Below are 144,179 nucleotides of genomic sequence, written 5' to 3' on the forward strand. Positions count from 1 at the left end.
CATCCTGAAATCAGTTATGCCCACTCAGGGAATGTGGACCAGTTTTAACAAGAGTCAAGATAGACCCACCTCCGAATGCCTCTCTGAGGGCGCTATACACAGTTTGTCATAGCATTCCCTGCTCGACAAGGTGTGAAGAGGGCGCAACCTGGCTGCAGGTGCTGGCATGCTGGCTCACAAATTATGCACTTCTCCCGAAGCTGAACTTTGGAATCTGCACTCTTGACAGCTAATGATTGGGGAGCTATGTGTGGTCTAATCAGCGTGGTCTGCCCTGCCCAGGATAATGATGATTATGATTTGTTATTTCTGCAAAGCCCTGTACATAGAACATATATGCGTACAATGATCACCCAACCAAAGTTGTCACACATTTATCGGCATTGGAAGGATGAAAAGGTGATTCAACCTTGCCGGGATTTGGACCTGCAGACCATATACAGATCTCAGGAGCAAGCACCCAACCCGCTGAGCTATCTTACCAGCTAAGGATGAGGAGACATGACAGTGGTCTTACCAGCCAATGGTTCTATGTTCATTTTGGGAACTTTTATTTTGCATTTCTATATTCATCCATTCCCAGCTTTTTCAATCAAGTTTTTTTGCTGAAAATATTTTGCGGGAAAAAAAAGTATTGATGTTGTCCCTTTATGGAGTTCCCCCCAAAACCAGCCCACAACTATTATTTATTCACTATTTGCCGCCCCCCTCCACTTTATATTGCCTTATCCACCCACCCCCCATATTTGTTGAGTTTTTTCAGCCAAAACCTTTCAGCAAAAAACTAATTGAAAAAAAGCTGGCGATGAATGAACGTCGTACCTTGCAGATCAGATTATCTGTAGAATCATAGCAGAGTGCGGGTCCACAGACCGGCAGCCCGAGACAAGGCAGATATGCAGGATCCCTGCACCTCCAGCAGAGTCCACATACTGCACTGTCCTGGGATCGCAGAGCGAGCGCCAGCACACGATTCACCCCTGAGCAGGCGGCCTCGGAGCGTCAGGCGTTGAGTGTGAGCCGAATCGCTTAATCGCAGAATCGCTGGCAGAGCTCAGTCCCTGCTCACCATTTGTAAAACAAGAGAGGGGAATTTGAGGCCACGCCTGGGCTCCTCTGCCCAGCTGTAACCCTTCAGGTGCACCTGGGAACTGGCAAGGTCCAGGCACAACCCCAACTTTTATGTCAAAGACCTGCATGGATGGCGTAGGTTTGACGCAAGGGTTTTGACCAATAAAACCAGTCAGCAATGTCATTTTTTCAGGAAGTAAGAATCCTACCCTGCAGGCACCTTCAGGCACTTTCAGAATTCACTGCCCAGAAGGACAGAATATAAAACAGGAGGCTTCTGGCTCCTTTTTGTATACCCCAGATTAAGGAGAATAAACTAAAAAGTGCATTTGGCAAAGGGTCCTCCCGCAAGGTTACATTCACAAATAAGCACTGTGACGAAGAAGAGTAGTACTAGGAGCAATGAAGATTTCCACAAAGTAATCAAAACCTGTCTGACTCTCACATTGTACCTAGTGCATGCTGTGACTTCTTTTTTTTTAACACTTCCTTTATTAGTTTTACAAAATAACCAACAAGTAACTAATACAAGCACTCATGTAATATCAGGATTACAATTCCTTTCTGAACAATCAATGAATACACTGACACAACTTAAGAATCCTACGATACAGGCTTTTAATAATAACTGTAATATGGCACACTCCACCACGACTATACATTGTCCTTGGACATAATACCCACAGAGCACATCGAACGGAGACACAACATTGACAAAAAAGAGAAAAGAAAAAGAGAAAAAAAAATTAATAAAAGGAAACAAAATAAATGTACACATATCCTCGCCCAACCAGAATTCCTCCACTAACCTACTTCACACGCAAGCGATTAAATACCAACCCACCGTAGAGGCTGTTAAAAGATGACCAGAGTTCTAAGTAATCAACCTCTTTATTTCGTTTTTGAAACAAGACCTTCTCAAAGTCAGATAAAACTTGCACATCCATCACCCAACACTCCACTCGTGGAGGCAGAATCGGGGCAAGCTGTTACTGTGCAGGAAGTAGCATACTAGTAACGGATGCCACATTCCTCCACTCGTGGAGGCAGAATCAGGGCAGGCTGCTACTGTGCAGGAAGTAGCATACTAGTAACGGATGCCACATTCCTCCACTCGTGGAGGCAGAATCAGGGCAAGCTGCTACTGTGCAGGAAGTAGCATACTAGTAACGGATGCCACATTCCTCCACTCGTGGAGGCAGAATCAGGGCAAGCTGCTACTGTGCAGGAAGTAGCATACTAGTAACGGATGCCACATTCCTCCACTCGTGGAGGCAGAATCAGGGCAAGCTGTTACTGTGCAGGAAGTAGCATACTAGTAACGGATGCCACATTCCTCCACTCGTGGAGGCAGAATCAGGGCAAGCTCTTACTGTGCAGGAAGTAGCATACTAGTAACGGATGCCACACTCCTCCACTCGTGGAGGCAGAATCAGGGCAAGCTGCTACTGTGCAGGAAGCAGCATACTAGTAACGGATGCCACACTCCTCCACTCGTGGAGGCAGAATCAGGGCAAGCTGCTACTGTGCAGGAAGCAGCATACTAGTAACGGATGCCACATTCCTCCACTCGTGGAGGCAGAATCAGGGCAAGCTGCTACTGTGCAGGAAGCAGCATACTAGTAACGGATGCCACATTCCTCCACTCGTGGAGGCAGAATCAGGGCAAGCTGCTACTGTGCAGGAAGTAGCATACTAGTAACGGATGCCACATTCATATTTCATATTAACATCTTTATTTGTACACTCTTTTGGGCAATTAAAAACCTAAATCCTGTATCAGCAAATTAATGAAAAAAGCGGCATGGCGGCAAATTGCGAGAAAATAAGATTTTGTTCATATATGTATTGCATTCTTAACACTCTCAGTACAAGGAGACAATGGGCCTCATTACGAGGTAGGTTGTGAGGGTTTACCAGCACCGGTAAGGTCAGCCGTGCCGGTAATCCCTTACCACCCTATTCCGAGGTCCCTTAGCGGGTCCCTTCCTGAACGCCTGGTTTTACCAGGCGTTATCAATGGGACCCGTTAAGAGACTACAGAGCTAATTGCGGTGCCTGTATTAGCTCCATCCCCATTCCCATTGAGCCCTATGGGGGCCTGGAATGGGGATTTACCGGATCCTCCAAGGTTGGAATGACCCGGTAAGTCCCTATTTTAGGAACCCGGACCCGGAACTACCGCGTAATGAGGCCCAATGGTAAAATATGACAGGATGATTTGATTAACCCTATCACATTAAAACAATAAGTGTAATATATTAATATGGGTATACAAAACAGTGTATATACTTGTGAATTCTGATGCAGAGTGTTATAAAGACGTTTCTTATTGCAAATGTCCTTCTATTGATTTCAATGGGGCCACCATCTTTTTCTCTATGTACTGGAAATGAGGCTCAATTTTGAAGTGAGAGAGAGTTTTTTTGCTTCACTCACTCGCTGAACTCATTTATTTTGGGAGCTCTGGCGCCGGAGCTTCATGTTTTCATTTTGCAATGTAGACCACCTGAATTGGAGCATTACTGGAGTACTTCGTGTCCCCTTTGTCTGACCGATTTCTGATGTGACAAGCACAGGCTTGTAGTAGTGAACTGTGTTTTACTTCCTATCCTTAGCCACTACCATGAAAAATCCTTTTTTATGACAAAATGCTGATTTGAGTATCATTTACTCAAAAAGGCTTCTCATGTGGTTTAAGTTCCATCCTTTGGCTATCTTGCTGCTTGGCCAGCTTCCTGCCCTTTCAATTTTGAAACTTCCATATAAGGGCATGTTTTTTCAGGGGATTGGCCTGGACTCCAGGGCAAAGTGCAATATGGGACCGAATTGGTTGAAACTGGGCTTGGGACCGTCTGGTCGGAATCCACACTTAATGGAAGAAGTGTGGCTGGGCGAATATCGCGTAAGAGGCTGCCCATTAGTGGACAGCCATGACCTGTTCCAAGGGTGGCGATCCTTTCATTTGGAGGGCTGGGGTAAAGGCCCTGCATGGATAAGAAAGGGAGTCCTGAAGCCCTTGCCCTCTGGCGCCAAGAATAAAAAGAAGAGAAGACTGCACTGACGATGCAGAAGATTTCCATTATGGGTAACAAGCATTGCCCATGCCACCTACTGGTGATGACCAGCTACCTCTCCTGAAACCAGAGAAGACACTTGACAGTGCCTTCCTCCCTTGCACTGGTGCGATCAACCAGTCCTGTGTCCTGCAACACTAGCTTTCTATTGGTGGACATCATTGTATCCCATGACTATATTGTTGGCTACCCATTCATTCAGCAGGACTCTCTGCTGCCTGGGCTGCCTTCCCCAGCTGGAGTCTGGGACACTGCAGATCCTCGACTTGCGAACCAAGAGCTTTGTCGTCTGTTGTTGTTGCTCCCCTGCATGCACAGTGACCGCCTGCTCTTCGCCACGTCAACAAACCAACCATAGTTGCCAACGTGACCCATTCCAATCTGTAGGTGCTTATACAGTCCTGGTTTTTTCTTTGTGTTCTGGGACTTGTAGTTCGAGTTTTATAATGGGAAAAGTGGAAATACAAATCTCAGAAAGCAAAGAAAAGAACCAGGACAGGATAAGCACCTACAGATTGGAACGGGTCAAGTTGTCAAGTATGAACCAAATATGTTGACCCTTGACCAAGATTTCTTTTCAGCTACTGTGCCAGGTCCTTGGGGTCCCTCATCGTCATGGACTTTGTTGTGGCTGTTGTCCTCTGGTGTCTGGCCAATCATGCTGCAAGTTTGCTGGAACTGCTCTTTAACCAGAGATCAGAACTGTCATATCACCTGGCCCAATCCTGACGCCTTCTTCACCCACTGCTTTCACAATTCCGGGAATCACACCAACGAGACCAACAGCAGAGATACATGGCCCCAGCGATTATGAGTCCCCGAGGCGATATCACTTTCGGAATAAGAGGTGTCAGTGAGCTGACCACTTTTGGTTCCACCGGCCCCTTAAGGATTTCATAGGTGCAAAGACCACTCACTAACATTATCTTTACCTGGCTGTGATCAATGGAATTCAAGCTTAGGATTCCCCCAGGGTAACTCATAGTCTGGTGCAATTAGGAATCTACCACTTAATGTGTTCTCTTACCTTGTGCTACAAAGTCTGTTTTTAAGATGCATTTCTCATTTACTTGTGGGCTGTAGCTCTAATTGTGCAGGTGCACTTTCAGAACTCCCACCCCCCATTTCAAGGATTACCTGCATATTGAATTCTTCAAGACTCTGATGATTTAAAGTGATGTTTACTATGTTCACATTCATGTGTGCTATCCTAAATACCTGCCATATTTAATACACTTTCAGTGGCTGGATGAGCCCAGCCTTACTCTTAAAATATCACTCTATCCCTAGGTAGTCAAAGGTATTTTTCCTTCCGCCCCCAACCTTCTGAATCAGACGTTTAGACCATGGCCAGTTAGAAGTTGAACGCCTTTTTCTATTGGTTAGCTTGCATCTTGTCTAATTTCTTGTTCTGAATTATTATATAATCCCCTACAATGTTAAAAGCCGACCATCTGGTAAAACTCATCTGTGCAGTTCTAATGTCCTTCCCCATAAACACCTAAACAAATCATATAAACAAATAACATGTAGAAATATAATGTACACTTAACACAACTGAAAGCCACAAATAATACAAGTCCTGAAAAAAATGAAAATTACAAATATTATCAATATCTTTTAAAGGGTACATTTTTCTGCTAATTTGGGTAGTTTGATATAATTGTGCAGCAACTCTATTAAATTACAACCAAAATTATTTAACCGGTTACATGTCTTTATACTGACTTAGGGGGTAATTCATAGATTTCAGCGCAGAGGCAGCGCACGCGAGCAGCGCAGAGAGGGAGTGTGCGCCAGCGTGTGCCAGCCGTGTGCGCTAAAAAGCATTCTGGCGCACCGCGTATTCATGGAATTATCAAGCCATTTTGAGCGCTGGCGCAGAGAACATCCCGCAGCGCCAGTTAGGCCCCCAAGAACGCCCCTTGCGCAAGGAAAAGGCATTAAAATCCCCAATGCAGCGCAAAGGGCCGCGCTAATCCTGCACCAGTTTACAGGGCCGGTACACTGTAATTGCGTGAAAATACTATGCGCACCGCGCTCACAGTACCAAAAGAGTGAAAATGTATGGGTGAACCCGTCGGAATACATGTACCCCGCTCGCACCAGGTAAATTGCGTCAAAAAAGCACCCCCCTGTGGCGTGGGCTGCCTGTGGGGCATGCCCAGAGTGGATCGGCTGCCTGCTGGGCATGGGGAGGGTGAGTGGGCTGCCTGTGGGGCATGCCCAGGGTGGATGGGGTGCCTGCATGTATTTCGGGGGTGCGCAGGTAGTATCACACACGATAGGCCTTGTGCGAGCGGGGTACGTATATTTGGGGGGTGCGCAGGGAGTTTCACACGCGATAGGCCTTGGGCGAGACGGTTTATGTGTATTTAGGGGATACGCAGGAAGTTTCAAACGCGATACTCCATGCGAGAGCGGGGTACGTCTATTTGGGGGGTGCGTGGGGAGTTTCACACGCGATAGGCCTTGGGCGAGAGCGGGGTACGTGTATTTGGGGGATGCGCGGGAAGTTTCACACGCGATACTCCAGGCGAGAGCGGGGTACGTGTATTTGGGGGGTACGCATGAAGTTTCACACGCGATACTCTAGGCGAGAGCGGGGTACGTGTATTTGGGGGGTGCGCAGGGAGTTTCACACACGATAGGCCTTGGGTGAGAGCGGGGTATGTGTATTTCAGGAGGTGCGCGGGGAGTATCACACGCGATAGGCCTTGTGCAAGCGGGGTACATGTATTTGGGGGATACGCAGGAAGTTTCACATGCAATACTCCAGGTGAGAACGGGTACGTGTATTTCGTGGGTGTGCAGGGAGTATCACACGCGATAGGCCTTATGCGAGCGGGGTACGTGTATTTGGGGGATACGTGGGAAGTTTCACATGCGATACTCCAGGCGAGAGCGGGGTACGTGTATTTGGGGGGTACGCAGGAAGTTTGACACGCGATACTCTAGACGAGAGCGGGGTACGTGTATTTGGGGTGTGCGCAGGGAGTTTCACACGTGATAGGCCTTGGGTGAGAGGGGGGTATGCGTATTTCAGGGGTGCGCGGGGAGTATCATACGCGATAGGCCTTGTGCGAGCAGGGTATGTGTATTTGGGGGATACGCAGTTTCACATGCAATACTCCAGGTGAGAATGGGGTACGTGTATTTCGGGGGTGTGCAGGGAGTATCACATGCGATAGGCCTTATGCGAGCAGGGTACGTGTATTTGGGGGATACGCGGGAAGTTTCACACGCGATACTCCAGGCGAGAGCGGGCTACGTGTATTTGGGGTGTGCATGGGGAGTTTCACATGCGATAGGCCTTGTGCGAGCGGGGTATGTGTATTTTGGGGGTACATGGGAAGTTTCACATGAGGTACTCCGGACGAGAGCGGGGTACGTGTATTTGGGGTGTACGCGGGGAGTTTCACATGCTATTTGGCATCGTGGGCCCTCCCGGGTGTGCAGTTTCCCCCCTCCCCATGCCCTGCAGGCAGCCCACACCACAGGGGACTACCCTACAACCCTCACCATGCCCTGCAGGCAGCCCACATGGCACCATGCACTTGTGAGCACTCTTGTGAGCCCCCACTCATGTCCCCCCACCCTACCCCCAGTGATGGGCAACTGCCAGCAGGCCCCAACTCATGTCCACTCACCCACCACCTGTGACGGGCACTTGCCAGTAGGCCCCGACTCATGTCCCCGGCACCCCCGCCCACACAGCAGTGACGGGCACCTGCCAGAAGGCCCCTAATCATGTCCCCCTGCGCCCCCACCCACCCAGCAGTGACGGGCACTTGCCAGCAGGCCCCGACTCATGTCCCCCCCAACATGTCATCACGATCCACACTCATGGCCGTCATGGCCACCCAAATACCACCCCACCCCAGTCCAAACACCCAACCAAGTATTCCATCCACTCCACATTGAAATCCCCATGTCATGATAGATCGCAAATGAGAAGTATACACATCAATACATGTCCGTCACACACACACAATGGGTGCAAGTGAATGAGAAATCCCACATCGTGACATGCATTGAACCAATGAGAGAATACCACAAAAATGAAGTATGAAACCAAAATGTATTCAATACAAAATCAACAGAATGAAAGAAAATCACAGAAGAAAAAAACTAATAAACAAAAGGCTGGATGTCCAAAATGAATGAAAAATATATGAATGCTGAATCCAAATAAATCCAATGAAAAAGGCTCCAAGCATTTGTCCATCAAACCAATTCAAAGGTAAAAAAACAGAAAACCATTGCTCCATGGGAAAAAAAATCAATTAAATAAAATCCATTCCTGAACTATATACAATGTAAAAATCCAGGGTCCATGAGCCCAACAATCCAGAGGAAACCTACAAAAAACCCTACCTAATGAATAACTATATACAAAAAGGTGGGGCATAGTCCATGCGCCCCAAATGAAAGAAAAATAGAAAGGAAACCTAACACTAATGAACTATATACAATGGCGGCGGGCAAGTCCTACGGCTCACTTGTTGATTTCCCGGGCCAGGGCATCATCGAACTCCTGTTCAACGTCCTATAGGCGGGCCTGCTCCCTGGCCCTGAGGTCTCGCAGGATAATGCCATGTCCTCCTCCAACTCCCTGCGAATTTCCTCGAGGCACTTAGCCCACCTCAGCACCCTGCGCATGGAGTTCTCCGCCCTGACAATAGTGAGCTGTACCTCTTCCGCCTGCCGCTGCCCCGCATCTATTTGTTGGCCCAACCACTGCCACACGGAAGACACTCCCAATCCAGGGTCTTCCTGCCCTCCGGCCGATGCCTGCCCCTCTGATGTTGATGGCCCCGAGCCATCATCGCTCCCACCTTGAGCCTGCTGCTGCTGTGCATGTGCCCTGCCTGTTGATGCCTGCATGTCCTCCTCCTGCTGGGGTCCAGTTGTTGGGTGGTCACCCCTGCTGGACCTCCGACTCCCGACTGTGGCAGGGATGTGTCCTCCACCGGCCTGGCCGCTGGGTGAGAGGCAGCTCCACAGGGTGCCCAGGTGATACTTGGGCCGGAAGATGGCACGGAGGACGACTGGCGCATAGGGGGTTCAGTTGAGGAGTGGTTGGCATAAGGCCCAGCACACAGAGGAACCCAGCACCGGTGATCCCTCCTAGCCAGTTGACGCGGTCAACGAGGCATCTGAAATTATGTGCAGCATCCTCACGAGAACCCTGCACATTATCCTGGATGCCAAGTTGACGCAACGCCACCCAAGCCAGGACAGGCTCAACACGGTCCTGGATTGCCACATCTGCATGGTGAGGAAGGCCAGTTGTTGTTAGCGGACCCCTCCCTGAAAACAGGTCTGGACGAACGCATCCCTGCTGGTGCGGGATGATGCAGTCACAGGATCGGGGACAGGATTACACACAGGCACCTCCGCGGCCGCCTGTGCTGCCTCCTGTCCCTGACTCTGGACTGCACCACTAGCACCAGTGGAATCCCCCCTCCAGACCCCATGTGTGGCCCTTCCATGGCCTCCTCCTCAACCAAACCCTACACCAACCTGGATTACTCGGTGCCATCTTCCTCCATAGGCCCCTATGGGGTCTCAGCTGCCCCTTCTGCTGCCGAGGAGTCCACCTCCGACCTCCAGCTCTTTGACCTACCCTCGGCAGCTGCGGTCGCGGACGCTGCACCAGACCCCTCATTCCCCGACGAGATGACAACCTGGGAGGGCAACTGGGCCTTGCGTCTCCGGCTGGCGGTGGGATCCCTGTCGCTGTGTTCCACAGCACCGTCTCCGCCCTCTTCATCAGTTGATGCTGCAGACAGGGAGAGACAGAATACAGCCATCAGGGCACTGTACAATGGTCTGATACACACATGACAGTTGCACATGAGTGGCAGTGTCAAACCTCACACATGTCATCACAACCCCCAACACACCTATCATTTGAACCCACACACATGTGCAAATGAACAGGAATGTTGCAGCAGGCAGCACCATCCATACACATACAGCAGCATGAGCATCCGAAGTTTAGCCTGACATCACATGCAACACGGGGAGTGCCAAACACATGTACACACGCCATCAGACATACATGCATCTGTACATCTCCACTACCTGTTGCAGTTAAATCATCGGCATCCATGTCACATCTGCCAAACAGCCTCCTACATGTCGATGTCACATGCATCCATGGTGTATCACAGTGGCACACATGTCAAATACACACACACACACATGTACATTGTGCACATACCTGAAGGTGGAACCAGCATCCATGCATCACACCACAACCATGCCACAGTACATACACATAATTATACACATGTGTGCACCGACACATGCATTTGGGCACCATGGATTTGAACACATACACCATTGATGTGCCTCACACATGAATGGACTTGCATGCGGCAGGCTCATGTCCCGGTACACATCCATACATGGCCCTTCCAAGACATATGTGCAACCTGCACACTCCTGCCACACCTCAACATGCACAGCGTCCAATCAGTACGCATGGACACTTACCGCTTGACTCCGGATGGGTATGCCTCTGAAGGATCTGGAGGTGGAGCGCTGGGTGTATGCGTTCCAGGACCCTCATCTGGATGTTGGTAAGGTGGACACGGCACCCCTCTGCATGTTTTGCCTTCAAGAGGCACTGGGCCTTGCTGACGGTCCTGGACCTGAAGTCCTCCCAGCGCTTCCGGACGTGTTGCATGTCGCGGACTGCCACCCCCTCCATGTTGATGGCAGCCACAATGTCCTTCCAGATCCTCTTCCGTTCTTCATTGTCAGCACGTGAACTTCCAAAGAGGGCATCATAATGCCCCAGGACTTGCTCCACCGGGATGCCAACTGCATTGGCGCAGAAGCTGGCAGCGCTCTGCCTATCTGCTGGGGGGTTGCCACTGGTACCAGATGGTGTTGTGTCGGACATCGCAAACCCCGAGGCAGGTGTGGGTGGGCAACTGGGTCCTGGGGCTGGTCTCTGGAGCGATGGAATGCCAGTTGGGAGTCTTCTGTTCCAGCAGGGGTGGTCACAGCAACTGGACCCCTGCAGATGGCCGACGTGCAGGCACCAAACAGCAGAGCACATGGCTAGCAGGCAGGCAGCAGCAGATGGCAGGTGGGAGTGTGCTCGGGGATCTGGGGGGCAGGAAAATGGCCTTCTGGCAGGAGCGTGGTCTTGCGTGTGTTGCCGCGTGGCAACTTGATATGGAGTAATTTGGCACATGAAAAAACTGCACATTAGCGTGTAATTCGAGGAAAGGCCCTTGGCGCGTAAGCGCGTCTGTGATGTAACGCGCGCAGGTGTTTCCCTCCACATGGGTGCATGTTGATTGTACATGTGCAAAAAATGCACTGTGTCTAATTGGAGGAAAGGCCCCTAACGCGTAGGCGCGTGAGTGACGTCGCACGTGTGGGCTGGGTTAAAAGGTACGCGTAGGATGCCATTTTCTTGTACTTGCTTTTTGTGGAAAGCGAGCGGGTGATTCTTGTACTTCTTGTTGGTTCACACGCGATTACTTCACAACGGTTCCAGTTCGTACTCCTTGTATACTCAGACAGCATTCAATTCTTCTTTTGGCGGGGGTGTTGCCAACACGCACACGCGCGTCTTTTTCATGTTCTTTTTCCAGGCAGACGGTGAGTCGCACACGTATTTTTCAACTGTGGTTGCTCCTGTGTGTCACGTACCCATTCAGAGGTCATTGTAGCCAGCGTGTATCACGCGTACGCTTCTTTTTGTGTTTCTGGGTGTTACAGCGTAGTGCGGGTTCTTTATTCCACGTACGTGGGCTACCAGGGGTCGCGTGCGTGTCAAATTTGGTTTTCGTGGTGCCTGAGTGTTTCTTGTCCCGTCTTCTTCCCCCAGGGGTCACAGACAGCCTTGCTAGAGCACTAAGTTAGGTATTCCATCTAGTACCCTGCCCCTTTCACCCCGATTGCCCAGGACAATTTTTTACTGCACCTCCTATTCACACAAGAACATCAGTGCCATGGTTGGGAGGCGACCAAGCGGTAAGGGAGGCAACGGTGGCCGACCTCCAAGAGGTGGGTGCGATAGGGGACGTGGCCAGGATGTACAGAGTGGCCCAAGAGGCCAGTGTGTGGTGGACCAATGAGGGACACCTATGCCCCCCCAAAAGGTCGGGGAGATGCAGCTGACACCATCCCAGCTCAGTCCTTGTTAACCTGGCCCATATTGTCAACTGAACCGGCACAGGATGACTCCCAGGCTGACTTCCGTGTCACCAAGTCAAAGCCACGTGTGGTGGTGAAAGTTGCTGTCACTAGGCCCTGTGGATCTGGGGCAGCAATGTCATCTGCTGTCCCAAGTAGCCATGGTGAGGAGGCTGCAGGGGCAGCTGCAGCTCAATCCACCCCAGCTCCGAGTCTCCCTGCTGGGACAGTGTTGGTCCAAGTCCATCACACCGATGTTGGTCCTGCCAACATCACCCAGCAGCCAATGCCTGCAGTGAGACCTTTGGTCATCTTGCCTTTGGCTACTTCCAGTGCCCAGTCCACCTGCACTTCAGCCCCTACCAACCAGAGGTGGTCACTGCAGGGTGCAATACTACGACTGCTCAATGTAGGGCCCACTGGCAGTGCATTGTAGACCAGATTAGTGCCCTTGCATTTGTCAGGTGCATAGCTGATGATTGCTCTAAGCGGTGGAATGACCTCAAACGCAGAGCAAAGAACAAGCTGGCTTCCAATCATGCCTATACTCTGGTGACTGGCAGTGGGTCTCCACCAGAGGAGGAAATACTCACAGAACATGAGTCTATCGCTGGAGGCTTCATCACAGAGGATCAGATCCAAGGCGTGGGAGACCTACCAGATCTTGAGGCAATGTCCGGTGAGTGACTATGCATGTGTGTGCAAACCATGCATATGTTGCTTGGGTGATATGTTTTGATTGAGTGCCAGGTGAGGCTGTGTAGTCATGACTGATATGGGTCAACCATGTGGTGCCTCCAAACCATAGCCCGGCCTTGGGTTTTCAAGTATCCCTTCTGACCACAGTTGACAATTTGCACCTGATTACTGCACTTGTCCTTCAACTGCCATCTTGCCACAATATTGTTCATACTGTTTTCCTGTTCATTCTGCCTGATTGATGAAATCCTTTGCATGTTTACCACACATTTATATGCCCTTCTGCCCCAAATGTAACATACTTCAGACATAGATTACACCCCACAATGGGCCACATAAGTTTCCTTATTATGGGAAGGGTTTAATCAATCAGGCTGATTGAGTAATGTGCACCTACACATGGCCTGCACACAATCACTTCGGGGCCCTCTTTGAATGTTCAACATGACAATTGTCTTCTTTCATGTCGAAGTGACCAACCATTGATGTATCCATGTGCCTGCCATCACTGTATTAGTGAACACTGGCTTTGTTGCAGCGTGTGGCACATGCGTGTTTTGTCGCACTATTTTGCATGTTCTATTTCATGATGTCCATCTCACATGGATGGGTGACAGTACTGATTTGTACCATCTGGGTGTCCTTGTCAAATCTGCCATGGCTATGCTACGTGCCATCTGTGTGCTGGCATGTGTCATGTATGTGGATTGTCTATGTCACTCACAGGCTAATGTGTGATGCCGGTGCTATCCAGCATGCAGCACATGTGTTGCTTTTCCATCTTGTAGTCCTCAGTGTCTGCTTTTTGCCTCCCCTTCAAACTCATTGCCAGTGCATGCATGCCAGAGTTATTGTCATGTGAGACATGTGTCATTTATGTACTCGATGTCTACCTCGTCATGCCTATGTGTGTGGGCTATGGTGCTCATGCCTGTTTTCATTAGTTTTCTTTTATGTTTTTGCAGGTGATGAGGCACTAGATGCTGTTGAGGAGGAGGAGATGGCGCAGAGGCAGGGGTACTCACAGCCACAACCAGGCACCAGTGGAGGACGTGGGGTGGTGGTGGGTGAAAACCCATTGCTCCTACAGACCATACTGTCCACGGGTGTCTCTGGGTACACCTCCGGAGACCTCTATGAATCAGGTGCTGAATCTGACATTGAGACATATGTCCCGTCACAGGTGAGTGTTTCTGGCAGGGATGCTATTCTGTCCATCCCACCTGTACTGGGGGTAGACCCTTCTATGGGGCATTCAGTGTTGGAAAGTCTGCCTGTGGTGGTTACGGTTGCAGGGTCACACTCCACAACATTTGCTCCTGTTCCTGGGCCAGCAGATCAAAGAAGGATTGCAGTGCTGCAGCCTCAGGCAGTGCCAGCACAGCAAGGTGCACATCACCTTGCCCCAAACAGGTGTGGTGCCCGCCAATGTGGTGGTCATTCACCACCAGGCAATACTGTGTGAGAGAACTCCATGTACACTATAGCAGCACAACAGGGGGCATTGTGTGAGATGATGGCTCAGGCCGTGGATAGGGTGGCCACTTCCATTCTCGCCCCTGAAAGGCAGCTGGAGCTCCAGCAGCAGGCAACAGAGGCATGTGCCACTCACACAGGGAGGACATGTTGGTGTCCAACAGGGAGCGACGGGCTGGACTGGAGACTCTGCACACAGCCTTATCTGCAGAGTCACAGGCCCACAGGCATGCCCTGAGGTTAGAACACACGTCCCTCAGAGATACTCTGGGTGCACTTGAGGTGTCCCGGAGTACAAGGTCAGAACAGCAGCTGGAGCAGCTAACACCCACACTCTCAGCTGAGCTCCAGGCAACCTGTGAGGAGATCCGGGCATCACGCGAGGCCTTGCAGGCAGAAATGCGTGCTACCAGTGAGGTGCTGCATGGGGATCTCCGTACCATCAACCTGCAGAACCAAACCTTTCACACGCACATGCCAGGGCTTTGCGTGATCTGCCTCCCATATCATGGCCACCTTCTAATGTACCACCAGAGGGATATGACAGCGACGGCAGTTCTCCCACTGTAGGGAAGCCGTGCAGGCCATGAGCCCATGGAGGGATTTCTTTTCTCAACATGCACCCTGTACCTTGTCCCTCCTGGGTGGCCTCCCCCCGCCCCCTGGTCGACACATAACCATTTTTTTATTTTTTATTTTTTTATATATTTTTTGGTTTTTTTCACATTTCATTCAGATTTGCTAAATGAAATTAGTATTTAATTAATTTATCTTTATTTCTTCTTCTTTTATCTATTTATTATTTTCATTTTATTTTAATTCTTGATTTGTTATTTTGATTTTCATACATTTATTTTTATTTGGTTATGCTTCTGATTTTTACTTTATTATTTAATTTATTTCTTTTACTTTACATTTACTTTTTCTTTTTCTATATTTGATTTGCATTTACTTTTTTGTTCATATCCATTTTCTTTCAGATTGTGAATTAATGTTACAGTGTGTTGCTTTGTGTGGCTCCCGTAGGTATCCACTGTGTAATCCAGCTGGGCACATGCAGACTTGTCCTGTGTTTGGGTTAGAAACTTGGGTTCCTGACACACACACCCCTCCTGCTTCCCCTTTCCATGGGCTCGCAAAGGGTGTGACCAAGTGACAGTAACTTACACAGAGGCATTGGGCTCCCATAAGTTGTGTGGGTAGTCTGTAGTCCAAACTGTGTATACATCCCTAGTGGGGATCGTTGTTCATTTCTCCACTGCACTTCAATGTGGATTTGTATATGGTTTTACATACAGGACTTTTTGCATATATACATGTAGCTTCTTCATGTCTTAACAAGCCCGTCTCCTTTGCAGATGCAGTTCATGTTGTATGCAGTACACTGCCACATTTGCCTACCAGCAACACTCTGCAGTTGGAAGGGGTCAATGTGCTGCCTTAGTCAGGTTGTGACACTTGCACTACTTTGATTTTTTACTGTCATATGTTGCCACTGTTGGATCCTGTACTGATGTTTTGTCTTGCTGGTAAGTATTTGTTAATGTGTGCTGTTTCTATTTCATTGGTTAGAGGCAATTGTCTGTGGCCTGTTTCCTTTGGGACGGTGCACTTTGTGACACTTGTGTCATGTGATGTGCATTCATGTGGTTGCTTTCTCATCGCATGCCATGCCATGGTGTGTTGGGTAGCTGAGATGGGGTTAGGGAGGGGTTTGGTGACATGCCACTATTTGTTTGTAGTGTTTTGCAAGGGGGTAGTCCTTCATGCTGCATGAATGTGTGCCTTTTACTGACACAGCATTGGGTGTGTTTAAGTTGCTAGGGATGCACACAATGTAGCACTTCCAGGTAAACAATCTCAGGCTGGTATGGTTGTGACAGTTGACTGTCCCTTTTGTCATCATCATAAATTTTCAGCTGGTATGTGCCAGGCCTGTGTGCACTCCGCAGGGCTGGGATTTTAGGTGAAGAAATTTGCCACAAGCTGGGTACGGGCTGCCTCACCACGTGCTCTTTCACCTCCCATGCACAGCGGGTGTGCATGTGGTTGGGGATGTGGGGGCACCACCATGTCCACCGGCATGCCCCGCCGGGTGCAACGTTGTGCAGGAGACATGCTGCCACTATGATCCTGCACACTACTGGGGGGGCATATAGCAGCTGCCCACCAGAGCGGTCAAGGGAGCAAAAGCGTGACATCAGCACTCCGAATGTGCGCTCCACTATGCCCCGGGTTGCAATATGGGCTGTGTTGTATCTTACTTCGGGTGGTGTGGTGGGGTTCCATATTGGCATCATCATGTAGGTGCTCAGAGGGTAGGCACTGTCCCCTGGGGAGGTGATAATGGTTGTTATTAGTGGGGTTTTCCTATTTCTCAGTGTCTGACAAGCATGCATGTGCAGAGGCATTTATACTCACCAATTAGCAATGTGTCGTCATGCCGCCCAACTTCCAGGTCCCGGTTTGGGGTGACATTCGGAATATGAAACTATCATGGCTGGACCCTGGATAGTTGGCATATACTGAAGTGATGATTCACTTGGCAGCACACACAACCCGCACGTTGATGGAATGCCAGTGCTTATGGTTTCAATAGATGTGCCTAGTGGCCCTCGGAGGACGTAGAGCCACATGGGTGCAATCAATGTCACCTAGCACTTTGGGGAAGTGTGCCACCCCGTAAAGGTCCTGGATGACAGCCTGCCTTTCTGCAGGTGTTCTGGGTTGCATATGTGCCTGCGTACTGAGGGGCGTGCAGTCATGATCGCCAACACCTGGTGTAGGCAGCGTGACTGCATGGCCTGTGAGACACCCCCAACTGTGGCACTTGTCTGCTGAAATGACCCAGTAGCCAAGAAGTGCAGTACATTGAGCACCTTTTCCAAGGGGCTCAGTGCTTGGGAGCACAGGGTGGGTGATGTGAGGTCATCCTCCCACTCCCTTACCATTTCTAGAATTATTAGTGATGGAAACCTGTGCCTCCCATACACCTGGTCATCAGGCATCCCAAAAAGGCTGGTCCTGGGTAAAAAAATGAGGGGCCTGCCTATCCTCCTCCTCCTGCGGTGTCCCACGACCACTGCTGTATTACACCCTGTGTTCCGCCCAATTTTCTTGTGTGCGCTACATGATGTGCGCTTTCCCTGTGCGCGTTGCGCCCGGCATTTAGTGACATGTGCACCCGCGAGCGACACCCACGGATTTGGCCCACATTCCAGGTTTTACACTCACAGTGCATTCCATGAATCAACGAACGGCTGCACACGTGGCTTTAGCACGCGTGCGCTGCGATTTTCGCGCTTGCTTACCCCTTTTCGGCGCACATTTATTCCATGAATTACCCTGTTAATGTATAAAGAATGCACATATATCGAATATTTTGTAACAAAACGTTTTATAGAGAATGCAATTATTTTTTGGGGGGTCCCCCCCGAAACCTCTGTCTCCAACCACTAAAAACCCACCCCGACCATTTCCCAAAAATATTTAACCCTTTACCCCACCCCTAAATGCATTCTCTATACAAACTTTTGTTAAAATAAATTTGATAAAAGTTAATTCATAAAAATGTTTTCGATATAAATACTGCATACCCATTTAACCTTATTGCCACTCGGTCTGGTGGAATTTCTTCCAGGTTACAAGACGTGGTAAGGAGGTGTAAATCCCCTTTTTTGAAGTACATATACACCATGGGGATTTTTGGGGATTTACATTATGCAGCAATGCTGCGGAGGTAAATGTGCTGAATTTTGGAGGATTTACCTCCACTTCATGCCGAGACCTGAAATTAGGTACTGCTGTAAAAGTGCTGATAATTCCTTTAAAAAGGGGCTGCAACGGAATTTCTGAACATGTAATGAGACCCGTTGACCTGCATTTTACTTATTTTTCCTAGCATTTTGTTCCTGGACTGCCTGAGTGGGTGGATCTAGAGTGCTATGCAAATGGATAGTTCTCCTCTGTGAAAGGTACAGTGAGTAAAATAAAATGATAGTAGACCCTCCCTAGTGGGAACCTCCTGGTGGGATACTGGCAAAACTGGCTCACTATTTCCCCCACCCGATAGCCTGGTATTACCGGGATATTACTGACTGAGGGGACACCGGTAAGTTCCCAATCCATGGAGTCCGATAAGACTCCATTGACGGGTTGCAAGGATGACTGGCACTGGTAGTAATAGTGCCAGTGATTCTGACATGTATTTGCCGGTATGTGCCTCAACTCCCGACAGGTCTGGCCTGCTGGTAGTTCACTGTCTCCACTGGCAAACTTGTGTTTCCCTGGTCCGTAAAAGAGTCAGGCGCTGGAATTACTGGCATTTTTGCCAGCATTTCTCTCCCTACGGGAGACATTATAATGTGCCCCTAAGTGTTGTCAGTGTTTTATCATGAACACACTGCTGATTTTGGGCCTCATTCCGAGTAGGGTGGTAAGGGATACCGGGCACTGGTAAGGAGACCGGTGCCGGTAATCCCTTACCACCCTACTACGAGTTCCCTTAGCGGGTCCCTCCTTTAACGCCTAGTCTGACCAGACGTTATGGACAGGACCCGTTAAGGGAAATCAGAGCCAATAACAGTACCACAAATTGCAGTACCGTTATTAGCTACTTCCCCATTCCCATTGAGCCCTATGGGGGCTCAAATGGGAATGGGGAATGGTTTTTTCAATGGGGACTTACCAGTCCATCAAAGGTCGGACTACACCGGTAAGTCCCCATTGAACGAGTCCGGTGCCGGTACCGTTATTCTCGGAATGAGGCCCTTTGCATTATTAAAAAATAATATGACCTGTGCCCGGCTCAAATTGACTTTGATGTCACTCTCTGTGTTTCTATGTGGGTGATGTGGTTTCAGATACTCATATTGTCTGCTTAAATTACACCATTCATGTTTAGCCTTTGCACAATCACCTTGGATGGGATAGTCTCACAGTCCAATACAGACTCATTGACAGCAAAGTGTCTCTGGGAAAGAAATCTTATGCTGATTTCATGGTTTTCAGCGGGTGGTAGTTTTTCTCAATGGGATGACACCTCAGTCATTTATAGACCAGCATTTTATGTATCTGTGCGTGTATGTATAGATAGGGATTTATAAGGCACAGAAATATCAGGCAAGCACTGCAACAGTGTTATAATAACGGGGACAAGCATAGGGAGGGGAGCGGGGTTCTCAATAGTCATCAGTTGTTCTAGGTGAAAGATTTTCAGTTCTTTGCTGAAGCATAGGTGAGTGGGTGTCTGTCTAATACAGAAAGATGTTCTGTTCCAGATTCTGTGTGGTTAGCAGGAGTAGGCTTGGTTCCCCTTTTTTATTAACCACAGTGTTTTTGTTTCCAACTTGGCATTGTTGCTGCTTCTGAGTGTGTGCTGAAATCTTGGTAGGTGGGTTGCCTGTAGCTATTGCTATTACCCCCGTCATACGTGAACTACATTAGCTTCCACTCCAAGCCAGGATACTGTTCAAGACTGCATGCATTATGTCCGAAGCAGTCATGAGTAGCACATCAGCCTACCTGGCAGCTAAGCTCCACATATCTGGTGGCACACGCTCCTCGCACAGAAAATCGACCAACCAGCTTGAATCACAACTCGTCTGCAAAGAGAGGACCCGCAAACAATCCTCCTCTTGTCAAGCACCCACCCTCTGGAATTCAATTCCGATGTCCACTTGGAATGCCCCTACAATTCTCCAATTTCACAAATCCCTCGAAACATGGCTCTTTCAACAACACCTGATCAAGGACTAATTCCAAGGGATGCACATACCGACGCACATACCTCACAGTACTGCGCTACTCTTAAAAGATGCCAGCCCCACACCCCAGCCGGCCCACACTCTGTACTGCGATCGGCTGCTCTGGAGCTAGGTCCGTGCTTTAAACAAAATTAACTTAAATTTAAAAAAGGTGATAGAGGCTTTTCTTAAGGTGATAGGGGCCACAAGGGAGTATAGCTCCCAGCAGACCAGGCAAATGGGGCCATGTATTTTAGTTTCAGTGACGAGGTGCCCCTTCATGGGGCCTTCGCCTTGCTGATGTCCCATGTTCAAAGGCAACTTGGTCATGTTGCTATTTACCCATATGAATCTGCTCTCCTTTCCAGAGGCTGAAATGACATGCTTGCCAAACAAGAGACCCCCTGTCCGGTGATACCAGCTCTTACACCGGCAATGATTCAGTCTACTGCCTGAAGCGGCCAGGTCGACTGCCAAGGCATGAGTGATGCCAAGGACGGCGGGCATCTTGGCCAAGACTGGTAGGTCACTGCTGCAGATGAAGGTCATACTGTCCTGCTCATGCACGATTGCCGCAGGCACTAATATCTAAGTTTCCTCCAAACAAAAGCAGTTTTTTGTGACTTTCATTTTTGAAACTCAGAATTTGACAGAGTGGTAAAAGAGGTAGCAATTTCTTTACTGTCACTGTTTTCAGGGACGTCATTTCACCAAAATACCTGGGGTAGCGGAAGTAACATCACATGACCCTTGACCACTGATGACATCACCGGAAGTGATGTCATTTGACCCCACCCCGAGGTGACATCACGGGTAGCAATGGAACACGGCTGTTTACCACTTGACAAAACAGGAGGTGGCATCACATTGCATTATTTCCAAGTACACTATGAAAAATATGGTTACGCTATCACTGTAACGTGATATACATTTGATACAAGAATGGATCACCATATGTACCATATGTATCGGCAGAAAAAAACATACTAAAACTGGAACTTACGAAAAGCAAAATAGTCTGAAATGGATGCTTATTGTACTCGAAAATGCTTTTGGGAGGATTTTGTCTGCATTGTGAATTTGAGGTGTTTAAGTACAGACTAAATCAGTGACTCATCCCCTGAAGTGTGCCTGACATAAATCTTTAATGAGACTAGCAATTATTGTATAAAATTCCAGAAAGAAAAATTATATGTTATTCCTATTCTTTCTTACTTAGGGTCACTGCTCAAAGAGCTACACTTGTGGAACACTTTGTGTTTTTAAGAAGCCTGAACAAGAAAGCCAGCCACTCTTGAAACAACGAGCCACATGGCATTGGCCACAGCCCAGGAGCATCAATTAGTAAAAAAAATAATTTTAAAAACTTTTATTTAGGGGTAGCGAGGGAGACCGCAGGGGTTGCAAGGGCGACCCCTTAATGACGTCCCTGACTGTTTCACCACAGTGCTAAACTATAAATGAGGCGCAGGGACTTAATATGCTGGGATATAGGAAGGAACCAGAACACCATTTATCTTCCTCCTGTTTCAGTTTTTGGGGGGTTTATTGATGTATCCCTTTAATGGGGATTCAGGTATTTCACATCTAAGTCATTGCTTCCTCTATTGCACCCCACAGATTGCCGATTCAAGCTCCTGTATTATGGAAAGCCTGCTCCCACACATTCGGTGCATTGCCAACCTGATGACCTTTAGACAGCTTACAAAGACACTGCTGTTCTTCTCACCATCCGTTCCTCTTGATTCTGAGCCCAGTTCACACATAAACCTACCTACTACTTCCTCTCACATTAAATGGACACATGAGATACTTTTAGGCAAAGTACCAGCTTCCATAGTTAAGTATCGTAACCAGGAGAACTGGTGCAGAACGCGCTAAGTACAGGGTCACTATTTAAGAGCTGTGGTGTAATGCTTGTTGTGACTCGACTTGTGGTCCACAGGCCAGTCCAATTAGTGCGGGGACACCCAGTATACTTTCCAAGTATCTTTAGGGGCGTGGGCTAGCTCACAGGCACAAGGGCCAGCCCCAGGGTTTCTGGCGGCACCCAGCAGACACTCACAGTTGCAGGGATTACCCTGCTGGCCCTGATCACATGGCTGACATCAGTTGCCGGGGTACCTGGGCGAGCTACTGTGCTGTGATCACACAGTATGACAGTGGTCTGGGGGTTCCCAGGTTGCTCATGCTAATCTGGGGCACCCAGATCAGCAGGTCGGCAGGACCGTGGTCACACGGTGTCCAGCTGCAGGCCCAGTAAATGAGGTACAGCGACACATTGCCATTCATGAAGTCTGCCGCCGTTCTGAGGCACGTGCGCGAAGAGGCTGCTTTTAATTACCAATCAGTCATGATACAGTCATGACATATCCGTGAAGGGGCAACGCCATAATGCTTTCACACTTGTCTGTGGTCTGTATTTTGTCCGCAATCTATCCCAGCGTGATATGCTCCTATCGCCTCTTCCCGTTCTGGTCCCCTCTTCTTGATCTCTGATGGGCGAGTAGGGTAGGGGTGCTCTATTTCCTCTCAGTTCTTAACTCCATTACTGTCAGCTCTTTCATATGTTTTGAGCACCTACCTTTCTGTTTGTGCACTCGCTTTGTTTTTATCTTCTCCCCTTGGAACATTTTGGCCATATTAAAACGTCCAAGTGCCCGCCTGATCTCCCAAACCCTTGCCTACTTCATTTTGCACCTTTCCTGCATGCAGGTGATAACATGCTATCCAATATTCAGGCTTCAGATCTTTGCCTCCTTTAAGCTTTTAGTCAACCCCTCATTGGCCTTAGAACTTTGGTGTGGCCACGTGGGGGCTTGTCTTTTTTGCTGGGTATAGTTGGAGATCTTCCCCATCCTTCTATATCTTCCATCCTTACCGATCAGTAACCTGGACAACCTACCCTCTCTTCTGCCCTCCACCCTACACTCTCCTCTGCGACGAGAATCATGTGTCGAGCTAAGCGATCAGCCCAAGGTGTTCACAGCCTCTCCACGCCCGGCCTTGTTAGTTACCTTGGGGACCTTTTATATCCCCACCAATATCCCACCTATCCTTCCTCCCGCTTCATCCTCCTCCTTCATAGTACCCTCCTCATTGTCTCTCTTATCTTCCCCATCACCTACCCCGGATCTCCAGCTAATCTCTCACTCACTACCCACTCGCTTTGCTTGCAGCTTGCGCGCATCATTCCAGCTCAACTCATGCACCCTCATCTACATCCCCCATCATCTCCATCACCATCTTCTTCATCCTCTTCATCGCACTCTTCAACCCTTCATGCTTCCCGCTCCATTCATCGTCCTCTTCCTTTTCCCTTCATGGTACCAGTCTCTCCTCCTCTTACCATTTTCCCCTCACACTCCACCCATCATCTCGCATCATCCCTTTGCAACCTTTCACCCTTTCTTCTGTTTTCCCTCTCTCCTCAGCCATCGTTTCCTTCTACCCTCTCCCATCACCCTTGTTAGTTTGGTATGGTATGCCAGAGGTCTGGGGGTTACTACGAGCTTACCCATTCAGCTCCCAGGGCCCAACAACCCTCCCCCAGTAACAAATGGAGGACTCAGCGAAGGGCACATTAGAACTGTCGTTTATTACAAAAAAAATTACAAAAACCGACAGGGATCATACATGTTATATTATTTGGCATTTATATAGCGGTCTATATATCATTGGTATGACCTCAAAGCGCTTGTGGGATGAATGTCCTCAGGGACCGTAGTCCAGGTCAGTCGAGAGAGTGGGGTATCATAGGGTGCTTGGCTGACCTCAATATGTTAGTAGCTGATGCAATTGTCTGATGGTAGCTGTATCCTAACATTAGGTTTGTGGTATTCAGATCAGTTGAATGTGTGCAGTCTGGAGGTTGTTCACCGAGACTGGATGCTGGTGGTGTTAGGTCAGTGTACGACGCTTATGTGAGCAGCTAGGCTGATTTTTCGCGAGGTATAGCTGCGTTCTAGCAGGGTGTTGAGGTGTTCATGGAATATTGTTCGTATGTGAGCAGCTAGGTCACAATTGATCAAGGGGTGTAGTTGCGCTCTATTTTGTGTTGATGTAGCGTAGAGAGTGAGCATGGTGATAGGAGAGGCGAGTGTCTGGAGTGGAGGTTTTATTCTTACAAGCCCACTGTTCCGGATTTCATTTACGTGTTTCGCGATAGCTGCATTCAGAGTGACTTACTAGTGACTTATTAGTTGCTTTCAGTGGTGTCATTGCTCGGTATCTCCTCGAACATTTTTCCACAGGTTGCAGGGTGTCAGCGGCCCTAGATGGTCTTAATCGGGTTTCTGGAAAGAGCCAGGTTTTCAGAGATTTGCGGAAGGCCATGTAGTCTTGGGTGTCGAATGTGTGGGGGAGTGAGTTCCACAGAGTTGGAGCCAACTTTGAGAAGGCGGATCATCAATCCTGGCTGAATTGGAGGTTGGAATCACTAGTAAGAGGGCAGTACTTGATCGTAGGGTGAGTGATGGGAGGTAGGGTTTTTTCTTCTCTTATAGGTACTTTGGGCCAGTTTTGTGCACTGTTCGGTGGGTAATGCATAGGGTTTTGAAGGTGGCCCTTCTTCCGACAGGGAGCCAGTGGAGGGTGCGGAGAGCGGGGGAGTTGTGGTCTCTGTGTCCCAGGGCGAGAAGGAGTTTGGCGGCATCATTTTGGGCTCTTTGGAGTTTGTTAAATTGGTATGACAGTGCTCCCAGGTATAAGAAGTTGGCATAGTCCAGTCTCGACATAACAATAGACATAACATTGGTGAGTCTGTTGGGATAGGTGAGGTAAGGGAAAATGCGTCTAAGGAGTTTGAGTGGTAGTGACAGGATTTTGATACATTATTGATCTGACGGGAGAGGGTTAGGCCTGAGTCCATAGTGCAGCCAAGGTTTTTGACTATTTTGGAAGGAGGGGGTGTCAAGGGAGGGGGGCCATGGGAGTGGTTGCAGGAGAAGGGCAGTATTGCCGCAAACCATGATTTCAGTTTTATCTGGGTTCAGAAGGAGGTGGTTTCGTGTCATCCATCGATCAATATCACTGAGGCATGCTTCAAGGTCGGGACGTGGGTTGGTGCTTGTTTTGGGAATTCTTAGGATAATTTGAGTATCGTCTGTGCAGTTATAACAGGAGAGGTTGCGTGTGCGGATGATTCCTGGTAGAGTGGTCAGATAGAGGTTGAAAAGGGGAGCAGAAAGGCTGGCTCCTTGGGGTACTCCAGTGTTCACAGCGCAAGCAATTGACACAAAAGGGGAGAGGAAGGCAATTTGTTTCCTATTACTGAGGAAGGAGGCAATCCATTGGATTGCCGAGCCACGGATTCCTAGGGAGTGGAGGCGGTCAAGTTTGTTTGAATGGTTAACAGTGTCAAAGGCTGCTGACAGATCAAGGAGAATCACCGCTGCGCATCCCTCAGAGTCTGCCGTGACCTTGGGAAGTGGCCGATTTTGTAAACTGCGCTCACCTCAGGAGTCATCGACAGTGACGAAGATTATTGACTTCCATCACTGGGATGGGAGGAGCACGCAGCACAGGCAGCCAGAAAGACAGGACATTCAAAAATCTCCTGAGTCACTGCCCCCAATCCCATGTCAGGCTGTTTTGTTGCAAAGTAGCGTCACAACATGGGCCCTTCCCCGAAAAAACGATCACTCTTTCTTGTTGAGTGATCAGAATGGTATAGCTTATAGTTTGCCCCTATAGATCTTAGTTGATTGGCCCTCACATGTCAGGTGACTGGCCTGCATCTTCACCAAGAAACTATGTATTACATTGTTGCAGGGTCAAAGGGTTTCCGTTGGCCCTTGCCCCCTGCCATCCACCCCTGGATTTCTGTCCCCTGAGTGACTGGAATTGGTCTCCCCAGGCCTAGGAAAAAAAGCTCTGTCCTCGGTGATCTGTGCACCTCTTCAAGGTGATGAGAATGACTATGTGTACCCGATGTATCTGTTAGCAGTACCACTTTTGCATGTGAGAGTGCCCTCAATGTTGCAAAGTTGTTAACAAGTCCATGGTCACTTCATGTCTGTGTTGCTGAGAACTGTTTGCCTTCCCACTGCGGGTGAATAACCATTGTCTAGTTTGGCCGCATCACATGGTTGAGGATCACAACATTGAGCTCTTCTGGTCTGCAATTTTTGAGGATTTCTTCCATTTGTTGGAAGATGGCCCTTTGTCATTTTAGGTCTGGAATGTGTTGCTTGGCTCTGACCTTGGCTGCAAGCCCTGGCCTTTCTGTTCTGTGCAGCCTGGTTCTGCTTTCCCTCATCTTTCATCCTGTGGCTTGTGGCCTGATGTGATCCTTGTACTCTGCATCTCTTTGTTGCCTTGCATTTAGCATTTCTGCACTTAGCTAATGAGAAAAATAGTAAAAGCCTTTGACAGTATGTATATGTATCGGTCCCCGGTATCTGCAGAACTGTGTAAGCATGTTCTTCGTGTATTCACGTGTGTCTTTATGTAACTTTGTGTAAGGCTATGTCGTGGTGTGACGTCAGCACAGTGGTTTCCCAGCATTAGTCAACGTCATCCATCGAGGCATTTGGGTCCATGACCAATGTTGAAGCACCTGTATCCCTAAAGGCATTGGGCCTCATTACACGGATGGCGGAGAACCATGGCGCTATTAGCGCCATGGTTCAGGCCGGTAAAATACCAGCACCGCCGTGGCGGAAAGGGGAATTACCGCCCCATTCCAAGGTTGGCGGGGCGGTAATTCCCCCTTCCACCATTGCCCTTCCCCATTCCCATTTTTGCCCCATAGGGCATAATGGGAATGGGGAAGGCGCTAATTACGGTACCGCAAATTGCGGTACCGTAATTAGCTCCCTGGGTCCCTTTGCGGGTTGGTTTTTAACGCCTGCAAAAAGCAGGCGTTAAATTCCCCAACCCGCAAAGGGACCTCGTAGTAAGGCGGTAAGGATTTACCGGTACCGGTAAAATACCGGTACCGGTAAATCCTTACCGCCATCCGTGTAATGAGGCCCATTGATTGGATAAGGTTTGAATGGCTGCCTAAGAGAATATATTTCTGCAGACGTGTCAGTCACTGGTCCTCCTGGGGGCTGTCTGAATAGTGAGTGACTTCATGGGTTATTGACTCTTTGGGCCGTCATGTTCATGGGGTTGTGGAGGGGCATTCCAGGACACGATTCTTATCCCTTTGCTCTCCACGGTACTTATTACCCCTCTTTCGCTTTACCCCCTCCTCTCCCTTTTCCCTTCACACAACGTCTGACTTTGGTCATCAGGGGCTTTCATCAATATTCTCCCTTAACCACTCTTCGTACTTCACCCCTGTTCCTTCCCTCTCATCCTTCTGGGACCTTTCACCCCTCTTCCAACCCCATTTACCCTTCAGGGAATGTTTCCCCCTTGACCCACGCAGTGCCCCTTTTCTATCCTTCATCCAATTTTTCCTCTACTCCTCTAAACTATCTTCCCCCACTCCTACTTTCACCCTTCTTCTCTGTGCACTGCTTCACCTCTCCACCCTTCTTCTAATATGCTCCTAATGGTGTGTTATTTTGCAACTGATCCTAATGTTTGCCGATGTTGCCATGGTCCATCCGAGTGACTTACTTTGAATTCAATAACATCTGGCTCTACAGGCTGTGTGTTGTATACATGTCGTTGCAGCATACATGCGAACCTTCTAAGCTATCTCGCCCCCCTGGCCTGCAAACCCTCTCTTGGACACCCTACATATTATAGAGAGAACTGACAAGCAGTAGGGTCACCAGTACCCTTTAGGGTTAGCGCAAAGAAGCTGATTTTCTGCGCTCTTTGCTGGGAATGCGTGGCGATAGAGGGCCTTCTAGAACATGTAATGTCCTCTTTTTGCAATGCATCGTGTGGTTTTTGCCTGTGTTTGGACTATGGCCCTGTGCTTCCCACTCTATGACGATTAAGCAGCGGTGGGGTTGGTGCACATATAATGCAACAGACCAGTTTGAGAAGTCTCCTAAAGTTAACAAATACATTTTTCCTGCAATCGTTTGACCAGGTCTGGTCTGTCAGTATCGATACAAGCAACGTACCGATTAAACACGTAAACATTACCAAATGTGCATGTCGTGTGCATGTCATGTGCCTGCAAATGATTGTAGCCAGCTGCACTGGGATTAGTAATTGGTACCATTTATAAGGGCTGCATATTTTTGCACAGCATGCCATATTAGTTGGCTGAGTCCCACGCCATGCTTGTCCCATGGCAGAAATCACATGTTTACTGATGGAGCAAATCGCACAGAACCACGCGCCCAACGCATACAACTGCTAAATATCACGTTACAGTACAAGTCATCTCTGCCAACAATTGTCATTTGCAGGCAATCAGAATTGCACAGTTTTACGCAATAACCTTCTCCTGTATTACATATACTAGTTATCATGTATGTTTAGATTACGGTTTGCGGAATTCCCAGACAATGTAAAGAGATTTCAGGCCATGATAACGGCATATGATTTTACATAACATAATGTGTCCCGCTATAGAATAAGCCCAGGAGAAATTGTGTTTGTAGAGCTGTGCTTTATCAGTGCCAAAATCAAATCAAACCAGTTGGCTTATTTGTATTCATTTTGCATCAACAAGGTTCCAGCAATGCTGACCTGTTTTAATCAATCAAACTTTGAGCAAGATTTATCAAGTTTTCCAAGGCTCTCGCGTTGTCAGCTGCACTCAAATAAACAACCTTTAATGGAACACTAAGATTGTGGAAGAGCCATACATTGTTAATAGAAGTAAAGTCACTTTGGCACCGTACGGTGCAAGTGGAGGACTCTACATGAAGCATATTGTCCCACAAATAAGGGCGAGCGGCAGGATCCACGCTTCCTTAGGGAGGTCGGCACCGAACTGGAGGCGAAGGAAGCATTAATGATGGCAGAGATGAAAGGAGTGAGTGTCACGGCAGTCTTTGATAATCGGGGCTGGGCAGGTGTCACCTTTGCAACGAGAAGGTTTGAGACTGTTGATGATCTTGGTGACTTCAGGGACTGAGACAGGGTGGAAGTTGAAAGGGCACACATGTGGGAAAATAAAGCATTGGGGGCTGTGGGTGCTAGTGGTTTTAAAAGCATGGCTTGTTGATTGGAAAGGAAAGGGCCTCATTACACGGATGGCGTTAGGGATTTACCGGTACCGGTAAAATACCGGTACCGGTAAATCCCTACCGCCTTACTACGAGGTCCCTTTGCGGGTTGGGGGATTTAACGCCTGCTTTTTGCAGGCGTTAAAATCCAACCCGCTAAGGGACCTCGGAGCTAATTACGGCACCGCAAAATTGCGGTGCCGTAATTAGCGCCTTCCCCATTCCCATAGAGCCCTATGGGGCAGAAATGGGAATGGGGAAGGGCAATGGCGGAAGGGGGATTTACCGCCCCTCCAACCTTGGAATGGGGCGGTAAATCCCCTTTCCGCCAAGGCGGTGCCGGTATTTTACCGGCATGAGCCATGGCGCTAATAGCGCCATGGCTCACCGCCTACCGTGTAATGAGGCCCTTTGTCTTTGAGGTACTTGACTTTCCCAGTGAGGGCGTCTTGGATTTTGTTGCAGCAGGCGCTGTCCACTGTCAGGTCTGGCAGTGGAGGGGAGGGAGTCTCTAACTCCCGGAGGATTGTGAATAGTTCCGGGGAGTTGGATTTGGCGTTACTGATCCTGGAGTTGTAGATGCTGGCTTTCGCAGTGTGGATTTCCCTTCTACAGTCTTTGGCAAGGGAGGTGAAAAAGCTTTTGGCTGCGGTTGAGGGGGTTTTCCTCCATGCTAACTCGGAGGCACGCTTTTCGGCACAAGCTTCGAGAAGCTCAGGTGTTAACCAGGCATTTCTTTTAGTGCAGGTTTGGCTTTCTGATGTTTGATTGAGGCAAGCGTGTCGGGTGCCTCAACAATGGTTTTGTTGCAGATGTCGACCAGTGCTGCTGGGTCTGTCACTGAGGTTTGGGGGTTGAGTGAGGGTGTCAAGTAGCGGGGTGAGGTTGTCGTTGAGATTTTTAGTGCAGTGGGCCAGGCCTTCTGGCTTCGAAGGGTGAACCGGACTGGGGCATTCATAAGGGGGGATGTTGAAGGCAATGGTGTGGTGGTCAGACCATAAGCGGTGAGGAGAGGTGACAGGGTTGTTGATGTTGCAATTGAGGTTGCTGATCCAGTCAAGGGTGTTGCTTTAATTGTGGGTGGGCTTGAGTGATCATTGCGTAAGCCAGCTTGTTTGTGTGCGGTGGCTAAGCTGGCGGCGAGGGTGAGTGATCGTTGAGGCCTTGGTTGAGCTCCCCAAGAATTACAATTTTTCGTTGAGCTTAATGGAGGATTTGATGCTTTGAAGTAGGTTGTCCTTGAAGGCGAGGCTGGGGCCAGGAGGGCGGTAGATGGTGATGGAATTGGTGGGCAATATGGAGAACTTTGCAAGTAGGGATTTTCAATTGGGAATGCCATTGGTGTACGCGGCTCTGATGTTGAGGGTGTTTTTAAAAATGAGCACAACGCCGCCTTCTTTGTTGGGGCATCCGTCACATCTTAGGATGGTGTAGACTGGAGGAATGGCGATGGATAGGGCTGGGCCCGCAGCAAGGTGTAGCCAAGTTTTAGTTATGGCAAGTAGGTCGAGGTTGTTGGAAGTTATGAGCTCATGGATTTCAGTAGCGTGGGCCGGGACTGATCTGGTGTTGATCAAGGTACAGTTGATGGGCATGTGGGCTGGTCTGGCAGTGTGTATTGTGGGAACCACGGGATGAGCAATGTGCGCAGTCTGAGGAAACTATTCCTAGTGATGATTGGTGTGGGCTAAGCAATGGCAGTACTGGAGGTTTCAGGTCTATTGGGGCATTGTTGGCATATCTGTGTTAGACTAAGTGGCTGAGGAGCATAATGTCAAGAGCATGGGGTGAGCAGGGTGCGTAGTGAGGATCGATGGGGGGATAGCAATGACAGGGCCGGAGGCGTTGGGTTGATTGTGGCATTGTCAGGGATTGCCAAAGCATGCATTGGGAGATCGGCGTTGTATGGGGAGGGCAAGTGTGCTGAGGCAGTTACCTGTGCTCCAAGTGTAGCGGGCATCCCTGGAAGCTGGCTGGACTGCCTCGGAAGGGGACATGAGGGCTCTAGAGTTGCAGGCTGTTGCGATTCTCAGGTCAGGCTGTGGTTGTTGCAAATCCACGGTGGCGGGTTCTGGCTGGAATGGGGGGGTTTGTTGGTATGGAATTCGGCAGTGAATGCGAAGTGTTGTATGTGGCGGTCATGTTCTGCAGTGCCATTACACAGCACCTAACACCAGCAGCACTCAACACCACGCCCTTGGCCTGCACTGGCTTTGCTGCAGTGGGTTCGGCAGTCAGGTTTTACGGCGAAGCAGAGTCGGATGCGATGCGTAGCACGTAGCGGATGTTATTCGAGCAGCATACTCTGCAGACGTGCGGCGTTCAACACTGCACCCTTGGCCTGCGCAGCCTTTGTCACAGAGGGTTCGGCATCTCGATGCGATGCGTAGCACGTTGCGGACGTGGATCGAGCAGCGTGCTCTGCGGACCTACAGTGCTCAAAACCGCAACCTTGGCCTGTGCAGGCTTTGCCACAGCCGGTTCACCGAACGTTGATGCGATGCGTAGCATGTAGCGGACGTGGATCGAGAAGCATGCTGTGCGGACCTGCAGCGCTCAACACTGTGCCATTGGCTTGTGCAGGATTTGCCACAGAGGCATGGCATGCATTCATTGTACAGGAAGTGCAACCATCAGAAGTCTAAGGGAACTGAAACTGGGTGTCAATGTTTGTCATTGCCAGAGGGATCTGTGCCGGAAAAGAGCAGGAACTCCTTGGAATGGCCTTCTGTCAAAATGTGTCTCGCTGAATCGCCATTGTCAGGAGAGAAAATCCATGCCTGGTGCGGGACAGAAAAATAGCCTCTACCCTTCCTTGGTCTGTGTCCTGTTGCACCCTTCCTGGTCTGTAACTAGACCCAACCTCTGTGCTAGCAAGAAGAGCCCAGAGCTCCCATTTCACCTTTCTGTTGTTCCATGAACTGCTTCCATTGTCTGCCCACAGTCTTTGTCATATGCATTGCTACAGGCCCTTTTGAATTGCTAAGCAGCACCTCCATCCCAAGACCTTTTGCTCTTCAACATGACATTGCATGGCCCTTTGCTATGAGTCTGCAGCCATATTCCAAGAGACCAGGGGGCAGCATTGTTTCACTAATGAAGTAGTTTATCACATATTTGAAAGTAAGGTATGCTGTATTTATGATATATTTTTTAATCTTTTCATTCAAGCAGTTTGCTAAATCACCTTTTTATGCCCAAAAGTTATTTTTGTGATTTGGTTTGTCACAAAGCTTTCACAACATAACAGCATACAAAAACATAATACATCGTTATACAATAGCATAGAATGGGGGTCATTCCGAGTTTGGAGACAGCCATGGTGCTGTTAGCACCATGGCTGCCTCAAAACTCGCGTCCGGGTCCGCGTTGTCGGAATGGGAACTTACTGGACATTCTGACCTGTGCGTTCCCGGTAAATCCCTATTTCGAAAACCATTCCCCATTCCCATTTGAGCCCTCATAGGGCTCAATGGGAATGGGGAAGGAGCTAATGACGGGCACGCAAATTGTGGGCCCGTTATTAGCTCCATGTTCCCTTAACGGGTCCCGCTAAGGCTGGCTGGTAAAACCAGCCGCTCCTGGTGGGACCCGCTAAGGGACCTCGTAATAGGGCGGTAGGGGTTCAACGGCACCGGCATCCTTACCGGTGCCGTTAACCCCTTACCGCCAGGGTCAGAATGACCCCCAATGTCATAAGATAAATACATCAATTCAACAACAATAAATTATTTCAGCAACAAAATGCAAAGTGCAATTCTCGATGGCTTCCAATATCGAATTAATTACTCTGACAACTGCGATGGTCAGGGAGGTTTGGTAACCTATACATAAGCAATTCTAAAAATAAACAGAAGTCAGTATATCATTAGATCCAAAAAAAGGGACTAAAGTGCAAATAGTGCATACATAGGGGCTGATTTATGGAATGATTCACGTGGAAAATCGTGGACGTGCGCTCCATTCTGCGTGCAAACCCCTGTTTGTTGATTCATGGAATCGACTGTGCTGTACTTTTTTCTAACATGCGTGGATTTCGCGCAGACTCGGCATGACCTCTGTGAGCGGTTGAGCGACTTGCGTGAGACCCCACGCAGAACGTGGGCGCGACCTGTTCAGAGGGTAGGGTAGGGGCAGAACTCAGAAAATGAGGAAGAACAAGGGAAGAACAAGGGTAAAGGTGGGTGTTACAAGCGATGGACCGCAGGCAGTCCATAGCACGCCTGCAAATGCACATGACAAAGCGCATTAATGGATGAGGGCGCTCAACCTCCTGCGAAATGCCCCCGCAAATCCCTCCTTCTCTCCACTACCCGAAGGCAGGCATAAGTACCCTTGCGCATACCAATCGCAGCACAGAGGTTGGTTTGCATGTTGGATTCAAGGGTTCGTGTACGCAGCCGGGCATCCGATCAAAGTTAGGTGTTTGCATACTCAGTGTAGTGTGGAGCAGGTACTGTTTACGGGTGTTTGCACACAGATTTTCCGAGTTTTACCTGAGTTACGATACATCATATACATGTTATCGGGATGTCAGTAACAGTGACGGGGGAACTCGAGATGCAGGCCTGCTTGCGGGGTACCCCATGCACTGTTTGCAGTGTGCGTGTATTCACACCAGGGGAAGCACACAAAGGTAGCTGTACTGGCTGTTTTTGCTTTGTGTATGGGCGTGCCGGGGTGTTCCGTCCGCGACTTGCGTGCCGGGGTGTTCCGTCCACGACTTGTGTACACGGTTAGTTTGCCCAGAAAATTCATGAATACGTGGGCGTGCCTTTTGTTTTTTCTGTGTGCAAGCTCGCGCTGTGTCGTTATCACCACGCAGCCCTTCCTGGATTAATGCACTCTTTGTGTAATTCATTAATAAATACTTGCTTGCAGGATTGAACTTGCCCCTCATTTCCACAAAATCTGCATGCTTGAGAATGTGTTTTCTGACTGGCTCGAACGGATGGTTAAAAAACACGGCCCTTATGTAATTTACATTTGAAAATTCCGTGGTAGTTGTGAATGCAGTCAATTTTCACAACTTTTTCTTGCCCTCGGTCGGATTGCCAATCAGTGCATTTGTATCTAAATTCATATTTTCTCAGATTGATTCACATTGGTTAGACAGTGAAGTTAACATTTTGGAGTCTCCAGCAGCAAATGTTTTGCACACAGAAACTCAAACATTGAGCCCTTCAGAGGAGAAATGATTTTAAGGTATAAACATAGCAAGTTCCACAGAACGCGAGACCTAAGCGAATGAAAACCCAGTTCATACTTAATGATGGCAACTGGTACAGAGTTGGATAATGAGAGTATTCTCCTCCATAAAATAACCTCTAATTTTCAAAGATGAGACCTTTCCGCCAGATGCCAAAGTTCCAGCCATATGTAATAAGGGGCACACTTTTTCCTTTATAGTATTTGATCAAAGTTAAGAATGAGAAAGGAAATCCAAAAAAGTGATGGGTGGAAGGTTTAGAATGAATCTGAACCACTGGCATTGCTCTGGGAAACCTTCCACACCACTGTTTTTTAAGCCCGTCTGGACTGTTGCAAAGGGGGCTGACCATATGGTAATCCGTCACCTACTGCCACCATTGAGTGCAGCACTGCCTGAACTTGCATACCAGTTCCCCTCTCACTGATGATGCCCAACAAGGCCGAAACATGTTTGGGAATGCTGGTGGTCTCGTGCAGAAGGGTTGTGACCAAGCAGTTCACGCTGGACTGCCCCTTTTTGGATGTGACCGAGCTTGATTTGCATATGGTCTTCCCCTTTTGTAATGGCTTGGCAGGCAAAAAAACGATGCTCTGGAGGATTGCCCAGAGCAATGGCAGAGGTTAGGATTAATTCCAAACCTTCTAGCCATCACCTCTTTTGTTTTGCATAAGTCACCCCGAGTGGGACGGTTATGCCCACACATGAGTCCCGTGCCTGCTGGGCCTATAGACCCAAGCTACTCCTCACTGATGAGGCCCAACAAGGCCGAAACATATTTGGGAATGCTGGTAGTCTCATGCAGAAGGAATGTGACCAAGCAGTTCGGGCTGGACTGCCCCTTTTGCGGTGGGACCAAGCCTGATTTGCATATGGTCTTTCCCCTTTTGTAATGGCCTGGTAGGCAAAGAAGGATGGCCGAAGGGTTGCCCAGAGCAATGCCAGAGGTTAAGATTAATTCCAAACCTACCAGCCATCACCTCTTTTGTTTTGGAAGAATGAGAAACTGCCATACCTGAAGAGAAGTCTTCGTAACTGAGGCTCAAATAATACATTACATTTTTTATCAAAGGAAATATTAATTACCAGCAAGGTTTATCAAAAATGTAAAAACCCAAACATTTGAATTGGTTCACCTTTTCTATATTCCTCCCTTCAATTTACCATTTAACACACGTATGCTTTAGAGAGCTTGTAAAATGAATTGTTTTAGTTTTCTCTATATTAAGCACCATTTTGTTCTCTGATAAACATAAATAAAAAGAATCTAGGGTTCGCTGGGGCTTTATTGAGTTGAATCAAACAATAAAATATCAGCAGCTTAGGCTATTCACTGTATAAACTGTTCAGATAACTTAGGGAGAAACCTTTGTTTTTTTTTAAATGCCGAACTCAGATCAGATATATAGAGGTTGAAGAGACAGGGAGCAAGCATGCAGCCTGGTCTCACACCGTGTAAGGTTGACATCTTATCGATCGCTTGCCAGTAGAGTTAGTGTGAAGTTGTTTGATCATATGCACCAAACGTAAAGGATGACCCCAAGTTGCCAATGTATTCCATATTCTAGTCCTATTGACAAAATCGAAGGCAGAAGAGAGATCTATAGTTACTACATATAAATTACTGGAATTCGTCTTCCAGGTCTTATTTTGAAGACAAGCTAGTATGCAACCATTAAGCTGCATCTCTATAGCTTTTCTTAAAGCAGTTTGGATCTTCTCAATTCATCCTACATGGTCAGCCCATATTTGAAGTTTGCACAAAATTCATGAATAGCTTACTACAGGCATCAAATAGTACAATCGGGCAGTAATTATTGGGAAAGAGTCTTATGCCTTTCTTATGGATATGCACTATGTAGGCTTCGGACCAGGAAGGAGGGAACTTCTTTGTACAAATTATATTATCAAATAGGATGTAGAGGATCTCTGACCAAATCCCCGGATCAGCTTTCCATCGGGCCGTCAGTGCGAGAACATTTAACTTTTGTGATAAGTTTACCATCTCTCCATCTGCCAACAAAGACCACTTTGTAGAAGTAGGGATTTGAAATAAAACCTTGTTGTCTCTGGTGGGACAATATCATTGAGAACATGTATACACCAGATGTCTTCCATGATAGGATTGCTCTGTGTTGTCTGTTATGATCGTAAGCTTCCAAAACTAAGCCAGCTGATTGGAGGTCAATGAATGAAGCATACATTGGCTGTCTTGATTACAGAGATTGTATCTGTGCCATTTAATCCAGTTTTCATACTGTTTCATACTGTTGCTTAAGTCGCTGAGGACTTTTCGACACACAACACGCTTTCACAGGGATTTAACCCACAACCTTTAAGCTTAAGCCACTAACCATGAATATTGAATCAACAATATTAGCCCTGATTTGAAAAAGACGCTGGAGACGTCGAAACACGTGTAATCACAAAGGGCACCTCAGAAACTATGTTCAATTAAAAGTCAAATGCCTATAACATTGGAGAAAAAGTGTCCGCTGCCTGCTTTTTCTCTTTAACAACAAGGACGCATGACAATATTTCAAGTAACCAAGTCTCTTTTATGCACATTTCGAATGGAGTAAAGGAGCCAAGGGAACTCCGTTGGTATGCATGTCATGCGAGCGTGACTGGACAGCTAGTAGTTACTAAGAAGGGCGCTGAGTTCCACTTGGAGGGAAACCCAACCAAACAGGCTCCTCTCATAAAAAACTACACTTCTAAGCTCTGTAATAATCATTATTACCCACTGATGGCTCTTGATTAATCACCCTCAGTTGGATAAAGGGCCTGGTTGGCCTGACAATGGTTTCGGACTTGTCGTATGACATCGTCCCATTCCTGAAATGAGCATGAGCTATGCATCCAGCATGCAACTATTTGCCAAAAGTTAGCATTGTATGCCTGGGTACTCACACCATTAGGAAGCTATTGCCATTGCACCCCTAAGTACCTGTGCTAGTGCCAATCTATATTCATGTACTTTCACCATATGGCTGATTTTGCCATTAAATACTCACGCATTCTGGCCATTTGGCAGGTATTGTTGTAATTTGTCCAGGTATTCAGATCATATGGCAGCTTGAGTGGTCTACCTCATAACCTACCAACTTCTAGTGTCTTTCCTGATAGCACTTTGAAGTAGCTTCAAGGCACTCTTTTTAACCAAACCTGACTAAATATCGCTGCTCCTTTTCCCATTCTGCCTAACTCTTGGGGCCTGATTCGTGGAATTATTTTTGCGGTAATTCGGTACATTGCATGGCAAACTGTGTGCAAAACTCAGTTTGTCTAACTATGGAATCGTCTGCGCAGGACCTTTACGTACTTCGCTGGAATTTCGCGCAGACTCAGCACGTCTCTGCGAGCGGCCGAGTGCCTAGCGGGAGACACTTCGCAGAGCGTAGGCGTGGCCTTACCATGGACCAGAGTAGGGGGCAAAAACAAGGGAAAATGTGGGCCTTACGAGGGACGGCCTGCTGGCAGTCCATTGCACACCCACAAATGCTAATAACCGAGTGTATTTATGGATCGGTCCGCGCAACCTCTCGTCAAGGAAATGGCCCAACAATGCACTCGATCTATCCCCCACCCGAAGGCAGGCGTACAGACACTTGCGCATAGGGATCTCCGCCCAGAGGTAAGAGCGTTATCAGATTTAGGGGTGCGTGCATGCAGTTGGGGTTCCAATCGCACTTGGGGGTTCTCGTGAGCAGTGTTGCAGGGTGCAGCAACAGTTTCCGGGGGTTCGCATGCACCTGTGTACCTGAAAATGACAATTTTTGTGATACGTCATATGCATGTTGAGGGGTGCTGGGAATAGTTACGGGGGACCACACACACCCCCGCCGGGGTGCCTGCCCAATTGTGGGGGTTTGTAGGCAGTCTTTCTGGGGTGCATTGCTTCTCATGCGAGGAGTGGGCAACGGTCTGTTTCCATGGCTGGAATGGCACTGCGTGTGTCCGTGTAATGGGTTCCAGCCGCGCCTTGCGAATAGGGTTACTTTGCGTGGACAATTCCAAGAATATGCATGGAGCGCAGATTTTCTTATGCACGATGGGCCCTGCAGCATCCTTCTAGGCACGTAGGCTTTGAGGGATCTATACGCCCATTTCCATTAATCGGGCCCTTGCTCTTTATTTCACACCCCATCCATTCATCCCATGGAGCATTAAGAGCAGCCTCTGTGTGCTGTGTTCACCAACCAAAGAGAGCTATTGGCGCTTGCTACATCTTCATTCAGACAATAATTAACAAACAGTTGTCAGGGATTTGAGACAGAGAAGAGCCTCTGCCCTTATGGGCTTGTTGGGATACAAGTTGGGGCAGACATTGGTGAGTTTGTGTAAAACCTGGAAAGATCTTCTCTTGGCTTCTAACAACCAAAAAGCCACTTTTAGGCCTACGACGGAGCCTAAACTCAACTGATGGAATTAGATCAATAAAAATTTGCAAGCAAAACCACATGCACAATACTCAGATGGCACTCCGACGGTACTTGCTCTGAGAAAGCCAAAGGTGTCCCACCCGCAAGACCCCGAGGATCTGTCATCCAGGTGGCCAGGACACAGCCATCGCTTTTGGATCCAGTTCCTGGGGGTGGACCAGTGCAGGAAAATCACCCGAGTTGAATACTTGTAAGAAGAACTGAACTGTGTATCTTAATTTTTGTACATCAAGCAGTCTGAATCAAGAGACTTTGATGAGAAAAGAGACTTGGGCACAGAAGGCCCTGATGCTGGTCATAGAACTGTGTCCTCGTGCAGAAGTAGCCAGAGTGTGTGCTTTCCTTGAGTGAACCCACCTTGCCCCGGGCTGAAAACGTGGGGAAGGGAGGCCAACGGCCCGAACATCCTGACATATCATTTTGTAAACACTTCTTTCTTTTTCACGGACATTCCCCCGCAATATTTGTAAATTAGCTGTAAAGATTGACAATCTTTTTTTTAGTATAGGCCCTTTTATTTTGACAAGACTCCACTAGGACTGCATTGTTATTATTTGATGGTCATAGCTTGCTCCCATCTGTAGATTAAGTTTTAGATAGGCCTTTATCACCCCTTTGTGAAAGTTCAATAAACACCCTTAAACTCTGGTCACTTGTGTCTGTCTTACTGTTGATACCATGCCTTCCTTACACTGCACATGACATTTTTGTGCGAGGCGCTTAATCTACAATCCACGCTGTGATGTCGTCCGAAGTGTAATTAATTGGCACCTTTACAACTTAGGATGGATTTTGCCTGATCAAATGCTCAGCAATACCAAACAAGTTAATGCCTACTGCTAAGAAATTCCTCTCAGGAAAATTAAAAGCAATTCATTTCCTATGACTGGTACATTGGCTTGCAGGACATCCAGGAACAGCAGGAGGCTCTAGGAAACCAATTATATGGATTTGCACTACTGAAATTGGCCAGATGAATCATTTTATAATTGTTTGTAACCAAGATGCTGACACTATAGATACAAACATTAGGGAGCATCCCAGGGGAGCCAGAGGCGATGGCCTGTTTGTCTTTAGAAATGCTGTGTATGTTCGTGCAGAAGAGTCTCTACACAGCATCTTACATCAACAGAGATGTATATTTTTATCTAAGCGAATCTAATGTTGTTCAGCAGACAATGAATGAGTTATTGAATGAAATGTTAATATGTATCACGCTTTCCCTAAAAGGTCTCTAGGCGCTGATTTAAAGGACATTCCTCAGCAATTACTTTTAATTGATGTCTAAAGTTGCTCCGAATACAGCAGGAATGCATAGGAGGTACGCCCCATTCTTGGGTCAACCGTCTCTTGAGTCTAGCTTGAAAGGGGACAGATGACAATATTTTCAAAGCAAAATGGGCTCCTAGGGGTCACACTTCTTTAATAAGGCTTTATCGTATTTATTTTACCAACATGTCCATTGGTATTTATACATATTTTATTTTATTTTTATTTTTATTTTCTCATTTTACCTGGATGTATACACATTTATATTTGCTCTGAAAAAAAAAAAATTTTTTGCAAGTAGTGTTTTTCCACATTGATTTATTCAAACTAATAATATAGCGCTTTGACAGCTGTACCAGGCAGCTCATAGAGCTATATCACGCTAAGGTCATTTTTCACCATGAAAAAACAGCTGCCTCTTAAGCTAATGTGATAAACATCTCTGGAGGCCTTTGAACAATTTCAAAGGGAAATAAATCACTTTTTTAGCCTTTCTATTTTTCTACTTCTCGCAGCCGTTGGCTTGTAACGCATAATTGAAGGGCAAATCAAGTAACATGAATTTACATTTTCTTCCATTTTGGAAAGATACACACTGAAAGGAATCAGTGATTTCCACCTGTATCTATATGTAAAAATCAGTAAAAATGCAAACCCAGGAGCCTAGCTTAATTAATGAGTGGTGCAAGGTGGTTTAAACATTGAATCCACAGGAAGCCTATGCGGGGCGTCTCTTAACCAGGAGTAATTATAACATTCTCCAAGGCCGCAATAAGGCTTACTTCCACGGTCTGGGCTCAGTGTAACTGCTTGCAAGTCATTTTTGTCAGGGCTGCAAGCAAGTCATTTTCGTAGCCTTACCTTGCATTTAATGACAATCATTGGTCTGGCCTTAAATCACTGCCGCTGTATATGTTGTGTAAAGAAATAGCGACCCCAAAACCAAACAATACAAATACTCAAAAATGCCAAATAATCACAACACCTTTTTGGAAGGAAAAACACAGTTTATTACATGCAAAAAGTCTCAGACGTCCGTAGAATGTAACTGACACGTAGCTCATCATATCCCAAAAGGTTACATCTTCTCTAGTGGGAAACTGCAGAATTTGGTTATATAGGTTACAAGATTATCCCACCACCCTGATTGGCAACCACCTATAGAACTTGCTACTGCCCCCCTGTTGTCCCTGGATCGATTGACCACAAAGAATTTAAACCCATTCCCCTGGCTCCCCTATATCGTCACTGTTGGATCCAGGTACAGGATTGTTTGTTCAAATTTATTGACGCATTAATAAATCGACGGTCACGTGATGTGCACCCCTGCATTCCAGAGGCAACTGAAGTTAACAGGGAAGGCCAACACTGCCTCGATAAGACAATAGGGCTTCTCATTATACCCAACACTGTGGCGCACAAAAGCTGCCTCCCTGACCTTGTACTTAATTTACTGGCATCACCTCTGCTCCTCTTATCCCAGATCACAGGACGTTCCAGACATGGTTCTCCCCTTATCTCCTTCAAACCCCAGGTGTCCAGTAATAATGTGACTGGGGCACTGTTCTTGAGTCTGAATTTCAGGGATTTATTTATTCTAGCTGCGTGCCTACTTGTAATTCATATGGGATGACTGCTCATTGGGGAGAGCAGTTGAGCAGTGATGCTCTAAATCTTTGCTTAGCCTGCTGGCATCACAAAAATGTATGCCCTGTTCTTATGAATCCATCCTTCAAAGGGTCCCTTCTTCCAGCCCACCTCCCATTCCCACCATGTTCAGGCCACGCAGTTTTATACAATTAGCATTTATCTGTACACCTCGGGTGCCTATGACCTCTACTTTTTTCTCCCGGAGAACGGGAAAGTGGATTTATTTTCTGAGCTGAGCTACACATCATGGACTGCATTATGTTCTTTTCATAATGTGCTAGGCCAATATGGTGACAATTCTGCCATGTTAACACACTGACCTTGTTTCTACCACAGCACCTGTCTGACTCTATCTTCCTCCTGTCTCACCTGACTTTGGACCATACCTTTGAATACAACCACTAAACATAAAACCTATAATACTGCCCTATCTATAACCTCTGCAACCACAACAGTAATACATGTATTGCGCTTTCTGTGTTCGTATATGTGAATATCTAATATGTGTCAAACCTAACTAAAATAATACATGCTCCTTCTACTGTGCAAACCTCAGTCTGCTCCCTAACTGCACTTATCGATACCATCATCATTGAGCTCTTCAGCAGCTTCTTCATGCAGCACCTCAGGATCATTTGACATAAAAAAAAAACCGACAACTCTGAAAAGTGGACCCAATACCGCCACTCGTTCACCCGAACCGTAAAGGGGGGAGCAAATATGATGGTGAAGGGGCCCTGGAACATTTTGTCATTTCAGAGTCAGATGGAATTACAGGTGTAAATTAGGTCCCCCGGATACAGCTGTGGCAGTGGTAGGTTCAGTTCACAAGTCAATGATGCTTCAGCTGTGTCTTCTCTTCTAGGAGCAATCTGCCATGATATATCCCATACACGTCCTGTTAACTCCGGCAAATACCCTTGAAACTCCTCCCCCAAAACTTCTGCAGCCTGGTGAGTATCTGATGCTGTGCATGTAAGAGCAAGAGGCATGTGCATCCTTCTCCCCTTCATTATTCTGTGCGTGATCAAGTGGAGTTCTTCACTGGGCTGCGTTCTCAGATTAAACAAAGCCAGAGGGAGACACTGCACACACTTCCTCCCTAACATTGCACATATTTTAGACAATTTTCTCTTCAAAAGTGCATTCATCTCCTCCACAATCCTGTTGGCCAGAGGATGATAAATTGAGCAAAGTTTGTGGTTTATACCAAATAGGTACACTATTTTCTTAAATAACTCACAGAAAAAGTGAGTTCCATTATCAGATTTGAGGACCTCACACCCCCAATAAGGAAATACCTCATTGACCAAAAATGTGGCTGCTGATTTTGTATCAGGTTGTGCACAAGGACCAGTCTCAACCCAACGGGAGAATAGACATACCACAATAATAAGGCAATGGTAATTCCCATGCAATTGCACGATCTGAATGACACCTGGCCTAGTAGAATCGTTGTCTGTCCTGTCTCTGTTCCCCTCCCTTGCCTCGTCGCGTCTTGAAACACTTGTGTATAAGCGCATTATAAATTCCATATCATATCATACTGCACTTGTTAAACATGTCCATGTAGTTGATGTGAAGCTCCCGGAACGGCCCAGAGTGATGGGGCAATGTGCCACACGACGTCCTGAGCATCTGGCCAGTGTTGTAAAGATGACATTTTGTGCAATTTGCCACAAACATGTTTATGGATTCTTGCAGTTTCGGGATAAACCAGCCCCCCTGAATGTTCGCAGCAATGTGCTGTTTTGAAACATGCGCTGGGTAGTGCAGCTGCTCAGAAGCAACCATGAGCAGCTACCGTGGCATTACTGCGGTAATGTTTTGTCTCCAGATCAAGGTGATCAGTGACTGTGAGCAATCCCTTTTTATCCAGAGGTCCTTCTCATCCGAGGGTGCCTGACCTTGTAACTCAATGATTTGCATGAGTGGTACTGCAGTGTATCGGATTGCTGGCTGCAACTGTTGTCTTGCCACGTCGGGATATGCAGTGACATCTGGCTCTCCAATACATGCCGCTTCTTTGGCAGCCTTATCTGCTGCATCATTACTAAGATAAACTGGGGCTGTAATTTGGGTGTGGGTGGTGCATTTAACTACCACTGCTAGTGTCAGTCAATAAAAGGCGTACATTAATCTCACCAGCAGGGCCGCATCCTGAACAGGTGTGCTGTCAGACCTCTGAAAGCCCTTCCTTTTCCATCTGGACAACCCTAAAATGTATGTTGGTGGTCACATACACGAAATCAGAATATATGGTCTCTAAGCATGCTTGGGATGCTTCTAATGCTTCAATCGATGCAATCAATTCTGCTGCCGGGGCCGAATAATGTGTTGGCAACATCTTTTGAACTACAACCTCATATTCCCCATTTACAAGGTGCACCACTGCTGTACCTTTGTGTCTCTGGCCAGTCTCCTGATCAATCGTCGATGACCCATCAATGAAGAGGACCTCCCCATCCTCAAGTACGTCCTCCATTGCTCATATTAAATCATCTTCAGGGCCTTCATCAGTAACCCAATCATTCACTTCCTCACCTTCCTCAACTAGTATTGCAATAAACGTGGCAGTGCCACTGTGCAGCATCTCACAATGTGAATGGATAGGCTTCACAAAATCACTTCACATACAGAGGCCCTGTGGGTGGTCAAAGTGGATTTGGATCACTCAAGAATTTCACACCCTGCGTGCTCCACATATAGTGTTACTGAACAGCCTATAGTGATTTTTCAAAAGCAAAGGCTGCAGCGGCCAGTGCCTGTTCACAAGGGAATTGACCCTGTATCATGGAATCTAATGTACCAATGTAATATGCCTGGGGTTTTTGTTCTAGGGATGTTTGCTTGCCCAACACGGCTGTCATTCTCTGCTCATTAGAATGTGAGAACAAATGCAATTCCTTTGTGTAATCAGGGGTTGCCAATACTGATGCGTTCCTTATGGAACTTTTGAGTTCCTGGAAACATGTTAAAATGTCTCCTGTCCATGTAAGCAATTCTTTCATTTTCTGCGCTTCTTTGAGTCCCCTGCAGTAATGGTTTTGTGTAACTGGAACAGTCAAAATCCAAGCTCTACAATAGTTACAAAACCCATTTTACTACATTTACTTCACTATTTTCGGCTGCGGTGTGTTCTGTACTGCAGCTGCTCTTTTTTGGTTGCTCTTTTCCCTTCATATGATATTATTGGTCCTAAGTACACTACCTCTTTTGGACAATATTGCATTTTGTCCCTATCTATGTTGTATCCTTTATCTGCAAGCAATGTTAACAGTGTGATTGAATCTGCTCTACAGCATTCTCTGCTGTACTGCACACTAAGGGGTCATCTACATACTGAATAACAGTACTTTGTACATGTATATTGCCTAAATCCATGTGTAGCACTCTGTTAAATATACTGATGGACTCACAGTAACCCTGAGGAATACTAATGTGTTGGAACCTTTTCCTGCGATAGGTAAACACTGTAAGATGTTGAGAATCATTGTGCAATGAAATGGAGAGAAATGCATTTGTCAAATAAATGACAGTGACATGCATGGCCGCCATTGGTATATTACAAAGGATACATGGTGGGGTTTGGTACAACCGGGAACTCCACTTCAGCAGTGTTATTCAAGGATCACAAATCCTGTACCATCCTCCAACTTAAAACCTTTGCTTTTTCACAGGGTAAATCACTGTGTTACCCAGGTACTCTGAGGGCACTATAATTCCTTGTTGCCACAATACCACAATTGTCATTTTATTCCCTTCACAATGGATACTGTTGTACTCTGGGTAACACTGTGCCAGGCTTCAACTTGTTGCATACTGCTCCTGTGCTCTTCAAAAGCCTTACATCATGGGGGTTGTCCATCCATAATGTGTTTGGGGCCTGTAATAAATCCTTCCCTAAGTGTGCAGGCATGCATTGAGCAATGAGTATAGGATAAGGGACATTCCTATGCTGGATAGTTATTTGACCTGGCATACAAATCTCCAATATTACTTTACCTTCATTATCAGCATCCTCGAACAGCTGCCCATCCGACACTGCACTCAGTGGTTGGGCTGGGTCAATACAAAAAACCTTACGCCACTCATCTCCCTCCTCGTTAGTCCCTATAAACACTAACCTACAATCTAAAATCAGCACCCCCTACAAATCTAACATGATATTGGTACCGGGACCCTGACCTTTGGGCACAGCTGACCTAAGCTAAAATTCAGAGGGTGCTCTCCATGGTTTGTTCCTGATGCCTGGCACGCAACTCATCAAGACAGTTGCTCCATACATAAACAAAACTGGTGAAAAAAGGTACTCCTCTAGTGGTGCCATCACTGTACAATGCTTGTGCTATTGCCAGGACTCTAGCATGATAAAATTCCTTGAGTGGAGCACACAATCTCTTCTTCCGAGAATTAGCTTGTCATAATCAACTTGCTTAACAGATGCCTGCCTAAGAAGTTCACCAGAGTTGCAGTTGAAAACAGTAAAAGGGCTAACACCTCTTGGTAACCTACCTTGATGGGTAAGTCTTCTGTAAATGACACCAAATGTATTGCCCCACAGAGCACTTGCATGTCCATATACCATTCCTGAAGAGGGAAAGCGCCATTCTTTTATTCATGATTGTGTTGTACCTGTGTCTACCACAAAAAGGAATGATTTGTTGCCTATCTCTACATCTACCAGGGGTTCCTTTTCCGGTTTGGCAGTAACTGATAAGACTGGGAACACCAAAGCTCTCTGTCGGCTGTCCTAATTGGGGTATGTGTTTGACCCTGGGAACACAAAGGGGTTACCGCCCACCACACTTGCCCCAGTATACGGTGTTACTGTGCCTTTCGGCAAAGTATTATTTCCACACTTGTGGTGCTGACTGTTGTGGCTGTTGCTGCACATACACTGGCATGCTTTTGGGCACTGGAAATTGCATCTGTGGTGGTACTGGCACTTGATACTGGGGCTGTTGGGTCTATTTGCAAATCTGCACAGACACTACATCATATGGGGTACTGGGGGCATCATCCCATACGGTTGTGGGTGAGGAACCGGGGCCCCTGATACACTGTGATATATGCAGGGTTCATGTACAGCCACTTGCCTACTCCGGTTATCTGGGTATTATTGTCTGAATCTCCACCCATTCCTTAGCCTCGATCCCCACCCCCTGATCCAAATCTTCTGAAGCTCCTTTTCAGCATATGATTGAACATTGCTACAGTCTTATCCCGTGGTTCCCCTGTCTCAGCCTTCCACATCTCCTCAATCTGTACTATGTATTGTCCTAGGTCTTCCTCCTCTTTAACATGCCATGCCATTATGTCCAGTGTATGGCTGGTGTATCAGAACTAAGCTGCTTTTAAGCATCCCATACTTTAGCCCGTTAACCGTTAATATGCTCTCCGTCATGATTGTCATCACCCATTCGTAATCCTGGATACAACACTCTTTTCCAAATATAGTCTGTGTGGTCTCCTAATAATGCAGCAAACACATTTTTCATGTGTCCTATTTCTAGTGTATTACCAGCAGTATGTTTCTCAAGTGCATATATCCATTTGTCTACTCATGCTGCAAGAGATGACAATGCCTTTATTAAATTATGTCTATACATGTGTGCCCAGAGCACATACTGTGATCTACTGGGACCTTTATGTAACAGTGGAAACTGCCCTCCCACCTTCTTAGCTGGTGACCCTCCCCTCCTCGCTTCCCCTTCACCAATGCAATGTGACCTGGTTGTGCTCTCAATCTTAGACCCCACAATACACTTACTCTGCCTGTGTAAACTTGCATCGTTCAGAAATTCAAGGGCTCTGAATGACTGTTGTTTGTTTCCCCTTGTTTCCACCCTCCTTGAGCACGTTGAAACACTTGCCTTGTTTATAGGCACTTTACAAATAAACATTACCATACCATACCATACCATACCAATGGGCCTACACAATAAAATCACACTCAATTACAAATGGTTTAGACCCTTCCTCTATGCACTTGTCTCGGGAAGAAGGAATTTATCGCCTCACACTCTCTTTTGTGGAGTGGAGGGATCCTAGGTCCTCCATATATTGGACCTCACCTCTATGTGATTTCCAGCAGCGCTGCATTTCCTCTGCAATTTGAGAAGATCCTGTTATCTCTCTCTCTTCTCTTTTACCTCATAATATATCCAGCTACTTTGGAAGCGGCCACTGCTTACACTGTGTTCCAATCAGTGACAGCAACGTTGGTGCGGCTTGACGTGTGCTTTGTTTTTTTTTGGTGCTTTCCTCTAGCAGACGCGCATTCGGACGCAGGACTCGCATCCGGAGCATTCGGAGCTGAGGTGAAGCATTTGTTCTAGGAGCGGGAGCAGCGTTCCCTGGAGCCGGAGCCGTACTGGAGTACTGGCCACAGGACTCGCGCCGTCTATTCAAAACGTCTATTTAAACGAGTCGGCAAACAGGAAGTTCTTTCCCCTCGGTGAGGTGGCGAGGTGAGGTGAAGCGAGGCGAGGGGTGATAGCACTATACTACTATACGCGCTGTCTGCCGGGCTGAGGTGGTTGAGGTGCCATAATCCCTCTAATAGAGGCACAGACACTTTAGTGAATAGAGAGCCAGTCCCCCCGTGCTGTGACTTGTCGTATATTTTCTACAGCCTCAACCCCTCGCCCCCCTACTCACTTTCTACTCCCTTAACTCCTTTTCACTTACCTGGCTCCTCTGGCTCTTATAAGAGCATCATAGTCCCTTCAGCTATAGCGCTGCAGCAGTTAGAGCAGCTCTAGGCTGAAGTGGTTACTGTACTGTTAAGAGCATTAGGGGAGGGAGTTGCCTATAATTACTGGCTCCACTTGACCTCTCACTTGCTGTGCCTGGGAGACTGCGGGCATTGCCTTTGATCCCGGTTCATAAAGTAATTCTATTGTGATATAGAAATAAACCACAAGCATATGATACGAACATTCTATAGATTGCGAGCGTCATCTCTGTCTCCGACGCCTGGCAGTTTTGAGTATATGTATTAGAGTTTCAATGATATGCAACTCAATTGCGTGGGCTGCTTACAGTGACAAAGGTGAACGGATCTACACTATTGCTACTGCCACTGACTAGCCTCACCTGGACCAGGGACTACACTAATTAACTGACTGCAAGACTTTCTTTCAATTTTGCACCCTCTATTTTTGCAAGATCTCTTTTAGAGGGGAGCGGCAAGACATATTATGCTCACAGTTAAGAAGTGTTCCGCTACGAGGTATAACCTTCGCAACCGGAAGGGCAGGACTTCTACATCAGGGATGAACAAGTGTAAGGGAACTAAACCTGCACCGATGGAAAAAGGCGCTATTACTGACTTTTTCCCAGTCCGGGCACCGTTAACCCAATAATCTCACCGCCACCTGTGGACAAGGAGTCTGGCAGCCACAGTATGATTAACAACACAGAGGGGTTAGGGGAAAGCGCAATTGATAATAACTCACTGCTAGATCTCTGCTTATCCATGCAGAGATCCATGATCCCTCTTCCAGGAAGCAATGCTGGTAACCTGATCAATAGCTATCAACATCAGGCTATTGATACACAACGTGAAGTATACAACAGACTATCTGCTTCCCCTAACTTGGACGTACACTTGGATTCATCGGAACCATAAAACAGCAGAGATCATGGGGAAAGCTGTACGACTTTGCATGACCTGCAAGCCTCGGTCACGTCCTTACAATTTGCATTAAACATTCTGCTGAAGATGTGTGGGAAGATACTGGATGTTACCCTCACCTTATCGGTAGGAGATACAGAGAAAAATAGTCTTAAGGAGCCTGAGCCCGAAGAAGGCAACGTTACTATCCCTGACAGCTCTGAACCTGCGGACCCTGACTCAAATGCCACAAACAACTCGGAAATTTACTTTTCACGTAAACAGTGACGTCTGACCAGAAGAGCGATTGGAAGGAAAAGGCGCCAAACTGTGACTATAACATTACCTGATACAGCAGAGTCGGAGGATGTAATCTCTAGACCGACTGAAGGTAGTACGCTCAAAAAGGGGCAGGGAAAAGCTAAACAGAAAGCGGCACGAGCCCGCAAACGCACTGCAGGAAAAGAGGGTAAGTTGACCAGTTGGCTCATTCTTGACAAGAGCAATACCTCTCATCCAGTAGTGCGGGAGATCCAGAGCCATCTCTTTGTCTAGACGTGCAGGACACAAACTCAGTTCCGAATATTACAAATAATGAATCTGTCATTTCATTACCACCGGATAACGAATCTTCACCACCAACAATAGTGCCAGCTGAGGACAATGGTAATACTATAGTGCCTCAAGGTGGAAGAATTAGCCTCATTAAAAATTTGCATTAAACCAGCAACCATGACTGGATCACCAGATCAGCACTGATGACCAGATTGCACTCCATTCCACAGCTGAGAGTACTGCGATCTGAGGACTTCGAATTTGTTGAACCACTGAAAGACAGGAATTCCAGCACATCGGCTTTACACTGTAAATTCTTAGCTTACAGCCAATCTGAAACATAACTTTAAAAGCAGCCTGAGGGAAGCAGACATGGAAGTAGATGATGACCCTAATATGATTGATCCACAATAGCCAACGCAGATGACGAGCACAAAAACGGAAGAAAGTACAACACCACAGTTACCAAAAGGCGATTCAGTACAGATGGCAGATGTACAGAATGTTCTTAAGTGGCTCGTGGAGTTTCTCCCTGCACTAACATTAAGACAATGAGATCAAAGCCTAATATCATGGAACTGTCGGGGATTTAACCACCTACTAACTCCGGATGGCTCAATCCCCCTGTTAACAGGACATACCTGCATATGCCTCCAGGACACGTGGCTTACCTCCCGAGCCCTGTTAAATGGTTATACTATACACCAGGAATTAGCCAAAAAGGGGAAGAGGGGAAGACCATATGGAGGCCTACCCACTGGAATTTCACATCCACTAAGATCCACCCGTATCCACACGAACATGGATGAATTTGTGTTAGCGGTGGAACTTGAACTTCCTGGTAAAGACATAGTGGAGAAAATTCTGTTGGTTAACATATACAATCCTCCTGAAACTCCTCACAGAGATCTTATTCAGGAAGCCTGTCATGATTTGATGATTGATTGGTTGACAGATGTAAGGAAAAATCTGGTAATAATCGCTGGTGACTTTATCTGTCATTTAGTCGGATATGTGAGCACAAGTAACAATCCCTTGCTGAAGAGAATAGGCAAGATGAGACATGCAGGTGCAAATTCTGAGGGTCTACTATGGCTCAATTTCTTCAACTCATGGAACTTTGAAATTCTAAACGGTAGAACCAGCAGTGATTACCCGGGACAACCAACATGGGGTAATACTAAATCCAGAAGTACACTCGACTACATTTATGTCAGCCCGTCTATGGCCACTTGGGTCACGGATATGAAGATTAATGACAATGATTGGAGCGATCATGCAACACTTACACTTACATTCAATTACATGATACAGCACGTCCAGAACAGACCTCTTGGAGAGCTGAAGACGAACCATGCCTCCTCAAATATTCGCTGGTCTGACAAAAATATCAAAAGAGCTGCAGAATATATGATTGATAAGCCAAACATGGGTCGCAATGAGCTTCTTGCTATGACCAGCAATGAGATTGCAGAATGGATTACATCATTCTCGCATAGTTATGCAACTGTTAAAACAAATATGCTGGCCCTCGAAGTTAAGTCTACTAATGCCTTTGACATTGAAATCAGTGACGCAAAAAGAATCCTAAGAACAGAACTGAAGAAGCTGCGCAAAGCGTCTATTACATGGAATAGTTACCTGCATTTAAGCAAGAAGCTGAAAAACGCTTTCAGAGAATGGCTCAGGCAGAAATGCCAAGCAACTAAATTACTGAAATGGCAAAAGACAGTTCAAACACTTTGCACAGGGAATTCTCGATCTATATGGGGACTGCTGAGCATGGCAAGGGGAGACACTAACAGCTCTTTGTTTAACCCATTGGGAGGAATTCCTGAGAACCCGCAACCACACTGCCCCTGGCAAGTCCCAGGAGATGGACATTTTGGGGCGACCTCCTCCCCCTTTTAAGGTGACAGTCGAATCACTGATTGCCAGGATAAAAAAGCTCAAAACATCGAGAGTTCCTGGGCCTAATGGCCTGGCTAATGTTATTCTAAAGAGCAATCCGCAATACTGGGCAGAAGTATTTGAGATACTATTTGAAAAGATCTTGAACGATGGGTGTATTCCGGAATCCTGGCAGACAGCAACCCTGGTCCCTGTTTATAAGAGGGGTGACTGCTTGGACCCTTCTAATTACCGATTACTGTCCATGTTGGACTGTAGAAGCAAATTATTTGCTGCATACCTACTACACGAGCTACAATTATGGGCAGACAGAGAGAAGATCCTAGACCGATTTCAATGCGGTTTTAGGGGCGGATATTCTACAATACACAACCTGGTAGTAATGGACATACTTCGAAATAAGGCCAGAACACCAGGTAACCCGCCCCTATATGCTCTGTTTATTGACTTAAAGGCCGCCGTTGACCTAGTCCCTAGGGAGCTACTGTGGTCTAAACTTGAGAATTTGGGCTGCCCCAAAGGAATACTACACTATCTCAGACTGCTACACCACAATACTACAGTCTCCCTGAAGTTAGACTCCAAGGGGAATATGACCAATAAGATCAGACAAAATCGTGGAGTAAAACAAGGATGTGTCACGGCACCAATACTATACAATCTGTTTGTCCACGATATACCCAAAATATTAGCATTGGAACACAACTGTCCCCCTAAGATTGGCGCCGCTCACTGCCTAGTCCTAGCATATGCGTGGACCAGACCATTAGCGGTATCCGAAGATCAGCAGAGGCATTTTGGTCTTATACTCAATACAACGGCCTGGCAATCAATTTGAACAAAACCCAGATGGTAGTCTTAAGATACCATGAGTGAGTGTCAAGATACACGGGACTGCAATTCAATACACCCCCTACTACAGATATTTGGGCATTGAGATTGAGCCCAAGGGGCAATACATTATGTGTAAACAGGCTAGAATCACGCGAGCGGCCCAAGTTACAGCCCTGATATATCGTTTTTCCACATCTCATTGTGGGTACACCATCTGGGCAGCACGACAGTTATACCGCCAGGTGCTAGCACCAATGATAACCTATGGCCTAGAAGCACTACAACTGATGGACATGGAGTGGCTGAAGATTCTAGAGGGAAAATACTCGGACTTCCGGCATGCATACCCATGTCCATCCTCAGACTAGAACTGGGTCTCATTTCTTGGAAATCCCAGGTACTCAGAAAAAGAGCTGAACTGTATTTAAAAATGACACCCCATACAGATAATCTCCTGCTGGCTGCTATGTACTGCGAAATGAATAAGTCCTCCTCATATCCACTTATGAAAAAACATATAGACTGTTACCTGGAACGATTGGCTGGACCCAAAGGCAACAAGGGACACAGCCTCTTCATTTAGAGCGCTATCTAAGAAATCCGAACTGCATTACTGGATCAACAATTTTGCATATCTGGAAGATCTGAAGTGCTAAAAATGTGTCCAATATATGAATTACACCTTTAAGAAGCCATTAGCATACTTGAATCTTTGCTCTTCACTTGCGCCTGAGACGATTTATTCTCCTGCTAAAGATTGACCAGCTTCCGGTACTGGCTATAAGCGGGATTAAGAATAATGTCACCACACTTGAACGCTCCTGCCGATTGTGCATGGAGAGATCTGAGACTGAAACTGGCAAACACGTCCTTACCAGATGTCCGGCTATACTAAACGTCTATACAACATGCTATGTAGACTTTGTCCACAGATTGGACCACAACAGTAGCAATGACTTCTGGCTAAGGGCGATCAACGCAAGGGGACTGAAACTTTACATTGCAATGTACAATGTGTGGTTGACTATAGAGAAATTACTGGATATAAATATATAGTCATCTTGCTGTCTAATTATGTTAGCTCCCACCAGAGCTCTATCTATGAACCAATAAGTCTCTGTACTAGCAATCTGTTTTCTAGAACTTTTACTCTCTAGAACATGTAATAGATACAACATAAGTCATTGTTAAGTACAATGTATTAATTATACATTACCTAGATATTTTTATCTCTTATTTTTTGGTTTTGTACTGTTTATTCCGGGTTCTGGTTATTTGTTTGCTATCCATCTTTCAACTACTATTCTCTATCTTCTGTTCTTTCTTTTGTACTTTACACTCTAGATACTCTTAAAAAAAAAAAATCTTTTTTTTCTTTTCCCTTTAGATATTATTGTTAATGTTTCTCTTTTAAAATCATTACTAATGTATATTTTCTTACATGATGTTACAAGAGTATTTATTTTATGTAATTTATGAAATGTGAAAAGCTTATGTTAAGCTATAACACATTCATAATACATTAAATTAAATTATAATATATCCAGTGACGCCATCTTTCCTCTAAATGCTATGTATTGTTACATGGTCGTTTCCAACCCACACACTCACCATAAGGTCACTCCACACATACACACATACACACTCCCCCTTCATTGTTTTCTCCAGCAAAGGTGCAATTACATGTTACAAGGAAGCTGGCGGTCTGCTTGTCCTGTTTCTTTTTCTTACATGGGCGTGACCTAGCCTCATTCTCATCCTGCTCAGCTAATAGATGTTCCAGAGTGTCGCTCGTGCTGCTTAAGGGAGAGGTGAGGCTATCCTTTAGTGGGATAACCACTTTAAAGCGGTCTTCAGTGACTAATTCTGTGATCTACATGCAATATAGATTTTTAACCTGAACTACATGCTTTTATCTGTGTGCTACTTACTCTGTGATATTTATTATTACATTGTTACAAGGATGCCGGCGGTTGGCTTGCCCTGTTTCTTTTTCTCACGGGGCCGTGACCTAGCCTCATTCACATCCCGCTTAGCGAATAGATGTGTTGGTGTGTCGCTCGTGCTGCTGAGGAGAGAGGTGAGGCAAAGGTGAGCTTAAGGCAAGCCCGACTGTGCCCGACCGTGTTAAGGCCGGGCTGGGAGGACCTATATGTTTTTCCCGATTCGATCTTCTTGCCTTGGCTCCCTACAATACTCACTTTCCTGTTGGGTGGTATGATTCTCCTGCACCCGGTCTACTCATAGATGCCCAACCGCCACCATTGTAATCTCTGGAAACATTTGACCTAAGATTGTTGCTTCTCAACGCGCGTTCCCTACCAGCCCATGTGGCCAATATTTACCAGTTATTATCTTGTCGTCAACCTGACTTAAGTTTTCTAACAGAAACATGGTTGCAGGAGTCTTCGGCTACTTGATTCAAGCCATACCGGATGATTTTGTTATTATCCATGTTGACCGTCCCATTTCGCAAATGGGAGGCAGGGTGGCAGTGATTTTCAAAAACACCTTAAAGGTTTCTAAATTGGATTTCCCCCACACCCTGGCAACAGAAGCTTTACTGTTTCGCTGTGTTCTATCTCCCTGTTTTATATGCCACTTTTTGCTCATCTATCGCCCTCCCGGGTCACACACTGGGTTTTTTGAGCCCCTACTGGATATTGTGGCCGACCTTCATACCCAATTCTCTCACCTTGTTGTGTTGGCAGATTTTAATTTGAAATTTAACAAACCCCAAACCTTCACTTAGCTTCTCCTTTTTTGATAGCATGGCTGATTTAGGTCTTGTTCAACTAGTCTTGGAAGCTACTCACAAGTTGGGTAACAATTTTGACTTGGTTCTGGCCAACAAATGTTTATTGACCACTTTTACTGTTGAGCCAATACTTTGGTCTGACCATTATTTGGTGTGTTGTCTGCTTAAGGGGGTTCAAATGTAACAAAAGACAGTGCCTTTGAAAAGATGGAAACAGTGCTGGAGCTCCGTTGACCTATCTAATATTATTTCAACGGTCAAAAGTAAAGGTTGAGAAGCTTCTGCATCCACCTTATTAGGGTTCTCCCAATTGCTGCTTGAAGCAGCTGATATAGTAGCCGTCTCATGGCTTACCCAGCCTCCTAGACTCTGTTCAAAACCTTGGTTCTCAGAGAATCTTAGGTCACTACGTTTCATATGAGGCAGGCAGAAAGCAAGTGGCGGATGACCTATGACCCAAGCCTTAGATTATGTTACAAATTATTTGCGGCAGCCTACTCTGCAGCTATTTTGTCAGCTAAAAAGACCTTTTACGCCCAGAAAATTGAATCATCGATGTGTCAACGCAAATCGCTTTTTTTGGTTGTGAGATCTCTTTCATGCGCAGCTAGACTGACCCCCTCTGTTAGCCCAACTCAAGATTTTTGAGATTTATTGACACAATCTTTCATTACAAAAATCGAGATGATACGTGCCAATATTGCGAGGGCTTCAACAACAACTGTATCTAACACTGTGACTGAAACACAGGCTCCTATGAGTCAGACAGCCTCAGAGGGCTGGTCCTCCTTTCTGTTTTTTACGAAGTCAGAGGTACTCACCGCTATTCAGAGTATTAAGTCTGGGGCCCCTTTAGATGCTATTCCCTTTGCAGCGATGAAGGATATATCCCCTGAGCTGCTGTGTCAGATCACTGGTGTGGTCAACAACACGTGCCAGACAAGCAATATCCCGTCTGAATTTAAGGCTGCTATGGTGATTCCCATACTTAAGAAGCCTTCAATTGATCCTCTGCTGCCTTTGAACTATCGCCCTCACTGTTTCCGTTTCTTACGAAACTTCTTGAGTCGCTGGTTTCTCCGATGCTGTTGTCCTATTTGGAATCGATGGGGCTTTTTGATCCTGGCCAATCTGGCTTTAGGACTAGGCGGGGGACAGAGAGTGTCCTAGTCTCAGTTCATGATGACATGGATGCAGGAGGGGTTGGACCCTTATTTTATTAGACCTGTCTGCGGCGTCAGGTGCTATTCATATGCCGACAACACTCAGATCTTGATTCGTTTCGATCTTGATCAAGCTGAGTTGTCGTCGTGCCTGCGGCGGTGCCTGGTGTCCATGGGAATGGATGAACCGCAACTGGTTGAAGTTGAATGGAGACAAGACAGAGGTGCTGGTGGTGGATATCCTCCTGATCCTTCACTCTGGATGTCCTCCTTTTGGCCTTCTTCTTTGCGTTCTCTTCCTGTCCTGGCTGATAAGGTGAGGAATTTGGGTGTAATAGTCTCTGCCTCACTTCCCATGGAGTCACAAGTCACTGCTGTCTGCAAAGCGGGGCACTTTCATCTCATAATATTGAGGAAGATACTCCTGCTGATACCTTCTCACTTACAGCCTCCTGTAGTTGCTGCCCTTGTGCTCAGCCGCTTGGACTATGGCAACTCACTATATCTCTCCCAACCTAAGGGCTTAAAATAGTGGCTCCAACGCCTTCAGAATATGGCTGCCCGGGTTGCCACTGGCTCCCCTTATAGGGCCCATATATCACCTGTGCTGCGTTCTTTGTACTGGGTGCAGGTTACAAAGCACATTGTTTTTAAGGACCTCTGCTTGGTACACCGTGCCCTGAATGACGAAGGTGCTGAATACTTCTGAGACAAGTTCACCTGTTACCTTCCTACGCAGCCTTTACGTTCTGCTGTCGCAGGCCTACCTCTTGTTCCTTCATTTCATCGCTCCCGCAGTGGTGGGTGAGCTTTCTCTGTTGCCTCAGCTCGTCTATGGAATAGTCTTCCCCGTAAAAATTCTCTAAATCATTTTACTTTCAGGAAGGCGTTGAAATTGTGACTGTATCGGACTCTACCCCCTCTCCTTCAGCGCCATGATGCCCTCCGGTGAATGAGCACTTAATAAGTTAACATAATATAACATACAATAACATAACATCTATGCGTTCTGCTGAGTGCCCCTGATAAGGGTTCCCATTAATAGCTTGCACAATCTGGGAGCAGCGCCCCGCTCCACAGGCAGACAGGCCTTACGGCAACGCGGTGCCTGTGGACCTCTTCCAAGTGGTGCACAGGGGACTGGTCACTGCAGATGGGCCCTGTATCCCAGAAAGCACGGCTTGTTCATCCACGACTTCATTGAGAGTCTGGAATCATGTCAGGGTCACCAAATAGCAATCCAAAAACACAGCCATAAATATACTCAAATAGGTCAAATAATATCTGCACCTCTGCAATGGAAAATAAAGTGTATTACATGCAAGTGGAGTCAGACGGTCATGCAGAACCGAACTGACACAGAGCTCCTCACAGCTCACAAGGTTACATCTTTTATACTGGGGAATTGAAGAATGTAGTTATATAGGTTACAATGTTATCCCACCAGCCTCATTGGCTACCGCGTATAGAACATGCTAATGCCCTCCTATAGTGCTGGATCGATTGACCACGGACTATCTAACCCCATTCCCCTAATATGTGGTCACCTATATCATCACTATTAGATCCAGGTACGGGATTGGTTATTCCAACATATAGACACATTAATAAATCGAGACTGTCACGTGATGTGCTCCCCTGTGTTCCAGATGTGACCAAAGTAAACTAGGTAGACCAACTTTGCTTTGATAAGACAATAGGCCTTTTCATTAAATCTGACGCTGCGGCACACACAAGCTGCCTCCCTGACCTTGTTCTTAATTTAGTACCATCACCTCTACTCCTCATATCACAAATCACAGGATGTTCCAGACATGGCTCCCCCTTATTTCCTTCAAACCCCAGGTGCCCAGTAATGACGTGACTGGAGCACTGCGCTTGAGTCTTAATTTCAGGGATTTATTTGTTCTAGATGTGTGCCTACTTGTAATTCCTATCGGTTGACCACTCATTCGGGAGGGCAGGTGTGCTCTAAGTCTTTGGTTAGCCTACTGGTTTCACAAAACGCCATTTTCTCATGAAACATGTACCTGTTTTCCTGTTTTCCTGGCTGGGATGCTGTACTTGCATCCCAGCATATGTTATGTTATGCAATATTTATACTGTGCCCGACAACCATAGTGGTCTTACCAACAGAATATTCATTTTTGATAACATGCATTTTTAGCCAACAGAGTATTGCATTCTGGAAATTGCTTCCCATAATATCTCTCTCTCGCTCTATTTATATATGTATACATAAAAACGAAAATCTGTTTGTTTGTTTGTTCCTCATACAATACCTGTTAGAACCCTCCGGAGGTCACTGGCTACATTACATTACATTACATTACACTATCTCTCCGTCAAATTGGTACCCACATTAATCTGTCTCGCTGTAATCATGCTAGAGACACGGAAAAGAAATGCACCCACAGCGTGTAATATGGGCATTTAGGCCGAATATAGTGATGCACGATTATCATGCTCAATACGGTAATATATCTAAGTATAATTAGGAACAAACCTCACCAGGGCTCCACCCCGAAATATAAACTCTATTTTTCTGGAGCGATGCAATCTGTCTCTAACAGTTGTTCTTTCATTGCATAAGATAGTACCATTAATATGGTATTCTTCGGGTGGTAAATGTATATATACAACATGGTCCACACATTTACAAAATATATGTGGATTTAAGCAGTGTCAATAAACACACTTTCCAACATTTTAATACAACTTTAAATAATTAAGGACGGCAAATGTCACATGACGGTATTGAGAATCACGTGACTCTTCAAAAAACACACTGGTTCCGAGTGCGAGCCGCTGTCGGCAAGATTTACAACACGGTCCAACGCCAGAGCGTTGGAAGCATGAAATAGACGAAAGCACGAAAGGCTAAGAGGTAAGCCCCACATCGCGCCCCGCGTTCTAAACATAATGTTATACAACATTGTCGAGCAATATACGCTCTGAGTGTAATGGTTACAGGCATATTCTGCTCGACTATTAGATAACGCAAAGCAGGCTACACTAATGCATGGCATCACTATGCGGTTTTAGTAGAGCCCCGTTACCACCATTGAGCTCGCGCATTTGTCATCCGGTTTTCGTAAATGGGGATATAATATTTGTGCGCAACAGCAGTAATATGAAAAAGATTTTAGACATTCTACATCTTTTGTCAGACAATATTAATTCTAGATTGCATAGTAGATGAATGCTGTTTGGAGACGCATTAAAGAGCTTTATTAATACAATACATAAAACAGCTAAATCAAGATTTTCGCCTTTTTAACAGGCTTCAATAAAGAAGTTCCTACTGATGTGACGTCTTGAATAGCTCACTTTCACGTCGTCAATCCCAATTAGAGTGCGACTGGTACAGAAGAGACAACTATACAAGTGTTCTGTCCGTAAGTTTCCCTTTTCTGTTAATAAGATACGCATATGCATAAATTATGGAATCACAAATGCCCAATTAATTAGTCCACTTTTTACATGCAAGTAGAATATTCCGAATTGGAGAACTTTCTACCGCTACATTTAGCAGTTAAGCCATATCTCAATTAATGGACGACTGTCCATCCCAAGAGAATTAAGACTGAACCAGGAGACACAATTATACATGTGGCTTTGTCGTAAGTCCAACACCTTTCAGACAATTTAATTTACTTAAAATGTTGTAACCACAAACAGCATTTTTACTAGTTTATTCCCCTCATTTATGTAGGAAGCTGGGACACTGGATACCAAATCATTGCTACAGCCAGTAGTCCAATCTCAGAAGTCCAAATCGCAGTTTATGGACCACAGGTGGGTGTAGTGCTAATGTCTAGGAGAATATGAACTAGCCATCACCTTATGGGCAGTTATGTTGGGGAGCACATTCTCTTTGGTAGACTAACATATGCATATTTATGTTTTTAGATTTGTCAATCAATGTTAATGGGGAACGAAACTGATCTTCTAGAAGTAACCATTGTCCTGAAGATGGCCCAATACCTGCCTTACTGACCACCGCTGACATAGGTGGTACATCTGTTAGGGCAGAAACATATTTCGACCGTAAAAGGAAAACTAAATTCTTTTTTCCTATGTCATTTATGCACATTCATAACACCTGTTATGCTGGAAGGAAATTTAAGCTATAGAACCCCTTGTTTTGTAATAGGATCATGTTGGTTGAATGGTATGATTGATGATCATCAGATGAAAATGTTTGTAATGTTTTTTAATATGTTTTTAGGAGAAATTATTAAAGAGATTAATGTTTTGCAATATTGCATCTAGCTTCAATATCTGCCCCCAATAAGGTGTGTACCCTGTTAACTATCTAAACAGGGCCCCTCCACCCGAACCTGTGTGACATATAGGACCTCTAGAGAGGTGTAGTCAATCTGTAATGTATTTCTTCTACGTTACATGTGGACACCCCACCCCGTTCCCTGATTTTTCAGGCCCTTCCCATTTTAAGTGGCTTGATGCAAGGAACAAAACTTGAGGACCCAACAGGACCTCAAAAACAAAATTCCAAGGCTCTTGGATGCACTGTTTCTGAGATATTTGCACCACAAGGCATGAAATTGGTGAAACATCAATGTGATCGTAGAAGGACCATTTAAAGCTCATTTTAAGAGTCTCAACGCCAAGAACAAATCTTACCCTATGGGACATCAATAGCCAAGTTTCTGAGATATTTGCACCACAACACACTGCACCACGCCAGGGTGAGGCAACTGGTGGGGAGAGCACACAGATGATCCCAGTATGCTTCAGCACGCCAACTCTCTCCTCCCCTCCACGTCTTCTCCAGGGTATGTAAGCCAGCCACACACACCCATTCTCAGTGCAGTTTACTTCAGAGTGCAAAACACATTCAACAATAAGCGGCTCGGAAAAGGGAGCTACAGGGTCATTGATTTTCAACATTTAATGATAGTATTCTTATGCCTAACTACTGGCTACATGACGTTTGCACACCCCACCCCTATCCCCAGATTTCATCACCTCAACACATGACACGGTTGACTGAAATCCGCGAAATATCTATGTGGTTGTAGAAGGACAGGACAAAGCTCATTTTAAGCGTGTTGACAAGAGATAAAAAACTCAAAACTGAATAAGGGACCTTGAAAACCAGGTTTCAAGGCTCTAGGATGCACTGTTATCGAGATATTTTCACTGCAATGCACCACAACACACTGCACTGCACCAGGGTAAGGTGACAGATGGAGAAGCATCTCAACACAAGAAACAACACTCCAAGGAAAAAACACATTTGAAGGCCCTAGGATGCACTTTTTGCGAGATGTTTGCACTGTAACACACAGCACCACGTCAGCGTGAGACAGCAGGTGCCAAGAGCGTACAGCGACAGGTGAGGCAAGTACACAGTAGGTCCCAGTATGCTGCAGCACGCCAACTCTCGCCTCCCCTCCACGTCTGGTCCGAGGTATGTAACCCAGCCACATGTGCCTATTCTCAGTGCAGTTTACTTGGTATGATATGATGATGGTATGATAGGTTATTTGTAACACGCTTAATACCCAGAGGTTTCTAAGTGTGGACCCGGGGATCAAACCTGTGTCGCTCTGTGTTGTCTTGCTTCCAAAGCGAGCACGATGCCCTGAGCTATCTTCCCGTAACTTCAGAGAGCAAAGCACATCAACCAATAAGCGGCTGGAAACAGTGACCTACAGGATCATTGATTTTCAATAATTAATGAGGGTGTCATCACTGTCTACAGAACCCGTGCGGAGTACGGGTACTTTTTGGTTAGTACTTATAACAGAACACAATTAAAGCTACAAGTAGTAACATGCAAAGTGCTCTTGGTGAAAAGTCCAAGACTGGATAAAACTGATCCAACGACACCATTTTGCCCGTAGGACCGAGGCTTTGTCACAACACCCTTAAAGGTTTAAGATGAAGAAATATTATAAATATTATGGTTGCCAGACATTTGGTCGAAAAAAATTGGTCGACCAGACAAATGGTCGAACCAATTTGGTCGAAAACCAAATGGTCGAAATTTTTTTATTTTTTATTTTAACCCTTTTTTTTTTTTTTTTGGGGGGGTCCCCCCCAACCCCCTTTTTTTCTCTAAAAACCCCTTTTTTAACTAAACGAAAACCCAAAAAATAAATATATAAATAAAAAAAAAATTCGACCATTTGGTTTTTGACCAAATTGCGTCGACCAAATTGCAGTCGACCAGTTTTTTTTCGACGAGTTGACTGGACACCAAATATTATCAGCAATCTATAATTGTCCACGTCATTGAATTTCAAGCTATCTGTGACACATGTTGCTGTATTGTTGAAGATGAAGTTTGCATACCTTGCTTATAACTAAAAGATTGTAAAGTGTACATAGGAAAGATGCAAATTGGCCCTTTAGGGATTACAACAAGAAAGGTGGAGACGAGAACGTATTTATTGAAGCCTTCAAAATGTGCTCCCTGTTCAAAGGATAAACTGATTGACTTGTTACAAAATGTTCTTATACGTTGAAGCAACTATTTAAACATACTTTTAAAATCAAGAATGTATGATGTCATGTATTGATTATTTATAAAAATGATTCATTACAAAGAACTCATTAATCAAGAAAATAATTTGATTAATGAAAATCAAATTATCATATTTGTTGCTATTGTTTAGCACAAACCCAGCCAGCGAGCAACACAGAAATATTCTAAGCTTCAAGATAATAAAGTCATGATTTATAACTGGAGAGGGAGAAATCCGAGGGAACTGGTTTAGGCTCACAGGCATTTCAATAGGGTTTGGAATTGAAGGAGTGAGTTATCTGTGCAGCAAGAGGCTTTCCTTTAAAAAATGGCTCTTACATTCCTTACTGAACAGGAGCAATATTCAGCTGCGTGAAATGCATTGTTACAAATCTTCAGCCCTGTGCTCTTTTCATTGGTGCATTTGAAGTCCGGCCATGTTGCGGCTTCTTGTGCTGCCTTCCTGATATGGTGAGTTTCTCTGCAAAACAAGATGGTGGCCTGGGTGTCTGTGCCTTGAAAAGGATGCAGCGAGCCAAGAAAGGCGCAGCCACTGTCCATGTTTGAGGGTGTATATGATGCTGCTGTATTCTCTTAGGCCTTAGAATCGTCAACCTTCTGCTGACTGAAAGATACCATCCTGGGGCGTGAGAACCAGGGGTGCATTACAAACATCTAGGGTTGGAAGGAGCAGAACATGGACTCTTGTTCCCAAGTCTGCTTTTGCCAGTTACGCTTTTTTTTCATACCAGAGTTAGTTGCTACCGAGTGGATTGTACAGTGTTTTCTTAACTACATGAGTTGTGAAATGCAGGTCACTGTCGACGATGAACCTTTGTGTTTTTGTAAGAGAAGAATTGGGGTGTGAAGTTGTCTAGCTGCGTTAGACAGCCTGGTACTCCTGGGTTGTCGACACACGGCAGTGGCACACATGCAGGTGTTCTATGACACCTTTACTGGCAGTAGAAGAACTTACTGGTACTATAACTTATGGGTCCTGCAGCAAACCAGGATAAAAAGGAGAAATCCTGAGCTATCGTTCCTGCTAAAAACCACTTAAAAAAGCCTACCTCCTCGACTCCTAGTTACCCTCTTAACCTGCCTCTCATCTGCCTACTAACATTTTCCCTTTGCGTCCATCCCTTACTTTCTCTGCCTCCACTCTAGCACTTCATCCATCATTGCCACCTCCCTTGCACCCCCCTTATAGCTGGACATATACACCTTCCGAGACGGGTAATCGTGGAAAAGGACAAGCTGGCTGATTTTTCACAAGTAGTTGGGTCACAACTAGTTTCTCAATAAGCTTCCGAATGAAAGGGAGCCTCATGATGAGCCTGTAGTTGGCTATGTGGGGGAACGTTTGCGAATTGAACATTGTATGTGCTTCTGTTACACATCAATTCATTATATAATGTTGAGCAGATGCTGCAAACTCATATCACTCATGTCAGACACTCGGCCCACTGGCTCCCGATCAAAGAGCGGATCTCTCTCAAAATCCTCACACTCACTCACAAATGCCTCTCCCCCTCCCTCTCCGCCCCGTCCTATCTATGAGAAACCATCCTCAAACCATCCTCAAACCATCCTCCTCCCGTCCCACCAGGACGCAATACACCAACCTAGTCTGCATCCCACGCATCAAAAAAGCCAAAGCCGGAGGTCTTAGTTTCCCCTACATTGCAGCCAAGACCTGGAATGCTCTTCCGGCAGACATCAGAGACGAAAACTCCCTCCCTATTTTTCGCAGGAAACTGAAAACCGCATTCCGTGCAAAATAATAGGCAACTCTCTTAAATCCTTGTAAATATACTGCATTGCTAATGTGTACATGTCTACTGTAAATATTGTATTTGTTTGCAAATATTGTAACCTATGTAACAAAGACATTGTCTATAACAAGCGCCACGATGCCCCCGGGCTGACGTGCGCTCTACAAATCTGAATAAATAAATAAATAAATAAATAAATAAACGGCCTGTTTCTTGCATGTGCAAGGCGAGGCTTTAGATTTTACTGCACGCATCATTGCAATGAAGGCTCTTCGCCCAGCGTGTAGGAATGCTCGTCTTCACATCCCTCACTTCTGACGTGCTTCCCTTTTTGGCATATGTAAACGCGTTTTAGGCTTCCACTTTCTTCTCTAAAGTGGAATTAGCAGACAGAGTATTACACACATTCTCGCCTGCCTCAGAGCATGTGTGAATCTTTAAGGAGTATATTCACCTTTGTTAAATGTATTACGATATGCTGTCCTCCATGATGTGTGAGAAACCAGAAGGTATGTCATCCACTAGTCCCCTGGGATGTGTCATCCAGGTGGCCAGGACACGGCCATCGCTTTTGGATTCAGTTCCTAGGGGTGGACAAGTGCGGGAGGAGGATCACCTGGGGGAGGGGTGTTCAGGGAGTGGAAAACCAGATGGTGAGACGCAGTATCTCCTTCCCTGTACCACATTTACCCCATCCTACCAGGTTGGATATTTAGAAAACTGTACCCCCGCCCCCTTTTACAACATAAACACTTTCACATGGACTGCCCACTATGAGAGAAAACAGACTTACACCCGAGCCGTATACCTGACGTGTCCAAATACACTGGTCAGGCAAGGTCAGGCAATTACTGACCATCACACATGATTGACTTTCATTAAGCTTCCCCACACGGATAAAAGGCGGAGCACGAGAGCACAATCTGAGCGAGGCTCTGACGCTACCCTTTGAAAGAACTGTAAGAAAGGTACATCCTTACAAACCAAAAATCGTGTTTTGAAATTTAAGAGGGGCCTGAGCCTGGGGATGGGAACCCTGAGAGGCCTAAGAGCTGAACTTGTGTTTGAACTGCGAAGATGCCTGAGCTTGGGGAACAGAACCTCGAGAGGCCTAAGAGCTGAACTTGTATCTGAACTTGGAAGTGGCCTAAACTTGGAGAAGGGATCCCTAAGAGGCTTATCAAAGTGGAATCTTGATTATTTGGTGTTACTGAAGGAATTGAAACTTGGGGAAGGGGAGCCATAGACACTTAAAAAAAGAACTGTGTTTTCTTTTTGGTAATGTTTTGAAATTGGAGGCACTAAAGCCTCGCAAAGGGAACCCCAAAGCATTAAAGACATTGGGAATCATTACGAGTTTGGAGGTGTCCATGCCCTTAATAAGGGTATGGCTGCCTCCAAACTCGGGTGCGGGTCCGGGTTGCCTGAATGGGGAAATACAGGGCCATTCCGACCTTGGTGCTCAAGGGAATGGGGAGTATGCTAACAACGGGCCCGTTAATGACGGGCCCGTTGTTAGCATGCTGGGCCGCTCTCGGGACCCGCTAAGGACATCTGGTAAAACCAGGCGTCCTGAGCGGGTCCCGCGAGCGGTCCTCATAATGGGGTGGTAAGGAGTTAACGGCTCTGGCGCCGTTAACCCCTTACCGCCCTCCTCGTAATGAGGCCCATTGCCATTGTTTGAACTATGAAGGAGGACCTATGAACAGTTCCTTTTGATTGAGCTATTCGTTTGAAGCTGGCCAAACTACACCTATCTAATAATAATAATAATAATATCTGAAACCAATCCTGGATTTCCCATATTTGTTGAACCACCACCTTTTGCTTTCAAAATACTTCGTAACACTTTTTGTCAAAGATTGAGGGCAAGCATAGATTTAGACACATACAGATTTTTGCTTTGGACTTCCAGACTATGACGGCCCCTAGAAACATCAGTTAGGGAAACCATCCCTTTAGTTTTAGGGCCACTTAGGCATTGCAACGACCCAGGAACTTTGGCAAATAAAGGTTTTGAAACAATTATCTTTGAGTCTTTCTTGATAGATTGCCTGCCTCACACAATCCAGATCCACTCTTCATGGGAACTATCAAATGTCATTATCACCTGTCCAGCAAGTCTAGTTCAGTGATCAATAAAGTTAAATTTTCCTTTGAACATATTTTTTGTTTGTCCTAGTCCAGGTACGCTACATATTCTGGAACTTATTTAAGCTATGGCAACAAAGCTTTTCCCTGGTTACCCATTAATTGGGGAGGGAGTTGTTACATGGCTATATTCGTCCCACAGTGTGTTATACTTCTACATTTCGCACTCAGTCCCGTTTTAAGAGAAGCACCGCTTGGGAACACTTTGTTGTGGGAATCCTACGTTAGCCCTTGGGATTAAGATAAATAGAGACCATCTGACCCAATTGTCAAGGTTAGTAGGAAATATTGCAAATCCTACTGTGTCCTCCATGACTCTATTATCTCAAGAACTATCCATCTGAACTTTGGTGCTTCAAAATCGTATGGCTCTACACATTGTTCTGACTTCACAAGGAGGCGCCGGCGCAATTGTGAAGAGCAAGTGCTGTACATTCATAGCAAGTTACTCAAGCAATATAGCTGACCTTGGTACCCACATTCCTTCACCCCAGTCCGGAGGCCTTCAGAACATTTGGGTATTGGATTGTAGGTCTATTGGGACCCCTCAGTGCAATTATTGGTCAGATTTGACCTATAGTCCTACTCTTAATTCGAAGTCTCTCCTGTCTGTGAATTGTATTTAAGTGCCTCTATTATCGGCTGTGCAATACCTGTTCAGAAGTTTATCAAACTGCCCAAGTGCTTTACTGCCATGCTACTGAAGACATAATTTGCTTTGATATGCCGGGATAGCCTTAGAAATGTTTGTAATGAGACTGGAGTGAAGGACTCATACGAGTAGACTGTGGGGGACAATGTGAGAATTGAAAATGCATGAACTCCTCTAGCACATCACTGCATTATATAATGTTAAGGGGATGCTGCAAACTGCCACGCTTAAATAAAAGTTTCTTGCTTGTGTGAGGCTTTAGATTTTACTGTGCATCTCTTTGCAATGAACACTCTTCACTGAGCGTGTAGAAAAGCCCACCTTCAGATCTCTCACTTCAGAAGCATGTGAAGAGTAAGAGATTCTTGTCCCTTTACATAGAAGTGAAAATCCTGCTCCCTTACCCAACCCAAGGAGTTTCCTAAAAATTCCCATGGCTTCCCCTATGTTAAATTCTCATGTATTTTTGTAAAACAAAACCATCTACCTATATAACTGGTACTGTGAGAAAGAAGAACAGAGGAGATCAAGTGAAAAAATAACTATCTTACAACTGGGATGATGAGGTTCCTTGGGGATGGAAAGGTCAGATTGGAGAACGGGAACCAGTGGTCTAGTCTTTTCTCTGTTGCCAAACATGAGATAATAATGGAGGAGGGAACACTGCTGCAGACAAGTGGATGGAGCAGTAGAGGCAGTTGGAATTGGAGGCACAGTAGAGGGGCATGGTGACAGAAGCGTCAGACCACCAAGGAAAGAAAAATGCTGACCTATTGGGCGTCAGGAAAAGAAACAGGAGACTGTAGACGATACGCAGAGGAAGTCCGTCAGCAGAATTAGTCTAACAGGACATACAGCAAATGGGAGGTAAAACTCGGACACTCGTTAATGAAAGAAGACCGAAGCTGCTGTGGAGCCATAACGTGGAATGCCAAGGGGAGCCCTGCAGTCCCTGGCATTCGTTCACTGCTATTGACGGTAGGCACCCTGCAGTGAAGCAGGGAAAGCCCAGGCGAAGTGTGTGGCTGCAGCAGGAGGATTCACCAGAAAAAAGCAGACTCTGGAGCCTTGCAGCTTCTGAGGCAACAGAGACACGTCAGAGAAGGACAATCGGCTTCATGAAGCTTGCACAGGAACTAACAGGCAACATATGGAGAATGTGTACCTGTTCATAGCACCACTCTTCCCCCGATCTAGTGTTTTGATTCCATGAAAACATTGAACTTTGAAACCAACACAAAACAAAAGAAGAAATACTTGGCAGGTTAGTGAACCAAGTATACTTGGGAGATAAAAGTGCACATACCTTGGCAGGAGAGTACACCAAGGCTGTGAGACAAACAGAAGCCACACAAATAAAGAACAGTTGCTACAAGAAACCTAGTGGTATAAAGAATGAGCAACTGCATCCCTGCAAGCCTGCTGGCACCAGTTACAACAACTTTGAAGTGAGCCGTGCTGCAGAACCAGCTGATAAGGTACCACATGGGTAGATGGGTTATTACATTGCATTGGGGCAATAACAAGGTTGGCATGGGGTGGAAAAGTTGTTATAAAACCCCAAGAACATTACAGGCCCAAAGCACTATCACACCACATAACCCTTAGGACGGCCTAAACAACTAACAACAGGAGACCTTAAGATAAACATCACAGAAGGACGCATAAACCTTGGCAGGAGATGACACCAAGGCTGTGAGTCCGTGTGATACCCGGAAAAGATCCCAAGCCATCAAGAGAACCTATGTAAATAATAGGTTCCCACAGATCTTGGTAGGACAGTAAACCAAGGCTGTGAGTTGGCCTAAAGTTAATTAAAGAGGAGTAACACTCTTGGGAACTTTCCTTCTGAATTTTCTTTTGGAGCTGAAAGGTTGCAGAGAACGAGCCAAGAGACATCTTTTCCCTTTTTCACACATTGTGGAATTTAAAGTGTGAGGGACGGATTAGGTTTTGGACACCGGATGGAGAACATTTATTTTGGACATTCTGGCAAAGGCATCAGCTAGTTTTGTTGAGGCAGGGAGACTCCTCTTAGCATTAGGGTCAGCAAGGCATTTTTCCAATTCCCCACTTTTTTACTTTGAATAAAAGTGAATTCAGTGAACAAATAATCCTGTGTCTGTCTTCTAACTCAGCACCCTCGCATGCATTTATTTTTTGGCATATGTAAGCGTGTTTTAGGCACCTGCTTTTTTGGTAAAAGCAGTGTTCGCAGTCATCATATTACAAGCATTCTCACCTGCATCAGAGCGTGTGTGAATCTTTAAGGAGTATATTCACCTTCACTAAATGTATTACGGTATGCTGTCCTCCCTGATAACAGTAACTAACATGAAAGAACAACGCTGGTGTCAAAGGCTTGTACAGTGGGGCTTTGTTCCCTGCTAGCAACATTGTTTCAGTGTGATTCCTTTAGGTATAAGAGAGCTGTGCATGGAGGGGTGGGGGTGTTCTCACTTGCGCCAAAGTCTTGTACTGCCAATGGTTCGTTTTTGTCCTGTTCTTTCTTTTTTACGAATACATTATTCACCAAGCCACGGGAATCGTGTATGGTCATTTTTTCCACCACAGCAACAACCCTAGGTCAAGCAAGGGTTTTGGCATATGAGATTTGACTTCCATGTGTCTGGGAATGAACCTTCACTGAGTGAGTCAGTCACAATACTGAGGAGTGTGTGCTGGGCTTATGAGTAAGTGGTAGGTTTAAGTGAAGCAAGTGTGTCAGAGAAATCATCCTTAAGAGGGCGAGGGTGAAGTTGGTTCAGGAGGGCTGTGCTCTGAGGGGAATGGATAACGTGACTTTGTCTGGTTTTGAGGAATCAATGTTGTCTCTGAACTTAGCAATTGTGTTAATGAGAAAGGTGTTGGTTCTGTCTCATTACACTTGTGAAGCCGGCACGCTGGAAACAGGTGAGGGCTTAGAGAAGTGCTTGATTACTTTGAGTAAGGCGTTGCTACTGTTAGAGGCTGTCTCCATGCTGGGGGTGTAATCAATCAGTTTTGTCTTGGAGATCATGTTTCTGCATTGAGAGCACAGAGATTCGAAGGATGAGAGATCCTCTTGGCTGTGGTCCTTGCAACATTGCTTTTTAAGGTGTCTGATTAAGTATTTATTGGAAGTGTGTTCGGGTGTATACCAGGGTGCCTTTAGTTTGACTTGCCTTATGAAGCACGTGGTTCTCCTCTAGTTCTTTGGTGAAGTAGTTAAATGTATCTGGAAGGGCTGAGGTATTCCCTTTGGTGGGAATGCTGTGGACTTTCCTATTATTATTATTATTATTATTATTATTATTATTATTATTTCTCGCTGGATTTTCTTGAAGGAACAGGGCATTTAGCCTGGCCTTTGTGGGGCAGCTGTGTGTATGATATTCGAAGATGGATTGTGGCGTGGTCGGTTCAGTAGAGGGTAACAGGGTTCAAGCAGGAAAGGAATGGGGAGGAGGAAAAGACAAGGTTGACCCTGTCGTCTATGCTACGCTGATCAAACTTACCATTTTTGTTCCAATAACTGATTTTCTAAAAAACGAATTCTTTTTGCAATTCCCTTATCTAATCTCACAGGGAAATAGTGCTGATTTAGTGAATGTTTTTAACTTCATCCCAGTTTGCTATTGAACTTTCACAATATTTGGCAGTGTGCTTATACCATACTAGCTGTCCTTTTACATTGATTATCTGCATGATTTGTATATTTTGTGTTGCCTCTCTTGTGTATTGAAAGCTATGTGCTGGTTTGAAGGTGGGTGTCTGGCTTCATTGGTTGTTTTATGTCAATTTCCAGGAGTAACTTAAAGGCATTTCTCAGTGGAAGGGCAGTGGGCCTCTTTACGAGTTTTCCGGTCTGAGCATTCTGGCACCGTTGTTACCTGACCGACACACTACGAGTATGCGGGCGGGTGCCGTCCCACCCGCCAGACTCAGACCTGGCGGGTGGAACGGCACCTGCCCGCTGCCTTTCATGAAGCACAGGCACTGTTGCACACGGTGCCGATGCATCCATGCTCCCCATTTCTATGGGACTCAATGGCAAAGGTTATTTACATTTTCCAGCGCCTGTCTTTACGGACCGCCGGAGTTGTAATGCCCCAGTGTTTTCTGGCTAGGGTGGGTTGGGGGACCCAATGACCATTTATGCTCACAACCGCCCCCTGCCCATCAAAACACACATCCTCCCCCTGGAATGTCTTTGAACTCGTTTTCTCAAACGGCAGTAACATCAATCTTTGATCTCCCACTGCTATTTTTAAGCAGTCTGATGAGAATTAATGGCTTCCTTGCAGCAATAAATGTGCTTATAAAATGTCCTAAAGTGTGCCTTCAGTTACTTGATTTATATTTATTCATTTATTTATGTATTTGTAAAGCGCACCTAGCCCATAGGCATCCAGGCGCTAGCGTAGTCATTTTGTCGTTAACGCTTAAGAATATGGTTGCGTGTTTACAATTCTTCAATCAGCAGGTTTACAATTCTTCAGTACAGAAAATACATTGAATAAGAATGAAATAAAATATTTACAAGATGTACATGGCAGACCAATACTAAATTACCTTTTTCAGTGTTGTTGGAGGTCAACCTTATACTAGGTATATGGTTGCAATAGGCTATTGCTGAGGGTCACATCTGAAGAGGAGAGTTTTTTTACTTTTTTCTGAATTACCAAAATGAAGTGTCACTTCTCAGGTGGTGTGGAAGGGTATTCCACATCTTGGGAGCTATTACTGGAAAACTAGAACCTCCTGCTTTCTGCCTCCTGAATCTAGCAGGTTGGTGTAAGCAGTCCGGGTTAGTCTGTTGGGCGCCTTCTTCGCGATACATTTGTGAGTCATCGTTAGGATTTTGAAATTGATTCTGCCCTGGACAGGAAGCCAATGAATCTTCTAGTGGAAGAGATATGGTTGTGTCTTGGGATATTTAGGGCAGCTCTTATGGCATTATTTTGTAGTATTTGTAACGTTTTAATGTTTCTGATACTGGGTCCGGCAAGGAGAGAATTGCAGTAATCAATCCTAGACAGTATGAGTGCTCTTGCCAATGTGAGTTTTCAGGGGAAAGAAAGGGGCGGCTGGCTCTTACCAGTTTGACTGTGTATGTGGCTGAAGAGACCACAGCATTGATTTGCCTGTTTAGCGTAAGCTCAGTGTCGATATAGACTCCAAGGGTTTTTATTTCGCTGGCTGCTGGGATAGAATTGGCATCAATGGTGAACGATTTGTGCTGTTGGGGGAGGTTATTGAGTTTTGTTCTATTGCCGATTATGATAAGCTCTGTCTTATCATCATTGAGCCATAATTCATTGCTAGCCATCCAGGCTTGGATTGCAAGGTAAATTTTGTTTAGATTTTTAGAATCAGTATCATAACAACCAGTAATTGGTATGAGAATCTGAGTATCGTCCGCATAATTGGTATACGTGATACTCATATTGTCAAGTTTGTCAAATAAAGGTTTAGTAAATGCATTATAGAGAGTGGGTGAAACACAAGAACCTTGAGGTACTGAAGTGGGAGAATGGGATAATACCCTCCCCCCAGTCTCATCCAGACCATGGCCTAGGGGATCACAGCTGAAGCACCCCCCACACGAAGAGTTCGACCAATTCCCTTCCTTACCAGATGACAAAGTATCCTGTTTAAAGGCATACACATACGAGGAGCATGCCTACTAGTATGCCATGGTCAAACCGACGCCTGTGCGATAGACCAGCTCGATTAGACTGCAACCACAAAACATCGCCATTGTTAGAGATGCCATGACGACATAGCCAACAGACAAGAACACACGTGCCACCATGCACACTGGTCACTCACACACCAACCGACAGGAAGAACCTACTCAGTGCTATGACGTAGGTGACTGACACACCCACAGACATGCATCGTTGTTATTTTTCACATAGGCCTTCTACAGCACCGCAGAAACGCAAGACGCCTGAAGAGCTCGTGTATATGCTTGCTGATGCGTTCTCGCTGCCCCACGACCCCCATATTATGGGTTATGTACCGCAACCCAGAAACTAGGCCCAAGTAGGCCACAAGCAAGAGTCCCCAGACAGGAGCCTCGCAGAAGAAAATCCTCCCAAGACGAAAAGCAAAGCGCTGACCATGCAGAACGAGCCCCCAACGAGATCTTACAGCCAAGGCTGCGATGTTGCAACCCACAGGCCGTGCTCCCAGCGCCAAGGTTATACCTGCCGGTGCCAATCCCTCAGAGCCGAAAAACACAAATCTAATGCTCATAATTCTGCTCCAGCTACGGTCTCTCCACACGTGACCAAGCCGACCTGACAGGATGCCAAGCTCACGAGACAAAGAAGTCGCCAGGGTCCCATGGCTGGGACACAATCTGCAACAACGAAGCAGCAAGATGGACACCTAAGGCGATGGGAAAGACATGCACACCAGCCATTAGTCAGACCTGTCCATTGTCCACCACTAACACATAGTTGCACATTGTTGCAAGCACCAGGGACACAGCAAGCTGGGAATGGCGATGGTCCCAGGCTTGGGGGCTCATCACGGACGCCATCTTAGTTAGCCAATCACCAAGTGTCCCCTTGTAACACATTTTTTGTAGCAATTGTTAGGGACAGCCCAAGTGTACCACCTGACCCGTCCTCATCCACTAATATTTCCTCCCATAGTTATCTATACTAACCCTAACACTCGGGGAGCCAACCGGAAGTGGCGTTAGGTTTTGTGATGATTTTCCCAGGTGACGCGAGTAGCGCGTTATACTGCTGTAAAAAGGGCCTGGAAGCCCACTGATGCTGAGAGAGCCTCTCCGGATGCATACGGTCTGAGCGTATCCCCGCCGTTACTCTAATAAACAGCAGTAATTACTTTGCTCTTGGGTGTGTCTCATACTCCTTTTGGGACGCGGTAGGAGTTGGGGCCTCCCCAGCCCGCCCGCGGTTGGCATGTGTCCAGACGTGGTCCAGACGAGGGGAGGTGGCGAGCTGCTTTGGAGGGGTGCACGCGGTCGAGCAGCCCCGGCTCACGAGGACTTGGTGAGTATGACACGCCCAACCAGCAATGTAATGTTGTGTGGGAGGGGGGAGGAAGTGTAACGAGGGTGGCGGGAAGTGTTTACAGTGTGTTGCAGAAGATTTGATTAATAAGTGGTGATAGATGGGTGAGCGGTAGTGAGACAGGCACGAGGGCCATCTTCTACCATGCCACGAGTTGATTGGGTAGAGCTTAAAGCTACCACGTGTGGTTGTTAGAAGGCACTGATTTGTCTAGATCGCAGGCACCTGTATGGGGACATGTGGCTTTCCTATGAATTGATGTTATAGATCAATGAATAGATGAGGATCCCTACTAATTGAGTGTTGTAGCTTATTAGGTAGATGACGTGTTCCTGCAGGAGGTAGCTAGTTTGGTTACCAATTGCGGAAGATAATTGGCTGGTTAAGTTCCTCAGTAGTGGGGGCGTATCACACGCAAGGCGACGCAGCGTGCGCAGACCGATTATATTAAGTAAATTGATTGTCAATTACCTTGCTCCAGAGGAGGTGAGAAGACAGCTGTGGGGTTAACGGGGGACAGAAGTGCAATTTCTCATACCGGTAATAGCTTATAGAAGTTGGTGACGTAACCCATAGGGCTTGTATAGGTCACTGCGACAATTTCGTGTCAATCCAGGGGTGGTTGGGGGACAGGAGACGAGAAAGGGGCGGGACAGAAGAGGAGAGGCGACCATGCACGGAGAACGCCGGCCGCACTCGATAAGGGAGGGGCGAAAAGAGGAGAGGAGGCCGCGCACAGAGAACGCTGGTCACGCTCGACAAGGGGGATTGAGAAAGGGGAGGGAGTGGTTTGACGAGAAAGGAAAGTGGGGCGGCTCCAAAGCACGCCACACAGGGCACGCAGCTGCAAGGGGCTTCGTGCGCCGCGGCCGAAAGGGGGCCATAGTTGTCACATCAAGGGAAACGAAGAACAAAAGAGGAGGAACTGTACACTTGCGATTGTATTACTTTTCAGCGGACAGTCGGAAGTCCCCAACTTATGGGGACAGGTAAAAAAGGTTGACATCAAGAAAAAGCAAATTGTAATATGGCTACGTACTATGGGTCGGGGGCAGGTGTTGGGTTCGGGGTGAGAGGAAGCGCTTTAACTACACCCCTCCAGCACATTTGCACATCACTATCACCACACAGGGAGAACATTATAAAGTACAGCATTGACTGGACACAAGGGACAGACAACAAAATTCGAACACCGTGGCCGCCTAACGGCAGCTTGATTCATATACCCAGCATTCACTGTTGGCATACATACACAACACCTGCAAAGGAAAGAAATTAGCTCTCCATATAGAAATGTTCAACTTATGGAAAATGTTCCAGGGCGCCAGACCCGGGTAAATGGGTATGTTTTCAGGTGAGGAGATAAGGGAGGAAGGAAGAGAAGGAGGTAGAAGAGGAGAAGGAGAATGGAGGGGGCGTGGGTACGGCACGCAACAACGCACTGTGCACTGAAGAGGGCAAGAAAGAGACAGAAGGATTGGTTGCAGTATCAGAAGCAAAGGTGAAAAAGGAGGGGACAGAAGATATGCCTCTGGCGAAGGTACTGAGGAAGGGGGTTTGTACCCAGTAACAGACTTAAGAGAAGCCGTCAGACAACAACTAACAGCCGCTGAGGGGTACTCAAACCCTGCGTACAGCCCTCCACCCTACGCCACTACAGATACCAGAGGGGGGTGGCGGCGATGGGCTTCGTAGACTCAAGCACAGCACAGGCAGGCATGGGGGGGCGGGAAGAGAACTGTGGGAAACATTGCAAACATAGGACCAGATGAATGGATAGCAGCACAGGTGCTCCTAAAGCTCCGGGGCGCTAACAGGAGAAGAAGAGGACGTAGTGAGGAGAGGAAATAACGGTAGAAATGGACCACGCACACACAGACTAGGGCATGAGGTGAGTAAGACAAGAGGAGGGCGACTGTCACAGGTAGAGGAAGAAATGTTGGAGGAAAGGTTGGAGGAATTAAGGGAAGTACGAGGCGCATTGATCAGACAGTTCGAGCAAGAAACACGAGAAAGGAAGAAGGAAAGGAAGGAGAATATTGAGGAGCAGATGAGGATGAAGGAACAGACGGAAGAGAGGAAGAAGAAAGAGGAGCGGATGAGAACAATGGCAGAAAGGGTGTCACGCGCGGAGCAACGGGAGATGAGAAGGAAGGAGGAAGAGAAGGATAGGGAAATGGGACTGTGGAAAAAGAAGATAATATCTGAAAGTGCCCAGAAGTATGAAGAAGGTAAAGTAATAGAAAGCATATTAAAGAGGGAAGGGTGAATATGGGGGAGAAAGGAAGAAGAAAAGAGGATATTAGCAAAGGTAAGTGCAGAGGTATTTGAAGAACTACACAGGAAACAAGCAGAAATAGGCGGTGAAGTAGTGGGACAGAAGGAAGAGGAGAGAGGAGATAGGAGAGTGGAACACAGAGTTAAAAAGTACACACGCCAGGAATTGGAGGTGGCAACAACGTCAACACAGCGGGCAGCTGTTAAAGGAGGTAAGCACAAAGAGGTGGACTTAATAGATTTAAGGACGGTAACAGTGGGGGGAAAATGCAAAGAGTGGGGATTGTCATTTCCTGATGGATTTTGCAGCGCGGAAGAGGAAGGTTCGAACACAAGTGGAAAGGATGGCAATAGGGAGAGTTTAGACAAACTATACATAACGCGCACTAACTGCGAGTCACCATGGGCGTGCAAAAGGAGGGGAGAAGTAAACGCAGGAGAAACACAGGTAAGGGAGGCAACGAGGAAAACGCCAGATCCACTAACACCGACACCAGTACAAACACCACGCCCACTGACACCAACCCCTGCACACACCCCATATGTCGGCAGACTTAGGGACCTCCCAGGACGCAGGCAGGAAGAATGGGCGAACACGCCCACGGTGAGACAAGAGGGTCACAGGAGGGGGAGGAAGGAAGCAGGGGGTGAAAGAATAAACTACTGTAATATTGATAACATTGAAGAGTTACCTGACAGAGAGGAAGACGATGAATACACTAACATAACCACACGGACACCGGGGGAGGTGAGGGAGTACAATTTAATGCCACTTCTGGAAAGGGGAGGGGCCAGACCACAATATGTCCCATGGAAGCATGCCGATAAAGAAAATATAAAATGCAGGCTTCCATCACTAGTGGAGGAGCTGGGAAGTGGATATATGAGATGGAAAAGCACACTGCGGCGTGAAGCGGCTCCTAATATCAATACTGGGGGATGCTGCAGATGACATTTGGAAAAGAGCGGGCTTCCCTGGGGTCACAATAACAGACACGTCACATGATGGAGCACCATTTGCCAACTGCAGACATGCACTGTGGCAGGCATTGAGGTTTCAGTTGCCAGACAAGTCAGACATAGGAGCAATAACGTCACGCAAGATGCGTGAGAATGAAGATCCTGTTGATTACATCCAGGAGATTTAGGAGAAGTGGCGCTTGGAAACATGGGAACCGTGGCATAAAACACTAGCAATTTTCTACCATATACTAATATAAGGGCTCCCGGAGCAAGTACAAAGGCAGCTGAAGAAAATAGTGGGGGTGAAAGTTAAGGCCTGGCCAGAAATACAACTAACCACAGTACACTACTGCATGTTGTGGCAGGAAAAGATGAAACAAAAAGAGGATGATAGGAAGGCAGAAGAGGCAAAATTGGTACAGAAGAAGCTATCCAAATATGCCATGGAAGGAGCACTAATCACAACACCCACCCCCACGCAGGTCACGGTTGCACAAGACACAACACAACAGCAGGAGGCACCATTACAGCAGCCACCACAAATAATAACACAGCAGATGCCTCTGCTCCCACCATACATGGCATACGTAGGAGGCGGATATATGCAGATGGGAAATGGATACTCAAACAACTACAGGGGGAGGGGAGGCCAAATGAGAGGGAGAGGTTATGGCCCACCTGCACAACAACAAGTGGGAGGATTCCGGGGCTACAACCCAAATGGACAGCAGGGATACCAAGACAACACAGGGGGTTTTCCATGGCAGGCCCGAGAACCACCAGTATGTTGGATATGTGGGATGATGGGACACATGTCACGTACTTGCAGGATGAGGCAACCCCAAGTAGTGTAGGGAGAACAAGGGCAGCAAGGGCCTATGGGGGAACAACCAATTTACCAACAACAGCCAGGAACACAGCAATCCCTACCACAACAACCCCAGCTTCAAACACCAGCCTAAATAAAACAACCACAAATACAACAACAACAGGTACAGCAGGCACAACCACAGCCACTGGTACAAACGTACTCACCACCACAGCAACAGGCAATCGCAACACAACAACCTCAAGTGCAAATGGTGCAGCAGCTCACACAAATACAGGACAATGCAGTATCAACAACTGATGCACCGATACAGCAGACACAGCTAGGGAAGGTGACAATATTGGGTCACAACCCTTACACAGGAAGCGGTCAGTCACTATACCCACAAAAGGACAGTCCACAGATGTCTTTGATGTGTCCCATCCTATCAGTAACACCTAATCCTGCAGAGGAACCATTCATACAGGTGGTGATAGGTGACACAAATTTTTCCTTCCTAGTTGAGACAGGGGCCACTAGGTCTTGCGTAAGGGAGGAGAAGTACAAAATGTCAGGCGAAGCTATGAACACTCAAGCATTCTCTGGGGCTTGAGGGTTGGTTCCCTTCACTGATAACATCTCCTTATCTGTAGGTGATCACGACATGTCTCTTCCACTTATGTATTCGAAGCAATCACCAGTAAACATACTTGGGAGAGACATCATGATTCGATTGAATATGACCATCTCATTTACTGAGAAGGGCATCATTTGCTCCACACCAGGCATTAACATGCTGACAGCACGACAAATTGTGCAGGCCTATTGTGGCAAAACAGTGGCCCGGTCAGAACCAGTAGATGGAGACATCTTCCAATATGGGACAGACATGGCAATAGCATGGCTACCTGGAATTGGGGGCAAAATTTGGAGGAGACCAGCAGCCTACCTCTTCAGGCCCGAGACACCAGCTAGTGAAAAATATGGGGCGATGATTTCAGTGTGCATTGAAAGTATTATGGCAGCACCAGACTACATTGTAGTACATTCCGAGGACAGGGAGAGGAGGGCATGGATAGCGGTGGTAGCACTAGCAGAAGAGTGCAGGCTTGCACAGATATCTGGTGAGGAGCTGTTTTCTGATGATAATGGAGAGGGGGAGATGGTGTTGGGAATGAGCGTTAACATTTGGTTGAGAGTTGCATACAAGCAAGTGGCACAAAAAATGGCTATGGCACTAGAAGCACCTGCCCCTACACCAGTACCATTTTACGATTATGACCTGGCAGCAGTCCCAACATCTCTGTGGAGCACAGTCCATATGACGTTGGCTGCATAAAAAGCATTGGAGGAGTGAAAATAAAACTGAAAAAAGGTGCAATGCTACCAACAGTGAAGCAATACCCACTGTCAAAGGAAGCAGATGAGGGCATATATGAGACAATAACGGCACTAATAAACAATGGTATACTAGTACCATCAGAATCAACATGCAACACTGCTGTGTACCCTGTGCGCAAAGCAAAAGGAGGGTCTTGGAGTTTTATCCAGGACCTAAGACCCTTAAACCACATTGTAGAAGCAGAGTACCCCATAGCAGCAAACCCAGCCACCATACTATGTGGTATACCAGCAGAGGCATCACAATTAACTGTGATTGACCTCAAAAACACATTTTTCTCCATACCTCTGCACCCTGACTCACAAGATTTGGCAAGCTTCACATACCGCAACACAAAATGGAAACATACACAGTTGCCCCAGGGTTACTGTGAGTCACCATCAATCTTTAACATAGTTATAAAAATGGATTTGGGTAACATTGAGATGGAGAGCACGGTGCTGCAATATGTAGATGACATCATCATCTGCAGTGTCTCAGAAGAAAGGTGCAGGAGGGACTCTGTCAAAATGCTCACAGTGTTAGCTGAGAAAGGGTACAAGGTAGACAAAGAGAAATTGCAGTACTGCCAAGAACAAGTGCTCTACATAGGCCAGCTCATCTCACAACATGGAAGGAACATTGTACCACAAAGGGCACAAGCAATAAGCAACTACTGCAGGGCATGGATTTTTGACTACAGCTCATACATAGGACCCCTGCTCGAGGCCCTCAGAGAAGCACAGAAGGGGGATAAGAAGTTGGGATGGACAAGAGAAATGAAAGAGGCATTTGACGAATTAAAAAACGCCATCTCAACAGCACCAGTACTGGCCATTCCAATGAACACCAATTTTTCATCTTGTCACATTGCGACTCAGTAGTGATGAAGGCAGTACTGACACAGAAACAAAGCATGGGTCACAAGCCTGTAGCATTTTACAGCAGACACTTAGACCCTGTAAAGTTAGGTTACTTCCCTTGCGAACAGAGCCTGGATGCCGCAGCCTTTGCGGTAGAAAAATCATCATCCATAACAATGGGGTGCCCCACCACACTGTTCGTGGAACACACCCTCTTTACAATACTGAACAAGCCCAAATCAACATTGACCACACAGAGTGCATCAGGTTACGAGATCATCTTATCGAGACCATAACTAACGATTGTAAGGTGCAGTAATGTAAACCCAGCAAGGTTCATAGCAGAGGTAGTTGAAGATGGTGACTACGCTCATGATTGCACACAGGCCATTGAAATTTACTCCAGGGCAAGAAAAGTTGAGGAAAACGCCCTAGAGGGGGGTGAGATAATGTACATTGATGGGTCCTCAACTATTGACCAGAGTGATGGGGTTCAAAGGACAGGAGCAGCAGTGGTTCACTTGACAGAGGATTGGATGTATGTACCAGTGAAATGCATTCAATTACCACAACATTACTCAACCCAAGCAGCAGAACTAGTGGCCCTAATTTTGGCCCTAATAGAGAGCAATGACAAAAGAGTCACCATATATTCTGACAGTACACTCAGGGTTAATAAAGTGACAACGAAGGGGGTTCATAAGAGCAGATGGTACCCCAGTACAACATGCCCTCCTACTTGCTGAACTGATTGAAGTAATTGATGACCGTAGAGAAATAGCCCTGGTGAAATGTCAGGCCCACACTAAAGGGGATGACCCAATTTCAAAAGGTAACGAAACAGCAGATGCACATGCCAAACATGCTGCGTACTTTGGCGAGATCTGGACCCTCCCCCCCAGAAAAAGGAAAAGATAAGGGGAGGGTGGGTGCAAGACAGTTGTTGATGAGGGACGGGTACACACCCATCCCTGAAACCTAGATAATGGAATTGCAGGCAGCAGCACCTATGGCAGAGAAAGAGCTATGGGTCAAAAGAGGGTGCTCAATGTCCCCCACTGATGCACTATGGCAACGGAATAACACAGGCAAAATAGTGATGCCCCTAGCCCTTTTGAAAACAGCATTGGCCCAACTGCACAATCCCACACACACGGGGAAAGAAGTAATTGCAGCTCGGATTAAGGAGGCATGGTTCTGTCCAGAGCTAAATTCACACGTTTAAAAACTTTATCAGCAATTGCCTAACCTGTCAACAGTTTACGGCCGGTCACACGCTGCAAGTGATCAAAGGTACTATACCCCGGCCAGAAGGACCCTTTCTGCACCTGAACATTGACTACGTTGACATGGACCCTGCTCTCATGCAGACACCTTCAGCTAAATTCCTGGTGAGAGAGGTGTTCTCAAGGTGAGGGTTTTGCGAGGTGCTGCGGTCAGACAATGGCCCGCACTTTGCCAATGAAATGTTCCAACACATAACTACCCTCCTTGGCATCAAACACAAATTTGCATGCGCATACCACCTGCAAGCTAATGGTGTCTGTGAACGCCTGAACGGTCTCCTAAAAGAAGAAATTGCAAAGATTCAGCAGACAACTAAGAAAAGCTGGTTGTACTGCCTCCCCTTGGCCCTGTTTGAATTAAGGAATAGGCCAGGGTCAGCTCACCACCTCACACCCCACGAGGTGGTTACTGGACATCAAATGCACCTTCCACTAACACCACCATCAAGGGCCATGACAGATTACCATACCTCTGCAAATGTTTTTGGTGATGAAATGTACTTATATGTGTCTTCCTTGATTACTAGTGTTGCCTTTATCTCTCAACAGCTCGAGCGCATGCGGGGCGGGTCAAAAAACACACAACAAGAAAAAACAAATGAGGAACAACTATCACAGTGGACAGTTAAAAAGGGGGACCATGTCCTCCTTCGCAATTTTAACCGCCGTTGGAATAGCCCTAAATTCACCGGGCCCCACCTGATGGAAAAGACTGCTCCTAGAGCAATAAAGTTGAGAGATAATCCTGTGTGGAATCATTTGCACAACATCAAGCCCTACAAAGATCAGACCCGCCCTAGCGTCGACAACAGGGCCAACGAAGCAGCAACAGAAACCAACGACAACAGCAGCACAGCCCAAACTTCCAACCCCATTAAGGACAAAACAGAACAATCACTCATTGCCCACCCCATGGTCACGAGATCCCAGGTCAAAATAAACACTGCCCACACTAGCCCCACCCAGCCTACCTGAATAAAGGACATTGTCTGGCAAACTGTCATATTGCACCACACGTGTAGACACGTGCATATTCTCCTTCTCTTTTTGTCTCGCACATGCAGGTACTGCGTACAACTGTTTACGTATAAAGAAAAGTGAAGTAACTAACGTTGCATTTTGCCCAGGGGTAAATGCTGCCCACAGACGACGGCACACCTGAAGCACTGTCACACCAATTTGTATATGTATAAAAAGACCAAAATATTTAAAGAAGCAAAAAATACGTGTGTATTACAACACATTCCTTCTGGCCATAGAGCAATCATTCCCACATCTCCACGAGCACTTACCAGTCCTGAGAGATAGGTCACTAAGATACGCGTGGGAACAGCATTTCGATTGGGCATTAAACTATTACTTGATAGGGAGAGCTTGAATAAACAAAACTAACAAAATTAACGCATATTTTGAGAAATTTTCAGGTGGGCATCTGTATCATCTCAAGTACAAGGGCTGCAGGACTGCAGCAAAGGTAAGAGAAACATGCCAGTGAGATTAGCTATTGTAATATAAATTATAGGTGTGTTGTTGATCACTGGTCTACTTTCTGCCACTGTCTGGCAGACACCCTATGCTTCCTATGTTATGGCTGTACCTTAAACTAATTTACCCCCCACTACGGCTGCAAGAGGTATGGTGTCAAGTGGTACAAGTAATTTAAGAGTAAATGAGAAAAGGGTTAAACGTAGTACCCCTATAGATAACAACAGGGTAGAAGCATATCTCATAGAAAACCCACACGTCTCAAATAACATGTGGCACCATCACATGTCCAAAATTGGTAAGGGGACAACTAAGGACAACTGCTATGTGTGCTCGTTGATCCCATACGCCGTGAGCACGTCAAGATCATTTGTGGCTACTGAGGTACCTACAACGATAGCAGAATGCCTGCTATATTTGGCTCTGTTCCAAATGAAAGGACGATTTCAAGGGAGAGTTGCAATACTGCAATGGAGGACAAGGGACACATACCCATATGAAGATAATTTCATCAAAACACTTATGATGTACAATAGCTTCCGCCAACATACACGAGGGTTCAGATATATGACGGATGGACTCGAAACAGGAGAAACGAAGGAAGTAACATTGAATTACCTACCATGTGAATGGCATGCAACCGAAGTTGCTGGGGTACTTGGGTGCTGGGAACGACCACTGATGGCAATATATGGAAAGATATACACAAAAGATGGATGGACAGATGGAGTTGTGGGGAGCAACATAGTAACATCGACAGTAGCAACTGTGGCAACAATGGATGACACCAACAACAAATGTTACCCCGACTGGTTAAAGAGCGTAAGACTGGTAACATGGCTGGAGAAGGACGAGGACCCCATAACAATACTCCTGCTAACTGCACCTACACTATGTTATCAACACAAGGGGGATGTTGACGTTGGAAGAAACAACAACTGCAAAAGAATAGTAATGTTACGTGAGGGGGTTGCCGGTACAGCATTTCTAATGGACCACTAATGGGCCTGCGGAGAAAAGGCATATCACAGCCTGCCACCATCTTGGAATGGAGTATGCACCATGGTACACGTCAACGTACCATCACTGGTCGTGCCACAGAAGCATGTCAACTTGGGAAACTTCCCTACGATGGATGAAGGGAATAAGAGGAAGAAAAGATCGGTGACGACAAAAGGGGAGCAGGAAAAGAACGACACAACAGTATTGCCAAGAGTAAAAAGACAAGGAGAACCACTGAAGGGAAACTATCTGTGGGGTAAATCAGAAACAGCTCTGAGTGACATCCCGCCAGAGCACAGACTCTTCAGCATAGCGGCAATGTTTTCAACTCAATTATACATCCAGGAATGTAGGCATACGCAAATGCGAAGTAGCTCCAGATCACCAGATGGCAGCTAATGATGACAATCAACTCCACCGTCAATTGATTTAACGCAATAAAAGAAGAACTGAGGGCAGTATGAATGGTGGCACTACAGAACAGTTATGTGTCGGATCTCTTGACAGCGATGGAAGGAGGAGTATGTGCGAAAATTGGAAGTTCATGTTGCAGATTTTTTCCCTGCAAACGACGAAGAGAATGGCACGCTCTCTGAGGCAGTATCAGAACTTGCAAAGATGGAAGAGGAAACAAAGGGAGTGAAGAGAGATGGTAGCTGCTTTTCATACTTATGGTCATGGATGCCATCATGGCTGTCAGATGGACTAAAAATAATAGTAGGATGCATAATACTGGGAATGGCTGTGTTGATAGGAATGAGGTTATGGAAAGGAAGAACAGCACGTACAACAGATGAAATGATGGAAATGATCAGCATGCACGCCATACTACCAGCTGAGACGACAAGCACACAGACATTATTATACAGGAATGAGAAAGGTTGCGCAAGCAAATACTAGAAACACACTTGGACCCACCATCGGTGAAGGTAGAGAACCCAAGAAACAGGAAGAGTTACGTTGGAAAGTGGGTTTACTGCAAGCCTGGTGGTGGCTGCGTTTATATGTATTGGTCATTTGAAGATCATGCCAACCACTATGGACACCTGGCTGGAATAACGAAAGTATGGAGAGTAGGTGTAGATAAGAGAGCGGATAATTTTGTGGTCGACAAGTCGACCAGAGGGGGGACTGCAGTGGGAGAATTGGATAATACCCTCCCCCCCCAGTCTCATCCAGACCATGGCCTAGGGGACCACGGCCCCAGCACCCCCCACAAGAGGAGTTTGACCAATTCCCTCCTTACCAGATGAGAAAGTATCCTGTTTCAAAGGCATACACATACAAGGAGCATGCCCACTAGTACGCTCTGGTCAAGCCGATGCCTGTGCAATAGACCAGCTCGATTAGACAGCAACCACAATACATCGCCATCATTAGAGATGCCATACATAGCCAAGAGACAAGAACACACGTGCCACCATTCACACCTGTCACTCACACACCAACCCACACGAAGAACATACTCAGTGCTATGACGTAGGGGACTGAAACACCCACAGACATGCATCGTTGTTATTTTTCACATAGTCCTTCTATAGCACTGCAGAGTGCAAGATGCCTGAAGAGCTTGTGTATATGCTTGCTGATGCTTTCTCGCTATCTATCCCTATGAAGACGCCACCATGTATACCTAATGCTGCTTGTGACACCCTGTTGCCTGCGACCCCCATATTATGGGTTATGTACCGCCACCCAGAAACTAGGCCCAAGTAGGCCGCAAGCAAGAGTCCCCAGGCAAGACCCTTGCAGATGAAAATCCTCCCAAGACGAAAAGCATAGCGCTGACCACACAGAACGAGCCCCCAACAAGAGCTCACAGCCAAGGCCACGGTTTTGCAACCCACATGCCTCGCTCCCAGCGCCAAGGTTATACCTGTCCGTGCCAAGCCCTCAGAGCCGAAAAACCCAAATCTAATGCTCATAATTCTGCTCCAGCCACGGTCTCTCCACACATGACCAAGCCGACCTGACAGGATGCCAAGCTCACGAGACAAAGAAGTCGCCAGGGTCCCACGGCTGGGACACAATCTGCAACAACGAAGCAGTGAGATGGACACCTAAGGTGATGGGAAAGACATGCACACCGCCCATTAGTCAGACCTGTCCATTGTCCACCACTAACACATAGGTGCACATTGTTGCAAGCACAAGGTACACCGCGAGCTGGGAACGGCGATGGTCCCAGGCTTGAGGGCTTGCGTGGGAACCAATCAGAATACGAGGGGCTCATCACTGACGCCATCTTATTTAGCCAATCACCAAGTGTCCCCTTGTAACTCAATTTTTGTAGCAATTGTTAGGGACAGCCCCAGTGTACCACCTGACCCGTCCTCATTCACTAATATTTCCTCCCATAGGTACCTATACTAACACTACCACTCGGGGAGCCAACCCGAAGTGGCGTTAGGTTTTGTGACGATTTTCCCAGGTGACGCGAGTAGCGCATCATACTGCTGTAAAAAGGGCCTGCTAGCCCACTGATGCTGAGAGAGCCTCTCCGGATGCATCCGGTCTGAGCGTATCCCTGCCGTTACTCTAATAAACAGCTGTAATTACCTTGCTCTTGGGTGTGTCTCATACTCCTTTTGGGACGCGGGAGGGGTTGGGGCCTCCCCAGCCCAAGAGGTCCGCGGACGGCTCTGCCGTCCCCCAGGAAAATCACCCCGAAAATTAAATGCATTAATTCAAGACAGATCCCAAAAATGGGTGCAGTACCAGCTTTGTCCAAAAACCGGCACTAGCGGTCTAAACTCTGACAGGAGAACTGCTACTTCAGAAGCTAATCAGCCTCCTGAGACAGCTGGAAACTTCAAAGGCCCGTTGGTTAATTAAAACTCTTAACCACCTGCTGTTCCCAGAGACAATCTGATTGCATTAACAGGGCAAGAGGCTGGGAAACCTTCTCACCTCAGAGACCCACACAACAGCCCAGGAGATCACATGGACATGCTAACCAAATGCAGAGTGGCCCCCTGGCCTGCTGTCCTCAGCCGACACAGTAGACTCTCTCCCTTGAATGGGGTACGTTGATTTTCAGTGTGGACTGTAAACAAAGACCTGTCTGGGAGAAGAGAGACATGTGGTACTCCCATGTTTCTGGGGGCGGACCCAGACACTTTTGTGGAATCATATTGCAGCAAATATATGTTTAAGTTAAATGCTTCTAAAATATTGTATTAAGCTCACAAAAAATTTGCATTTTGGCGAACCTTAATCTAAGAAATGTACCCACAATTCAAGACTTGATTCAACTTTGTACCATGTTCTGAGGCAAAACCTCGCTATTTATTAATATTAAAGACACTGGGTTTATGCTAGAAACCTAGTAAATTACTGGAATGTGTGTAGAAGGAGGGTGTACATTTGTGTAATTTTTGATACAGATTTAACATTGGTAAACCAACTAAACACGACAATAAGTTGTCATTTTTGAATGCAAGCCCCCAGGAAGATCAGAGTTGAACAAGCATGGACCTTAAGTAATCTGTAATATGTACATGTAATGTCAAACAACTGTGTATCTGGGAAGGATGGGTAGTTATGAAAAATGATGTTCTAAGCAAAAGTAAAGGGGCGTTCTTCAATAGATCATAAATGGCTGACATCACTCTGACACTCCATTTCCTTCCCCCAATCAAGGAAGAGAGGAGGAACTGGCCAATGATAAGTTGAGAGGGTTGGGCATGCGGAATTAGCTGACCCACCCACTTTCTAAACACATAAAAAGAGCCACTGGAAGCCAGATAGGACTTTTCTTTTTCACTTTCTGCGGAACATTTTGACAGACAACTCCACATCCTGATTTCAGACTTCACATCCAGAAACTCCAAGAACTCTAGAACCCAACAGCTGAACTCCTATCAGCAGGCCTTCAAAACCTAGCAACCAAACCAAACTATTCAGACAGCCGGGCTGAGCTGTCTGATTCTGGCTAAAACCCTGTGCCAGAAACACCCAGAAAGCAGAGCTGTACCCGGAACCAGAGACCAGACTGCCCTGCAGTGCCAAGAACTTTTTTGTCAGAACCAGAGATCCAGACCGCTGTGCAGTGCCGCTAGCAGAGCTGACCCAGATCGCTGTGAGGAGAACCAGGCAGAGATCGTCCGTGGCGAGAGAACCGCCAGGAGTCCAGTCCAACCGGTTGACCCGATCCGTGACGAAGTCGCATTCCTGTCCAAAATCTAGTGTGAGTACCCAGCTAGCACTGTGCCAAAACCAATCTCTTAGTTTAAAATAATCTAACCCAAACTATTTTAACCTATTACAACTGCCTCCTAGAATTGTGTCATTCTGTCATCTTTAAAACTGAAAACTGTCATCTGTCATTCTGAAACTGATTTCATTTCTGAAAAACTACCTTCACAAAATCGTCCGTATCTCCGGAACCGTTTGTGCTACGAGCGAGTTTTAACTGTCATCTTAAAGCTGAGATTCTAAGCTTTCCAAAAAGCTCATGACAGACTACTCTTCATACTCTCTCTGTAATTGCGCTCGACGCACGCGACTAAATTTGCCGCAATTTGACATTTTGCTTAATTTCAGCCACGTGTAAAAATATTTGTCCTTGCTTTCCTTTGCTGAAATTTGTTTGCAACCTGACAATCATTCATAGAGCATTGCTAAAGTGATCCTGAACTAATACAAAGTAGCTGTCACCCACCCTGAACCTCTAGAGGGAATTAAAATCATTTTAGCACATTTCCCACTTCATTGTCATCACATTCAAAGCATTTTGGGCCTGTGTTTAAAACTTCTACCTGTTTTCCTCTAAGCTTGCTAGGGGGGAACTGAATTATATTTGATTGGATTCCTGAGAACTGAGTGCTTTCCTTCCATCTCTTTACCTTGCATAAAGGGGGGAGGGGTGAATTGTCAAAGAAAAGTGATTACATTGTCTTTTGTTGAAGTCATTTCAAGTTTATTTTCTGTACTGCATTTTTATTCATCATTGCATTGTCCTTGAAGCCATAAAAGCATTCTCAGCTACTTTATCCTCTCTACATCACTTCTAAGCCATCAAAAGAGTGTACCACTGTAACATTATCCATTGTTGATCACTATCATCTTCACAAGTGTGCTATCAAATATTAATTTACTATAAAAGTGTGATATATATATATATATATATAATTAGTTTAATTTTCAAATAAACCTTTTAATTTGCAAAACAAACCTACTTCTTGGCTCAGTGGGGTCAGGGGGATTCTAAGAGAGGGGTGTTATATAAGGGTTGTCATCCAGAGTAAACGAACTGGACATACAAATATATCAATAAGGGTTTCCCTCAGCATCCCAGACTAGGCATTGACTTAGCTGTGGTGTTGAATTGAATCCGCTTACAAAGTGGGGGCTCATAGCCGGGGATTCCGGATTAGATCTATCACTTGTGCAGATTAATACATATCCGGTTAGATCACCACGCTGTGTTACGCTGTAAAGCACTCCTCAAAGGAACGCTCTAAGGAAACGGTCTGTTTTGCAAAATAAAATACAAACTTCTGTAAGTCAGGAAGGAACTCAAATTCCAGAATGACGACACTGGTAGACATCAAAATAGCCAGAGAGCACTTCTTACATAAGCTATTTGTGAGAGGTGAATGGACTGAGCAGGGCCAGGATGCGTGGTTGCAGGCACAACAGGTCACTGCAACTGGGTTAGATATCTAGAGAGATCAGGGCCCCTTACATGTGGCCCTGAGCGAACTATACATGACTCCTAAAGCTAAAGATGAACACGACAAGATGGTTAGGATAGCAGCATATTTGTATCTATATATGGGAGCCATGCAGGACAAATGTGCTGAAGGCCAAGATCTGGCAAATAGGCAACAGATCGCGTTAGAGAAGGCCCAATCTGACCTGGTCTCTTCTGAGTAGAGATTGCACAGAAGCCAGGAGTCAGAAAATGAGAGCAGACAGTATCTCATTAAAATCAAAGATGACATGTTTATCCTGCAACAGGAAAAGTCTGACCAGGATACCAGATTTCTGGCCTTGCAGAAGGAGTACCAAGAAGGTTTGGATTCCCTACTGCAGAGCCAGAAAAAGCTGGAGCAACAATTAGATTTCAATAGGGCATGTGCTGAGCAGGTAGTCACCCTGCAAAGCCACCTAGATAGGGAAAAGGCAGAGAGCAATAAACTGATCCTGAAAGACCTGGATACCCAGGCAGAGTTTGATCAGGAGTGCCAGAAAGCTGGTGCCCTTCAAAGGCAAAGGGTCGACCTGGTGGCACAGATGCAGACTCTTAGTCAGGAAAGGGACACCTTAGGCCAGGAAGTCTGCCATTTAAAAAGAAAACCTGAAGAAAATCACTTGGCCCTCCAGGGGCTGGGTGACCTCCAAAAAGAGCATCAGAACTTGTTCGAGCACACCAGGAGGGTGGAAGAGGCTCTGGCAATAAAGGAGCAGGCCAGTAGGGATGGGACTCAGGAGGTAACCCTCCTGCAGCAAAGACTGGCCCAGTACTCCAGGACCAATCAGGAGGCACAGAGAGAGAATGAGGCTCTCTACCAGCACAATGATAGGCTCCAGCAACAGGTAGCCATGCAGGAGAGAATGACAGTCTAGTAAGGCCTTAACTGAGGAACTGAAGGCGCAGGCTCTTGCATTGCAACAGGGAGCAGGGGCTGATAGAGATGAGGTTTGCTGGGAAAGGGAAACGCCTGAGCATAACCTCAGGAGCCCTAGTACCAGAGGCCTTCATCTCTCCCAGTCCCTGGACTCTGCCACCCCCATGTCCCCTGGCGCACATGAGCACAGGGCCACAGGGATGGCAGATTACTACCCAGCCAAAAGTATGTGGCTCATAGGCCAGTACCACCCAGGAATCGATGGGCGGGCATCCGGGTATGGGCACCTATGTACAGTGCAATTTAGTGGGGAACCCCAGGAGAGTAGGCCCACCAAGGGCATCCTGAAAACCTCTGCCCCGTTAGGCCAGTGGGGGGGCACCCATCAAATCCTGGTAGCACGGAGGGATCTGAAGACTCCTCTGAGCGTCACAGGACACAGGAGACCAGGTCCCCACATTCTGCCAGCTATTCCCAGGCTTGCAGTATCCGGGAAAACCTGGAAGATCAGACGGGCACCTCTGGGAGCAGTGCTTCTGAATCAGAGGATGAATGGACCAGGGTTACCTGAACCAAAAAGGCCAATAAGGTGAAAAGGGCCTTGCTTAAGGACCCCTTAAAACAGATTAAGGCAATCAGGAGTGTCATCATGCCTTATCCTAAGAACGCCAAGTATTCTGTTTGGGAACACTTGGAGCTCTATGTGCAAATGATGGAGACTTTCCATTTGAAGGACAGCAGTAGCTGCATCCAGTACGTCAAATGGACATTCTCCCCTGAATACTCCAGTTTCTTTGCGGTACTGGGGGACCAAAACCACTCAAGATGGTCCACATATAGGGCGGCCATCTTGAAACATTTTTCTGTACATAGAAATCCCCAAAAGGCTCACAAGGCAGCCTACAATTTGCAATGTGGGGAGGATCAGGCCCCACAAGAATTTGTGCAAGAATTGAAGCGTGCCTTTGCGCAGACCACCAGAAGGGTGCGCACGGACAGCAGAGAATTCATCAACACATTTTTCCATGCTCTTCCCAAGTACATAATGACCCAGCTCGTGAGAGATTTTCATGAGAAAAGATCTTTAGACTGGGTCATTGAGCAAGCCACCCGGATCTATGAGTTGCAGAAGCCTCTAGAAAATAAAAGTAATGCGCAGAAAAACCCCAAAACCAACAGCACCGCTGCTGCTGCCAAGGTGGCGGAGGTAAAGGTTGCCCCCGTTTTAGATTTGGAGATGTGGGGGGCCTAAAAACCTGCCTATGCAGAATAACTCCAGAATAACACCAGAAGGCCCTCGGGCCAGTCACAGACAGGGAGTCAAGGAGGTAGTCCCACAAATGGGGTCCCTCGCTCCCCTGATTATGTAAGTCCCAGCTACAAGGGAAACCAACCCATCCTGGGTTATGTGTGGACTCCTCCAGCCCAAGTGGGGGGGATCCAGTCAAGCACCTAACCCAGAGAACTTCCCTCCAAACTTCCCACAAGAGGGCATAAATTCACCAAACCCTGGGCCGAACTTTTTCCCCAGGTATCCACAAGGTTTCCAGCCCCAAACTCATCCATCCTTCTTTCCCAAATTCCTAGAGCCCAGACAACCTAATCTGGGAGAGGGGGGGCCAAGGGTGGAGGGGTACCCAAATCTTCCCAACCCGGGGTATTACCAGAGAAGGGATAGCTACCCTTCCCGGGATCAGCCCAGGGGAGAAAATAGAGCCCCGTATCAGCCTGAGCGGGTTTCACAGCTTGAGCGCCAGGTCCAAAACATGGCACGGGATCTGGGTCACATGCTGAGGGCGCAACAGAACCCTCAGATGAGCATGCCAGCACAGAATGCCCCAAACTCTGGGCCTGGTGCTCCAGAACAATGACGGGGACAGCACCCCGATAACCCAACGGTTCCCAGGAAGGAGGCACAAGGGGAAGGGGGGTGTAAAGCCTTGGAGGAAGCTTCCTTCCATACTTGTAAACAGTCCCTGGAATACCAGGAACCGGAAACAAAAGCTCCTACCCCTAAAGGTCTGCCACCCAAGGAGCAGAGAGGAGGTAGGAGAAACAAAGGACCCAAACAGACCCATTTTGTGGAGGAGGTACAGGTCTTCCAATTTGAGGGAGAGGGATCCCAAGAGGATCCTGGGGAAAGGATCTTCTCCTTCAGAGATGGGGGAACTCCTCCCAAGGAAAAATGGGTCCCAAGGGATTTCAATCCAGACTGGGTAGATGTGGGGATTGAGCTGTCGCCTCCCATCATTCTATCCCAGAACCAACAAGACCGAAAACCCCTGGTTCAAACACATCCTGGTAACTGCCTCCAAAAAGGGGGGGGCGGCCCAGAACTGGAACCAAGGGAACCCAAAACTGCATCAATAGACTGGGTAGATGTGGGGATTAAGCTGTCGCTGGCCATCATTCTATCCCAGAACCGACAATACCAAAATCCCATGGGTCAAACCCATCCTGATGGCTGCCTCCAAAAAGGGGCGGGCGGCCCAGAACTGGAACCAGGGGAACCCAAAACCATATCAAATTGCCAACATTTGCTTTCAGATTCCCAAGACTCTCCACAGTATTCTGCCCAAATCTTTTCTCTCTCAATGTCTAAAACTAAAAAAATTGGCCCACCAGTTGTCCAAAAATGTACATTATCTGTGTCCCCTTGAAGAGAAGGAGGGAAGATATTATGCCCCGCTACAAGTACAGGGGCAGGGTACAATCTTGGCGCTGGTGGACACTGGATGTCAAGCTACCCTCCTGTCCAGAAGGGCCTTTGATGAACTGAATTCAGGTAGGGGGGAGAAGTACCAAATTCCCCTCACCTTTTTTCCTGGACAACTTCAGAACTTTGAGGGGAAGGAAATTCCCGTCGAGGGGACTGAAGAGTTGGACATTAAAATTGGGCGACACAAGGTGAAACACCCGGTCATAGTAGTAACTCCAGAGGGCACCCCTTGTTTACTAGGGAATGACCTCCTGAGAAGGTTGTCACCCCTAATAGATTGCGTAAACAAGGTCCTCTGGACCCAGCCTAGCCGACCAATAAAATTAAAGCAGAGTGTCAACCATGTTAGTTTAAACGGCACATGCCACATGGTTGAACAAAAATCTGACCAAGTAGAATTTCACTTCCAGAACAACCAGATTCCAGACGTGACAGTAATAGCAGTAGAACAACAGACTGGTGATGGGGGGTCCTCTCTATTTCTGAAAATCAACCTTCCTTCCAGTTTAAGGTGGTATTCCACACTGGAAGGAAACACTCTGAAATTCTTTACTAATCCACAATCAGAAACTCTCACTCCTATAGTCCAGAAAGATGTGAAATCAGCTCAGAGCCTGGCTGATATTCAGCAAATTGGAGATCAGTTGTTTATCCCTGTTCAGTTAAATGATGGGAAGGACTCTGTTCTCGCTCGAGTGTGTGTGGACGGTAAGAGCTTCATCAGCGAAGCCATGTTCTGCCAACTCCCAAAAGATCCAGCCATTCCCACATTCAAACTGATAGACAAATGGGAAATGGATCTGGAAACACCCAATTCGAAACATGTCCTGCCAAGCAGGTGTATGCTCAAAATCTCCATTGGCAAAAAGAGCATAGTCCATAATTGTTGGGTCGTGCGAGACGTCACTGCCGCCTTTTACTTAGGCAGTGACATTCTCAATCGCTTTGCCATTAGTCTGGACCTAATAAACTTCAAAGCTTGGTCCCGAATAGCGGATAATCCCATGGGCTTTGATGATCCAGAAAAAGCATTTAGGTCAGCTCAATTGCTACCTTATGCGGTCGAATTCAGATTAAAGAGGAAGACACCATCCCAGAAAGGACCCGACAATTCTCCCTGGAAGTTAAAGTTAAAAGAGGACACAAATTGAAAAACCCTGATGCTTATATTCAACTAAATGCTTTCCTTCAACAGTAAGGGTTAGGGGTAAACCCAACACCATTAGTCAACATAGAACATGACACCATTCCAATAGGGGTGGATAACAGCAACTTAAAGAGTATTACTTTAGCCGCAGGCACCATTATTGGAATGGCGGTTGATGACCGACATTTCTCCATTGATTTAGGAAATGAACTGTTAGGACCAATCCCCAAGGACTGTGTTGACAGTGACAGTGATGACAATACAACACCAGACAGGATCTTTACCCGGCATGGGGGGAACTTCCTGGTGTACACTTCTTGCCCTTATGATAAGGAAGATGTGACTTGTGACTTTAGAAGGGATGAGGTGATTTTCCAGGTCCATGAGGGCTGCCTTTCCCACCTGAAGCCTCCAGTCCAAATCAGCACTCTGACCAGGGACTTCTCCACCCAGCTGGAGGAGGCCGCTGAGATAGCCAAACCAGAAGTCTTTCCAGGTTTCAGGCAGATGGTGGAAGAGAGAGTCAACCTAGCTGATGCCTGTGTGACTCTGGAACAGAAGCAAAAGTTGAAACAAGTTTTCTTGGATTTCCAAGATCTTTGTGGTAGACTCATATGACTGTGGTCGCACTGACATCCACACAACAATTCCCACGGACCCTGGAATGACTCCAGTGTTTGTGAAGCAATATCGCTTGCCTCTCGCATCCATGGAGTCCCTTACTGAAATAATTAAGAACCTTGAGTCCCGGGGAATAATCCGTCCAGTCCACAGCACTTTCAATAATCCGGTGCTGGGAATATTGAAGCCAAACGGCCAGTGGAGACTCTGCGCTGACCTTAGGGAGCTCAACAAACGGGTCCATACTTCCTGATGGCCTCTGCCCTACATTGACCAAGGGTTGGCCCAGATTCAGGGGTCACAGGTATTCACTGCAATAGACCTGATCAATGGATACTGGACAGTGCCTGTCAGTAGGGAGGACCAATATAAACTGGCTTTTACCTTTGGGGGCCAGCAGTACACATGGACCCGGACTCCCTTCGGATACCTCAACTCTGGCAATGAATTCAACATTTTCCTACATAAGGCCATGCCCGACCTGGGTGCGAGGGGTAACCTGGCTTATGTAGATGATGTCCTCATCAAAAGTTCATCTGTGGAGTAACACATAGCGGAGATCCGTTATGTTCTGACGCAGTTGAGGGCCGCCGGAGCAAAACTTTCCTTTCAGAAAGCACAGTGGTGTAGAACCCGTGTTAATTTCTTGGGGCATGAGATTACCCCTCAGGGTCTCTGTCCCCAGGAAAAGAAAGTGGAAGCACTTCAGAAACTGAAGGATCCCACAACTGCGGGAACTAAGGAGCCTCCTTGGACTGACTAATTACAGCAGAAAGTTCATTGAAGGCTACGCAGAGATCACTAGACCCCTGATTCATCTCTTGAAGGGGGGGTCAAGTGGGAATGGGGTCCAGAACAATCCGAGGCAGTAAGACAACTCAAGAGAATCCTCTCACAAGCGCCTTGCCTAGCTTACCCTGTCAGAAACAAGGAGTTCTTCCTGGACACAGGGTTCTCTAATACGTGCTTGACGGAAGTATTATGCCAAAAGCATGACAAGGTCAATAAAGTAATCTCCTATGCGAGCAAAACTTTATCCTCTGTGGAGGAAAAATTCAACGATTGTGAGAAGGCACTCCTGGCAACGGTGTGGGCATTGAAGAATTACCGCCCGTTCATCCAGGGGGAACACATCATAGTGGAGACTCCACACCAGCCTCTGCAATATCTCCAAAGTGACAGAATCCGGGCCGGAAATGTGAGTAATTCCCGAATTACTTCCTGGATTCTGTCAATGCAAGGCTTTCCTATGGAGGTCAGATATGGCCAAAACTAGAAGAGTCCCCTCGCGCAAGGTCTGGCTGACTTGCATGATTGTGCCAGAGAAAACTGTCTCGAGGACGAAAGTCTAAAAATCAAGGACAACATGGAGGCATACCTTAATTCCCCACACAAAGTCTTTGAAGAAGACAAGTGTGAGGGAATGCCCACTGTCTATGTGGATGGATGCTCTTACCATGTTGACAACAACGGGGAAAAAGAACTTGTGGCCGGCGTAGGGAACGCATGGGTGAATGAGTCCAGAGAACCCTCCGCTGGATACAAAATTGGTCCCCGAAGTAGTCAGGTGGCAGAGGTGATGGCTGTGCATCAGGCCATCCTCAATGCTGTCCAACATCAACTCCACAAACCGGTTATAATCACAGATTCGGATTATGTACGGAACGGGTTCGTGGAGCACCTAGTTAACTGGAAAACCAGAGGCATGCTATGTGCTAACAACAAACCTTTGAAACATGGGAAGTTAATTCAAAACATTGATGATCTGGTCACCTCGAATGGGATGACCATCTACTGGAAGAAGATCAAGGGTTATTCCAAAGTAGAGGGACCAGACAAAACTGGAAATGACTTAGCTGATCAGCTGGCCAAAACCGGGGCCATCCAAGGGGATCTAATAGAAACAGAGTCCTTGTTGGGGGAAATCCAGGTCACTGCTATCACTAGGTCCCGGACAAATGCTCACAATGATCTTTCAACTGCACAATGGAGTAAGGAGACCCCTGATGCTGATTTGAGTACAGCTCAGAAGGGGGATCCAATAATTGGGAAGTTTTACCAACACATTGAGGACCCTGAGAACTTTCCCCTGACGGATACCGATTACATTGGGAAAGAGGACCTAAGAGTGTTGATGAAATGTCCAAAAATGTTCCGAATCCAAGACGGTTTGTTGGTAAGGAAATCCCAAGCTGGCCATGATCAGTGGGTGGTCCCTACCTCATTCCGAAGCCTGATGTTAAGTCACGCCCATGATGCGGCCACCGCTGGTCATAGGGGGTTTCACACCACATTGGAAATCTTAATCTTAAGAGAGGTTGCATACTGGCCACACATGGGGCAGGACCTCGACCAATACTTGAAGGGGTGTCTTGTGTGTGCACAATTTCAGCCAACATCCCTCACACACCGGACGGCTCTCCAAAAGAGGGGGATGACACTGCCATGGTCAGATTTGCAAATCGACTTCGTAGGCTCTGTGATTCGCTCATCTAGAGGAAACAAGTACATGTTGACGGTTACATGTTTGTTTACCAAGTGGGTGGAATGTCTCCCGGCCCCAAACTGCAAGGCAGAAACAGCAGCTGCCCTGATGATTAACCACATCTTTTCACGTTTTGGTCTACCTCAAAGGATTGAGTCAGACAGGGGTAGCCACTTCACCAGTGAAGTGATGACAAAGATGTGGGAGATACTGGGGGTCAAAAGGAAGCTACATATTGCTTACCGGCCAGCTTCTTCTGGGGCAGTAGAACGCTACAACCGGACCATTGTGAGCATCTTAAAAAAGTTTGTGGCAGATTCTGGGTCAAGTTGGGTTATCCGATTACCTCTGGTCCTAATGGCCATCAGATCTACCCCTTCACCTACAACTAAAATATCACCATTTCAGTTGATGACCGGACGCAAGATGGTGCTTCCCCAGCATTTGCTCTACAGGACCCAAGAGCAGACACTGGTAAATGCCTCCACAACTCATGAGTATGTGGAGAATTTAAGGAAACACCTTCAGCATGCTTTTGCCTATGCTCAGTGGAATCTAGAAAGATCAGCTGATAGCATGAAAACCCACTACGACCTGAAGACCACCAGGAAGGAATATGATGTGGGAGACCGGGTCTATCTATACAATTTCCAAAGGAACCAGGCCAAACAGCGAAAATGTTTGCCTACATGGAAGGGACCATTTGAAATTATAGACAAGATCTCCCCTGTAGCCTATAAGATCTGCATCCCCAAAGGCAGTTTGGCGGAAGGGGAAGACAAGTGGGTCCATATTAATCAGCTAAAGTGTTGCCATCCCAGGCACACTCTGCAGCAACTGGAGGAATCCTCTGCAATACCAGAGGGGACCGCTCCAGATTAGTTCAGTTCCAACCCTAAAATATCCCCCATATGTTCTCTAAAATCTTATGATTCTTGTAGGCAACTGTCTTTGAATTATATCTTGTTTTTCAAAATAAGAAAGCTATGTCTCTTGATTTATAAAATGTACATGCCGCCCCACTATATCAATAGTGGGGGAGAAATGTCTACGAATAGGTATTGCCGCTTTTGCTTTATCATCCTAGGAGAGATGAAACCATGGAGACTGACCAAGGAGAACGATCCGGGGACCGGGAGCAGAGATCCGAGGGGTCCGGGGTACCGCCCAATATTCCCATCAGGACCAGCGAGGAGAACTGATCGATCCAACCGGATGGAGGAAAAGATGCTGAACTGTGCCATCTACAGAATTGGAAGAAGATGATGCGGACATACCAGTGCGTGGATCCAAAACATCCTTTGCACCCAACTTCCCCTCAACTCCAAATCAAAGCACAGTCGGGCGGGGGGGATTGTCAAGGGTTTTGACCCATGTTGAATCAATAGACTGGGTAGTTGTGGGGATGAGCTGTCACCGCCCAATATTCTATCCCAGAACAAACTAAATCAATAGACTGGGTAGATGTGGGGATGAGCTGTCGCCGTCCACATTCGCGCCAGAATCCAGGAGAACCGCGCAGTTTGCACACACCAAAATGGTCACCTAATCTGCCACCCACCAGTGCAAAGAAAGATGGTTCTGTTCAAAATCCGTTTTTATTGATGTCAAAAAGTTGCTAAAATCATGGGCACAAGACCACTCTAAAGATACAACCTTCTTGTGGGGGGTTCCACATCACCACTCTACTGTAAGGATGCCATCAAAACAATGTTAAGCAAGGATCCTATACTATCAAGCAAAAGACCACTCTATTGAAATGCATTAATTCAAGACAGATCCCAAAAATGGGTGCAGTACCATCTTTGTCCACAAACCGGCACTAGTGGTCTAAACTCTGACAGGAGAACTGCTACTTCAGAAGATAATCAGCCTCCTGAGACAGCTGGAAACTTCAAAGGCCTGCTGGTTAATTAAAACTCTTAACCACCTGCTGTTCCCAGAGACAATCTGATTGCATTAACAGGCCAAGAGGCTGGGAAACCTTCTCACCTCAGAGACCCACACAACAGCCCAGGAGATCACATGGACATGCTAACCAAATGCAGAGTGGCCCCCTGGCCTGCTGACCTCAGCCGACCCAAAAGACTCTCTCCCTTGAATGGGGTATGTTGATTTTCAGTGTGGACTGTAAACCGAGCCCTGCCTGGGAGAGGAGAGACATGTGGTACTCCCAAGTTTCTGGGGGCGGACCCAGACACTTTTGTGGATTCATATTGCAGCAAATATATGTTTAAGTTAAATGCTTCTAAAATATTGTATTAAGCTCACAAAAATGTGCAATTTGGAGAACCTTAATCTAAGAAATGTACCCACAATTCAAGACTTGATTCAACTTTGTACCATGTTATGAGGCAAAACCCCGCTATTTATTGATATTACAGACACTGGGTTTATGCTAGAAACCAAGTAAATTACTGGAATGTGTCTAGAAGGAGGGTGTACATTTGTGTAATTTTTTATACAGATTTAACATTTGTAAACCAACTAAAAATGACAATAAACTGTCATTTTTGAATGCAAGCCCCCAGGAAGATCAGAGTTGAACAAGCATGGACCTTAAGTAATATGTAATATGTACATGTAATGTCAAACAACTGTGTATCTGGGAAGGATGGGTAGTTATGAAAAATGATGTTCTAAGCAAAAGTAAAGGTGCGTTCTTCAATAGATCATAAATGGGTGACATCACTCTGACACTCCATTTCCTTCCCCCAATCAAGGAAGAGAGGAGGAACTGGCCAATGATAAGTTGAGAGGGTTGGGCATGCGGAATTAGCTGACCCAGCCACTTTCTAAACACATAAAAAGAGCCACTGGAAGCCAGATAGGACTTTTCTTTTTCACTTTCTGCGGAGCATTTTGACAGACAACTCCAAATCCTGATTTCAGACTTCACATCCAGAAACTCCAAGAACTCTAGAACCCAACAGCTGAACTCCTATCAGCAGGCCTTCAAAACCTAGCAACCAAACCAAACTATTCAGACAGCCGGATTGAGCTGTCTGATTCTGGCTAAAACCCTGTGCCAGAAACACCCAGAAAGCAGAGCTGTACCCGGAACCAGAGACCAGACCGCCGTGCAGTGCCAAGAACTTTTTGTCAGAACCAGAGATCCAGACCGCTGTGCAGTGCCGCTAGCAGAGCTGACCCAGATCGCTGTGAGGAGAACCAGGCAGAGATTGTCCGTGGCGAGAGAACCGCCAGGAGTCCAGTCCAACCGGTTGACCCGATCCGTGACGAAGTCGCATTCCTGTCCAAAATCTAGTGTGAGTACCCAGCTAGCACTGTGCCAAAACCAATCTCTTAGTTTAAAATAATCTAATCCAAACTATTTTGACCTATTAGAACTGCCTCCTAGAATCATGTCATTCTGTCATCTTTAAAACTGAAAACTGTCATCTGTCATTCTGAAACTGTGATTTCATTTCTGAAAAACTACCTTCACAAAATCGTCCGTATCTCCGGAGCTCTAAACCGATTTGCTACTCCTCATACTCCCTCTGTAATTGCGCTCGACGCACGCGACTAAATTTGCTGCGATTTGACATTTTGCTTAATTTCAGCCACGTGTAAAAATATTTGTCCTTGCTTTCCTTTGCTGAAATTCGTTTGCAACCTGACAATCATTCATAGAGCATTGCTAAAGTGATCCTGAACTAATACAAAGTAGCTGTCACCCACCCTGAACCTCTAGAGGGAATTAAAATCATTTTAGCACATTTCCCACTTCATTGTCATCACATTCAAAGCATTGTGTGCCTGTGTTTAAAATTTCTACCTGTTTTCCTCTAAGCTTGCTAGGGGGGCGGAACTGAATTATATTTGATTGCATTCCTGAGAACTGTGTGCTTATCTTCCATCTCTTTACCTTGCATAAAGGGTGTGGGGGGGTGAATTGTCAAAGAAAAGTGATTACATTGTCTTTTATTGAAGTCATATCAAGTTTATTTTCTGTACTGCATTTTTATTCATCATTGCATTGTCCTTGAAGCCATAAAAGCATTCTCAGCTACTTTTTCCTCTCTATATCACTTCTAAGCCATCAAAAAGAGTGTGCCACTGTAACATTATCCATTGTTGATCACTATCATCTTCACAAGTGTGCTATCAAATATTAATTTACTATAAAAGTGTGATAGATATATATTGTTTAATTTTCAAATAAACCTTTTAATTTGCTAAACAAACCTACTTCTTGGCTCAGTGAGGTCAGGGGGATTCTAAGAGAGGGGTGTTATATAAGGGTTGTCATCCAGAGTAAACGAACTGGACATAAAAATATATCAATAAGGGTTTCCCTCAGCATCCCAGACTAGGCATTGACTTAGCTGTAGTGTTGAATTGAATCCGCTTACAAGGCAAATTAATTATTAATGAGGTTGGTGATAAATGGTGCAAGTTCCGATGACGTCTTTTACCACAGTTGCAGGACACGTGACTCCTTTGCATCTGGAAGGTTTTAAACTTTTGATAATATTTATTGTGTCTAGCATAGTAAGTGGAGTAAAAGAGAGTTTAGTTACTTTAGGGGTATCTATTAGAGAATCTGTGGGTGGTAAGGTTGGGTTGAGTTTGAGTTTAGATTTTTTTTGTTCAATTTTGGATTGTAAGAGTGAGATTTTGTCAGCCAGGGCATTCTGGGTATTAGAGCACCATTGTGCGTCTTTAATGGTATGATCACTTGTGGAAGCTGGGGATTCAAGTTCCCTGAGGATTGTGAAAAGCTCTCTGGTGTTAGATTGGGCATTTAGGATTCTAAGATTATAGACTTCACTTTTGGATTTAATGGTTTCAAGTTTATAGTTCTTGGCTATGGCTTTGAACAAGTTTTATTTTCTTGAGATGGTGTTTTAATCCATTTGTTTTCTTCTGATCTTTTTTGATACCGCAGGGCTTTAAGTTCAGGGGTAAACCATGGGTTGATGTGTGCTGGAGGTTTAGATTTTTTACTTTTTATTGGGGCAATTTTCTACATAGCTGCTGATATCATTTTGTTATAGTGGCTGACTAATGTTGACGGGTTACAGTCGGAGCGCAGTGAATTTAGGATGGGGATGAGTAGAGGTGGCATATTGTCTTTGTTGATATTTTTCAGATTCCTAGATGGCGCTAACATGGTTGGGTAATTATTTTTCAGATCTTTGGTGGTAATAGTAGTGAATAAGATAATGTTGTGATATGACCATGGTGAGGGAGTATTAGACTGGATGAAGTTAGAGTAATTAGTCTCAGCTAGCCCGTCCAAGGTACGCCCTTTATCATGGGTAGGTGTTGTAATTTTTTGTGTAAATCCTTGGGCTTCTAGAGAGCTCACCAAGAGGCTTGCATTTGGATCTAAAGGGTCGAGCAATCCTAAATTGAAATTGGCCATAATTATCGCTTTAGAGTGTGGTTTTGAGTTGTGGGCCGTAAGTGCCATGATATCATCTTCAAAGGTAGAGATTGTACCAGGAGGTCTATAGATGATATGAAGTGTGAGTGTGCAGGTAGATGTAAGTGATATTTTTACAATCATGGCTTCACCTGATGTGAAAGTTAGTTCAGGGGATATTCTGATGTCCAAGGTGTCTTTAGCTAATAGTGCTATTCCTCTTCCTCTTGCAGTGGCTCTGTCTTTTCTATAGATGGTATAGTCTTCTGGGATAGCTAGAGATAGAAGGGGGACAGAGGCTGTGTGGAGCCAAGTTTCCGAGACTGCTAGGAACTCTAAGTCGTTCACTTTTATGTTATCTGCAATATCTAAGGTGTGAGCTGTTATAGAGCTGGTTTTAGTGAAGGCTCCTTTTAGTGAAATCGTGTGAGGGTTGTTTGGCTTGGTAATAGTAGTTGTGATATCACTAGAATCATTAGTAATATTGGGTTGAGAGGTGGCGGTATTGGCTTGAGGTTGTTGAGCAATGGCAGTATTGTCCAGAGGTTGATGGGCAACTGGCAGATGGGGTTTGTTCACGAATGCCCTATATAAGCGAGAGTAAAGTCTGTTTCTTCTCTGTAGGCCTGTGACAGGTTGTGTTAGATGAGGTGTCGGAAAACCTTGGGCAGTGTTTAAATGCTTAGGGATGGATCTAAGGGGTAGGCAATAGATAATATTAGGGTTCATTTGAGATATGATTTTCATGTGCATCTTGTGCGTATCACAAGAGGATAAACAGTTTCTTCTTGATTGGCCAGTGAAAGGTTCTGATGGCGTTAGTTGTACTGGGTCAGTATGAATTTTAGTTGTGGCTGCGTTAGGCAGGTTAGGTTCAATTCTTGTGGAGAGAGGCCATTAAAGCCATTTTCGGGCCCTAGGGTATCGGCAATGTTAATTTGTACGGGGTCTGCAGTGGTCTGGACCTTATTGATAGGTGTGATGGTGGTTCAGGGTGAGTGGGGAGGGAAGGATGCGGCCTTATTAAGGAATGGCATGGGGCAGGAAATTGGGTGGTGCCGAGCGCATTGGAGGTGGGCTAGTCCATTAGCCAGGTGGATGTACGCACCAGCTGAACAAGGTGGGTCCATGGAAGTAGTGGGGTATTGCGAGATCTCCAGGTAGAGATTAGCTAGTAAAGCTGGAATTGCTAGTCTAAGGAGTGACGTAAGGATCAGCATTTCCACTGTGGTTGTTGGTAGTGCTAGGGAGGGGGCTAACAGGTAAGGCAACAAGTAAGATAATAGAGTGGTATCATTTTCGAATTGGCATAGTGAACATAACACTACATATATTCAGCGTATTGTCCTGAATATGCTAGTATAACTCTACGTACACTTGTTCCATTTACATCAAACCCCCTTGTGACAAAAAATAAAGTTGAAATATGGCTAAGGGCAATTATGAGTGGTAGGGTGCATTACTTGCACAGATCTAAACGTGGCACAGGTATAAACTTATTCAGATGTCATTGGCAGTTGCGCGGTAGGGCAGGGTGAAAATGGACCGTTCAAAATTAGAGTTGGGCTATAGACAATGATCAATTTACAATACGCGAAGGATGAATACAATGCATCTCAAGTACTCGGGAAGGGTACAGTTGCCACAGCAGTTACAGGCGAGAGGTAGAAGAGAAACAATGCCATATACTAGAGAAGAGGTGCAGATAAATATACTAGCAATATAGTTATGATTGTGTGCAATGTGTGAATAGTTGGATGAACAGGCATTTGGTTATTCAGAGCAACGTAAAGGGTGCAGCATTTGACACGCGTTTCTGAAAGTGTTTCTAGATGAGTTTTATGTGTTTGTTGTAGTTTGTAGACGATCAGCGGTTAAACGAGGGGCAAAGGCATGGCTAACACATTTAGCTAGCACTGGTCGGCAGGTGAATGCAAGTTAGTTGGTTGATTGAAGAATGTACGAATAGAGATAGGAGGCCTACCTTTCACTGATATATGAGAGGGTGGCAGCTAAGCGCTACAGAGCGCAAACAGGGCCTTAGTCTGGCCTTTGTTGTGTGCCAGTGTTCGCCAGCCGGCGAAGCGGATTGGAGGAAGACAAGGCCTAGTTGCCTAGCAACCAGTAAACAGCCTCTAACTGGAGTTTACAGACTGGCAGCCATTTTAGAATCAGGTGCTTCGTTCCACGCTGAATTCGAGTAAGAAAGCACTCAATGTAAATACACAGATGAATGATTAGCAAGATGCGGGCTCATTGTGCTTCATGGCAGCCTTCGATTCAGAGGGCTCAGCAGGCACGTGGAGGTCAAGACGCAGCAGCATAGCCGATGCAATCTTCGGGTCTAGTTGTGCCTCCTAGGTGAAAAGGAGGGAAGAAGGGAGTAGGGCTCCTGCCCTCTCCTCAGCAAAGTGTAGAATCTCTGACCAGACACAGGACGCAAACAGGGCCGTAGTCTGGCCTTTGTCGTGTGCCGGCGTTCGCCAGTCGGGGAAGCGGATTGGAGGAAGACGAGGCCTGGTTGCCTAGCAAACCGTAAACCTCAAACTGGAGTTTACCAATGGCGGCCATTTTAGAATCAGGCGCTTCGTTCCATGCTGAATTCGAGTAAAAGGACTCGATGTAAATAGACAGATGAATGATTGGCAAGATGCAAGCTCAGTGTGCTTCATGTCAGCCTTAAATTCAGAGGGCTCACCAGGCACGTGGAGGTCGAGACAGAGCAGCGTAGCAGGTGCGATCATCGGGTCTAGTTGTGCCTCCTAGGTGAAAAGCAGCGAAGGGAGTAGGGCTCCTGCCCTCTCCTCAGCGAAGTGTAGAATCTTTGACCGGACACAGGAAGCAAACAGAGCCTTAGTCTGCCCTTTGTCGTGTGCTGGCGTTCGCCAGCCACAAATCGGATTGGAGGAAGACGAGGCCTGGTTGCCTAGCAACCAGTAAAAAGCCTGAAACTGGAGTTTACAAACCATTTTAGAAGCAGCCGCTTCGTTCCACGCTGAATTTGAGTAAGAAAGCACTAAATGTAAATAGACAGATGAATGATTAGCAAGATGCGGGCTCACTGTGTTTCATGGCAGCCTTAGATTCAGAGGGCTCATCTGGCACGAGACGGAGCAGCGTAGCAGGTACGATCATCGGGTGTAGTTCTGCCTCATAGGTGAATAGGAGCGAAGAAGGGAGCAGGGCTCCTGCCCTCTCTTCAGCGAAGTGTAGACTCTCTGTTATCTGTTCCTTTCACTGAAATCCTGTGGAAAAGAGGCATTGACAAACAGTTTTAGGGCGTCATTACGAGTTTGGAGGTGCTTTCAAACCCGGGTCCGGTCTGACTGAATGGGAATTTACCGGGTCGTTCCGACCTTGGAGGATCCGGAAAGTCCCCATTCAGTAAACCATTCCCATTGAGCCCCCATAGCTCTCAATGGGAATGGGGAACGCACTAATAACCGGCCCGCAAATTGCGGGCCTGTTATTAGCTCCAAGGTCCCTTAATGGGACCCACAGAGAACGGCTGGTCAGACCAACCGTTCCTGCTGGGATCCGCTAAGGGACCTCGGAATAGGGCGGAATGGGTTTACCAGCACCGGCATCCTTACCGGTGCCCGTAAACCCTTACCGCCCAACTCGGAATGACCCCTTAGTCTTGGATCAGCTTCATGGATTAGGCTGTGTCCTAATGCATTAATGCCCATTCTATCTTTTTTTCAGTTATATTTGGAGATTTTTTTTAGCTTCGTTTGCTTTTCAGAATTCATTTTCTTCATTGTCTTATGGAAGGTGGGAGGGGTTGGCATGTGATTGGCTGTGGGTTTTCTTTGTACCTGGCAGCCAAAGTACCATTTGCTAGAGCACTATTACGTACATCCTAATAGTGAGGCTGTTGTCTTTTACTTCTAAATAGGGAAATTGATGTGAAAGAGAATGTCCCATTTTTCTAAAGGGAAAGATGGCACTCAGAAAGACAAAGATAAAAGTTCCAAAGAGCTTGAATTAGCAGGAAAGGACTTCAAGCAAAAGAAACTGCCCTTTACAAGGGTATGTTAAAAGTTAAAGTTCAAAAGTTTCATTAAACGTTTCAATGGTGATAGTTTCCAAATTGTCCTAATCTATAGTTATTCTTACACTATGAATAGAAAATGATAATGAAATACTTAAAAACCTATAAACAGACATGCAATTTGTTGTTTCTTGCATACTTTTACATTTTTTATACCACACATAATTTCTTATAATGAAATTGACATGTGTGTGTCATTCACAGCGATATCTGGAAATGTGCATGTAAAGTAGTGCAGAACATGGATTTGTTCTGCTAGCTGCAATATAGTGTAATCATGTATAGATTGAAAGGTAATATATAAACATAAATTAGAACACTATAATCAATCAGAGAAGTATAGTAGACATCACACATCCTACTCATATAATGTTTAGCTTGATTAAATGCCAGTGCTAATACTGTAGCTTTTGCAACTCTTCCTCCAGGTTTGTCCCATGCATGCAGATCACCAAACACACTTTAATTATCAGTGTATTTCCTTATTTCACTGCTGTCAATAATACGTGGATTATTGCTTTCGAAAACATGCATGCATACAAGCATGAATATAAAATGTACATCTGCTTGTGCATGATCACGTTTTACAGTTTGGTCCTGAGAGTTCATGGATTTTGCATGCTACCCATGTTTGACTTTCCATGTGTGATGTAATTTCTTCTTCCTATTTTGATATCACACATACTGAAAGAAACCTATTGATATGCTTTAATAAGCATAGTATGCATTGACAATGTTTCCTACCAGAACTGTTTACCTTTCATAGATAATATATAATATATATGTTGTACTTCAGAGCATAATTCCATGCTCCAAGGGTGATGGTTGCCTGCTATAATGGCACATTCTATAAATAAGGTCTTTTTATAGACCTGGATATATTGTTTGGCAGGAGACAGTGTAATGAGAGGCATACCTCTCTGCATGATCTTGGGACTTTTGGGTTGTAAATCTGTGCTTTCACGGACCTCCAGGCTACAACTGTGACTAGCACTAAAACCCAATGAATGTGATTTGCTATATTGAACTCCATTTAACCGTAAGGATACCTGGATATATTACAGTGCAACTGCATGCACATGCTGGGGTTTTCGGTTTCATTACACTACATGGATCTCTGTAAGTGAGAGTGTTCATTTTCCTTTCATGAATGCTGTGTATTGTTAAGAGACTTCAATTCAGTACTCCAACTAAGTCAGTGCCTAGTCTGGGATGCCCAATGAAAGCCCTTCTTTATATATTTTTATGACACGTTCATAGATCTGGATGATAAACCCTTGTATAACACCCCTCTCTTTGAATCCCCCTGACCTCACTGAGCCAAGAAGTAGGTTTGTTTTGCAAATTAAAAGATTTATTTTACAAATTAGACAAGATATATATATATATCACACTTTTATAAATAAATTAATATTTGATAGCACACTTATGAAGATAATGTTGATCAACAATGGATAATATTACACTTGCACACTTATTTAATTACTTAGGAGTTGGTATAGAGAGGATAAGGTAGCTGAGAATGCTTTTATGGGTTCAAGGAAATGCAATGATGGAAAAGAATGCAGCACAGAAATAACTGAGATGGTTTCCACAAGAGATAATATGATCACTTTTTCTTTTGACAATTCACTCCCCCCTATGCAATATAAGGAGATGGAAGGGGAGCACACAATTTTCAGGAATACAATCAAATGCAATACCAATTCAGTTCCCCCCTGCAAGCTTAGAGCAACCAGCATGCTTTTAAAACACAGGCAAAAATACTTTAAATGTGATTTTCAAAGGAAGTCAAAATACGGTAAAAATTATTTTAATTCCCTATAGGAGATTCAGGGTAGGTGATAGCTACTTAAGATTAGTTCAGGTCAACACTAGCAATGATTCATGATGGATTATCAGGTTGAAAATGAATTTCAGCAATGGAAGCAAAAGACAGCGATTTTTGACAGGTGGAGATTGAGCTAGTTTTCAATTTGCTGCACTTTTTCCGAGTGTGTAAAGCGCGATTACGGAAAAACTATAAGGAGTAGAAAGTCGGTTTTAGGCTTGTTGGGAAGCCGAGGATTTTAGCTTTAAAATGAAAGTTTAATCTCGGTTCAAAAGATACTGACGATTTTGTGGAGGTAGATTTTCAGAAATAAAGTAATGATTCAGAATGGCAATTGACACTTTCACAGGTTTGAAATCACAGGATGGACACACAATTTCTATGCATTTCTAAATAGGTGGAAATGGTTTGAATTAGATTATTTTTAAGCTAGGAGATTGGTTTGTACAGCTCTGGCTGGATACTCACTCCTAATTTTGGAAGTAATGGGCCTCGTCACAGATCTGGTCAACAGGGTTAGCTGCGGTTCTCTCTGCTCTGCTGGTCTGGACCTCTGGTTCTGGCAAAAGTTCTTGGCACTGCACAGCGGTCTGGTCGGCGGTTCTGGATCTCTGGTTCTGGTCTCGGCACTGCACAGATCTCTGGTTCTGGTCTGGCAACAGTTCTTGTCACAGGGTTCTAGCCAGAATCACACAGCTCGCCTGGCTGTTGAATAGATTGGTTAGGTTGCTGGATTCTGAGGCCTCTGGAAAGGATGCTTGTGGACTAGGCCTTTCTGATAAAAAGTTCTGGAATCTGGAGTCTGGTTTTCTAAGTTTTGGTCTCTGAATATTGTCTGGATTTGAAGTCGTCCGTCAAAGTGCTTCGCAAGAAAGTGGAAAGAGCAGTCCCTACCTGGGTTTCAGTGAGTCTTTTTATGTCTTTTGAAAGTGGGTGGGAAGGCTGACTTTCTATGCCCAACCCTCTGAGGATCCTGATAGGCTATAGGATTCTCTGTCGCCTGACTGGGGAACTGAATTGTGAGTCATCCGGCATCCTTTTTATGGCATACAGAAAGAACACTCCCCTTGTCACTTTGCACACAAATCTATTTTTGACTTAAATGCATATTTATCTATGTACAATTTTTCTGATATTATATGTCCAGTTAACATTTTTCTGTAGCACCAAACCATCGATCCCTGACTTTGTAAGATGTTGTGTTCACTTCTGACAGAATTCTGCCCTTGTCATCCAGACACAACCTCCAAACTTTTCCAGAATTTACACAAATGTGCGCAAGGAATATGGGCATCAGATGATGAAGTGTCAGATTTTTAACATACATACATTTGGAGTAATACCCTATTTTCTGCTACTACCCCCCAGAACATACCACAGAGTCCTAACACCTCTTAAAATGTGCACAGAAAAATCACAGGAATGATGATATTATTGATATCATTTTGACAATTATGTACTATGATTTATCCATCTTTCTAAAATTATGCTCTGGTCCAGATGGGTGTGGTTTAGGTCCCAAAGCACATGGGGAATTCCTTGTTCGTCCACTTCCTCCAAGCTCGGCTGGCTCACAGAGGCAGTGCCCCTCCCATTTCCTTCCGGGAGGAAGCCATTTACGACCCCCTGATTTAGCATTTGCCTGAGCCAAGTAAAGTTCATTGTTCTGTTTCTTGCAGTCTCAGGTATCCCTCCCCTAATTCAATCAGAGAGGTGTAATCTACTTTTGGTGGGGGCAGGAGAAGACAGGCCAGGCCTGTGAATGCAGTTGCTGGGCAAGTTTCAACTCCTGTCGGGGGTAGTTGCTGGGCAGAATTCAATCTCTTTAAGCCAGGCTTCAGCCAAATGTCACTTTTTTTCCCATTTTTTTTAAAAAAATGTTTTTAATTTCAAACCGTTGTTTTATTAGTTCGATCAACAAACTTTCACAACTTTCATAAAAATTAAGTTTTTCTTGTTATAATACAGTAGGAAGACATTTTTTTTGTGTTTCACTTCTGCAATTCAACATATCTTATAAAAATATATTTTTTTATTGATAACAATAAAAGTACATTTTTATGTATCACCTCTAAAATATCGATGTGGCAATTTGTTTCCTTTCATGTACTATTCCATTTAGGTGATAGGCACGAGTTATATACATTTAAGTCAGGACAATAAGTCAACGTGATGCATTTCTTATCCATCATAATAACGCAATTTCAACAACTTCTCATTTACCTATTTTTACAAGGGTTCAATCGGTAGACAACACAAAATGGTGGAACTTCATTGTCACACTTGCAATTAAATTCAAAATCACCATATTCATTTCAACCAATAATAAAGGAATTCAATTTCTAGGAGGGGTTATGAATAGAGAAAACCGATTTACCAAGGATTAACATACCATATTCTAGCAGTAGCTCAAATGTGCTTTATAGAAACGGCTACCATTATTTTCTTATTAGCCTCAGCAGGTAGGCTGCTCGTCTTTCTTGTGAAACATCTTCTCAAGTTCATTGTTTATAATTACTAGCAGTCTACACAGTGCTAATATAAAGCTCGTGCGGGTCCCCCACATGCAAGCTAACCAAAGCCATTCCCTAGTTGCCTCAGTTAATATACAGTCAGTTGCAATTGTTAATGCACGTATTGCCTCAAAATATGTACAAAATATAACCAGATGTTTCAAGGTTTCTTGAATCGAACCATCCCTGCAGAACCTACATGTTAACTGCGCTTCTACTTTCCAGTGCAGTTTGCAACCACTGATTCTTTCTAGCGTAAGAGATTGGTTCATTTTAAATCGCAAATAGGTTTCCCTAGCCTTATTACAGGGAAACTGGATTACATAGGGTTTGTGGGGCCGTCTTGAAGAGCAAAAACAAACTACTTCCTTGTAGCCTTCAAGACCCGCCATTCCCGTTAGCGTTTTACACCAGTCATTTTCTATGATACGATGTTTTACATGATTAGGTCTAAATTCGAGGTCAGCTGGTACAAGTGCAATTTCGTCCAATAAATGAAGCATTTGTGTATAATAGATCGTGATGGAAGATCGATCAGACGCGACCATGAGTGGGCCCAAATCTTCATAAAGACAATTTGCAGGTGGATATAACATTCTGGCAAAATTAGCCAGTAAACGCCAGTTACGGCGTGCGGATAAGGCAGTAATACCAAGTTCCTGCTTTCTTACAATATTTGTTGTGGATTTATCCAACCTCAAAACCCCCTTCCGCATGCACCCTTGCAGTTGGTCAAGGTAGGTGTTAATGTTTGCCAGGCACATATCTAAAGCAAAAAGGATAACACTCTACTTTTAGGATGTAAAATTGCATAAGTGGCAGCAATGAAAATTTACAAAACTTCAGATATACCATCCGCATTTGTGTGGCGAGAGGGGCAGCTTTTTTTTGTAATATCTCCCTCCACATTGCCAGTGATTGGGATTCAGTTATGGCATAACCAAGATAGCGAATTTTTCAGGAACTATGGTTAGGGGAAAATTCTCAATTCTCCAATTGCGGGTGATGTTCTTTCTCTTGCGATTCCTAAATACTTCTATATTGGATTTTTCCACATTACATTTCAGATTATGAGTTAGACAGTAGGATGCGAATAAATCCAATTTGGTCTGCATGCCTTTGGGCGTACGATCAAATATTACAATATCATCCGCAAAAGCTAGCCATTGTATTTTGAGATATCCAAGCCTTGCTGGATAGGAGATCTGGGTATTCCAAATATCATTGATGCCACATAAATAAAGATTGAAAAGGGTGGCTGCTAAATTACATCCTTGCTTCACACCAAGGGCGATCTTTATTGGATGTGTTGTAGCACCTTGGATATTTACCCTTACCAAATAGGTGGTATTTGTGTGGAGCTTGGATATCAATTGTATGATGTATTGTGGTATGTTCATAGCAGCCATTTTTTTCCATAAAAGTGATCGTACAACTGAGTCAAAGGCGGATGTGAGGTCTATCGATGCTATGTATAGTGGGCCAGAATCCTTAAGGTTGTGTTTAGCTAATAAATGCGCCATAATTGTAGCATTTAGAGGGGTCCCCATTCCTGCACGGAAACCAATTTGATATTTAGACTAGATCTTAAGGTCCCTAATCACTGCTTGTAGTTCCCCCAAAAGCAAACTAGCAAACACTTTAGCAGCTGTGTCAATTAGCGCTATTGGACGAAAATTGCATGGCTGAGACCTCACTCCTTTTTTATAAATCGGAACAATGATGGAATTTAGCCATGACGGTGGGGTATACACAGTTGTCAACATGTTATCAAACAGTTTCTTGAAAATCCCTGCCCACAAAGCTGGGTGGCGTTTAAGAACGCAAGGCGGAATCCCATCTGGGCCTGCTGCTTTTGAGTATTTCAGGGCAATTATTGCAGCTTCAATGCTCAAAATATCCCAGAGTGGAAAGGAGGGTAATGCTAAGCAGGTCCATTTATAAACGATTTCTACAAATGCAGATGGGAGGGCAACTTTTTTTTCGAAGTAAATTCCCCAAGATTGCGCAGAGATAGATGATGATTGATCAGAGGAAAGTACAGTTGTACCTGCCCTAAGCAAACTCCAAGTGGAGCGCCTGTCCCTGTGGCACAGTGTACTAAACATTTTCTGATTCTCCTGATTATACATAAAATGTCTGTGATCTCTGCATTTATTCCGATAAGTGTTCAGAACACTTTTTTTCTCTGATAAGTAAAGCGGTTTTAAAAATACTCCGCAAGGCCGCCCTCTTTGATCTTTTTGCTTCATGAATAAAATTCAGGGCTATCGGCGACAATCTTACTTCGGGGAGCGATGCATGCACTTGGAGAGATTGAATTAACCTCCGTTATTATTCTAGATATCACAGTAATCTCCTCAATAGGATTGTTAGAATAGAAGTCAGAACTGTGATGCAATGTTAAACGTACAGAAACCATGTCGTTCACCTTATCACAAAGTTTAGTGGCCCAGCGAATTGACAGGCCAGGACGGTCCCCTTCTATAAACCCTTGCTGCGGGTCCATGTGCAGGGTCATCATGTCACAATGAAGATTTAGATGAATCATGTAATGGTCACTAAAACCGGGATCATATATTGCTATGTTGTCGGAATACGATTGCAAACCTCACGATGGCCCAGTGATTGTTCTAATTCTAGGCATAGTTGTCAAGCTGCTAATAAGCATGAGCCTTTTAAAAAGTCACTGTGATGCAGCTAACTCCCATTTTACTGCAAAGAAAAATGAAGTATCGATACTTCCTCCTCCAACTGTGGTGTCCACCAGGGCTCCATTCTTTCACCCTGGCTTTTTAATATTTACCTTTCTCTGCTGGCACACCACATTTCCTCCTTCTCCCCCAACTTCCAGTGCTATGATGACGATGCACAACTCTTCTTTAAACTTCCTACTGACGCCCTTGCACCCTCCTTCATCCATGAATGCCTTGCTGCCATCCAGGCCTGATGCACTGCTAATGACCTCTGCCTCAATGCCAGCAAAATAGAGTTTCTCCCTATTGGATACCCTGCAGCACTTCTTCTCTGCACTCTGGCCTCCATGGGCTCGCCCCCTCCCCCCTCCTTTGAAGCCAGGAAACTCGGATTCATCTTCGACTCCTCCCTCATCTTCATCCCTCATATTCAGGAAATTGTTAGTAAGTCCCACTTTCAGCTCTTCCTTCTCAAAGGAACTCTTCCCTTCCTCACCTTCCTCACCTTCCCCCAGAGATTTAATGTTACCCACGCTCTGGTTCTCTCCAGGCTGGACTATTTCAACAGCCTCCTCCTTAATCTTCCTTCGTCCACTCTGCGACCCCTCTAGCTAATCCAAAATAGGGCAGCAAGACTTATCCTTGGCCTCAAGCCCAAGGACCACATCTCTCCTGCCCTACAAAGCCTTCACTAGCTCCCGGTCTCAGCACGGATTAAATTCAAATCCCTCTGTATCATCCACAAGACTATCTGGGGCTGGGGTTGACTCTATCTCCAACTCTCTCTGACCAAATACTCCTCTTCTAGAGTATTCCTCTGGTACCAACTCCTTGCATGTGAAGCAGTTTGCTAAACAGAGAGCGAGTAGTTGATCGATTTCCTCTGCGGGCTCCCTTCTGTAGAATAGCCTCCCTCTCCCCGTGTGTCTTGAGCAGGACGTCATTAAGTTCAGGAAAAGCCTCAAGACCTTACTCTTTACCTCTGCCTTCTCCTCCACTCTTTGCTAACCATACAGTAGCGTGACTGATGTGCATGGCCCACAGGCATCCTCAGGGCCCTCACCACACCACATCTCTCATCCCAGCCATTGCCTATTTACTGACCTTTGTTAGGCTCACCCTCCTCACTGGAGGTTGCACTTATGTTTTTTCTCCTCTTACCACTTCACCCTGAGCACTTCTCCATGAGCACCACCGCACCTATCCCATACCCCCCTCCCTTCTGCACTCCCAAGTTCTGAACACTCACAAGGCATAGTAGGTTTGTCTCCCTGCCCTAATATTCTTCTGATTTGTTTGTACTATTAATTCAATTATTTATCTTTGTTGTAATTCATGGTCTCCCTGTCCCCACCCTGTTGCCCTGTGGACGCTTTGAAACAGTTTTTCTTATTGTATAAGCGCCTAAGAAGACACCAATAAATAAACACATAAATAAACTAGGCTCATGCTTCAAAGGAAAAGAAGGTACCTCAAAACATTGAAGTTATGGAAGGCAAATTTTATTGTGATACTGATTGGGAAACAAGGGTTGTCATTTTGTGCTCACGGGACTAATGAATCATTGTACATTTTAAATAAGAGTGCAAATAACCATGGAAGTTTTCAAATAATGGTCTTACTTCTTTCACAGTATGATGTACCACTTAAAAACCATCTTCAAATGTGTATTCAAGAAACTGAAGAAAGAAAAAAAACCTTCCCAAGACAGAAGATTAATGGATGGACAGGCAACTGAGGCAGGGCATGGCTCTCTTGTCACATCTTTGTCATATACAACTGTAAAGAAGGTTTTATGGCAATAGTTCAGTGTCTGAAAAAGAGGGAAAAAGATTCTGTCCAAATTGATTCTGCACAAGATGTAGGAGTTGTCGACCAAGCTAAAATCGTCATTTGATGTTTTAAAGATGAATCAATCATGGAATGGCTCATCTCCGTTCTCCCTGTAAAAGAGGCACCAGGAGGAAGATTCAATGAACTGCTTGTGTTCAGTTTTGAAGTCTGTGGCTTGGATTACAAAGAAATTTCAGGAGAGTTTTTTGATGTTGCAGCAAATATGAGAAGTGCATATGTGGGTTTACGTGCTGCTTGACAGGCCTCGTATCAAGAGGGACACAGAATCAAAGATAATAATTTCAAAACTTTTATTTTACTAAAGGTCTTGGGTTGGTGTAATGTCTAACTGGCCCTAAAATAAAAGGGATGGTTCCCTTAACTGATGTTTCTAAGGGCCGTCGAAGTCTAGAAGTCCAAAATAAAAATGTGTCTCTGTCTAAACCTATGCTTGCTCTCACTCTTTGACAAACATGTGTTAGGAAGTCTTATAAAAGTAAAAAGTAGTGGTTCAAGAACAATATGAAACCAGGATTGGTTTCAGGAGATCTTCTCACCCATTGTAGGTTGGCCAGCTTCAAAAGATCACGCTTACTCAAAAAAGACTGTTCATTGGACATTTATAGTTCAAACAATTTCAATGTTCTTAATGTCTTGGGGGTCCTTCTCCCAAGCTTCAATTCCTTCAGTAACACCCAATAAAAAAGATTTCCTTTTGACAGGCCTCTTAAGGTTCCCTTAACCAAGCTTAGGCCTCTTCAAAGTTCAAATACCAGTTCAGCTTTTGGGCCTCTCAGAGTTCCCTTTCCCAAGTTTAGGCCCCTCTTACGTTTCAAACCACTGGTTCAATTTGTCAGGATGTAACCTCTACTGTACTTTTACTTTAAAAAATTTGTAATGTGCAAACCATGCACCCGTAGGCTTGAGGGCACTACAACAGAAAACCAACAACGAATCAGAGTCCTAGGACAAGCGAACATGGTAGAGAACAAGCCTAGGATTAAGCAAATAAACACTTTGTAAATTTCTTTTTAAAAACTTCAGTCGACTTAATACTCCTGAGTTCCGGAGACAGGCTATTCCTTGCTCTAGGGGCTACATTCTGAAAGGCTCCCTTAGTGGCTTTGACCGTACTACATCTGAGGAGAATCAACTGGTCCAGATTGCTGGATCTCAAAGTTCTCGTGTAACTTTTTTATTTCAGTAGATCCTGAAGATATGCGGGCATTTTACCTAGCCGACATTTCTGAAGACTTACCAGTAGGTGGAACATAAACCTCGATTCCACTGGTACCCAAAGCAAGCCACGTCTAGCCTCTGAGATGTGATCTCTCCAGGCAATTCTCAGCACTGCACACACTGGACAATTCTGTATTAACTGCAGTCGATTAATCTCAGCTTTGTTGATGCCATCCAATAAACTACTGCAATAATCGATTTTTGCACCCAAAATAGCCTGTGCAATGGTCGCTGTGTTCATCTAGGTAATAAAAGGATGAAGATGGGTCAAAAGCTTCATATAATAAACCGAGGAAGACACCACGCTACTCACATGAGCCTTCATATTTAGATGTTGGTCAAAACCAACACCCAAAGTCTTAACCTTCTTTTGGACCATTATTCTTGTGTCCTCAAATAGACAGCTCTCATACGCTGGACCCAATTTCTTAATCATGTTAGGAGTGCCAACAACAAGAAGCTCTGTATTTATATTTGTATTTGTATTTATTTTATTTATATAGCGCACCAGGCCCAGGGGCATCTGTGCGCATTTCTTACTCTCTTACAAGGTTACATGAGACAACCTCCAAGTAGAGAGCATGGGGTACACGTTACAAATGAAAGTGGTACATTAAGAATAGAAGCAGGCAAAATAGACACATGGAAGAACATAATGATGGACGTCAATATCTAGGAAAGTCTACAAGTAGGGTCTAGAGAGTAAGGAAAGAACAAATTGGCAGAAAAAGTCACCATCCACAGTGCTTGTAAGTATACATTAGACAAAGAGGGTCAAGGCTGCAGGTATCTGGGTAGTGTGGGTATACTGCCAGTATAATTCCACTGAGGTAAGTACAATTGCAACACAAACAAGTCCCAGTTTCACTGCGCCAAGTATAGCAAAATAAAAATCGGGAGTCCAAGTGATTTGGATGAAAGAACAGCCTTTAAAGTCCAAGGTTTATTACAAGCAACACCCTAACACATGTTTCGAGCCTTCCATGGCTCTTCATCTGAGGCTTTATAGGGATAGAGCCTGAAATTTAAGCTGAAGGGACAATGGGCCTCATTACACGGATGGCGGTAATGGTTAACGGCCACCGTTAATGGTAACGGTGGCCGTTAACCATTACCGCCTTACTACGAGGTCCCTTAGCGGGTTGGTGTTTTAACGCCTGCTTTTTGCAGGCGTTAAAAACCAACCCGCTAAGGAACCTCGGAGCTAATTACGGCACCGCAAAATTGCGGTGCCGTAATTAGCGCCTTCCCCATTCCCATAGAGCCCTATGGGGAAGAAATGAGAATGGGGAAGGGCAATGGCGGAAGGGGGATTTACCGCCCCACCAACCTTGGAATGGGGCGGTAAATCCCCTTTCCGCCAAGGCGGTGCCGGTATTTTACCGGCATGAGCCATGGCACTAATAGCGCCATGGCTCACCGCCTACCGTGTAATGAGGCCCAATGAGTACTTTTTGGGCATTGTCCCTTCAGCTTAAATTTATTTCCCTATACTTGGCGCAGTGAAACTGGGACTTGTTTGTGTTGCAATAGGGTCTAGAGAGTGCCGACTAGATTTCGTATATCTAGTGTGAAGGGCCTGGCTAAGGGGCATTGACTTTGTCTTGCTCCGTTAGCCAGAGTTTGGCCGATTTCTTAAAGGTGGTGACCTAAGTGAATTAGGGAGTGAGTTCCAGAGTTTGGAGGCAAGTACAGGGAAGTTAGAACCACCAGCGGTTTGTGCTTTGAATCTGGGTATGGTGAGTGAGTGTGCGTGTGCAGATCTGAGTGGGCGTATGGCTGTGTGGGCAGTAAAGCAGTTGGACAGGTATTCGGGGGCTTGTTTGGCTCTGCACTTGTGTGTGAGTGCAGGTGCTTTGAGCGATAGTCTACTCGCCACAGGGATATTAAGGGCCACTCTGATGGCATTGTTTTTTGTTACTTGGAGCTTATTTAAGTTCTTTTGGCTGGTTCTGAGATAGAGCGCATTGCAATAGCCAATTATGGCCATTACAAGGCTTCTGGCCAGAATGATGCGGTTGGGAGTGGAGATTAAGGGTCTACAGGCTGTTACAAGTGTACAAGTGTATGCTGAGGCTGAAACTACTGAGTTGATTTGTTTAGCCAGAGATAGGGTAGAGTTTAAATGGAAACCTAAAGTTTTGGTATTGTTGGAGACCTTAATAACATAACTGTCGATGATAAAGGCTTTGAAGGCAGGATCCAGTTTGTTGAGATGTGTGTGGGAACCTAGGAAAAGTAACTCGGTCTTATCATCCTTTAAACACAGGCCGTGACAAGCCATCCAGGCTTGGGTGACTGAATAGACATTGTTAAGAGCCTTGAGGACAGTGGAGTAGTCCCCCATTATAGGAATGAGTATCTGGGTGTCGTCCGCATAGTTGGTGTAGGTAACACCCAGATAGTCAAGGATATCGAATAATGGTTTGGTAAACACATTATATAATGTTGGAGACACACAGGACCATTGCGGGACCCCACAAGTGACAGGTGAGGGATCAGATGATGTGGTCGGGGAGAAAACGCGAGGTATGATTTGATCTAGGATGAGGCCTCATCTGAGAAGTGGGCCTCAGTTTTAAGGCCGCAGTTTTAAGGTGGTGACAGAGAATTTGGTGATCGACCAAGTCGAACCCTGCGGAAAGGTGAAGTAATAGTAAAAGAGCTAACTTGCCTTTGTCTTTGATGTCCTGAATTTGTGTTTTAAGATCTAGGAGGGCTGTCTCAGTGCCATATTTTGGGAGGAAGCCTCATTGTCGAAGGCCAAGTAGTTTATTAATCTCGAGGTAGTCCTGAATTTGTAAATAGGCTGCGCGGTCTAAGATTTTCAGGAGGAAAGGCACTGTGGTGATTGTTCTATAGTTGGATGGGTTGCTAGGGTCTAATGTAGGTTTTTCTTTATGAGGGGGATGACCCAGGCATCCTTGAGATGGTCAGGTACTGTGCCGGTTTTAAAGGAAGCGTTGATGAAGGAGGTGATGAAAGGGGCTAAGTCATGGGCAGCTTCCTTGATGATAGGGGCTGGACAAGAGTCTCCTTGACAGTAAGAAGGTTTTAATTTTTTTATGATATTTTCCACTTCCCATGTATTTAAGGGCGAGAAGCTGAAAGGTTTACAAGAATGCATAGGTGCTGGCGGGCTGAGGGTAGGTAAAGGCGAGAGGGGGCCTGTCATCAGATGCCATTTTTTGTTGTTGATTTTAATTTTCAAGGTTGCGATTTTGTCCATAAGTGCTTTTTGTATGCTAGAGCACCAGACAGAGTTGGTATTGCACTTATCTGTGGGGGTAATGGGGGGATTCAAGTTCTTTAAGGATCTTAAAGAGCTCGTTGGTATTGGATTCTGCCTGCAGAATCCGTTTATTGTAGGTTTCTTTTTTTGCTGCGATGATAGCTTCCTTCTAGTTGACTGATGCCAAGATTAGTGAGTTTTTGTTTAAATCTGTAGGATGGCTTTTCCATAGCGATTCTGCCCTTCTTTTGGCTTTGTGAAGATCTCTCAGCTGAGGTGTAAACCAAGAGTTGAGATGTGTGTGCTGTTTGGATTTGCGTAATTTTAGTGGAGCTATGTGATTTAACGCTTTTAAAATGGTTTGGTTGTAAGTATCAACAAGGACTGTAGGATCAGAACAGTGGGTTGCCGCTTTGTTAAGAAGGGGGAGGATGAGAGGTAGTAGTTTCTCCTCGGTAATGTCATTGCGGGTTTGAATGGAGGATGCAATGCTAGGTTTGATGTTCGGTGAGGTGGCTTTGATTGAGAAGGTTATCTTGTGATGGTCTGACCAAAAGCAGGGGGTAACCGCTGTCAAGTTGATACTACAGTTAGAGTCAGCAAGCCAGTCGAGGGTTCTCCCTTTAGAATGTGTAGGTTCATGTATGTGATGGATAAATCCTAGGTCAGACAGTGAGCTACCCAGTTCGAGGGCTTTGGTATCATTGGGGTCTTGGAACCCGAGGTTAAGGTCCCCTAGAAGTATTAGTTTAGAATTGGGCTTGGTATTGACAGTGAGGAGGGTAGATATATCCTCAATGAAAGATGAGGTGGGACCAGGCGGTCGGTAAATTAGATGCACTATTGCAGTTTGGTTAGAGATAATTCTAGTTTAACTGATAGTGATTCTCCTGAAGGAAGCTGGTTGTTTGGGATTTGTCTGAGCTCAAGGGTGTTTTTGAAAATGAAGGCTACTCCTCCGCCTTTGGACTGGTTGGAATCTCTGTCACTTCTGATAATGGTTGTCCGGTATTGCTAAGGCAAGGGAGGGTCCTGAGGCTGCGTGAAGCCAGGTTTCAGTAACGGCTAGGAAGTTTAGGTCCTCATTAGTGATAAAGTCAGCAATATCAAGGGCATGAGCTGGGTGTGATCTGGCGTTGACCAGGGCCCCTTTAAGAGCAATGACTTTTCCTGCTAGGAGGCTAGAGGTCTGGGTAGGTGGTGCATTTTTGCAAGGGCTGTTGTTGTCGTCAGTGCCAGTGGTGGTGACAGTCGGTGGTGTGGTTTTTGTTACAGTGACGTAGGAGTGGCAAGTTTTTTTAGTGGTTCTAGAGCCAAGCCTGTAGTTTCTAAGAGTGATTGAGCAGGGCTGGTTAAGTGTAGGTTTGCGTGAAAAATGTTCAAGCCAGAGTGCAGGTGAGTCCAGGTATGGGTTAATGCTGTGCATGATGTGCTTGGAATCGGGGCTATTCGATGCAGGGCTGTGTATGGTACATATGGGGTGATCAAGTGTGGAAGAGGGAAAGTAAACAAAGTAGTTATTACCAGATAGGGTTTCAGTGGGCCTCATTCCGGGTTTGGAGCTAACCATGGAGTAATTAGCTCCATGGTTGCCTCCGAAACCGTCCCAAATCCGGCATGGTGAATGGAGTAATTACCAGTCCATTCCAGGGTTGGAGGGACCGGTAATTCCCCATTCACCTTTTGCCCTTCCCCATTCCCATTTCTGCCCCATAGGGCTCAATGGGAATGGGGAAGGAGGTAATTACGGCACTGTAAATTACGGTACCGTAATTACATCCGAAGTACCTTTGCGGGTCCCGTACTTTATTCCTGCTAAAAGCAGGAGGTAAGGAAGGACCCTCAAAGGGACCTCGGAATACGGAGGTAAGGGATTACTGGCATCAGCACCCTTACCGGTGCCGGTAATTCCTTACCTCCAACCTCGGAATGACCCAGTGTGTGATAATAGATGGAGGAGCACAGTAGCATTGATTCCTGAAGTTACAAAGGACAGAAGAGATCCTAGCATGTGAATGAGCCAACGCATAGTTGGTTAGGTAAAAAACAACAGGTAAGGTTACAGGTAGCAGCAAAATCGGCAGCTGCGACAGATAGCAATAATGGGCCTCATTCAAAGTTGGGTGGTAAGAGTTTACCGGCACTGGTAAGGATACCGGTCCCGGTAAACCCTTACCGCCCTATTCTGAGGTCACTTAGCGGAACCCACAAAGGACGTGTGGTCTGACCACACGTCCTTTCGGGTCCCGTTAAGGGACCAGGGCGCTAATTAGGGACCTGCTGTTTGTGGGCCCATAATTAGCACCTACCCCAAATGGGAATGGTTTACTGAATGGGGACTTACCGAATGGGGACTTGCCGGTTCCTCCAAGGTTGGAATGACCCGGTAAGTCCCCATTCAGCCACACCGGACCCGGACCTGGGTTTGGAGGCAGCCATGGTGCTAGTAGCCATGTAGCACCATGGCTGCCTCCAAACTCGGAATGACCCCCAATGACTCAATGCTAATATGACTCAGTTATAATACACAATGAGAGTACATGTCATATGAAAGTCAGGCAATTTAATAAGTTTAAGTGTCTATGACCTGAAGGTCTGAATAGTTTTGTTAGGCTAGTTCAATGAGGGCAAATAATAGACTGGCTTTCCCTAGGGCTAGGCAAACGTTATAACTGCTAATACCGTTGCAAGGCTATGGAAAGTCACGGGTAGGTGGCTGGCACTGTTCAGTAGTGGAAGGAGTCTAGGACAGCAAGTCTGCTGCTGTTGAGCATAATGCTTAAAGGCTAGAAATATGACAGACAGGGTGAATATGCAGGTGGTACGTAAGCGACATGCGGCTAGTAAAGAGAAAAAATCATTCACAATACAGAACACAGTGCAGTGTAAGCATAAACGATCACTACAGGGTACTATGTTAGGGGTCACAGAATGGTGGGGACGAGATCTGTCTTTTCTCTGTTCAAAGCCAGGGCGTTTTGAACCATCCAGCGTTCTATAAGAGAGTACATTTTATTCAACTGCCCTTCATCAACATCATATACACCAGTAATGGGGATGACGCACTACGTGCCATCCGCATAATTTGTGAACACCACCCCACTTTGTCTAAAAGAGCAAAGAAGGGTATCGTAAAGATTTTGTAGAGACAGGGTAAAATACATGAGCCCTAAGGTATGCCAAATTTCAGGTCTATAGGCAAGGCCTCTGCCTCCTCATAGTAGACTGTGCAGTCCCGATTACTCAAAAATGAGGAGACCCAATCAGATGATGCACTAGAAAAATTAGCAACTTCCCTCAACCTGGTGACCATAATGGAATGATCCACCAGTTCGAAGGCCGCCGACAAATCCAGCAGCATCAATAGACGCAGCTCCATTATCCTCCCGCTCCAGCAATCTAGCTTTTAGTTCAAGCAGCGCGATTTCTGTCCCGAATCGTGGCCTGCACCAGATTGATGGCTCTTGAGAATAGGGTACTTATTAAGATATGCCGAAATTTGGACATACGCCACCCGATCCAAGATTTAAAGCATGAACGGGTATTAGTAATAGGTCTGTAATTTAAAGGTATATCTGCTGGTAGACCTAGCTTTTTGAGGATGGGAGTGGTCCATGCCTCTTTTAGATCATGAGACACCAAATTCTCTCTAAAGGAGGACTTGGCAAATTTACAAATGGCATCCAGCAGGATAGGAGAGCAAGTTGATGATAACAGCTAATTTTCTATCATATACAGTTCTTTAACCCCTTAAGTGACAGTCTATTATGCAAGCACATAATGGGGTAGCATCAGAGACTTTTGAAAACACCCGGTTCTTTGCTCCTCCCAAGCACAACCACTCCACGATTAAACCTTTCTCTGTTTCCTTACCTTCTTGCTTGTGACTACTGACACCTTTCTTGCCTTCTCCTGAACACTTTCTTCTCCTTCTTGTGTCCACTGGCAACTTCTTCAACTTTATCTGTTCACACTTGCACCTTCTTTGTCCTTTGTGTGCCCCCTGGCACTTTCTCCTGGTTTCTCCTGCACACTTGCATTCTCTTTACCTTCTCTGTGCCCACTGGCACCTTTTCTAGCTTTCCTGTGCACACTTGCAATCTCTTTCCACTTTTCCTAGGTCGTTTACACCCTTCTCTCGCTTGGGGTCACTTGCGCCCTCTTTATTTAAATTTCTTTCACTTCACGCCCCCTGTGCACTCTGCTTTTTGCTTGCTTTCTCTTACTTTCTCTTATCATTCCTCTTTCATGGCTCCCTAGACATGCTGACGTCCATCAGAACTACCGGGCCAGCATCTCTGCACTCTGTTCTCCTCTGGGCCATCGATCCTGCTGCTCTCTTCTCCGTGGCTTCTCTGGTCCAAACAACGTCCTCAGTTTACTCAAAAACCTGTGTAGAACCACACCTTTAATAGCTGGAAAAGCAGTCAAGTGGAGTCAGGTATGAGTGATAATTTTTTAAAGGCCTGACTCTATCAATGGGACAACGTAAGTTCTTTCTATAGCAGGTTTCCCTCATACTTCCCGTGTTATTTCTATGGGAAATCTTCACTACTCCCGGGTACCTCTTCCTTGTCCCAGTATTTGTTGGAAATAGGGAGCGGGTGATTGTATGGGTTTGGAAATACCCCATGAAAGCTGAGGGAAAGGGTTTTGCGGTGGAGTGGGAAAAGGGGGAATACCATGTCTCACCCCTTAGATGTTCTCCTCCCAATCCCCCGTGACCCTCCACTCAAGTGATCCCTGCTCGTTGTCCACCCCCAGGATCGGGATCCAACAGCGATGGCTCTTTCCTGGCCACCTGACTAGGGGATCCCAGGGGAGTAGGTGGGAGAACATCATCAGGTTTCTCACAGAGCACAGATTGTCAAAGTAGTGCCTGATGCTGTCTACATTTGGTGCTGCAGTCATATCCTTATTCTAGGTGTCTCTGATGCTGTGAAGTATTGGTGGAAAAACATTTCTTTGGTCTCCTAAATCGTTTAGCAGCATTTATGCTCACAAGAGAACAAATATTTGGAAAGATCAACTTGATCAGAGAAAAGGGCAGTAAAAATGTGCTGCGATTACAATATAATTTGAGAAATAAGATGGTGGGCAAAGGAAAAGGCCCTTAGTTCTTTGGAGATAAAGACTCTGGGCCTCAAATCTGGGCCATAGTAGTATGAGACAAATCCACAAGACTATTGTCACTGTAGTAGTAACAGGGTAAGATCCCCAGAACAGAATTCTGGCTTACCTTCACTCTGCGAACAGGCAGTCACACGCGTCGGTGAAATTTCGCTACAGTGACAATAGTCTTGTGGATTTGTCTCATACTACTATGGCCCAGATTTGAAAAAGGCTTAGCATAGCCGAAACATGTTATCGTTTATGGGCTCTTTCCGTTTTTGAATGTGTGACAATACAACACAATTAAACAAGCATATATTTGATGGCGCTGAGTCCTGGATTCACTTTTGCTTTACACAGTTATTGCAGTAGGCAACTATCTGGGGAGTCTGGAGTTGGACAACACATAATCAACCACTGGTAACATTGAACACTGTTTTAGAGCGCGACTAAGAGCTAAATCTAACACAGAACTAAACAATGGATGTAAGAAACAAAGACAAAGACTCAAAGACAGAAAAAAGAAGCAGCAAAGAATCAACAACAGCAATTAAAAGCAACCAAACTTGTAAAAACTGGTAAAATACAGTTAAATCAAGTATAAAAAATAAAGAAAAAGAAAAAGGAAAATTCCGGTCTATTGTTGATGTTATTGGCTCAGTTTCAAAGTATCTGCAAATCAGTGGCATTGACTTTACGGTGGCGAGGAGAATGTTGGAAAGTGCAGTTGGCCAACTGAATAGAATTGAGTTGCATCTTATAGAAGAAAAAAGCTAAACAATTTGAAACAAAAATGAATGATCTGATGTCTGAAAATGATGTTGTGAAGTCCATGGAAGTGGAAAGTGAGCTTCCAGTGAGATGGGTTGCAAGGAAAATACATGGCTGCAGAGTCCTCACTTGATGAATCGCCTATCAATGAAAACCAGCGTTTTTGAGTTGATGTATTTAGACCAATTCTTGATCAAATCCTCTTAAGCCTGACAGAGATTTTCGGAAAATAAGCAGCTGGTTCTTGATTAGCAATACCTGCATTCAAGTGCTTTTAAGACCATCCGGAAAGATCCAAAAGTGCCAAAGGAAGGTACTCTAAAGGGAATTTCTAAGTTGGCAAAAGTGGACAAATGCTCTCTGAAAACTGAACTAGTGAGTTTTGCCAACTTTTTCCCAAATCTTACAGATGAGCTAAGAGAGCAAAATAGAGAAACTATTTTCTTGATGATGATGATGATGATAATAATGATAAAAGGGGTTCCTATAAGCAGGATGGCATGCAGCAGCAAGCAAACTGCAAGTCATCTAAAACATGTTTCATTTGCTGTCACAACTTGCTGCTGGAATATAATCTTTGCCCAGCAGCTTATGAAAACCTTTCTCCAGTGTATGCATATCTGATGACTCCATCTTTTACACACTTTGCATGTGAGCGGGCATTTAACAAACTAAAACTCATAAAGACCCAATTTAGGGCTCACTGGTACAAGACCTACTCGATGCACGAATGATCATGTCATTAGAGTGAGATCCTCTGGAACTTGTCCAGTTTACAGATGTGCTAGAAATTGTGCGCGCAAGTGCTCCTTTGATGAGGGCTCTGTTAACCGTGTGAACAAATATTTTGATTTAAAGGTTTTTATAAATATTATATAAATATAGTATGCCTCCTTTTATTTTTTAGATGGAAATGTACTGCACCAATGCTGCTCAATTGATACTGACAAGAAGGAAGTATTGCTGTTTATCTGTTGTGTGAATTTTACATTTGATTTTCACATTCGTGTTTGTTTTATGTATTGGATTACAGGGATCTCTATTTGTTGATTTGTTTAAGAGTTCTTATTTTCTATTAAAAAATCAATTGCTAGTTTTAACAGCACTAGATTGCTGTTTTCCATATGTTTTAATTGACAAGTATATTTTAATATCATATCTGCCGTTTTAATGGTGGTTTGGAGACAGTGCTCGGTGTTCGGGGGACGAGGGGCTGCATGCACTGCTGTCCATGGCTGTGGGTGAGGGCTTCTGCTGGTCTGCAAATAGGCCATTGAATTGTCTTTCCCCCAGGGCCAAAAGATGCCAGCCCTCCCCTGAGGAGGGGTGTGAGGTGACAGCAGTAGCAACCCGTATAATTTAAGTACAGTAGACCAAATTAAAAAAAAGGCCAATCAAGGGTCTATAAAACTATAACCTTTTCATCAAAGAATAAAACGAAATTAAACTACCTAAAGACAATAGCAAAACAACCCTTGTGTAAGGAAAATACCTAAAATGCATCCTATTGTAAAGGCACGCAGGGTGGATGAGCAGAGGTGCGCAGGTACGTTATTAGCACAATGTCTATGTTCACAATTACACTTAGGCCCAACAATGTAGTGAAGCAGGGTTTAAAATTAACTATGGACCCCAAAGCGGCCAAGGTGGACAGGATTTTGCATATTACCTTTTCCTTGCCTTAGGGGCTCAAAGTCATCAAGACAGGCTTTTTCAGCATCGATGCAGGAATCTGGATGCTTCCTGCACGGGACTGTTGTCAAGTCGAGGAGTGGTTTGCGTTCTGCTAAAGCTCGAGGAAGATCATGCAGTGTTGTCGTGTTGGGGATGTTAGACGTCTTGACTGGTCTGGTGGAGTGTTGGCATGAGGCAAACTCACAGGTCTGGAGATGGTACAGCATTGGGGTCGAGGTGGACTCTGCAGGTTACCACAGTGTCAAAGGTGCCCAAACCAGTGTCGATGTGGTTTGGAAATGGAGAAAGAGCCAAGTGTCACTTCCTTGGTTATGCGGTTGCTAGGAAGCCCCAATCCAGGGGCTTCAGGACAATTTGTGCCCTTCTTCACTTCCACTCCAGGGTTCCAGTCCAGCCAGTATAGTGGCCTTGGTCCAATAGCAGTCAACCTCATTATTCCCTTTGGATGGTTAGAGGACATAGCTCTCCTCTAACCTGGATGTCTTCTGTCTTCATCTCCCTGTTGGAGAATTTGGATAGATTATAATCCCAAAAGAGGTCCAGATGAATATTTCCTGTCCCTTTGCAAGGCCAGAGATAATTCTTAGAATAAGTGTTCCCATCTCCTCTTAAAAGCAAATTGCCCCAGCACATTGGGTTAAAGCAAGCTTTCTGTAAGGGTACTCATTCCTGTTGAGGTAACAAATGCTCTTTGGCTCCTGACATAACACCCAGTGTACCTTGCCTTGCAGGAAATGGAGGGGACAGGAAAAAAGAAGAGAGCCCTAAAAGAAATGCGATGATGCTACCTTTCTCCAGACCAACATTTCCTCTGTAGCTACTCTAACTCTGCCACCCACCTTGCCATGCATAGTGTATTCATAGACCTCCTTCAGGTTAGGAGCAGTTGGTCTCTGTTATTCATCAATAGTGACCTTTGTTTAAGCTGACCTTATATGGCCATTGTTTCCACTCTTTTTATTGCTTGTTTCACACGTTTATTATGTGTTATAGACTTTGTGTGTGTGTCTTGATATGTGTTGCATTCTGTTTAATTAATATTTTTCTCTGAAAAAATACTATTAAAATCACATTTTGTAATATTATTGCTTTTTTCTGTCCATTGACCGCTATCTAAAGTCTAAAGAGATATGCATTATATATGTTGTCGACCATCTTGATGATGCAGGATGAAGAGGGTTGTTTAGCAATATTCTTCATGGGATATAGTACATGTATTTAGAAGAGCATATACATAATTAGGGTATAGGTAATCATTCCTGGTGGGAATACGTTTCTGTGTTTATTTTGTCTAGCCCAGTTCCTTTTCAGAGTCAGGGATTGCACTTTTGTATACTGGAGGGTACCTGTTACACTGGATATGGTTCCCAAGATGCTCACATTTGTGTCTAAGAGGCATATTGATATCAAGAAGGTCCTGAGCAGCTCATTCATTCATTCATTCATTCATTCATTCATTCATTCATTCATTCATTCATTTCTGTGGAAAAGCATGGGAACATTAATTTAGTCCTTACTATAGACCTCAGACCATCACCTTTGTCTGTTTGTTTAACATAGTCATAGTTAAGACAGCAGAACTTGATGAGGTTGTTGGTCGAAAAGGCACTTGTGGTGGGCAAAATGATAAATTTGAGTCTATGGAAGTTAAAACAAGGCGATTGATTGAGACTTGGCAGGCAGAGATGTCTCATTGGCTGCCATGGAGATGTTAATGTGAGCATTGAGAGGAAGAGAACCCTTTCATTAAGAAACCTGGTAAGAGATGCTGGACTGACATTGGTGGCTTTGAACTCTACACTGTGCCTCTCTCTGTCTCAATAGACAAGCTTATCACTAGCTCATGATCTCTGTCGCAATACACTAGATTTTTACTAGCTCATGATCTTTGTCACAATACACTAGATTCTCACTAGCTCATGATCACTGTCGCAATACACTAGATTCTCACTAGCTCATGACCTTTATCTCAATACACTAGATTCTCACTCGCTCATGATGACTGCGCATTACACTAGATTCTCACTAGCTCATGATCTCCGTCGCAAAACACTAGATTCTCACTAGCGCATGACCTTTGTCTCAATACACTAGATTCTCACTAGCTCATGATCTGCGATTTACTCTCCTCCCTTAGGCAGAAATCATGTAAGTTAAAAGCCCCACTTGGGACCATCGTTATTTGAGTCAGGCATATTTGCCAATGGTAAGTTGTTGAGTTTTTTTTGTACTCCTGGAAAATAACACATGTTTTTGTTACTTTATCTGTTCCATCCTCCCAACTAATATGATCTCCACACCCTGACTGTAAACTCATTTTTATCTAACACAGGAATGTCAGAGCTGTCAATACATTATTATTTGGATACAGTTGTGTTCTGAGACGCATCAGAGAGAACAGATTCTTTGGTACTCAGTGGAGGGGTTCGCAAATGAGTTCAAATTTGACATGCCTGGAGATTCACCATAGGTTTGAGGGGTAATTCAGACTTTGACCCGTTGCTTCCTGTGCATAGACAGGCACAGCACCAGTGCCACACCTTCCTGATGATGCCCAACTAGACAGAAACACGCGTCTTGGGTTTCTGTTCGTCCTTTGCTTCAGAGGTGAATTGCCTGGCATTTCCGTGCCGCTCTGCCCTTCTGGGTTGGAGCAGACTGAGGTGTAAATGGATATTTCTCATCTGTGAAAGGTACAGTGAAGTAAAACCTGGTTGTACACCCTTTTGAGTGAGAACCACCCACATGCACATGTCGTTTGGTCATTTCCAGTCTCAGTAGTGGGACTTCCACAATTTTGGCATAGTTTTGTTCCGTTGAATTTCTTTAGATTCCAATGTGATTTTATCTCAGGCTGTTAATTGTATTGCATTTTGGCTACATAATAAAGCCAACATAAATTGTCAACAGCAATGTATTATGGGCACAGACATCATGACAATGTGTTGTATAGTGCCAGTTATATTGTGGGCTCATGTTTGTGATGCGTGTGCCCTAATTATAAGGTAGCATTGCCAAGTAGAACATACTTTCATAACCCATGAGCTTTACAGTGGCAGTACAGGACTATATTTTAGACACGTGCACCATGAAGACTCAGCACTAGTATATATTGTGGGCAAGGTAATCATAGATTTAATTGTACACTGGCAATGCTGGAATATATCAGTAATCATGGAAATGTGTTTTACATTGAAATGCTAATTCATATTATGAATAAAGGCATTATGAACATGTGCTTTACAGTAACAGTGTTGGCATATACCGGACACATATCAAGAAAAGCATTTTTCCATGGCAATGCTGCATCACGATGTGCATTTTACAGTTCAATGCTGGCATAAGGAATACGGGAGTGTGTTTTACAGTGGCAACACTGTTTATATTGTGGGTCCAGGCATCATGGCCATGTTCTAACGATGCTCCCGTTTACTGTTTGTAACCAGGAATCTGTTCTTTTGCTCATGGCAGACGCTATGGACCTGATTGTGAATTGTATGGCTTTTTCACCCTTATTCCACAATTGGTGTATTGTAAAATACACTATTTCGTTCCATTAGTAGGGAGAGCACTACCTCGGTGGGCCAGCCAAATGCATCAGAAATCTTTTCATTCCTACAGTGAAAAGATGTACCAGCTGCCGCCACTGCCAGGCACTGGGAGAATTGAATTCGCCACGATATGGAGCGCCCCTCGCCGGAGTCAGTGCTCTCTGCCTGACAGAGAATCCGTGGCAATCGGCACAGAATGCGAGTTGCTGCGCCCCAGATCCCACTTCCCAGCAGGTGCCACTGGAGACAGTGCTGCACAGTACCCTAGTGGGCCACCCAGCAGACACCTTAGCATAAGCAAAACATCCTGGGGGCGAAAAGAACGGGAAAACAGTCGACAATACGGAGCTGTACTACGTATAATACCCGAGAGAAACGTATGAAATATATCAGGTGCAGTGCTCAGTCTGAGAGGAGACATGGAGTCAGCCTGGCCACTGCACCTATCACACGCATCATCCAATCCTGACATAGGGACTGTGACATTACATTGACATTTACTGATTCCCAACGCTGCTCGACGTGCACACTCGGATATATTTTCGCTTCTTGCATTTTGTACAGCGATTCTTTTTAAAGTAGCATTCTCTTTTGGAAATCGGTGTTACAAAGAATACTGAGAGTCATGGTTTACTTAACACATAATCGCTGCTATTTGGACATTAGAGGCAGGGCAGTGGAATGAGTTTCCAGGAGTCCGAAGTCCACCTTTTGAGATCATTGGGAAAGAAAGGGCACAGGAAGCAGAAGCAGAAAGAAATTGCAAACCCACAAAGGATGCAATAGAGGGGAGGAAAAAAAATAATAATCGCATCTGCGATTGCCCCCCTTGGCTGAAATACAGCAAGCCTGGACCAGTTCCCAGGAAGCTTCCAGGAAAAGCCATGTTATTGTTCAAGCGCCTGCAACTCAAAAATACAAGACTGGGTCTCAGAACTATGTCTTATTTCATCTTTTATTGGGCAATTATGTCACTGCAAAAATGTATAAAAGTGAAGAAAAAAAAGCAATTATGTCTCCCACTCGCCTTTATTTACCTCCAGGAAATGTCAGGGTAATGCAAAGGTATGAGATGCGTTCGCACCTTTGACTTATTTCTCCCCTCGCTTTTTTTTAGCTCGAATAGCCAAACTATCCCAAATTGCCTTTTGATGTCTGCATTGCAAAGCTAAGTGTAGCGGACACCCAAAGGGCCTGTGACTTATAGCTGCATCCTGTTCTTACTGTGAGCACACCTTCGTTGTTACTTTGAGCACACCTTCGTTGTTACTTTGAGCACACCTTCGTTGTTACTTTGTGCACACCTTCGTTGTTACCTTGAGCATACCTTTGTTGTTACTTTGAGCACACCTTCGTTGTTACTTTGAGCACTCCTTCGTTGTTACCTTAAGCACAACTTCGTTGTTACTTTGAGCACACCTTCGTTGTTACTTTGAGCACACCTTCGTTGTTACTTTGAGCACACCTTTGTTGTTAACATGAGCACATCTTCGTTGTAACTTTGAGCACACCTTGATTGTTACTTTGAGCACACCTTTGTTGTTACTTTGAGCACACCTTTGTTGTTAACATGAGCACATCTTCGTTGTAACTTTGAGCACACCTTCGTTGTAACTTTGAGCACACCTTCATTGTTACTTTGAGCACACCTTCGTTGTTAACATGAGCCCATCTTCGTTGTTACTTTGAGCAAATCTTTGTTGTTACTTTGAGCACACCTTTGTTGTTAACATGAGCACATCTTCGTTGTTAACATGAGCACCTCTTCGTTGTTACTTTGAGCACACCTTTGTTGTTACCTTGAGCACACCTTTGTTGTTACTTTGAGCACACCTTTGTTGTTACCTTGAGCACAACTTCGTTCTTACTTTGAGCACACCTTCGTTGTTACTTTGAGCACACCTTCGTTGTTACTTTGAGCACACCTTCGTTGTTACCTTGAGCACACCTTTGTTGTTACTTTGAGCACTCCTTTGTTGCTACTTTGAGCACACCTTTGTTGTTAACATGAGTACATCTTCGTTGTTACTTTGAGCACACCTTCGTTGTTACCTTGAGCACACCTTTGTTGTTACTTTGAGCACACCTTCATTGTTAACATGAGCACACCGTCATTGTTAACATGAGCACACCTTCATTGTTAACATGAGCACACCTTCATTGTTAACATGAGCACACCTTCATTGTTAACATGAGCACACCTTCATTGTTAACATGAGCACACCTTCATTGTTAACATGAGCACATCTTCGTTGTTACTTTGAGCACACCTTTGTTGTTACTTTTAGCACACCTTCGTTGTTACTTTTAGCACACCTTCGTTGTTAACATGAGCACATCTTCGTTGTTACTTTGAGCAAATCTTTGTTGTTACTTTGAGCACATCTTCATTGTTACTTTGAGCACACCTTCATTGTTAACATGAGCACACCTTCATTGTTAACATGAGCACATCTGTGTTGTTACTTTGAGCACACCTTCGTTATTACTTTGAGCACACCTTCGTTGTTACTTTGAGCACACCTTCTTTATTACTTTGAGCACACCTTCGTTGTTTCTTTGAGCGCACCTTCGTTGTTTCTTTGAGCGCACCTTCGTTGTTTCTTTGAGCGCACCTTCGTTGTTACTTTTAGCGCACCTTCGTTGGTACTTTGAGCGCACCTTCGTTGTTACTTTGAGCACTTCTTCGTTTTTAACATGAGCACATCTTCGTTGTTACTTTGAGCACATCTTCGTTGTTACTTTGAGCACATCTTCGTTGTTACTCTGAGCACATCTTTGTTGTTACTTCGAGCACACCTTCGTTGTTACTTTGAGCACACCTTCATTGTTACTTTGAGCACACCTTCGCTGTTACCTTGAGCACATCTGTGTTGTTACTTTGAGCACATCTTCGTTGTTACTTTGAGCATACCTTCGTTGTTACTTTGAGCACAATTTCTTTGCACCAGGAGGATCGATCGGGGTCTCGTCATAGCAGACAAAAGGGTCCAATCTACACTATGATGAAATATGAGGGGTTGTCTACATCACCCCACCCCCCCTATAAGTGGTATTTCTCTAGCTTCCCCATCCTATTACGTCTCGCTACTCCTATTCCATGCAGAATAAGGTCTGGAAATACTGTGCGGGGGGGGCAGGGGGCTCACAATAAGCCAAACCCCAGATTATTCTACGTGCTTTGAGGCCACTATGGTGGGGATTTGGCATTGTATATAAGCCGCGTAACATAACACAGGCCTCACAACCCAGAAAAGAGAGAAATACAATATACCAAGCAAGCGACTTCTCATAGTGTGCCTCTGTGCTTGCACCACTCGACCTGAAGCTCACTGATCATTGGCTATGCCAAGCCCGGCACTCCTCAATCCCCAAGTAGACCTGTGGCGCTCTGCCCAGTTGTGCTCTCTGGAGTTCCGCCCAAGGGCGAACCTTGTGCCCCTTGTGCCAATCATACTTTTCCCATTTTATTTCCATAGTTTTCATAAAGTTCAATTCATTGCACACCATCCACTACCAGGGATACCAGCCCACTCCAGGCTGCCTCAAGACATCTGCTCAAAAAGGTATCCAGTGATATTAATGAATTGAAAAGAATGAAATACGTTTAGCCGAAGGGCACCCCACCGAGACACTGGAGGGCAGCTCCAAGTTGCTAACCAGGCCCTTCACTAAACTCCCTTGTGCCTTCCTTCTCCAGCTCTTTGATCACACACAGAACATGCATGCCAACTAAGCCACTCACACACTGTCATTGCTTAACCTTTCCAACAGAATAAAAGAAAAAAAGAACGTTACTCCTCTACAATATCACAGCGCTGAGCCTGCTGACAAAAGCATCCTAGCACCGCAGCAACACAAGCCTTCCCTCTCCACACAAATACCTCTATGCTGTTGACACAGGACACCTAGAAACAGGCCCCCACACAGAGATCAGGGTACCTCTCAACTGCATGCATCAGCACAACAGAAAAGCTATCCTTCATTTTCCCAGTCCCCCTCTCTTTATGACTATCAAGATGGCGGCAGTGGTGCACGGTATACACCCAAATAACATAACACATTCATGCAACTCAAATGCAATGTGCGCATGTGCAAGTCTGAGATGAGTACATACTTATAGTGCACATATCACAGTACAGCACCCCTGGCTTCAGATTATGACGTCACAATAGCATGTGCAACACAATATAGATTTAGCCCATTTGCTATTTTTCGCACTGGCACTCTTTGCTGTGGAAGAACACAGCTCTTTCAGGTGTGTGTTGATATCCGAGAGTTTTCAAGGGGAAACACAAACGTAGAAAGGATATTATGGGTTGGTAGGGGGCACAGTGTGGTCAGGTATTGGGCCTTCGCGACTCCTGGGCATTCTTGGTGCATGTCTATTGGTTTCAATCACTCTGGGCAATCAGGCTTGGACTTGTGGAACTCCTGGCTGTTACTTTCAGTCGCCCTGATTTGCAGAATGTGCTACTCAGGCAGTTGTGTAGTTGTACGGCAGCTCTGTAGGATTGTGACATAGTTGTGCCAGGAGAATCGCTTGATATGATCTAACTCTCTGGCAGTGCAGCGGGTTGGATGGTTCATTACAGCTCATCAAAACCAAGAACAGTTTAGACAATGTTAAAGAGTCCAGGGCAGCAGCGTGTACTTAGTGATCTTGTTTCCGTTGATGTCTATCCTAATGACCCACTCCTAAGTCTGACCCGCTCTTTTTAGATTGGGCCATTTGCTGCTTGCGACACCTATAAGCCAAAACTATCGCATTAGAATGGCATGTGTGGGAGGACACAAAGCTTGAAGGTGTTTCTTTATTTTCCCACCCATTGACTGCCTATAGCCATTCCCAACCACTTCCTGCCCCTCCCTGCCCAAAATGCCTCTTCATGGGAACTCTTTGAGCTTGCTTCATTCAAGCCTTACCATCAAACGTATCACTCAAAGTGCCTTTCAGTGTTTTTCAAAAGCTTAATACAGAAGCTGTACACCTGCTATTGGTTGAATAGAAATGTCTAAACCAGGCCTGCCTTCCGTCAATCGATTTATAAGCACCATGGTGTCCTTCACTAAAGTCCTGTTAAAAACAAGCACTGACAAAGCACTGACAAAGCCAACAGTTTTGGTTTATGTATATGTATTAGGTGTTTGCTAGGCACTGCTATTAGATGCTCAGGTAATCGCACCATTTTGAACATGCTACCATCAATAGCCAGTTAATACCACTACAGCAGTGTCTGTCAAGTTTCTTCACATTGCCAACACAAATGATTGAACTGTTGGCAGTGCCAATGCTTGTTTTACTATCTCACACAGACAATGTTACTTTCTCTCTGTGTCTCTCTTTTTGTCTCTTACGATCTCTCCCTTGACCCCCTATCTGTCTCCTGCCATCTCCTTCCCTCTCCCTCTCTCTCTCTCTCTCTCTTTCTCTAGCTCTCTCTAATAGACTCTATTTTCTCACTATGCAATCAGGTTCTGAGAATTGCAGCTAATCGAAATGGGTCTGCCTGGCAGTGCTTCTCATTACCCTAAGTCAGCGGTGTGCCACTAACCTAGCAGGTTTTCAGGATAATCACGAAATATGCAAATAACTCCCTTTGGATACAGTGAATGCAAACGTGTCTCACGTCTATTCTGTAATCCTCACCTGCTTGCGGCCATCGAGGACCAGAGTTACGCATGCCAACCCTAAATGGTATCCAGTGATATTAACGAAAACCATAACACTGAATCACATCGAAAGTGATTCGATATTTTTTTTAAAGGCACTATCCAACACTGTCCCCAAATATTCTAGGACTGATGTTTGATTATATCATTGCAACAGTCCTAAAAGATGTTAGGAAGGTTATTTCGTGTCTTTAAAAAAAATCATGAATCACTTTCGATGTGGTTCAGTGTTATCGTTTTCACTAATATCACAAAGATCCACCCTACATGCAGTGCTAATAATTCCGGCAGTCACAAACCATTTGGCCCTATTTCCCTTGTGTTAACACGGTGTGGGCGGGGGACATTAAGAGCAGTCTCAGGCTTCACTATACCTTGCTTTGTCTCGGGAGGATAGCTCAGGGGCAACATGCTCACCTTGGCAGCAAGACGAAGCAGAGCAACACAGGTTCGATCCCCGGCTCTGCGCTTAGAAACCTCTGGGTATTCATAATCACAGATGCTGTACACAGTGGGGGATGTCCATCAAGTCTACATAGGCTGATCGGAGAGCAGCACTTGTAAGGAGTTCTTCAGGTAATATGGGTCTGGGGGCAAGAATCCCAGGTCACATGCACAAGAAATCTGCCCAGTGTCTCAAGCAGGAGGCAGCTACAAGAAGCAACAATCTTCCATATAATGAGTAGAATATAAAATCACAAGCTGTACCCGGTGTATCATATGCCTCTCTCTCTTCTCGCTCTCTCGCTCTCGCAGTGCACTCTCTTTCTCTCTACATCTCTGTTGCACTCTCTGTGAGGGGGAGTCACATTGTTATGTGAGGTTTAGCTAGATGAACAAATTTAACCAAAGATCAACTCCAAGAAATTCAACAAGTTCATCGGATCCAGACATAAGTGGACTAGAATTGTCGAGCGCTGAACGACAAGACGCAGGAGAAGGAACAAGTACGGGCAACAAACGCCCAACAGGAAGAGGCACCAACTTCAGAGGTACTTTTTTAGACAGAGGCCAACGCGGAAGAGGACAAGGAGGGGACGCAGACAGAAATCAACAGCGTCCACATACACGATTGATCCCCAGGAAAACTTAGTAGTTAATTTGTCTAAATATCATTTGTCTAAGGAAGAAAACGATCTACTACAGAAAGGACTCGATTTTGTCCCAACATATCATTCTACTCTTTTTGAAAAGAAAGTGGAACTCTTTACATTTTCAAGAAAGCTCAGATTAAAAGCATTTTTTGCAACAATTGAAGAAGACAATACAGAGCTTACAGCATCAGAAATTGAGTACAAAGAATTCAAACCTAAAAGTACCTTTATACCTCCTGTCAACTATCCCATAATTGATCTGTGCCAAAGAATGGTTACTACTGATTTGAAGAAGCTTTCATATAAACCACCACGACATGGAAACTTTAGCAAACAAGATCTGAGTACTATTCGCAGATTATTTTCAAACAAAAACATCACATTTAAACCTGCTGACAAAGGGGGAGCGATGGTAATACAAAACACTGAAGATTATCACCAAGAGTGCATACAACAACTTATGGATAGATCAGTATATCAACCTATAGATAAAGATCCCACTGATGAGATTAAACAGAACTTAGAATATATATTGGACCTAGCACAGAGCAATAAATGGATTACAGAAAAGACCAGACGTTTTTTAACAACTACTAGTCCAAGAACACCAGTGTTTTACACTATCCCGAAAATCCATAAAACACTAATAAAACCACCAGGCAGACCTATCGTATCAGCTACCAACAGTATTCTACAACCTCTAGGAACATACTTGGACTATTTTTTGCAACCTATAATACAAAATAACAATACCAAGGATACTACTCATTTTTTGAATATTCTTACTAACATATCCACGAACGACAATATTATTTTATTCACTGCAGATGTACGCAGTTTATACACCTCAATTCCACATAACCAAGGACAGGAAGCAGTGGAATGGCTCCTATTAAACACCAGAGGGGTAGAAGCACCGAAAGAATTCTTAATGATTCTTTTGGATTTCATTTCACAAAACTCATACTTCAGATACCGTGATCAATATTATTTGCAGACAAGTGGCACCTCCATGGGAGCCACAATGGCACCAAGTTATGCTAATAGCTTCATGTACAAATTCGAAACAGAGCACATCCTAAATCATGATACTTGGAAACAACATCTTAAATATTGAGGAAGATACATCGACGATGTATTCGGAATTTGGCAGGGAAGTGAAGAACAGTTTATACAATTTACAGGATTTCTTAACACCATCGACACACATATACAATTTACGACAACTCACAGTAAAAAGGAAGTTAATTTTTTGGATGTTACCGTGTCACATCGAGATTCCAAGCTTGTTACCACTTTGTATCGTAAATCCAGTGATCGTAACAATTTGCTACATCGTTTGAGCTTTCACCCTCAGAACACCCTTACTAGTCTCCCTTACAGTCATATGCTAAGGGTTAAGAAAATAGTACAAGACGAAGTAGAATGTGGAAAACAAATACAGAAGATGGCAATGAGATTTTCACAAAGAGGATATCCAACACAAGAGATCAATGAATCCATTTCTAAAGTGGCAACAATGGATAGACAAGAGATCCTTGAAAAATCCCCGGTATTTAAAGAAACTCCTCTTATCTATGTGACTAAATATTCTATAGAAAGCAATAAAGCCAAGAAAATTATTTTGAAACATTGGCATTTTTTATCAGAAGACAGGACATTGGGATATCTCTACACTACTCCACCAATGTTTGCTTACACCAGAAGTAAGAACATTAACGATATGCTCATACGTAGCGATGCTCAAGAATAAAGACAAAGATCAAAGAAAAAGGGAACTTATCCATGTTTAAATTGTTCAAATTGCAACATGGTTCAGAGGGGGGATGTTGTGTTTCATCCAAACACAGGTCGTAAAATCTATTTGAAAAAATATGCAACATGCGATACCACGAATATTATATACAGCATTAAGTGCCCATGTGGCAAATTCTATGTGGGACAAACTGTTCGCAAAGCGAAAATCAGATGAAACGAACATCGTTCGAATATTCGTACAGGCAACCTCAAATCTCCGGTAGCGAGACATTTCAAAGAAGCCCAGCACCAGATAGCGCAAATGAAATTCCAAATTTTGGATGTACTTGAAGTTTCACAAGGACAGAGAGTGGAAATTAACAGACTCTTAAACCAGAAAGAAACCTTCTGGATTGAAAAGCTTAACTCCATGCAGCCGGATGATCTCAATGAGGAATGCAATTTTGCGTGTTTTCTTTAAAGTACATTTAAAAAGATTAAGTTGAAATTATATGTTGCATGCTGGAACGTGAGTATGCTGTTAACTATTGAATGTCTAACAATGTGTGTAGAAGGTTGAACCATATGGCAATAGAGTTGGAACAAGTACGTAATTGGTTTGTATTACCAGGAGTGTATATTGAAGAACGTCAAAAGTATACTGGTGTGCTTTAATGATTTAGAAAACACATGTACAACTTTAAGTAGAGTTATAACAGTCAACATAATTATCAGACCATATTCTTAATTTGAGTTTATTCACATACCGAATTGTTAAATATGATATTTTCAGCGGGTTCTCCAGTTTAATAATGAGAAGTTCTTATCTAAGATGTTTAACACATGTGTAAACAATGCATGAGCACAAGTACATATATGAGATCAGGTAATGTTCAATCAACGTTTTTTACCAATCTAAAATGGCGGCCGGCGCGTGATGACGTCATCACGTTGATGACGTCACCACGTTGCGTGCCGGCACCATTTTTTTCAATATAAAAGCAAGCGGGGCAACCAGCAACGCGTTTTCACGCGAGCAAGGTGCCCTGCTGCTACTACACTGGTTTACATATCAGGTAAGACTCCCCCTGTGGGGAGGTGAAACTCTAGCTCACAGAGTAATTTGTAAATAACATTTGTCAGAATTAAAAACCTTATTGGTTAATGTTTTCATTACTAGGAGGTAAAAGAAGCTATATTAAGGACACGCAACAGTTAACATAAACTAGCATGCTTCAGTGAAGAAGAATTGGATAAATATCCAACAAGGAAATACAATAAATAAGGCCAAAGACTTAAAGCAACGTTTTACACAGATACCTTTCTTGTAATATGTATAGCAGAGCTGATTCTAAGCACAATTTAAAATACAGGATTAGTTTATTTGTGAATGTAAGGTTATACAAATACCTAAGTTAATTTACATTTTTTATTTCTTTATTATCAACAGTTCCTAATGAAGGTCTAATATTGACCGAAATGCATTGAACAATTTAATGTATGCCAAAGGCCTCAGAAAGATGTATATTGTCAAATAAAAATATCTTTTACTACAAATTCATCGAAATTACCAGTACTTTTTCAAGAATTATTGGAAAATACAAAACACTTTCAAAAGAAATTTAGTGGGTTACCCACGCAAGTCCTTCCAGCAGACTGGTGACAATTAACCAGTCAATAGCATATTAGTATTTCCTACCTCCCTAAGCAACGGGGAGGAATCTGGCGACAGGACTAAATATCTTACCAAGTATAGATTACCTCAACAATTAACAAGTAGTGCCCACTCTTCTCTTTTTGGACAGGTTTAGCTAGAGTCACCACAGTCATTGCAAACACAAGTGCAAACATAGAAAAAACACTATTATCTTGGAAGATGTTAGGGGCTGTTCTTTGTAAGGTTGAATGCAGAATGAGAGCAGCAGCAAAAGAGACATCCCTAGAGGTTTGGACCAAACTGGGAGTTTGTGTTTGTCTTGCAGTAATGTTGCCATCATTCATTGCCCACTGTCTCAGTGAAGAGATGAGTGGGAAGTGGATAAACTTGGCAGGGTGCGTGGTTGGGGTTCTGATAGACCTTGCAAGAGACCAGACGACCAGCCTGGGGACTCTATGTTATGTTATGTTACATGGTTTTATACCGCACACGTTCACCCGAGGGCATCTTGGTGCTCAAAACCAGAACCGGTAGAACTGAGAGGCCGATATCCAAGGCTAAAACAGAAAGGTTTTCAATTGACGCCCAAATTGATATTGATGTTCATCGCCCCTCAGCGATAGTGACAGAATGTTCCAAAGTTTGGTTGCAGTGATTGAAAAGGCTCGTCCACCAACCCTAGACAACTGAAAAACGGGGACAGAGATCAACCGAGCATCCTGAGAGCGGAGAGAGCACACCGCGATGTAAGGACCAAACTTCTCACATAAACATTCAGGCCCCTACCCATAGAAGGCCCAGCGAACAATACATATGGGGCCTCATTACGAGTTGGACACAAAGGGATACCGGGTGCCGGTAAGGACAACGGTGCCGGTAATCCCTTTGTGCCCTATTCCGAGTTCCCTTAGCGGGTCCCTTCCTTAACGCCTGGTTTTACCAGGCGTTAAGAACGGGACCCGTTAAGGGACTTTAGAGCTAATAACGGTACCGCAGTTTGCGGTACCGTTATTAGCGTCTTTCCCCTTCCCATTGAGCCCTATGGGGCTCAAATGGGAATGGGGAATGGCTTTTTCAAGGGGGACTTACCGGTCCCACAAAGGTCGGAATAGACCGGTAAATCCCCATTGAACGAGGGCGGATTCGGTATCGGTATTGGAGGTAGTCATGGCGCTAATAGCGCCATGATTACCTCCAAACTCGGAATGAGGCCAATGGACTTAAACCCGACCCTCTGAACATTTGGGAGCCAGTGGAGAGACCGAAGCAGTGGAGAGATATGGGAGACATAGAGAGAGCGTGTAGCAGCACGTGCAGCAGAGTTTTGAAGGAGCTGTAACTGACGTAGAAAAAAAAGAGCTTGTGCCAAGAAAAGAGTGTTACAGTAGTCAATAGGGCTCAAGGCAAGAGAGGCAAGCCCGTAGATGTACTGGGAGGTAGTGAAGCAGTCTTCGGACAACCCTAAGATGGTAATGATCAACTTGACAAATGCCATCGACCTGGACTTCCACGGAAAGTGACATAGAAATCTTACAGCCCAGATTCTTGTTTACTGAAACCGGAGTCAGAGCAATTCCAAAATCAGATGGACAAAACAAGGGGATCCACAAGGACGAAACAAATAAACAGATGAGGGGCCGACCACCGGGGCCTCTGTCTTGTCTTC

At 45.3% G+C, this 144,179-nt stretch overlaps 1 long non-coding RNA gene across 1 annotated transcript; it reads left to right on the forward strand.

The window, feature by feature from the left end:
- The first annotated feature begins 59,506 nt into the window (after positions 1–59,506).
- LOC138511285 (uncharacterized) lies at positions 59,507–117,196 on the forward strand. The gene is made up of 3 exons (XR_011280600.1): positions 59,507–59,618; positions 60,015–60,129; positions 116,553–117,196. It is a non-coding gene; the product is annotated as an uncharacterized lncRNA (long non-coding RNA).
- The last annotated feature ends 26,983 nt before the right edge of the window (positions 117,197–144,179 follow it).

Source organism: Ambystoma mexicanum, chromosome 6p (genome assembly GCF_040938575.1).
Source record: "Ambystoma mexicanum isolate Mex_15411 chromosome 6p, UKY_AmexF1_1, whole genome shotgun sequence".
NCBI lineage: Eukaryota > Metazoa > Chordata > Amphibia > Caudata > Ambystomatidae > Ambystoma > Ambystoma mexicanum.